Below are 135,468 nucleotides of genomic sequence, written 5' to 3'. Positions count from 1 at the left end.
TCACACCAAAACGCGTCCTGACCCCTAAAAGTGGTTTGAAAGGATCATCAGCTGTGATGGCTGAGAGGTTAAGGCGTTAGATTCGAAATCCAATGGGTGTTTCCCGCGTAGGTTCGAACCCTACTCACAGCGTCTTTAAGAGGGTACAAACTTATACTCTGACTGTTTGGTACTGTTGGCTCTTCCATTGAATCTGGATATAGTCTTACTGCTAATGGAAGGTGACCGGGTCATTCCCATGCAGATGCCATTGGACTTGAAATCTATTTTTTAAATCCTGTTGAAAATGTTCAAAGTCTACAAGTTGGTCAAATTTATTGCAATGAGCCAAGTTGTCTGTGCTTCCAACCTGACTGAATTTTCTAAGCGGCGACTTGACTTTCAGGATCAATTGCCCGATTGCACCGATCGAAACGTGCCGCTAGAAATGCGTTGCCCGCAAAAAGTGGTTTAGGTGAGTTTGGACAGCTGTGATGGCCGAGTGGTTAAGGCGTTGGGCTTGAAATCCAATGGGGTCTCCCCGCGCAGGTTCAAACCCTGCTCACAGTGTATCAGGGAAGCACTAGAATTTTCCTGTTCTTATACTTCTAACTTACTGTGTCTCAGAGGCAAATATTGAGGCCTTCTTCACATAAAGGCGTTGGACTTAATATTCACTAGGGTCTTCTCGCGCATGTTTAAATCCAGCTCATAATGTTCAAAGTCTACAAGTTGGTAAAACTGTAATGCAATGAGCCAAGTTGTCTGTGCTGCAAACCTGTCAGAATTTTGTAAGTGGTGACTTGACTTTCAGGAGAAGGGACAGATCACACCAAAACGCGTCCTGACCCCAAAAAGTGGTTTGAAAGGATCATCAGCTGTGATGGGGGAGAGGTTAAGGCGTTGGATTTGAAATCCAATGGGAGTTTCCCGCGTAGGTTCGAACCCTACTCACAGCGTCTTTAAGAGGGTACAAACTTATACTCTGACTGTTTGGTTCTGTTGGCACTTCCATTGAATCTGGATATAGTCTTACTGCTAATGTAAGGTGACCGGGTCATTCCCATGCAGATGCCATTGGACTTGAAATCTATGTTTAAATCCTGTTGAAAATGTTCAAAGTCTAAAGTTGGTCAAATTTATTGCAATGAGCCAAGTTATCTGTGCTTCCAACCTGACCGAATTTTCTAAGTGGCGACTTGACTTTCAGGATCAATTGCCCGATTGCACCGATCGAAACGTGCCGCTAGAAATGCGTTGCCTGCAAAAAGTGGTTTAGGTGAGTTTGGACAGCTGTGATGGCCGAGTGGTTAAGGCGTCGGACTTGAAATCCAATGGGGTCTCCCCGCGCAGGTTCAATCCCTGCTCACAGCGTATCAGGGAAGCTCTAGAAATTTCCTGTTCTTATACTTCTAACTTACTGTGTCTCAGAGGCAAATATTGAGGCCTTCTTCACATAAAGGCGTTGGACTTAATATTCACTAGGGTCTTCTCGCGCATGTTTAAATCCAGCTCATAATGTTCAAAGTCTACAAGTTGGTAAAACTGTAATGCAATGAGCCAAGTTGTCTGTGCTGCAAACCCGGCAGAATTTTGTAAGTGGTGACTTGACTTTCAGGAGAAGGGACAGATCACACCAAAACGCGTCCTGACCCCAAAAAGTGGTTTGAAAGGATCATCAGCTGTGATGGCCGAGAGGTTAAGGCATTGGATTCGAAATCCAATGGGAGATTCCCGCGTAGGTTCGAACCCTACTCACAGCGTCTTTAAGAGGGTACAAACTTATACTCTGACTGTTTGGTACTGTTGGCTCTTCCATTGAATCTGGATATAGTCTTACTGCTAATGTAAGGTGACCGGGTCATTCCCATGCAGATGCCATTGGACTAGAAATCTATGTTTAAATCCTGTTCAAAATGTTCAAAGTCTACAAGTTGGTCAAATTTATTGCAATGAGCCAAGTTGTCTGTGCTTCCAACCTGACTGAATTTTCTAAGTGGCGACTTGACTTTCAGGATCAATTGCCCGATTGCACCGATCGAAACGTGTCGCTAGAAATGCGTTGCCCGCAAAAAGTAGTTTATACAAGTTTGGACAGCTGTGATGGCCGAGTGGTTAAGGCGTTGGACTTGAAATCCAATGGGGTCCACCCCCGCAGGTTCAAACCCTGCTCACAGCGTATCAGAGAAGCACTAGAATTTTCCTGTTCTTATACTTCTAACTTACTGTGTCTCAGAGGCAAATATTGAGTCCTTCTTCACATAAAGGCGTTGGACTTAATATTCACTAGGGTCTTCTCGCGCATGTTTAAATCCAGCTCATAATGTTCAAAGTCTACAAGTTGGTAAAACTGTAATGCAATGAGCCAAGTTGTCTGTGCTGCAAACCTGGCAGAATTTTGTAAGTGGTGACTTGACTTTCAGGAGAAGGGACAGATCACACCAAAACACGTCCTGACCCCAAAAAGTGGTTTGAAAGGATCATCAGCTGTGATGGCCGAGAGGTTAAGGCGTTGGATTCGAAATCCAATGGGAGTTTCCCGCGTAGGTTCGAACCCTACTCACAGCGTCTTTAAGAGGGTACAAACTTATACTCTGACTGTTTGGTACTGTTGGCTCTTCCATTGAATCTGGATAAAGTCTTACTGCTAATGGAAGGTGACCGGGTCATTCCCATGCAGATGCCATTGGACTTGAAATCTATTTTTTAAATCCTGTTCAAAATGTTCAAAGTCTACAAGTTGGTCAAATTTATTGCAATGAGCCAAGTTGTCTGTGCTTCCAACCTGACTGAATTTTCTAAGCGGCGACTTGACTTTCAGGATCAATTGCCCGATTGCACCGATCGAAACGTGCCGCTAGAAATGCGTTGCCCGCAAAAAGTGGTTTAGGTGAGTTTGGACAGCTGTGTGATGGCCGAGTGGTTAAGGCGTTGGACTTGAAATCCAATGGGGTCTCCCCGCGCAGGTTCAACCCTGCTCACAGCGTATCAGGGAAGCTCTAGAAATTTCCTGTTCTTATACTTCTAACTTACTGTGTCTCAGAGGCAAATATTGAGGCCTTCTTCACATAAAGGCGTTGGACTTAATATTCACTAGGGTCTTCTCGCGCATGTTTAAATCCAGCTCATAATGTTCAAAGTCTACAAGTTGGTAAAACTGTAATGCAATGAGCCAAGTTGTCTGTGCTGCAAACCCGGCAGAATTTTGTAAGTGGTGACTTGACTTTCAGGAGAAGGGACAGATCACACCAAAACGCGTCCTGACCCCTAAAAGTGGTTTGAAAGGATCATCAGCTGTGATGGCCGAGAGGTTAAGGCATTGGATTCGAAATCCAACGGGAGATTCCCGCGTAGGTTCGAACCCTACTCACAGCGTCTTTAAGAGGGTACAAACTTATACTCTGACTGTTTGGTACTGTTGGCTCTTCCATTGAATCTGGATATAGTCTTACTGCTAATGTAAGGTGACCGGGTCATTCCCATGCAGATGCCATTGGACTAGAAATCTATGTTTAAATCCTGTTCAAAATGTTCAAAGTCTACAAGTTGGTCAAATTTATTGCAATGAGCCAAGTTGGTCTGTGCTTCCAACCTGACTGAATTTTCTAAGTGGCGACTTGACTTTCAGGATCAATTGCCCGATTGCACCGATCGAAACGTGTCGCTAGAAATGCGTTGCCCGCAAAAAGTGGTTTAGACAAGGTTGGACAGCTGTGATGGCCGAGCGGTTAAGGTGTTGGATTCGAAATCCAATGGGAGTTTCCCCGTAGGTTCGAACCCTACTCACAGCGTCTTTAAGAGGGTATCAAACTTATACTCTGACTGTTTGGTACTGTTGGCTCTTCCATTGAATCTGGATAAAGTCTTACTGCTGGTCTCCCCGCGCAGGTTCAAACCCTGCTCACAGCGTATCAGGGAAGCACTAGAATTTTCCTGTTCTTATACTTCTAACTTACTGTGTCTCAGAGGCAAATATTGAGGCTCGTCTTCACATAAAGGCGTTGGACTTAATATGCACTGGGGTCTTCCCGCGTTTAAATCCAGCTCATAATGTTCAAAGTCTACAAGTTGGTGAAACTGTAATTTAATGAGCCAAGTTGTCTGTGCTGCCAATCTGACAGAATTTTGTAAGTGGTGACTTGACTTTCAGGAGAAGGGACAGAGCACACCAAAACACGTCCTGACCCCAAAAAGTGGTTTGACAGGATCAACAGCTGTGATGGCCGAGAGGTTAAGGCGTTGGACAATTTATCGTCCATCAAGTTAGGCCTTAATGTTATTAGAAGTTGATCTCATTGAAATGCACAGCTTAATCAGCTGTTGATAAGACCTACAAAGCGTGTCAGGATTTTACTGTAAACACCATTCACTCACATGCATTTAATCCATGAGATGGTGTTTCCTAAAACCTTTCATTTTTATACATCATCATTAGTGATCAAAGTCTGAAAGTCAGTAAAAGTCCAATGCTGAGTGACAATTAGCCAAATTGTTTGTACTACATTAATGCAAATAGCCAATATGATTTCTTTATCGTATGATCATGAATTTAACTTTACTAATTTTCATCTTGAAAACAACACTTCTTTATTTGTTACTATTACATGGGAAACTATGCATGGTGGCTCCACTCATGTCTGCGATTTGAATAAAAGTGCATTTCATTTTTCTTCTGTGAAATTCTCAATGGACAGAACTGCAAGGGGGGGGGGGGGGGGGGGGTCCTCATACTAATGTTGAACCGCAACGTCCAGGATCCGATTCCAGCCTTTGGACCTGTGTTGCATGTCATACCCCTCTCTCTTTTTCTCCCCATATTTCTACACTGTCATCTGTCAAATAAAGCTGAAAATCCCCCAAAACAATCATCCATATATCATCGTCTTTCCTGCGCAGTAAGAACAGAATACAAAGCTTTTTCTTTTTATATCTAAACTCTTCATGTAGTTCAGTGCCGAAACTCAATCAAATCACACTCAAGCAGCTAAAGCTTAACGTCTGCTTTCAAATCAACAGACTGATGATCATTATTTGGAAATGAGTGATGAAATTACGCTCTGAAACATATGGCAATGTGCAATGAAATTGCAATGAGAGATAATAACAATGACAGCAATAATTTATGGCATGCTGTTGATTGCTGACGATGGCCTCATTTCAGTTTCTAACTCCCTCGCCTGCTGCTTTACTGCCACTTCATCAGTTTGAAAGATTGGGTTTCATTTGTCTCTAATTGTGATCGTATGTGTCATTGTTGTTGTTTTCTTTCTAACTTTAATCGGGCAGTCATGTACTATGTAAAATCCTCTATAAAAAATTGACATTTTATAGTTTTGTACATGGAGAACGAAATGCTGTGCAATGGTTCACCCAGACTGACAACTGACAGAGACAAAGATCCCTCTGAGCAGCAGTTGAATGAGAAAAGAAGAAATCTCCAGTCATTGGTGAAAGAAACTCATTATTTGGAGCTCAGTTGCAAAGTTGTGATTCATTAATGATCAATGATGATTTATTGAAATAAATTAGCGTTTCTGGACTAGAAAACTAAATCAGCATCCAAGTTCCAACGTGTCATCTCTTCTGTCAAGCAACCCTTTAGGGAAGTTTAACTCATTTAATTCTTCTTCTTTTGGGGCCAAAACTAATTCAAATGTAGAATACTACATTTGGTGTTTTAATTGTACAGTTTTTTCTCTGTTGGTTATTGTTTAAGGAGATAAGAAAAACATAAATATAAACCGTCGATTCCTAACTTGAGTGGTAATGTATATGTGCAGTTACATTTTACCAACAAAGTCTACATCCATATTTATTATTGTATATTTTTTCTCCATTCAAACACAGCATTGTTTTCACTCTGAAAATCATTATTTACCCTCTGAGCTGAGGACAACTTCAGTAAATGCATTCTCATTTTATTAAAGCTCGCTTGAAAATCCATCCACCGACTTTCACAACATAACATAATATCACTGTGTGTGTGTGTGTGTGTGTGTGTGTGTGTGTGTGTGTGTGTGTGTGTTATAATACTCAGATCTCTCATTGTGATTGCTCAGAATGAAACAAATGTGATGAGCGGACCATTTAATAGAATTCAGTGCAACTTACAAAAAAACATCATCCCGTGGAAATACATTATAAAAAAAAATCCAACAAATAATCATGTCCGTCTGGATGATTCTGTATTTTGGTTTTGTTTATAAAAAGTAGCTTTTTAAGCAGATTGTGGAAAATCACCGCTACTTCAAACATACATATACACTTAAGTGCTCTTGAGCAAGGCCCTTTATCCCCTACTGCTCCAGTAAAAAAAACAGTCCTGGGTTTGGTGGTGTCTCGGTAGTTGGGTAAACTGGTTTTCAACAATAATATTGAAGTTTCACATGCAAAAAAGTCCCCTTACTCTCGTATTTCCATTTCATGCCACTTTTTATTTCTACTCAACTAAAAAGAAAGTTTTTCCCCCCATGACAGCTTTAGATTTGAGTTACTTTACAGATTAAGATTTTACATACAAAACACATGATGCGTTTAGAAAGTATGACGCACTGTTATTGATTAAATTACTTAACAGTGTGTATAAAAATAGCTCCAACTACATAGGTAAAATTCTACTTTATTGCATCCTTATAAGAATTCTTGAAATCTTCTTGAAATTAAATATTGTTTTAATTCAGTATTGATCATTTTACATAAAGGATCTGAATAATCCTAATAATAATAATAATAATAATTCCCTCCTGGCTCCACCATGATGTTCCTGGACCTGCTGCTCCCCCACATCCATCCACCGGATGGCCTCAGACTTTTCCACCGGTCTCAGTCACCTGACTCTCTCTCATTCACCCGCCCACCTGTTTCCACTTTCCCCTCATCAGCCTTGTCAGTACCGGCCACCTTTACACCAGCCAGTTGCCAGAGTTTCATTGTTGCTGTACGTCCTGTACTCTGCAACCTGGAATCTTTACTTCAACTCTGCGACCTGTAATCTATCTATCAGTAAGCGCTTATAACTTTCATTTATCAATAACTCAATGAACTGTCCGCCTCGATTGTGTTTGAGCCCAAATTCTCTTTGAGCTGTATTCACTGTATCTAGCAAGCCACATATCAGCTGGTTTACTAAAGCTGTATGAGCCCAAAATGAACTATTTCGCTCTGATTTAATTGAAATAAAGGGATAAACGGGATGCCTAAATAACTACATGATGATGCCCATTTGTAAAAAGTCTGAATTCATGTTCTTTGGGTCTGTCCACAAGACGACAAGCAAACAGCTTTTAAAATGCTTGTTTTCTGACTGGAGTTCGGATTGATGTTGCTAGGCTTTGCTAACATTGTAGCAGCTCCATTAGCACTCAAAATAGATTTAGGATGTAGTGCCGTTTTTATACTTTTGGATTTTTTTTCCAGTTTAGTTCATAATGCAGATGGACAAACAATAAAGGGAAGAAAACTGAATCTAATACAGATTTCACCTCTTAATGTAACTTTTTTTTGTTGCGTATTCATCCCCAGCGGGGCTCAAAACTCCAACCCTGGCAGCAGCAGCAGCAGTTCCCTTCACACTGAGCTGCAGAGGAAATGGGACCCCTAACCCTTGCAGAGTTAGTATCGCACTTTACCCGCCGAGCATCACTGCAATTAAGTTAAATGGGCACACAAACCATATTGCTAATGTTTTCATGAAGCCAGACCCCAGAGAAGTGTGGAGATTGCAGAATCCATCAGTGAAATTGCACACTGACATGCCCCACTAAGTTTGACTGCACGATGGAGCTCACTTATCCAAAAAGCATCCAATATACAGACATGTCCAAACGCATGACGCGACATCAGACAGCCACTGACAGACAGCAGCTGTTTGTTCCATGTTGGAGAATAATAATCCGCGCTGAAAGCGGGACAATCAAATGTTTTTCTCCGACTGGATTTTACAGCCAACAAATGACAGTTTGTTAAATTTAGACTGAAAAGCCAGCAGAAGGGGATTTTACAGCCAAATGGTGATTTGTTTTTACTGAAAAGCTGGCAATAACTCCATTCTGTCATCTGTACAAAAATCCTTATTAACAGTCATTTCATTATGTGCTCAATAGATTTTGCCCAGTAATTCCTAACACGAAGAGAGAAGTTTAGTTTTCTGTAACAAAGAAGCTGAAATTATGTTGCTCACTCGTTAATCTATTAAAAGAGTGTTTTCTCTGCAAAGCATGAATGTTTTCCTCGTGAGCTGCAGCATTGCTATGACTTCATTTCAACCGTTCATATTGAAATGTTGTTAGATAATGTAAATAATTAGAAACCTCAACCAAATTTAACCCTGTTTTACTTCAGATGTTTAGCTCAGAGTCTTGCAACCCGGGTTGTTTCGTTATGTGAAGGTCAGGACGTGGTTAGCCTAGCTTAAAAAAAAAAAAGATTTTATTAGAGTCGTCATATACACATACATGAAATGTAACTTATGTATTTATGTGCTTGAACAATTAGGCTAATCACCTCCTGACTCTTTGTACTTAACAGACATGACAGTGGTATCAATTGTATCCTCTATTGTGCGTAATTTAACTCAAACCACAATCTTTTCCTGAACCTCACCAAGTAGTCTTGTTGCCTAATCAACAGTTTCTGCACCGGCAGCCCTGTCTCCTCAAAATGACGTTCCCATGCAACGAAACTCTGCTGGGAATTACTTTTGGAGGGAAACGTATTTTGTTGTGGATTACGTTTGCTTTTGACGAGTCACATATAGGTTTGAAATTAGTCTGCGGAAGTCTGCATGGGGAGAAATTTGGGGTGGTGGATGAGTAAAAAAACACAAGACTTTCACCCAGGAGGCCTCTGTTTGTGTCCTGTGTACACAACCAAGTACTTTTGTTGCATTTTTGTTTGTTTTGTTTTGTTTCATTCTCATAGTCATGTTTTTTACAAACCTAACTAAGTAGTTTTGAAGCGTTTTTTATTTTGTTTTGTTTGTTAACCACATGTTTTAAACTGTTCCACAAACACAGGACTTTCACCCAGGAGGCCTCTGTTTGTGTCCCGTGTTAAGGAAGTTTTGTTGGCTAAACATAACCATGAACTTTTTTGTATTTTTGTTTTGTTTTGTTTCAACTTTGTCAGAATTTCATTCATTTTTATAACAGAATGATAGTAAGAAAGAAACATGAAAACCTATAAAACTTGATTCAAACTACCAGTATAAACTTAAATAATATCAGATCTTATATGATAACATGTCATGCAAACATACAACATTCTTACCAAATGTAAATATTGCCTCTTACAGAAGTTTCCCCTAACACGATCTAGAAAACGTTTTCACACAAAGACGGCGTTTTAAGAACGTAGACGACTTGATGCAGAACTTGAACAAATGTTGGACGAAGACGAACTGCAACAGTCACACAAGAGACGTCTGCCGTTTGAGAAAAAGAATGCCACCTTCTGTTGGGGCAGCTGGCGTTAAAGTACAGCTCGTTGTTGGATCCGGCGGAAGCATTAGCTAAAAGCATTCTGGTCCTGAAAGAGTGGGATTTGAGTAATGATTTTTCAAAGAGGACGCAGTTTTTCGCTCCAGCGCTGATTTACTAAAAAAAGAAAAAAAAGACCAATGGGTCATTAATGAAAGTGGAATAGGCTTAGCGCACTTTGAATAACCATTGGACTTAATACAAAAGCCATCACGGAGTAATCTGCAGCATTTACTGAGGATTAGCATGTGGAGAACAATGGCAGTTTAATCCTAAAATGCTGACCTGTTGCCTAGACGACTGTAATTATGATTACCAGAGCTCATGGTGAGACGTTTCATTTATGCACACACATTAAACACATTAAACACAGAGTGAACAGAGTGTTTTCAGATTCATTAAGACTTCTTCTTCTTCCACCAGTTGAGCTTCTCATCTACTTGCGTTGGTCTTTTTGAACGCGGTGTTTGTGAATTTTGGGCAGATGAAATGAAGCGGTACAGTTCATTTCTGGGAGCAAAGGGAAGATGCGCATCAACTTTCTGCATAACTTTCTGTTAATACGCTTAAAGTTGCTTTAATGTCTTTATATGAAGTCGTCAGTTGATTATCATAACTCTGTTATTTTACAGTTCTTGGTTGTAAATTGTTCTCCTGCTTCTGTTAACGTGCTGAAGTTCCTCCCAGTTCTGGTCGTTAATGGCAATGTTGCTCCTGATCCATACTTAAATACTCAAGTACTTTACTTAAGTATGAATTCTAAATACTTGTATATTACCTGAGTATTCCCATTTAATGCTACTTTCTACTTCTATTCCATTACATCTCAGAGGTATATATTGTACTTTTTACTCCACTACTTCTCAGAGGTAAATATTGTACTTTTTACTCCACTACTTCTCAGAGGTAAATATTGTACTTTTTACTCCATTACTTCTCAGAGGTATATATTGTACTTTTTACTCCACTACTTCTCAGAGGTAAATATTGTACTTTTTACTCCATTACTTCTCAGAGGTATATATTGTACTTTTTACTCCACTACTTCTAAGAGGTAAATATTGTACTTTCCGTCTCAGCTTTGAGCTCTAATTAGCAAATGTTAGCATGCTAACATGCTAAGCTAAGATGGTAAACATGGTTAACATTATGCCTGGTAAACAACAGCATGTTAGCATTTAGCTTAAAGAATATACAGCCTCCCAGAGCTTTGCTTCTCTAAGTTTTTTATTTGTTACTTCTGGATTTTGTCTAACATCACAACTGTCATTATTTGGTTCTGATGACGGAGGTTTGACTCGATAACAATTAGGTTATTTCTGCCTCCGAAACACCATAAAGTAGAATTATGTCAAACACACTTATGTTGCTATAAATATTACTAGGAGAAGATTGAAGGGATTTTAACTTCCACCAGACTTTAGTTTGATAACATTCAACTCTTCCTGAATGCACTTATTGCAAAAAATCCAAATTCAGCAAATACCACAATAAAACTGTAACTCTACATAAGAATATTAGTAGTAGGGTTATAAAAATGCCATAAAGTCTCAAAAGAGACATGGACCATGAAGAGGGTAATTTTAAAGATGCATTAAGTCAGCATCACAGTGACAATAACATAAACTTCACCAAAACACACCTGCTGTACTAACCTTTGCCTTTACACCTCCTCCTCCTCTTCCTCTTGGACTTTCCCTTCATATCTCGCTCTGACCTCTCCATGTTTCGGCTGCACGTCCCAGCATGCACCGGTGCCATTCAGGAGATTCCTTCTTCTGTTAAATTTTTTTTCCAGTAGTTTGTCCTCTTTCTGCTTCTGCTTCTTCTTCTTCTCCCTCCTGTCTGATGCAAAACCGTTCAGGGAGAATTGAGAGTGCAGCTCTGCAGCGGGAAGCCCTCCACAGTGACTGCCCCCCCCCCCCCCCCCCCCCCACTGCTGCTGACTTTAGGAGGCAGGCGGCTGTTCAGACTGTGACATCATGAGGAGAGAGCTCTGGGATTCAGCGTCACTGGTGCAAAGTCACTCCGTTTTTAGCGGCTTGGCTCAGCGGAAGGTTTGCCGCTTTTATTGGTCCACTAGACTGAAATATCTCAACAACCATACAATGAATTATCATAAAATTCTTTACAATCACGGTCCTCAGAGGATGAAGCCCTTGACTTTTCCTGCAGCGCCACTCTGAGGTTCACATTTGTGTTTTTTTGTGAGCATGTTTTAAAAATGAATGGACGGACTGCTGGGGTTCAGTTCAGACTCATGACAGTTAAACATTTAGTGTATGAATTACATGATGATAGTCAAGTCATTTTGCTCGCTGTAAGAACGCTGTTCTTGCTTGTTTGTGAGGTGCCTTCCTGTTACCTTCTCTCTGTATATATTTGACTTAGTATACATACTTATTTTAAGTCCAACCTGGATGTTTTTCCTCAACATAACTAAGTGGGTTTGTTGCCTGCCGTTACTCTAGTTCTGTTTTACGGTAACAACGTGGCATAAAATGGAAATATTGTAATATTTACACGCCTTAGGGTGGGGAAGTTATATCTAAATATTCAGAGCGCTAATAACACACTGTGAAGAGACTCTGTTACGAGTAAAAGTCTTGCATTGAAAATGTTACTCAAGTAAAAGTATGTGAGTATCAGGAAAATGTCAGTAAAAGTACTCAATGCAAAAATATGACATCTGTGGCTATTTTGACCAACAAATGGTACAAAATAAAACATTAATTTAAATTACTGTTAGAAGCAAAACCAATTTGTGAAGCTGGAACTAATTTTCTGTCAGTCAACTGATTAATCAACCAATCGTTTGTCGGGTAGTTTATTTTATAACAAAACGTTTCTCTAATGTTATCTCTGCAAAAATCTTAATTTGTAAAGTAACTAAAGATGTCAGATAAATGTAGTGCAGTAAAAAGTACAATATTTCAGTCTGAGATGTAGTGGAGTATAGTGGCATGTAAAGAAAAGACTTGTACTTAAGTACAAGTACCTCAAATATTTGAACTTAAGCGCAATACTTTACGTAAACGTACACACATTCCACCACTGAACACAGTCCGGGTTTTTACCATCATTCATAACACTTATGATAACTCACCAAGGTAATACTGTACATTTCGTTTTTATTATGCTACTTTCACACACTTATAGACTTTTATCAAACATTAAAGCACTGAAATGTGGGTTAAATAAATATAGTTATGTATTGTGATTGTTGTATGCCTTTAAGCTGCCATGATTAAATGAAAAACTGTGCAGCTAAAGTTTGTTTAATCCAACAGACGTTTTAAAAACTGGTTGAGGTCCGAAAGTTTCCAAAAACACCAAATATGTCGAGATGAATTTTGCAGAAATGTGTATAAAATCATACAGACAGTCATATAGAATATGTAATGAAATGATAATAGAGTTTTATTGCATTCAAGAAAGAGCTGATTAATATAAGATTATTTTAACAACTTTACAGCCACAAGAAAAACAGGCAAAATCAGATTTTTATTGGTGAGAAGATCAAAACTACAAAATACATTTAAAATAAAAAACCAGACCTTCTGCTCCCATTTAAACAATCACCGTCACTAATTTGCATCACGATGCCAACTTTGCATAATCTCCCCTCACTTCACCTTTACTTCTAATTAACAGCAGCTGTTTAATCCCCGTCAGTCACCTTCCTCCTCACGTCCAAACTAAGATCCAAATCTTTCCCCTCTGTTTTGTTCATTTTATTGTTGCTATCATCACATTCCATCCCCCCCCCCCCCCCCCCCCCCCCCCCCTCTCTGGTCCTTGCTGTGTTTTGGTCCTCGTGGTTTGCAGGTTTCCGGTGACTGAGTCCCTCTCCAGAGGATTAGCGTCGATGCTGTTCCTCTTTTGTTTGCCTCCAGCTGACGGAGACGTGCCGCTGAGCCTCTGGGAGTCACATCTCTTGTACTATTTCACTTCACTGACTCCTAAAGCTCCACCGCTGCGTTCTGCGTGTTCGATGATCCACCGTTTCTTTCCACCTGCCTCGACTCGTCATGTGTCATGAGTAAACCTGAGTGCAGCGGAGCGACAGGAGGAACAAACTGAACTCCACCTCCTTGATTTGACTTTCCTGTTATTCTAATCTGTTGCTGGAGAAGTGTTCGGGGTTTGATTTCACTGTATTTGTAAAGTGACATGAATTTTTAATAAATGTAGGTGTGATGTTTTTTGGCAACATATCCTCAAACAACGGTTTGTATGATTCTCTTATGAAAGTACAGCAACACGTGTCAATATCAGCTCATTACATGAATACAGTCTTTTCAAAATAAACTATGTCTTCACAGGAAACAACTCGGTTAGGTTTATTAAAAGATTGTGAAATTATAAGTTAGGTTGAGGAAAATATTGTGGTTTCTGTTAAAATAACCAACAAATAATCAATATTGATTTATATATGGAGAGCGAGAGAGCGCGAAAGAGCGAGAGAGAGAAAGAGAGAAAGAGAGAGAGCTTCCATATACACAAAAAATAGAATAAAATAAATAGAAGGTTCATACATTTTAATACCCTTAAAGCATCCACATTTAAAAAAAAAAACCAAGATGTATGTATACATATATATATACATATATATAATTTTTATGTCTCAAATTGACTAATGTTTCTGGAGCTTCAAGGCTTCTCTGAACTTAGTGAATCAAAAACACACAACACCCTGAGAAGAGTAACATGTGCGACTCCATTAGATGGAGTGGACGAAGGTGAGCTAGAAACAATAATGTGAAAACACACATTATGAACATAAACGGGCAGCTCTTCTGACGTGTGCATCCATGTGATAGAATAACAACATCTCCTCCTGCTGTTTGCAGACATCCAATCATGGTCAGGTGAGATATGCGAGACACAACAGAGAGGCCATTACTGCGCCTGATGAAAAACAGATAGTGTACTGTATTCCCGCCTGTGGCTAAGAATCCACAGGGCAGGCAGAGGGAACCGCTCTGCAAAACAAGGAGCTCAACATCCCAGCAAATGGGACACTTGTGCTGCTCTCCTCAGGCCAAACATTATACTGTACATTAGCTCACTGTTCGGATAAATGAAGATGTATTGTTTGAGTCATCTGGACGTTTGTGTCACATTCCAGAATTAGCATATTTATGTTTTTCCGTCTGTCTCGTCAACACTTTCTTCTCCTCAGACCACACTTACTTTGCCTGGTTTTGTGTCTTCAAGTTCTAAACAAGTGTTTCTGTTAGAATTAAAATATGAATTCATGAGTTTGGCTATAGTCTGTATGTAAGAAGTGGACGTAGTCATCGTGACGTCACCCGTTGGTTTGTGGACTGATGTTATGAAGCCTCGAGTTCAGCGATTTCGTCGTCTCCATCTTGGCTTTTTTGCATGCAGTGAACAGGAAGTGACCATATCTGGACTGAGGAGGCGTGACGTAGAGACGCCGTATACGTCTCTGGTAGAGAGACCTGTCAATCAGCGTGTAGCCCCGCCCCTAAATCATCCCCTGCTTTATGGTGTGTTTGACTCTAAATGGAGCATAATGTACTAAATGAACATCATGCTGTATTGAAGAAGACTGTAAACTAGAGATTGAGACCATAAACTCATGTTTACAATGTTTACTGAGGGAATAAATCAAGAGAGAAGTAGAGTCATTTTAGACTAGACTTCTATACAACCAGAGGAGTCGCCCCCTGCTGGACACTAGAGAGAATGCAGCTTTAACACATGAAGCTTTGACTTCAAATCAGGTTATCGTTGAGTCCAGGTGGGTGTTTGTTAAAAGTCAGCTGTGCCACAATTCTTTCCAATTACGTTACAACTCTTTCACTCTTTAATTGTGGGGGTAAATAGTAATAAATGAGCAGAATTTCAATGAGACAGGGTTGTTTAAACATTATACCGGCCAAACATCAGCATGTTAGCATGTTGATGTTAGCATCTAGCTTATAGCACCGCTGTAGAGCCTCATAGAGCCACTAGCATCACTGTTTTATTTTGTTATTTTGAACAGAACTTTACAATTACACATAACAGTGCTGAACAACAACCTGTTATTATGACTATGTACAGTAGTTTTATTAGAAACAAGAGCAACAGCTTCTTTCCTATCCTCCTTCCTTCCTTTTTTCTTTCCTCTCTCCTTTTCTTATTTGTGTTCTGTGTGTTCACGTCTTTCCTGCGTTAATTCACTGGATGTTGCTTTTTGTAAAGTGTATTGAGTCACTTAATTTCTTGCTTCCCTTCCTTCTCTTCCCATTTTCCCTGTTGGCTTCCTTTCCTTCCCTCCAGTCTACTTTCACTCTCTACTTCTTACCCACCTTGTCACCCCGTGTGTGTGTGTGTGTGTGTGTGTGTGTGTGTGTGTGTGTGTGTGTGTGTGTGTGTGTGTGTGTGTGTGTGTGTGTGTGTGTGTGTGTGGATGAGGGGTGCGTTTGTTTCATTGTTTTGTTTTTTTGAGAGCGACGCCGTGAAGTCAGCCACCCCGGTCACGCTCGAGGAGTTTCATTACGCCGTGAAATAAAGATCACACCGTGATTAAGTTGATTAGATTTCATGAATATTTGAAAGGCGAAACCAAATTGCTGATTAAATATATTTACTGGTGGTTTTCCTTCACGACAGACTTGGAGATCATATCACGTCTCCCAAATGACTGACTGTACTGTCCTGAAAAGTCTCTAATATCATATAACTGGAATAATACGTTGATCAGGTTCATTAAAATACGTTCTACAGACATTTAGTTTAAGTATCTGTTTGCATGGGATTGTTGTGGTTGTATTGCGGTTTAAAACTGCAGTAATGATAATAAAAGAAATATGCCAGCGGTGGAAACACCAACAAATATTCTACTGAACTATTTTATTTATTAAGAAAAACCATATCACATGTTTTATGTAAAATCGTAAAAGTAAATACAACTGGTAAGTGTCAAACAATATTGATAAACTGAAAACTCTTTTGTCTTTCTTGGATTTGGTGAAAAATGATGCTGAAAGTTTCACAACTACGGTTCCCACAATGCATCAGGAGAAACAGGAGGAAGTATATTGTTGCCTTGGAGTTAGCTGTGGGCTGCAACTTCTTTTGCCAATATTTGTTTACATTTTGGGAAATTGGCGCCATTAAAAGTGTGACGCATCAGCTATTACAAGTTCCTCTTTATAGTGTACTCATTAATGTACAGATAAGTATCTCCAGATTGTTTGATACTGAAGAAAACTTAAAAACATGACGATTCTCAGGCAAGTTCTGCAGTTACATGGAACATCTTCTTCTTCTTTTTTTAACTTCAAGCAGATTTTCTTGATATCCGTTCATACTGATATGTGATATGTGACATATGTGTGTAAGACGTCTGTGTGTTCAGATGTGGCTCTTCAGAGTTGATGCCATTTATTTATTTTTATCTTAAAGGATGTCAAAGCTGCATTATGAGACATGGACCACTGGCGGCTCCAAGTGGCTGCAGGAGGTAAGTGTGTAAAGCTCTTTGCAGGCGTCATTGTTTTAAGTGAGTAGTCTTTTACTCAGACGTCACACACAACGCAACAAGTGAAGCCTAAATACTACCTAGTAGACAATATGACGGAGAAGGCAGAAGCACAATGCTCATATATGACTATCCTATATTAAATAGGATAAATTCATACCTTTTAATCCTTTTTTATTTTTAGCTTTTTGTACGGTAGACTCAAACTATATTGACGTGTTGAAAAAAAACAACCTTTGTACACAGTCTGGCAGTGACTTTGTTTTAGCTCTGAACATTGTGAGCATTATTTTATAATCTACCAAATCACTACATTTCATAACATGCGATTTTATTTAACAATGGATTTGTGTGATTATAGTAACCAGCGACATTCATAATTCATACAGCTTGTTTTTGTAACATTGTTTTATTTATAATTGTTTTAAAGTGTTGACCCCCCCACCCATCCACACAATGTGACATGTGAGGAAGTATAAGAGAGCAATAAATCAGATACAAGACCATCGATTTATACAGGATTGCTATCGACTTTGAAATTTCACATATAATATAATCAGTATGTTGTCTCCTTGTTAATTTACGTGCGATCACAACCTCTCAGAATTGTATCTCAACGTTTGGTTTTCTGTGTTAAGAGTCAATTTATTAACACCAAACCAAGTTTTGATGAGCTCCAGCTCCCTTTAAATAACCCAATCTCAATCTGATATTAAAGACAGATATGCATGCAAAATGGTCAAGAGAACTTTCCTGTTTTTTTATCAATACCTTCCTCTTCTTTGTAATGGGACAAAAAAGTTACGCCCCAAAACAATAATGCAGTACGGCCCAATGCAATTCTGACTTCTGTTGTTGTTGTTTTTGAGGTAGCGTTCAAATGCAAATCATGTTTTATTATTTGACTAGTTCAGATATATATACATATATATAGAAAATAACAATTTGTTTGAATGTTTTGATAGCAGCTAATCAATATCTCTCTCTCTCTCTCTCTCTCTCTCTCTCTCTCTCTCTCTCTCTCTCTCTATATATATATATATATATATATATATATATATATATGTATATATATATATATTTATATATTGTGTATAAAGTAGAAGTATAAATGGTAGAAGAAGAGGTATCACAACTTCCAAAAATGGAGGATGATTAAAGATATTTTGTGATGTAACTGCTGCAGATAATAATAGCAGCTTTGAGTTACACCCCTTATAGGAATGTTGTACGTGTGGACAAACTAATCATTATGATGTGTTTAGACACGAGCACAGCACACAAACAAATTAACAACCCAACTGGTTGTATCAGTACTTTAAATGGGAGGGATGAGACAGAAAATCTGTTGGTTTTACTGTAGGAGACAATTTGGATTTCACTGTTAAATTTGTATTTTGCTACTTTCCTGTGTTTGAGTCAGGTTTCCCTTTGAGGGTTTATAACTGTCATCTGAGGTAAACAAAGAAAATCTGCACACTCAGCAGGGAGCAGACACTGTTTTCTCTCTGAGCTCCAGTTTATGATTTATTCTCATAAAAGGTATGTGCATAGATACATTTTTAACTCTTTAAAACGAGTCAATCTGTAGAATGAGTTTAAATGCCTTTAATGTGCTCCCAACGACTATTTGGTTTGCAGCTCAACATCCCAAAACAGACACACAAAATGAATCATTTAAATACCTGACAGTGACACACACCCTGGTGATCGTCATAGAGACACAGCTGAATATCTTCAAAGAACGTTGGAAAATATGACATTTGCAAACCTATTTGTGCTACGAGTGTAACAGTATTATAGGAAAGACATACTGTATAAGTTTCTGCATGTTTTCAGACCATCAAAATTGAACCTTTTCAGTCTAAATGTCGAGATTTATCTGTGTTGAACTTCTTTTTAAATGCTCGGCACTGCAGCTGGCACTGAAATTAATTTGTTCCCTATCACCTCCTGGCAGACAGTTTGATAAGATATCTTCCAGTGAGGAGCTGGAGCGTAGAACGAAGTCGATCAAAAGGATCTTAATTACAGCAGAAAGCTGAAAGTCACTAAGCTTTCAACAAAACATTTAAAGCTAATGAGGAATATCTACGTTATTGATAAGTGAAAACTGGAGCGATCAGCTCGTCACTGAATCATAAACTGATGGTAGACGTCATGTGTAAACATGCAGGTTCTGTTTGTTCCACTTTATTCATTTCATTCTAACTTCAACCTCTAAAACTAACAAATAAAAATAAATGAATTAGCACATTAACACATATTAATCCTTATACAGTACATTAAGTATATTCAGTGGTGGAAAGTAACAAAGTGCATTTACTCAAGTACAATTATTTAATTTAGTTTTTTGATTTCATGCTACATTATACTTCTTCTCCACTGCATTCAAAGAGAAATAATATACTTTTTACTCCACTACATTTATTTGGCAGCTGTAGTTACTAGTTACTTTGCAGAATCATTTTTTTAATACTATAATCAGCATATAAAATATAAATGTATTGTTCTACAGTAAATAAAACCAACAGTATCTCTACTGCAGCCACACCAACCTACAACATCAAAATGTTAACATGTTACTGCATCAATAGTAATATTCTGGCAGCATAGTGAGTACATTTACTTTTATAAAATTTTGGATGCAGGTTTTTTACTTGTAACACAGTATTTGGCTGAAATGAAGAGAAGAGACGTAGTTCTTGGAGTAGCAACCAGCGGGAAGTGTTTTAATGAACATACAACAGATCCAAAGTATTAGTTCTTACGTTCTTACTCTTATAGTCTAAATTCAGCCCACTTATGTCTCTTTCCACCAATGAAACCAGTCGGTTGAACCACAACCAACGCACATCCTGCTTTCCAAATATGGTATGTTGTTTTTGTCCACGTCTGGGTCAAGGTAACCGAACATCTTGGCAGAACATTTTATGTACGTACGGGAAGTGTTTATCGTACTTGGCCCAAGTTTCCTGACGCCGTCATACTTATTTCTAGGAAATATCTGTTATAAAACCAACTGTGTTGTTTTCAGCATGGTTATATGATGTTTTTCCTCAACAATGCAAGATTGGGAGCATTTTGATTGCCTCTCAACGGCTCTCAACATGGCGGCGGACGGCTCAGCCGGATACACCTACGAACATTATGATCAAGCATTGGGTCCCATTATCACTCATTAAAGCATTCAAGTCTCCCATTAGAACTGTGCCGTCCCCAGATGCCACCCTCTCCAAGGCCTAATCCAGAGTATCCAAAAACACTGGATGATGTGAGCTGCTGTTCAGGCCGCAAAAACACAATCGGCAATCATGTGATGTACAGTAAGTGATGTAAGTCGCATAAAGGGGACCTTCTTGTTCTGCATAGAAAACTCCAACACTACAGTTAACAAACCTGCTGTTCATGTTTGATCGCTCCAAATAATTAGTTCAGACCCTATTCAGGAGTTTGGTTCATGAACTGGTCCTGTGCATAGAGGCGTGCACAACTATATCTAAGAAGCTAAAGTAGCAAAGGCATTAGGCACTGTCTGTAAGGGGGCCCAGACCCTAAGTTTGTTAAAAACTGAAAGACTTTATATTTACACAAACACTCAACTGTGCATTGTGAGTAGAAAGAACATTAAAAAAACACATTGTCATGCACATGTTGTGGCATCACCCGGGGCCAGGTGGTAGATGGGTGCTACTTCCCCTTTAAGGATCAGCAGCCACACCACAAGATGGCTGCCGAGGCAACAACTACAGCTCCCAGAAGGCCTCACCACTCACCTAGGTGTGGGTGTTTAAGCCACCTGATTGAGACCAGACTTAAGGGCTGCAGGAGGAGAGGAGAGGGGAAGAGAGCACACTTTTTTTTGAGGGGGGAGGCCCCCCCTGCGGTGCGGGGGCTGCAGGGGTAATCTCTACGGCTCTGCCTCTTATATCAGGTAGTGAAAGCTAATGAGACAGTCATGGAGCAACTCCTAGTTCCCCAACCTCATCGCTCCACAGTTAGTTCCCCAACCTCATCGCTCCACAGTTAGTTCTCCAACCTCATCGCTCCACAGTTCTGCAATTAGCTCACACCCACTTGCTAGGAGCTCACTTGGGGGTAGAGAAAACCAAGGAACAAGTATTACAAAGGTTCTTTTGGCCAGAAGTTCACAAGCAGGTAGAGAACTACTGCCGCAGTTTCCCAGATTGCCAGATCACAGCCCCCAAACAGCAGTACCGGAACCCCTTTATCCCTTTGCCCATCATAGAAACTCTGTTCGAAAGGGTGGGGATAGATAGAGTGGGTCCCCTACCAAAGAGTACTCGGGGACATCAGTACATCTTGGTCATAGTAGACTATGCCACCCGGAAGCTGTGCCCTTAAGAAAGGTGAATGCTAAACAAATAGCCAAAGAACTGTTCCTCTTCAGCAACCGCGTAGGGATTCCAAAAGAGATCCTTATGGACCAAGGGAGCCCCTTTATGTCCAGGGTCACCAAGGAGTTGTGTTCTCTGTTGCAAGTGAAACGGGTGAGAACCTCGGTGTACCACCCCCAGACGGATGGGTTAGTGGAGAGGTTTAATTAGACTCTCAAAGCCATGCTGAGGAAGGCCATCGACAAAGATGGAAGAAATTGGGAACAGCTTCTCCCATACCTTCTGTTTGCGGTAAGAGAAGTTCCTCAGTCTTCCACTGGTTTCTCACCCTTTGACCTCTTGTATTCCCACAAACCCCGGGGTCTTTTAGACATAGCAAACCCTGTCCCCACCGGACCATGACCGAACACGTTGGTGCCATGCGAGATAGGGTGGCAGCGGTGGTCCACATTGTGAAGGAGCACAAGGGAAAAGCCCAGAGAGATCAGAGTGCCGCTTATAACCGAGCAGCTCAACCCAGAGACTTCCAACCAGGAGACAGAGTCCTAGTTCTGATCCCCACGGTGGAATATAAGTTCTTGGCTATGTGGCATGGGCCCTATGAAGTAATTGAAAAGGTTGGGGAGGTCAATTACAAAGTACGGCAACCAGGGAGGAGGAAAGATGAGCAGATTTGCCATATTAACCTCTTAAAGAAATGGTTTGATTGAGAGACCTTGTTCACTTGCCTTCCCCCCAGAGAGTCATCAGAACCGGCCCGAGACAGTGTACAATTTGGTCCAGACCTCTCACCTCACCAACTGCAGCAAGCAAAGGAGTTGGTGGAGGGTAATCCGGGTGTCCGAATCGGGTGCCGGAGTCCCGCAAGAGATTGATTGGGGAAGAGGTAAGGAAAATGTTGGAACTAAATGTAATTGAGAGTCCAAAATGCCTGGCCAAGCCCCATCGTCCTAGCAGACAAGCCGGACAAAACCGTACGGTTCTGTAATGACTTCAGAAAAGTGAATGAAGTGTCTGAGTTTGATGCATATCCCATGCCTCGTGTCAATGAGCTTATTGAAAGCCTGGGCAATGCTCGATTCATAACCAATCTTGATCTCGCAAAGGGATATTGGCAGGTTCCCCTGTCTGCAGGGTCAAAGGAGAAGACGGCCTTTGCCACCCCTGGAGGCCTTTGGCAGTACCTAATGATGCCCTTTGGTCTGTTTGGAGCTCCCGCCACACTCCTGGCAACAACTTCAGCTCCCAGAAGGCCTCACCACTCACCCAGGTGTGGGTGTTTAAGCCACCTGATTGAGGCCGGACTTAAGGGCTGCAGGAGGAGAGGGGAAGAGAGCACACGGAGTGAAGGAGCACCGAGAACTACTCAAAGTAAAGTTCCGAACCTGAGTGAAGAGGATTTGATAGGACAATGACCCGGTTGTCGGTGAGAAGCCGAGGACACTCTAAATTTAGTTTTTTTGTCTAATACTGTTCTGCTTAACAAACCATTACCTCCGCTTGGAAGCTTTTCGTTTGTTTTTTTGGATTTTTGATAAAGAGACTTCTCTGAGTTGCCTAGTAGAATAAGAACAATCCGTGACCTTATTCTGAGAACCTTTTGATTTTTGTTAGTTCCCTTGCACCACCCCACCCTAACGGGCCCTAGTGACCTCTCATGATGTTACAATGTTAATTCACAATATAATTATACAGAGGACAATGAGGACAAAACACACCCAGTATACTGTATGTCAAACTGCTCATCTCCCTGGAATGAAGCAAAGTAACCCCTCCTTCCTTTGTGCTCAAACAACGAGCTCTAGTTTGTCCAAATATTTCTTTGTTCCCTCTCCTTCACTGAGCTGCAGTTTTTATTTGGTTGTAGCCTAATTGTGATCAAGTCGGAGAGCTGGCCGGTTACATTCGCTGCAGTTTAATGGAGCAGAATAATGTTCGGACTTGGGCACAACTTTTGATTAAGTGAAACTGACAATAGCTATAAGGGAGGTACAATGGCGCAGACAGGAGTTCAGATGGACAAGGAAACAATTTGCTGTGCCATCTGTCTGGATCTACTGAAGGATCCGGTGACTATTCCCTGTGGACACAGCTACTGCATGAACTGTATTAAAACCCACTGGGATGAAGAGGATGAGAAGGAAATCCACAGCTGTCCTCAGTGTAGACAGACCTTCAGACCGAGGCCTGTCCTGGTGAAAAACACCATGTTAGCAGATTTAGTGGAGCAACTGAAGAAGACTGAACTCCAAGCTGCTCCTGCTGATCACTGCTATGCTGGACCTGAAGATGTGTCCTGTGATGTCTGCACTGGTAGGAAACTGAAAGCCTTCAGGTCCTGTCTGGTGTGTCTGGTCTCTTACTGTGAGAAACACCTTCAGCCTCATTATGAATCTCCTGCCTTTGAAAAACACAAGCTGGTGGACCCCTCCAACAAGCTCCAGGAGAACATCTGCTCTCATCATGGTGAGGTGATGAAGATCTTCTGTCGTACTGATCAGCAGTGTATCTGTTATCTCTGCTCTGTGGAGGAACATAAAGGCCACGACACAGTCTCAGCTGAGGCAGAAAGGACTGAGAGGCAGAGAGAGCTGGAGGTGAGTCGACTAAACATCCAGCAGAGAATCCAGTACAGAGAGAAAGACGTGAAGCTGCTTCAACAGGAGGTGGAGAACATCAATGTCTCTGCTGATAAAGCAGTGGAGGACAATGAGAAGATCTTCACCGAGCTGATCCGTTTTATGGAGAAAAGAAGCTCTGATGTGAAGCAGCAGGTCAGATCCCAGCAGAGAACTGAAGTGAGTCGAGTCAAAGAGCTTCAGGAGAAGCTGGAGCAGGAGATCACTGAGCTGAAGAGGAACGACACTGAGCTGAAGAAGCTCTCACACACAGAGGATCACAACCAGTTTCTACAAAATTTCTCCTCACCTACATATCTCAGTGGACCTATATACTTTCCTCCAATCGACCCCTTTTGTCTGCGGCACTTTGATGGAGTACAAAAGGCTGTGTCAGAAGTCAGAGATAAACTACAGGATGTTCTGAGAGACAAATGGACAAACATCTCACTGATGGTGACTGAAGTGAATGTTTTACTGTCACAAGAGCCCAAGACCGAAAATGAATTCTTAGAATATTCATACAAAATCACATTGGATTCAAACACAGTAAACACTCGTCTCTCATTATCTGAAGAGAACAAAAAAGTAACATTCACTGAAGGACCGAATTATCCTGATCACCCAGACAGATTCACTAACAGCGCTCAGGTCCTGAGTAGAGAGAGTCTGACTGGACGCTTTTACTGGGAGGTGGAGAAAGGCGAGGGTGGAGTTTATGTAGCAGTAGCATACAAAGACCATAACACTGTAAATGAGAGATTTGGAGATAGTGAAAAGTCTTGGGCATTAGGTTGTTTCAAAAATCATTATGAATTTCGACACAACAATGTCACAACTCCTGTCTCAGGTCCTCAGTCAAGTGTAGGAGTGTTCCTGGATCACAGAGCAGGTATTCTGTCCTTCTACAGCGTCTCTGAAACCATGACTCTCCTCCACAGAGTCCGGACCACATTCACTCAGCCTCTCTATGCTGGACTTTGTCTTTTTGGTCCAGTTGGAAACACTGCTGAGCTGTGTTAGTTGAAGTAGGCAAAACTTTTGCCTTTGCCTTGGTGCTTGTGACTGCTAATGCTGACTACGCCGTTTTTGTTGTTGTTTTTTTTATTCTCGCAAAACAAACTAGAAATGTAAAAGAGCCCCAAAGGGGACATGATCAAACCTCACAGGTGCTCACGGGAAACCTTCTCCTGCCCACGAGGTAGTTTCTGATGCACAGATTACAGGATTTTTAGGGGCTTTGTTTAACAAACATCAAACCTTTTTTTCCCAGGAAAAAGGCTTGGAGATTGATTTAATTAACTGGAGATAGTTTTAATTTTCATAGCATTGAAGTATCAATATAATCCCTGATGAAGACTTGACTAAAAGTCCTCGTTTTAAATATTCCATTTATATATTTGCAGTGAAGATAAGAAAATGAAGTTTTGTTTTTTCAGAAAATGGCAACATTGATGCATTCATTTTCTTTTATTGTTGTAGGTCTGACATTTACTCTGTATATGTTGATGGTGAGATTAAATATTTAAGATGCAAAGTATACTCCAGTTAAATGCTCATTTGTAGTAGTCATGTAAATGTACTTTCAATATGTTTAAAGCAGGATGTTATAGGATTGAAGCAGTTGAGCTGAAGCTTAAATGACAATTTAAATGCTAATAATCATTGAGTCAACGTCTAATGTGACTTCCATTGAACTTTAATCTTCTTTCTCTGTCGGCTATTTGCAGAAGTTCTCCACTAGAGGTCGCTCTTTACACATGTATTCTACTGTATTCTACTGTATTCTACTGTCACACACTAAAGGTGTGCTACAGCCAATTATGACACACCTCAACATAATGGGATGAACTGGAACTCAAACTATGAGTCAGACCAACACTTATCATAAAGAGTAGGTTTTAATTAAGTCATCTTTTGAAGTACTGATGAATTTATTTTTGGTATTTTAAACTGTCAAGAAATACAAATGTATTTTGTAATTTGCTACTGATGATGCTGTTTATTACATGTTTTTATCTAATTCAACATCAATATTACTTCCGCTGAATGATTTGATGCATTTAATTCATACTCTTTTCATTCATACTCATAATTACTGTACATTTCTTAATTATTTTGATTTTTTAAGATGGTGTGACTGCTGTACTTTAGACTGTTTCAATGCTTCTAAAGTGTACAGTGTAAATTGTGTGGGTTTACGTAATAAAATCACAACTTGATGTGTAAGAGAAGGTAGTTTATTGTCTTTCTTTTGACCCAAAAGACTGTGTGTTATCTTTCTGCAGCCACAATATTTGCTGTCAATGAAATGAGCTAATCAACATGTTTGTTTCATACCTTTCCTTGCATAAATGTATTGCAATCCATTAGCTTTATTAAACTATCACAAACTTGTTATTTGATTTGCACTTCAATCACAATATGTAGAAGCTACCGGTAGAGGTAATTTAGGTGTGTGTTAACATTAACAATTATTATCTTTATGACACAGCTGCAAAGCCATTAAAGTCTCATTATACAGTAAAAAAGGACATAATCCAGTGTTGACTCTGGAAACATTTTACAGACATTTTGAAATCAAACCCCATGATAAATAATACCTGTAAATATCCAACATTTTGCAAACATCCAGGAAGCTTTGTTTGCTTGTTGCTCATATTATTATTCCTGTAATTTCCTCTTAATTTATGTATCACAGATGACTCATCACTGAGTAAGTGCACTGAACAAATGAATCAACAGATATGCTGAAAAAATAAATAATAATAATCAAAAAAGATAAAATCAAAGGCAAAACAAAAAGAAAACATTGAAAAGCAGTGTTTTCTGCGCCATATATTTGGTGTTTACTTCTGCCTTTGTATTATTAGATTTGGGGATATGTATTCATATGTAATATGTTCCTTACTGTTATGTCATCTATGTTGTTTGTATTATAATTTCTTTTTTTGTTTCTGTTTTTACCATGAAAGTGTCTTTGAGTACCTTTTAAAGCGCTATACAAATAAAATGTATTATTATTGTAGCCGAGGGTTTATGTTGCGCCTATACTTTAGGATAATAATAAAATAACAAACACGGGGCCCCGTAAATGAAACCAACAGTATCTCTACTGCAGCCACACCAATCTACAACATCAAAATGTTAACATGTTACTGCATCAATAGTAATATTCTGGCAGCATAGTGAGTAATTTTTCTTTTTTAAATAGCTCCGGCTGAGCCGGCGGCTCGCAGCTAACGGTGCTGTCAGCGCAAACAGTGCAAACTAAGGAAAACTAAACCACAAATGTAAAACATCATAACTGCAGAAAGAGGATTTTCCCCCCAAACAAAATCTGATTGAAAAGTTTATTTGTTCATTCCAACTGGGTAGAAAGGCAATGATAAGTGTTATTATTTCTCTTACATTCCGTCTTAACGTTGTTATTGTGAGCAAGGACTAAACATACTCTTCCTGTTAAAAACACTCATCTACCTGGAATGAAGCACAGCCAGATAACCCTCATTTTCTTGTCGCTCCAGAAGGCTACGTTCACATGAAATCAGGCATTACGACGATTAGATCAGGGTTGTGCAGCAGTGTGCGAGTGTCTCTAAGATGGCCCATTTGAGTGACACTCATTTGATTTGGATGACCCACTGTTCACAGTCTCTTCGAAAGTTAATTCCGTTTCAAATGAAGCTCTAGTGTAAATTCAGACAGGAAGACTATACTCATGTATACCTAAGCCCATAACTTATTTACCATATATCTGCCATCACTCCTCATGCATGCACACATTATTTCCTTGTTATTGTTTGGGGCTGTCAATCATGATATCAGCTGTCTAGATCAGCTGGTCACTTGCCAATAGCACAACGACACAAGGACATCATTAGCCTATCATCTTGCCGCTGTCTGTCTTTGAATATGACCGTCTCTCTACCTTCAGTAGTTCATGCTGCTGTTACGCAACCCTCCACCTCCCCATCTCCGCCCAATCTTCACAGATTCATCAGCCTCATCACCCTATCAACCTCATCAGCCACCATCACCACCAGTGTCTGGACTCCACGGGGGGATTTATATTGTTGCCGCTCAGGGCGATCACAACTCGATCACAAATCTCCTCGTCGAGTTCAAGCGCCAAAGAATTTCTGTGTAACTCATTGACGCATCATCTGTCATAATAAATGTTAACTACTAATCATTCACTTGTCTCTCCTGATTGAACTATTTTTTAAAGCATTTATGTCTCCCATTAGTCCTCAGATGCCACCCTCTCCAAGATCCAATCCAGAGTATCCAAAAACACTGGATGATGTGAGCTGCTGTTCAGGCCGCAAAAACACAAACGGCAATCATGTGATGTACAGTAAGTGATGTAAGTCGCATAAAGGGGACCTTCTTGTTCTGCATAGAAAACTCCAACACTACAGTTAACAAACCTGCTGTTCATGTTTGATCGCTCCAAATAATTAGTTCAGACCCTATTCAGGAGTTTGGTTCATGAACTGGTCCTGTGCATAGAGGCGTGCACAACTATATCTAAGAAGCTAAAGTAGCAAAGGCATTAGGCACTGTCTGTAAGGGGGCCCAGACCCTAAGTTTGTTAAAAACTGAAAGACTTTATATCTACACAAACACTCAACTGTGCATTGTGAGTAGAAAGAACATTAAAAAAACACATTGTCATGTACATGTTAATGTCACAATGGTATTATACAGAGGACAATGAGGACAAAGCACAACCAGTATATTGTATGTCAAACCGCTCCTGTCCCTGGAATGAAGCAAAGTAACCCCTCCTTCCTTTGTGCTCAAACAACGAGCTCTAGTTTGTCCAAATATTTCCTTGTTCCCTCTCCTTCACTGAGCTGCAGTTTTTATTCGGTTGTAGCCAAATTGTGATCAAGTGAGAGAGCTGGTCGGTTACATTCGCTGCAGTTTAATGGAGCAGAATAATGTTCGGACTTGGGCACAACTTTTGATTAAGTGAAACTGACAATAGCTATAAGGGAGGTACAATGGCGCAGACAGGAGTTCAGATGGACAAGGAAACAATTTGCTGTTCCGTCTGTCTGGATCTACCGAAGGATCCGGTGACTATTCCCTGTGGACACAGCTACTGCATGAACTGTATTAAAACCCACTGGGATGAAGAGGATGAGAAGGAAATCCACAGCTGTCCTCAGTGTAGACAGACCTTCAGACCGAGGCCTGTCCTGGTGAAAAACACCATGTTAGCAGATTTAGTGGAGCAACTGAAGAAGACTGGACTCCAAGCTGCTGCTGCTGATCACTGCTATGCTGGACCTGAAGATGTGTCCTGTGATGTCTGCTCTGGTAGGAAACTGAAAGCCTTCAAGTCCTGTCTGGTGTGTCTGGTCTCTTATTGTGAGAAACACCTTCAGCCTCATTATGAATCTCCTGCCTTTAAGAAACACAAGCTGGTGGACCCCTCCAACAAGCTCCAGGAGAACATCTGCTCTCGTCATGGTGAGGTAATGAAGATGTTCTGTCGTACTGATCAGCAGTGTATCTGTTATCTCTGTCCTGTGGAGGAACATAAAGGCCACAACACAGTCTCAGTTGCAGCAGAAAGGACTGAGAGGCAGAGAGAGCTGGAGGTGAGTCGACTAAACATCCAGCAGAGAATCCAGGACAGAGAGAAAGATGTGAAGCTGCTTCAACAGGAGGTGGAGAACATCAATGTCTCTGCTGATAAAGCAGTGTTGGACAATGAGAAGATCTTCACTGAGCTGATCCGTCTCATGGAGGAAAGAAGCTCTGATGTGAAGCAGCAGGTCAGATCCCAGCAGAGAACTGAAGTGAGTCGAGTCAAAGAATTTCAGGAGAAGCTGGAGCAGGAGATCACTGAGCTGAAGAGGAACGACACTGAGCTGAAGAAGCTCTCACACACAGAGGATCACAACCAGTTTCTACAAAATTTCTCCTCACCTACATATCTCAGTGGACCTATATACTTTCCTCCAATCGACCCCTTTTGTCTGCGGCACTTTGACGGAGTGCAAAAGGCTGTGTCAGAAGTCAGAGATAAACTACAGGATGTTCTGAGAGACAAATGGACAAACATCTCACTGATGGTGACTGAAGTGAATGGTTTACTGTCACAAGAACCCAAGACCGAAAATGAATTCTTAGAATATTCATACGAAATCACATTGGATTCAAACACAGTAAACACTCATCTCTCATTATCTGAAGAGAACAAAAAAGTAACATTCACTGGAGGACTGAATTATTCTAGTCACCCAGACAGATTCACTAACAGCGCTCAGGTCCTGAGTAGAGAGAGTCTGACTGGACGCTTTTACTGGGAGGTGGAGAAAGGCGAGGGTGGAGTTTATGTAGCAGTAGCATACAAAGACCATAACACTGTAAATGAGAGATTTGGAGATAGTGAAAAGTCTTGGGCATTTGGTTGTTTCAAAAATCATTATGAATTTCGACACAACAATGTCACAACTACCGTCTCAGGTCCTCGGTCCTCCAGAGTAGGAGTGTACCTGGATCACAGAGCAGGTATTCTGTCCTTCTACAGAGCCTCTGAAACCATGACTCTCCTCCACAGAGTCCAGACCACATTCACTCAGCCTCTCTATGCTGGACTTTATCTTTTTGGTCCAGTTGGAAACACTGCTGAGCTGTGTTAGTTGAAGTAGGCAAAACCTATATAATAATGTGTGAACTAGATTTAAGTGCAAGAGTGGTTTGACACTTTGGTATCATGTGTTTGCTTTGCCTTGGTGCCTGTGATTGCTAATGCTGACAGCGCCATTTTTTTTTTTTTTTATTCTCGCAAAACAAACTAGAAATGTAAAAGAGCCCCAAAGGGGACATGATCAAACCTCACAGGTGCTCACGGGAAACCTTCTCCTGCCCACGAGGTAGTTTCTGATGCACAGATTACAGGATTTTTAGGGGCTTTGTTTAACAAACATCAAACCTTTTTTTCCCAGGAAAAAGGCTTGGAGATTGATTTAATTCACTGGAGATAGTTTTAATTTTCATAGCATTGAAGTATCAATATAATCCCTGATGAAGACTTGACTAAAAGTCCTCGTTTTAAATATTCCATTTATATATTTGCAGTGAAGATAAGAAAATGAAGTTTTGTTTTTTCAGAAAATGGCAACATTAATGCATTAATTTGCTTTTATTGTTGTAGGTCTGACATTTACTCTGTATATGTTGATGGTGAGATTAAATATTTAAGATGCAAAGTATACTCCAGTTAAATGCTCATTTGTAGTAGTCATGTAAATGTACTTTCAATATGTTTAAAGCAGGATGTTATAGGATTGAGGCAGTTGAGCTGAAGCTTAAATGACAATTTAAATGCTAATAATCATTGAGTCAACGTCTAATGTGACTTCCATTGAACTTTAATCTTCTTTCTCTGTCGGCTATTTGCAGAAGTTCTCCACTAGAGGTCGCTCTTTACACATGTATTCTACTGTATTCTACTGTATTCTACTGTCACACACTAAAGGTGTGCTACAGCCAATTATGACACACCTCAACATAATGGGATGAACTGGAACTCAAACTATGAGTCAGACCAACACTTATCATAAAGAGTAGGTTTTAATTAAGTCATCTTTTGAATTAGTGATGGATTTATTTTTGGTATTTTAAACTGTCAAGAAATACAAATGTATTTTGTAATTTGCTACTGATGTAACAGATAGCACGCTGTTTATTACATGTTTTTATCTAATTCAACATCAATATTACTTTTGCTGAATGATTTGATGCATTTAATTCATACTCTTTTCATTCATACTCATAATTACTGTACATTTCTTAATTATTTTGAGTTTTTAAGATGGTGTGACTGCTGTACTTTAGACTGTTTCAATGCTTCTAAAGTGTACAGTGTAAATTGTGTGGGTTTACGTAATAAAATCACAACTTGATGTGTAAGAGAAGGTAGTTTATTGTCTTTCTTTTGACCCAAAAGACTGTGTGTTATCTTTCTGCAGCCACAATATTTGCCGTCAATGAAATGAACAAGCAAGCAAGCTAATGCATAAACGTATCGCAATCTATTAGCTTTATTAAACTATCAGAACATGATTTGATTTGCACTTCAATCACTATATGTAGAAGCTACCGGTAAAGGTAGTTTAGGTGTGTGTTGACATTAACAATTATCTTTCTGATGTTTGAGATTTATGACACAGCTGCAAAGCCATTAAAGTCTCATTATACAGGAAAAAAGGACATAATGTTGACTCTGGAAACACTTTACAGACATTTTTAAATCAAAATCTGCATTCAGTACTATACACCTGCCCCATGACAAATAATACCTGTAAATATCAAACATTTTGCAAATATCCAGGAAGCTTTGTTTGCTAGTTGTTCATATTATTATTCCAGTAATTTCCTCTTAATTTATGTATCACAGATGACTCATCACTGAGTAAGTGCACTGAACAAATGAATCATCAGATATGCTAAACATTTGGGAATAAGTATTCATAATAGTATGTTCCTTACTGTTACGTCATCTATGTTTGTATTATGTCTTTTGTTTCTGTTTTTACCATTAAAGCATCTTTGAGTACCTTTTAAAGCGCTATACAAATAAAATGTATTATTATTATACATCTCACTTTCTTCTTGTAGCTTTTCTGTTTCCGCTTATTATTTGTTTTATATCTATATATATATATATATTTTTTTTACTTTGATTTGCCATGCTGTTGAAAAGAGGTTTTACCTTCCAGCCCTTTTTCTCTGAGTTTTTTTTTTTCTCACGCTGTGCTTTTATTTCGAAGTGCTTCCGGTCTTTTCTGGCTAATTGCCTGCGCCTTGACGCAGCTCCGGGAGAAGATGTTTTGTAGGAGAGATATTTTAACATGAACGTTTTATTTTGTTGTATTTAACGCGTGTCGTCCCACAGAGCGTGTTTGGTGTAACTCGGCCATGAAGACTTAAAGGCTCGTGTCGTCGCTTCGCAGTGTTCAGGTTAGTGAAGAGCGGACATTGTTATTTTATCCGTTAACGTTAAGCACTGCGGAGGTTAGCTGCTAGCTGTGCGGCTAGCTGGGAAGTTAGCCGTATTGTTAAGAAGGACTTCCTGTTGTTCCTTTCAAAGTAAAACCTCATCAAAACAAAATATATATATATATATATCCTTCCTAATTAATTTACATAACAAATGGTATTTACATCACCACCATTTTTCTTTAGATTTGTTTTGGCACAAAAGGAAAAGATGCGAAATATATTACGGTGGTCTGATTTTTTTTTTTTTTTTTTACGTACAATTTTTGGAGTGCGCTTTTATTTTGAAGTGCGCTTTTCCGGTGTCCGCGGCGTTGACTCAGCGTTAGCTTGACGCAATTGTTTTCAAAACAGCTGAGCAGCAGCTGAGCACTGCGGTGTTTTTCTGAGCAGCGTTATTATCCGAGCAGCTCGTCACCAGACGATGCTCGGACCTTCTCTCCTTTTCACGCTCGTTGTTTTTCCTCGAAGACTCTTCTCCTATTTGCCGATTTTTTTAAATATATATATATTTTTTTCATGCACGTCTCCAGCGGATTTACACAGAAATATAATCACTCAATGACAGCTGGTGCGGTGATAACGTCGGGGCGGGGGGGTGGGTGGTGGTGGTGATGCCCTTGACTTGGGGGAGGATGAGTGAGGAGGAAAATTGGGAATGTAATGGAAAGAAGTGACATTGTGACCATTGTGTGATCTTCATTGGCAGGAGGGTGTCAGCGATGCGGCGCATGCTCTGCAAGTTCATCTCGTCCCTGCCGGCCGAGGATCATCATCATCATCAGCAGCAGCAGCAGCAGCAGCGTCCTGTCTAGCAAAGCCACCGAGTGGAGATGTTAGTGAGCGTCTGCAGGGATCCTCGGCCCTGGAGCTCTCCGGCGGGTCGAGCTGAGGAGGCCTGAGTCCGTCTCCTAACCCTCCAGGATCAGATGGTGGCGGAAGGCAAAGTGTGCATGACGAGATAAACGAGAGGCTGTCCAGCCTGCGCTGCAGATAAGCAGCAGAAGCTGTGAGTCAACTCTCCTATTGTTGACATTGTTGCCTTTTTTTTTTTTGTTGTTGTTTTTTGGGCCTCTTGGTGTGCCAGACTGTATTTGTGGCGAGTCCATGTTCCTATTAATAATAAATGTAACGGGCTGCAGCCCCTGAACTGTGAATGTAGACTTGGAACTGGGGCGGGTTTTGTTTTTGTATTTTTCTAACGTCTAAAAAGAACAGGACGGTTTGACTGGAAAACGATGGCCGACCACGAGGAAGCGGAGTTGTCCGAGTCCCTTCAGAAGGGGGACGGGTTCTCCAGCGAGCCGGAGGAACCCGGCACGGACTTCCAATGTAAAAGTCTGCCCGTTCTGACCGAAGAAACGCCTCAAGAGGAAACGTTGCTGGCCGGTTCTGCGTCCATAACCGCGGAAGAGAGCGCTGAATTCATCCAGCTCTCGGCCAAGACCGAGTCCTTCCAGCCGGAGTCCCCGACCAGAACCAACTACCAGCCCAAGCCGGGGAAGTCGGCGCTGAACAGGCCGAGCTCGTACATGGAGAACACGGAGAACCGGAGGAGTAAAAACACGGCGAGGAGGAAGCCGCCGGGGATCTTCGCCTCCAGGCTGGCTCGCCTACGACTGCCCAGTAGGAAGTACCTGAGCGTCTTCATCCAGGACTCTCGCTGCTTCCTGTTCTGCATGTGCTACCTGACGTTCATCCAGTCGCTCATGGTGTCCGGCTACCTCAGCAGCGTCATCACCACCATCGAGAAGCGGTACAGCCTGAGGAGCTCCGAGTCGGGCCTCCTCGTCAGCTGTTTCGACATCGGGAGCCTCCTGGTGGTCGTCTTCATCAGCTACTTCGGCGGGCGGGGCCAGAGGCCTCGCTGGCTGGCGGTGGGCGGCATCTTCATCGCCGTGGGCGCCGCCCTCTTCTCCTTACCTCACTTCATCTCGCCGGCCTACCAGATCCAGGAGGTCAACTCGTCCTCCGGCAACGAGGGCCTCTGCATGAACGGCAACGGCAACGCCAGCGGCAGGGACCGCGTCGACATCACTTCCTGTCCCCGAGACCAGGAGGGCAACGAGCACAACCTGTACGTGGCGCTGTTCGTCATCGCCCAGATCCTGGTGGGCATGGGGTCCACGCCCATCTACACGCTGGGACCCACCTACCTGGACGACAACGTCAAGAAGGAGAACGCCTCGCTGTACCTGGGTAAGAGTCTGTGTGACGGAGAAGGGTTGATGGGTACCAGTGTCTCTTGTTGTTGTTGTTGTTGTTGTTGTTGTTGTTCCTGATAGAAAACAGCTGTCATTCACATCCAGCATGTTGCAGCAACTGAAACTACGTTACAGTTAAGTAGAAACTAGGATCATAAAACTCACGGTTCGGATCGGTACAAAAGAAAGAGAACCTCTGTTGGTTAGCCGTTAGCGATGCTGCTAACGTTACTAGCTCTACTAGATCTCTGATAATGTCACATAGTAAACAACCAATCGGTTTAAACACCGATTGGTTGTTTACTATGTGACATTATCAGAGATCAGAGATATTTTACTGAATATTGGAGGATAACGATTGTCGGTAACACTTTATTTCACACTGTGATGGTGAACGTTAAACTGTGGAATTAGTCGGCGGTTCACCTGCGTGGTGGACTGTGTAGGTTGGTCCGTTACACCACGAGTGGAAACAAAGAGACAAATAACCCAGAACACAACGTTCATATTGGTTAAAACCAAGCGGCAACCTCCGACGTTGAGGAATGAAGCCAATGCTGCTAAACTTGGCTTTGGTTGGTTTAGTGACGTAGACATCTGAATTCACCAGAGCCGAACGTGACTAATTAATAAGCTCCGGCACACCAAACTGGTAAAACCGTTTCTTCATGGAGCCGGCTTTGCAACTTTCATGTTGAAACAGGAAAGTGTTTTCAGTCTCTGAGTGGGCTCCGGTGCTCTGCTCAAAGGCACATCAGCAGTCAGGATGTGGAAACAATAGGCAGAAAGTTCCTGTCGCGCCCGTTTCTGCCACCGCCGTGGCCCACATGTCGACGGTGGGACCTTCAAACTGCCCCCCCCCTCCACATACTTCCCCTGAAGTTCTCGCCTCAGTGGACTCAAACAAAGTAAAGCCTAATTAACCAACAAATGAGAGTTGGGTTATGAAAGAGAGGAGGCGGAGGGAATAGGGGAAGGTCTTATGTGCATTCCTGTCGCTGTTGGTGGTGGTGGTGGTGGTGGGGGGGGGGGGGGGCTTTGGCAGAACCATTGGCAAGAACAGAGGAGCTTGGATCTGTGGAGCAGCCGGTTGTTGGTACGATGTCACCTGCAAGAAGCCTGGAGAGCATGGGGTCGTCTCCAGACATAGAAATAAAAAAAATATTATAGAAAGGAAAAAGTTTCACTTTTAACTTTTTCCCTGCAGAATGCATGAGGCTGTTGGTCCGAAGGCGATATAACAATATTCTTAGTTGCTAGAAGTTTGGAAAAACGCTGCAATAGCTGAGATTTTCACTGCCTGTCAATGGTTCTCAAGGCGGTGCTAACAGTGCTAAAGGTCCCAACAGCGCTAACAGAGCTAACGGTTCTAACGGTGCTAACAGCGGCAACGGTCATAACAGCGCCAACGGTGCTAATGGTGCTAACAGCGCAAACGGTGCAGCAGCTCCTTTTAAATAATTGAGTGGACATTTTGAAAGGTTCTGGTTGTAGTGCACCAACTTGTCCCTTGCTAGGAAACTAAAAGTCACAATAACTCTGCCTTTTAATTTGACTTGCTGTTGATTGTAACCGTATCGGCTCTACCAGCCACTTTGGCAAGTCACCAAAAAGCGTTTTTGTCTGGCGACCAGTAAACTCTTGGTATTCAGTTGCTTTTGTGACGGCTGAATGAAAACATTTAACGGGCTAAAGGGTCGGCAGGTTGGAGCAGAGCAGAGCCGGGTATCCACACCAACCGGCTGCAGGAACGTGGTGGTGTGCTCGGGTGGTGTGATGGCAGCTGACAGCTTCTCTAGTCACTGGAATGAGGACGCCGTCTGTTTTAAAACCATCACAGTTCAGTCCAGTGTCCTGGAAAAACACAAGCCAGCAAAGTTCTGCCAGTTTGATACCGGTACATCTTGTGTAATAGCTTTTAATGTAATAATAATCGGCTGGAGAAAGTATGGCTGCTGTGTTAGAACCTATTTCTCCCAAATTGACGTCCATGTTTTCCTTATTGATTTACTTTGATGTTTCATATTCCACGTAAATGGACTCGTTGGACAACCAACTCAAATCTCAGATATGTAAAATCTTGCAAACCAAAATAACCTTAAATAAAGAAACAGGACTTTCACCCAGGAGACCAATGTTCGAGTCCTTAGGTGTTAAGTTAAGTCAATGTGCCGTGTTTTCCGTACTAATGTTACGTTTTATTTAGTTTACGGACTTAATTTGAGCCCAGCCACGATGTTTTTCTTTAACCTAACTAAGTGGCTTTGTTGCGTAAACCTAAACAAGTGTTTTTGTTTGAATTCACAACGTTCAGCACGTGATTACTGCGACCGGAGCGGAGCGTCGTGGTCTGAGAAAGTCTCGCTAACGGGTCCTCACCAACCGTCGGTGTGTGTAGACGTGGGAATAAAAACCCATACAACTCTTTTGCCTATTTTCTGGAAATTTGGATCACATTTGGACGAACATTAATACAGCATTTCTGTTTTAGCAGTTGACTACCCTGCTCAAGAGGAAGCATATACAATGTGCATTTAAAGGTCTTTGGTTTGCAGTTTGTTCAAAGTGGCTTTTGCCCCGGTGTGTCTGACATTGACCATGAAGTGTGCGCAACGGGACGACCGTACACAGAGAGGCCTCTTATGCTACTCGGCCTACTTAACTTATTATGTTAGTGGCAGAACATGAGACGAGCGGAGACAGATGATGTCTTGAGTAAATCTGCAGCTGTGCTGTGGATTCAGCGGGAATGCCTCGTAGTCGGACCTCTGCTGTATTCATTCAGCCCTTTGCTCTGCAGACACTTTTCAAAAACACAGATTGATCGAGCGCTCGCAAAAGCAGAGACGGGGAACTTCCTGGCAAAGGCCGAAATCAATCCGTACCATTTGTCTGGTGATCCCTTTTCAGATCAAAGGTGTCTTCTGGTTTATCTCAGCTGCTAATGGAGATGAAAGACCGACCGCCAGGGAGATTTAAACTTTGACTTTTTAGAAAATATTAAGTCAAATGGCCCTTCCCGCTGGAACCAACGCAGCAAGCCACACAATGCAACATATTCTGTTTGGGTCCCGCCTCGAAGAACAATGGACGTCACGCCGGGGACAAAGATGGGGTTTATTCCTTTGTTATTTAACGGGGGAACCCAAGTAAACACAAGCCCAAATTTACAGCAGTGAGAGAACTTGTTGTCTCTTTTTGAAGTGGTGGGAACTATTTGTGCTGCTCTTTCCACCGGATTTCAGCAACATGGCTGCAGGGATTTTGGTCCCACTCAGCTCTACGAGCATTAGCGAGGTCTGAACACTGATGTTGGGTGATCAGGTCTGCCTCACAGACCTGGTCCTACTTTATGTCATTACCACACAGTGCTGAGCCAGTATGGGTAGCGGCACACCGGCTGTCTGCTCTGGAACAAACGTCCTGGTCCTTTCTGGCCCCCGCTCTGCGGTAGCCTACATACGAGATCATGCCCCAAAGGCGTAACAGACCTCCATTAGAATAATTCAGCACAATATTGCTTTGTAACCCCAATAAGAGACGCTCTGTTTGGCTCCCATGCGAGGCACTTGAAATTTTTTGTTTGCCAGCCGTAGCTCGGAGACGCAATATGGTCCTCAACGGCGCCAGTTTGTGCTTTGGCATGCTTTGTCATGCGACTGTGTATGATTCAGATTTTTGGTGGCTGTAGTTTGGAATTAAGAGTCTATTCAAACAACCACACAAACATGGTTTGCGACCTTTTTACTGGATTTGGTTTAATGTCGTGTCTGCACCATGATTTAATGTTTTCCTCAGGAAACGATCGTGGTTTTTGACACTGTTTATCAGAGTGACTATCGGACTATCTTGCCCCTTCTTCAATCAGCCTGACGTGTTCATGTTGTTCTGTTCTCTGTTTGGGGGTGGTGGTGGTGGTGGTGGTGGCGGTGTTTAGTTTTATATGTCAACACAGAAGCCGTGGTCGTGGTTTCTAGCAGCAGTTAACTTGTCAATAATATAAATACATGTCTGTTTAAGATTAACGCTGCCAGCATTGTGTGTCGCTATATTTCAAGGATTTAGCCGTTTCTAGCTTAATGCTGCCTACAAAGCTCTGATTGGTTGTTGTTGTTGAAGGGAGACGAGCACAGCGGCAGACCTACAGCAGTTCAAATGTTAAAAGAATCAGAGGTCTGAAACTAGGCCATCATCAGAGGTCCTCAAATCTAAAGCGGCCGTGCTGTGGTTGTGCACCAGAGTGAATTATGGGAAACAATGTTAAAATAGGGGCTGCTTTTAAAGTCGGTGAACCACTTTGTGACAATCATTCCTCATCAAATCCTCACCTTTTGAATTAGGAACGTAGAACGTAGAGCACTTTATCTCCATCTAGCTTAAACCGGTAATGACTTGATGTCATTTGTTCCCGTATATTTAAGACGAGCTGCATTTTGCACCAAATATTACGCAACCTGCAAGTCCAGGACCTGATTGAGAACACTGAGACTTGTCTTGTCCTGATCTGAAGAACCTCAGAAGGTTATTTAAAAGCCTCTCATCCACTCGGACACAGCAGCTAAACATGCCATGAGGTCATCGTGTTCTCTGGTTAATCGGGGAACAGTTAGTGTTCACATGTATTGATCGAGTGGAAGCGTCTTGACACCTACTCGGTTCACTCCCGTCTGGCGTGAGAAGACGGTGAAATCACAAATGATGCTGAGCAGTGAAAGCAAGGCACCTACGCAGGCAGGGTTAGAGGTTCAAACGCCTGCTGTGGTCGCTAACGGCACAACGAATGCACTCATGGTGTTGTCGGGTACTTTGAAACAGCAAAAGAGCAACAGGTTTCCTTGGTTGTTGGTGAACTCTCAGGTTGGGGTTTGGTTTTCCCGTTGTTCGTCATTGCATTGATGCCAAGCTGCCGATTGCTCATCTCGCTACTTTACTTTCCTGCAGAGGCCGTGAGCGACTTTCCAAAACCACAAAAGCCTGTTTGAAATGTACAGAAACCAGTCTGACCTGAAACGGATGCTGTGGTCTGTGGTTGTCGGTTTGGCCTTATTCTGTCTCTCCGTCTCTCTCAGCCAAATATATTTTAGGAAGTTAACTTACCAGGTGGTTCTGAACGGTTATCGGTGTTTTCAAGGTTGTTTTTTAATGAAACCTTTGACTTGCTGGTCGTCGCTCAGGGACTACTTTTCTGTTATGGGTTGTACAAAATGAATAATTGGCTCGGTGACACTTAATGATGCATGTTTCTGTAAAAGGGGAACAGAGATACTGCCACTTCCTTCCTTTTTTAATACTTAACAATTTGAAGATTTTAATCTCACTGGCAGAGTGTGTAAATGTTGCGAACGCAGGTTGTGCAGCCGTTTGTCAAACCACACAAAACTCATGCCCTCACGTCGTCGGTGACAATGGGCCTTTTGGCGACGAAAATGAAGTCTTCTGCCAAAGTTCCTGGTGCCAAAAGAGACCCCGTTCTGTGGAAAGTACTTTCTTAATGGTTCAGGAACTGTGAGGGCGGAAGAATGAACGTTCAGCTTTAAGTTGGAGCTTTTCTTGAGTGACCGAATGAAGTGAGGGGGAAACGGTAACGGAGACGGCAAACAAATGGAAAAACGAAGCACATTTCTGGAACTACGTGGTGAAAAAGTGCTAAGTGACACTAAATAGGTCAGGAAAATGTGTATGAAAACATTTAATTTCCATTTAATAGAACTAGTGTTTATTTACATTTATTTGGGAACTCCACCTATTATACAGCTCAGTTTACTCGTTATTGTTGTCCAACGTCGTCCGTGACTCTGGAGAAGCTTTATTTTGAGAAAATAGATCCTTTGTTGAGCTTTGAGACTTAATTTCTTTAATTAGAAAGCCTGCATTTGAATCGGGGTTGTAGAGTTTGAAGTCTGTTACCGAGAGGATCGAGTGGGTCCACAGGTCCTGATGTCACGGCCTCTCTCTCTCTCTCTCTCTCTCTCTCTCTCTCTCTCTCTCTCTCTCTCTCTCTCTCTCTCTCTCTCTCTCTCTCTCTCTCTCTCTCTCTCTCTTGTCACTCTCTCACACACACACACACACACACAGCAAGTAAACCCAATCCGTCACCCGGCAAAAATCTAATGAGCCCTCGAACAAAACTTGGCAACTCCAATTCTGATTTATGCTTTTGATTTATCTTAAGTGGATTGAAAGCATACAAGCGTTTTTTTCGCTCTTGAAGCCACACACGTCATTTCAGAATTGCATATTACATTTATTATTTATTTTATTAGCTTTCCCTCTGATTTGCAGCCGCCATCAATCTCTTTTTATTTATTTTTATTTATTTTTATTTATTTTTACGGCCGTGTTGTGGTGCGTGTCGCAGGCCCGGCAGGTTCTGGACTCATGTAATCGGGTTGTAGAGGATGACACCTGAGAGGCCTCTCATTATGTGTGTGATGGTGACGCAACACCTTGGCAGCTCTAGAGGAACCCTGCAGAGGAGTATTGTGACCTATTAGAGTACTATTACAGTGTACTCAGCGGTTACAAACACATTGTTATAGAAAGTCGAGTCACAGTTATGTGTATAGGGGAGCTGTTAAAACCTGCATTCTCTCTAGTGTCCACCAGGGGGCGACTCCTCTGGTTGTATAGAAGTCTAGTCTAAAATGACTCTACTTCTCTCTTGATTTATTCCCTCAGTAAACATTGTAAACATGAGTTTATGGTCTCAATCTCTAGTTTACAGTCTTCTTCAATACAGCATGATGTTCATTTAGTACATTATGCTCCATTTAGAGTCAGACAGACCATAAAGCAGGGGATGATTTAGGGGCGGGACTACACAGTGATTGACAGGTCTACCAAAGACGTATACGACGTCTCTATGTCACTCCTCTTCAGTCCAAATATGGTCACTTCCTGTTCACTGGTTGCAAATAAAAAGCAACATGGCGATGGCCGGATTCAAGAATGGCGACAGCAAAATCACCGAATTCGAGGCTTCATGACCACAGTCCACAAACCAATAAGTGACGTTTCATCTATTTCAAAATATATTCAAAATAATTATTATAATAATATAATTATTATGGATTTATAATCAGCTATAATGGGGCGCTGGCTTTGGACCGGGGAACACTTGATTAATGAAGGTGAAACCAACACAACAGGACGGTAAACATCACGTCGCTTCAATGAAAAGCTGAAACAAGCCGAAACAGAATATTTATGATATTAATACAGAGGTTTAAGGTCTTTTATTCAACCTTTAAGCTACTGGAGTACTCTTGTGTTTGTGTAATAAATAGATGGTAAAGTAATTAATCTGTAAAGTTCTGAAGTCCCTGAGATCCACTTCAGACACAATATTGTTATAAATCATCACGCGAGTCATTTTCTCATAGACTTCTATACAACCAGAGGAGTCGCCCCCTGATGGTCACTAGAGAGAATGCAGCTTTAACACGTGAAGCTTTGACTTCACTTCTCAGAACCGGAGGTTGCCGCCTGGTTTTGCCACAGACTGAGGCGACATATTTAAATTGTTCTCTACGTAGATCGTCAGAGATGCTTTTAATGTCTTTTTTTCTGAACTGTACACCAGCTTTGAGTAAGAAGCTGCTCACACATGCTGCGTATTGTTTCTGAGATACCGTGGCTCAATTGAGTTACGTGAACTTGTCTCATTCTCTCGAATTCATCGGCATGAAGGTAGTTGATTTAAACTACCTTTCAGTTTTGTTCTTTCATTTCTGGGGTTCGTCGCCCGTCTTAACCACCAGCAGCCGAGTCGTGTTTTTTACCCGCGTGCCGATGGTCTGCATCACGTTGCCTAACTCGACCGAGGGATTTCCCCCCCCCCCCCACACACACACACACACACACACACACACACACACACACACTCTCTTCTCCCAGCTAGATACGGGATTATCCACGATGCCACGCCGGGTCCACCTAGGAAAGCCCTCAATCCCATCCCCATGCTTTATCATCCCAGGCTCGTGCTTTCCCAGTCCGATGATGTAACAGTGTAGTGGGGAGAGTGGAGGGTTTAGAAAATATCCCTGTGAGATGGCGGCGCAACGGATCACGAAGCTCTCGGTTCGGGATCAGAGTCACGGATCTGATCTGCTAAAAAAAAGGGAGCGAATATTCCTTTTAGAGATCCCTCATCACGTTATGGGACGCCCATCATTAATGATCCATATTGGCAGATTCAGATCCCTTTGTTGTTTGATTATAGCAGCTTTTTAACAAGGTTCCAGACTATTTTTATTTGTTTGGCCACAGTCCCAAAAATCATTTCAACCCCTCTGAAGTCAGTAAACCGTCAAAACTTATAAATGTTATACTTTTACTTTGTTGTAGTCATCTATTGTGCTTCTTCTTCTTCTTCTTCTTCTTCTTCTTCTGTTTGTAGCTCCATTTTAAAGTTTGTAGCTCCATTTTAAAGCTGAATCTAGTGACTTGTAGCTCGTAATTTGGCATTTTATTTTGAAAAGCGCGACATTGGTGATTAGTAATTGTGAATGAGGCGTTGTTAAACGTACTGCTGCCATGAACCCAGAGCTCCCTGTGAGTTCCCAGGACTCTGACAGTTAGATAACGCTCAGTTTGGTCCAGTGCCTGCTCCAGCTTTCAGGTTTTAAGTCACGCCACCGGGTTTCTTTTGTGTTTTTGCTTTCAACTCCAGCCAAGGACTTTAAGATGTTAATTCCCTCTAATTGGGGAAATCTTATTCTCAGCCTCAAGCATGCACCTTATTACACGGTCATATGATCCGCACACATGACCCTCACACATGGCCTTTTGTGCCCCGCTCGTAAAGCTAGATTAGTTTGGTTTTGAAGCGTCGCATTAGGGTTAAAGTTAGCCGTCGAGTTTGGGTAAATGAGCAAATTGACGCAGAAGTTGACGTGCAGTCGCTCCTCTCAGACAAATGTTGATAAAATCATGTTAATAAGATGCAAACCGTCCAGCAAAGTGATCAGGATGACACCAGACAGCGTCCTCCGGTTCTGCCGAGTGAAGTCAAAGCTTCACGTGTTAAAGCTGCATTCTCTCTAGTGTCCAGCAGGGGGCGACTCCTCTGGTTGTATAGAAGTCTAGTCTAAAATGACTCTACTTCTCTCTTGATTTATTCCCTCAGTAAACATTGTAAACATGAGTTTATGGACTCAATCTCTAGTTTACAGTCTTCTTCAATACAGCATGATGTTCATTTAGTACATTATGCTCCATTTAGAGTCAAACAGACCAGAGAGCAGGGGATGATTTAGGGGGCGGGGCTACACAGTGATTGACAGGTCTCTACCAGAGACGTATACGGCGTCTCTACGTCACTCCTCCTCAGTCCAGATATGGTCACTTCTATTTATTGGTAGCGGAAAAAAACAAAATGGCGACGTCAAAATCGCCGAACTCCAGGCTTCAAAACATCAGTGATCGTACCCACTGGTTAGTCACACTGTTTTTTTGTTTTTTTCCCGTTTCTCCTCAGCCATCATGTATGTGATGGGAGCACTGGGTCCAGCAGCTGGATACCTGCTGGGAGGAGTCCTCATCGGCTTTTATGTGGACCCCAAGACCGTCGTCAACATCGACCAAAGCGACCCTCGCTTCATCGGCAACTGGTGAGAACAGAGTGGAGAATGTTCTCTCTCTTCTTTTTTTTCCCATTTAAAGCGTAATTATTATTAATATTAATGTCGACAAAATCTACACGTCAGTGAGCCACACAGTCGCAGTGGGTGACTTGTTCCTTCATTAAACACACCGTAGTTTGTTATTCAATCCCACAATCCACCAAAATGTGGATTCATCCGCCACTGAAAATAGTCCCCCAACAAAGTGCACTCTTGTCGCAGTAGCGTTTGTTTAAAACTAAAGTGACCAGCTGTTTTAGGACATACTGAATGTTTAAAAATGGTAATAAAATGTAGACGAGAGTCTTTTTGGTCTTTTCATGGGATTTATTGTTCACTGAGTTGCCTAAATACAACAGCCTTAAGTTTGAAGAGTTCTTAGATTTTAATCAGGAAAAATATTGTTTAATCGTAGCGTAATAATTTGACATTTGATGCCATCTCTTTATATCTACTCAACACTTTTCGATGCTTGATTTAGTCAGTAGTGAAGCTGAATACCCAGTCCTCATGGAAGCTAACTTTGGATTTCATTTTTTAATTCTGCTCTGCATTGTGTCCTCAACCTGTAATATCTAAACTTCATTCTTAAAGTCCATCAGTGCAGACGATGCTTCTTTCTCTCCAGCTCACATTTCTGTGCTAGAAGTTTGATTATTGAATCATAAGTGGACCAAGAGGATAAATCCACCACATTTAAAATGATGCTGTACGCTGCACCACTTTGAAACGCATAAGACGCATGTTTGGGTCACTTCTTCTTGTGTCTTATATCTGACGTTAATGTGTAGATCTGCTGTGTGTGTGTGTGAGATGAGGTTAGTCATCTCTCAGTGATGCCGTCTTCTCACTCGCGGCATAACCAGTGACTCACCAGCTAACAGCCACGGGCTTCCTACATGAATTATAGGTGATGATGGCAGGAAAGGGGATGGATGAGTGTACCAGCGATGATTTTATTTATGTATTTCTGTGCACAATAATGAGGCACAGAGAGATACAAACGAAGAGTAAAGGGACTCTCCTGTATTGTTGTTGTTGAGTATTTCTACGTCAATCCTCTCCGTCAATAGGTGGAGCGGCTTCCTGCTGTGCGCCGTGGCCATGCTGCTGGTCATCTTCCCCATGTTCACCTTCCCCAAGAAGCTGCCGCCCCGACACAAGAAGAAGAAGAGGAGGAAAAAGATGAGCATGGACGACATGTCCAGCGACGACGACGTCCTCAAGGAGAAGAGCAGCAACGGCAAGAGCCAGGCGGTCACCTCGTCCATGGGCTTCGGGAAGGACATCAAAGGTACCGGGAACCACTGACGATGCCACTGATAGGGTCTCTCCTCTTTTCTAAAATAACAAGAGTCTCTCTTAAAGTCTATTTGATTTGTCTCATTAGACTCGTTTGGTCTTTGGTTTGATCAGAAGTTAAAACGTTGATGATTAGTTGATTTAATAATCGTCGTTATTTAGCAGCTAGTTCAGTATATTTTTAAAGGAAAGTCCTCGAGTTCCAGCTTCTACAACGAGATTATTTGCTGGTTTCCTTCGTCTTCTACACTAAATTGAAAACAGAGTATTTTTGGGTTTTGAACTACCTTTTTTTTCGACAAGATAAGACTTTTAATAACATCGTGTTTTTCACTGTTTTCTGACATTTTAAACTACTTCATTAATCCAAAAAATAATCGACAGATTAATAGATTGTTGCAAGAAGAAAGTTTGTGAGTTTTCATCCTGATGTAAGTGAATAAAATGCTTACAATGGGTTTTCTTTTTGCTCCTAAATCAAGTTTAATTTTAAATGATTTGAAGGAAAGGAAGTACAGCTCATTGTTTTTACATAAATGTCAAATTGTAACACACACACACACACACACACACACACACACACACACACACACACACACACACACACATATATACTTTTATGAGGAAGTTGGGACAGAAGCTTCAGCCGGGAACAGATTCATTAGAAAAGAAAAGAACCTTTTCTCTTCGTCTAACCTCCTTCCTCCTCCTCCTCTTCCTCTTTCAGACCTGCCCAAAGCTGCAGTGAGGATCCTCAGCAACGTGACCTTCCTGTTCGTCAGCCTCTCCTACACGGCAGAGAGCGCCATCGTCACGGCTTTCATCACCTTCATCCCCAAGTTCATCGAGTCCCAGTTTGGCATCCCGGCCTCCAGCGCCAGCATCTACACCGGTGAGCTGGATTACGCACCACAGCACAGCCAAAGACACTCTTTAAACCCTCTTTAAACCCAGATTTTGTTTTTCATATATTATGCATTTGAGCATCTTAAAGACAGACCAGAATATTCACACCGCGTCCAGGACTTTCATTTTCTGCCCGTTCAGTTTTTCTTAAATCTCCGAGCAGAGCAGGAGAGGCTGTCTGGCCCAGAGCTGCAAGCCAACCCACATTAATAATAAAGACAGTGCTGGTCTTCAGACGGAGGGGGCACCTGGGAGCTGCAGCACTGAGTGCATCACTCACACTCACAAGCACACGCACACTTAAACAGGCTAATGCGTCACATGGCCTCACACGGCATGTTATCGACGGAACATGTCTACTTTTAAAAGCTTTTACATTGTTCACTGTCAGCTTTACAACATGTCAATGCTGGCATGCTGATATACAATGTAACGTCTTTTTGCTTTTATCTTTATTTAGATTTTTAGTGGTCGTGAACGTCAGATTGTTGGTTTTCGGAAAAAGTTACGGAAATTGTAAGACACAGCCCCCCCCCAATGCGAGACTTTGGAAAGGTGTGTGTGTGGTGTGTGGTGTGTGGTGTGTGGTGTGTGTGTGTGTGGTGTGTGGGGCGCAGACTTAAGCCCGAGAAGCTGAAATGTCCAAAGGAAGTGAAACTCTTTTTGATCTGAGCGGAAAACAGAAATGACCTTTCTCCCGGCACCACGATGCACCGTGAAGTGAAAGGACGGCGTAGCATCGGGTGAAATAAATCTCTCCGTCCGTCAGGAGCGCATCTCAAAGATGAAGAGCCTCTCCTCTCTCTGCCGGTGGCTGACGAGTGGAGGAGCTGAGAGGAGACTGATGGCCTTCTTAAGTGACGATGGCTATTTTCGGTATTCTGGATCTGCCGATAAGCGGGAGTGTCTGGACGTCCGTGAGGCGCCTTCTCTCTACGTGTGATTCACATGTTTGCAGAAACCACTGAAGCTAAAAAAGAAAAATGTCCTTATCAGTTTTTAGAATTTGTACCAGAAGAAGGTTTCTTCCATTTGTAACAGTAAATAAATGACTAAAAACAGACGCTGTCATTCAGTTTATTGGATGTCTGAACTTAAAACAACAATGGTTATACCGTATTATTATTTGCTTTATGCAATTTCCAATAGTTTGATAACAAGTTATTGTAATAAATGCAAAGTGCAGCTCATCATTAGTCACACTGGTTGGCACCGTGAGTCATCTGAACTTTCCACGCTGAAGCTTTTTCCTTTTGTTTATGTTGTTTTGGAAACCTTTTTAGTCGTGCTCTCATTCGTCAGATTTCGTCCAAAATGAATTCTATCTTGGAAAGACGTTTGTTATCAGACGTGTTTGTGTTGAGCTGCAGGAGGTGGAGTGGGCTGTGAAGCCCGTGAGTCAAACTGCCACTCACACATAGGTTCATGTCGCTTCACACCAGCCTCTAGTGGGTGAATTCAAAGAGTTCTTTGGGAACCCTGCTCACAGGACCCCACTTCGGTATCCATCGCTGTTCAGTCTGGTTAGCGGTTGGAGCAAGGCACTAGCACCCACCTGCCAGGGTCCGTGGTTCTGTTCCCTGAGCAGAATAAGTATGATAAAGCGGTGGAAATGTTCAGCCTTTTGAGTCGACACCGCTTGAGTAATATTCGGTTCATTAGAGATGAGCGGTTGTCGTCTCTCTTGATTGGACGAGCGTTACCCGGTCAGACTTTTCCTGGAAAAGGCAGATTAGTCACTTTCCATTTAGCCATGGAAGAACAAAAAAATAGTCCTCTTGACATCATTTGTTTCTTACACAACCTTTTTGTTTTGCTACATTACAAAACATCCTAACGGCAAACTCAAAAAAACAAGCATGAGCATTGCACCAAGTCACGGTTTATCAGCATCTAACGTACAGTTGAACGTTTATTTAAGAAACGCCGAAAAAGGGGGGGGGCTGCTGTTGTGATCGCTGCATTTTGATGAGGATTCGTCTTTTCATTGAAGAGACAGTGAGGGCTGCAAAGACCACAGTTGTATAATTTACACCTCTGCGTCCCCAGAGTCTGAATAACGGGATGTTTTTCACTCTATGAATGCAGTAGTAGTAGTTACACCGAGATAAAACTGAATTCTAATACAACGGGGCTGCAACACAGTTTAGGTGATTTTGTTCACCTAAACTAAATTTAGTGTAAATAAACTAAATATTAGAAAGATGTCATACACATAAGTGTGTGTTACGTTGTCGTAAAGAATGGAAAGAAAGTAATTGCATCTTTAAAGTTGCATTAATCGATTTATGGCCACAAGATGGCAGAAAACAACAACTGGATGATGGAAACAAAACCAGCATCATCTAGTTAGCTATTGCTAACATGTTAGCAAGCAGTTTCCTGTATGAATAATGAAGTCGTGTTTGCTTCCCCCTGATGAAGGGTAATCAGTATTCACTTTCCTTTTAGCTCTGGTTTGGTCTCCTCCAGCTCCTCTCGTCTTTGGCTGCTGAATGCTAAACTTTCTTCAACACTTCTTGGCTTTACTTTGTCTGTCTGCTGTTTGTTGCTGAGCAGATAGTGTACAAGCTGCGAGTACATTTCCCTGTGGGCTCGTCGATGTGAATGACACCAAAGTCATTTGATATATTAGGTGCGTTTCCTTCCGTCTGTCTTTATGCACATTTTTTATTTGCGGATACAAAAACCTGAGGTTGAAAAGAATCTTGAAATATCACCCAAAAAGTTGTAAATTTTAGCTAAGGTGGAAAAGTTGGTGTGTCGAGCAAAATGTGATGGAAACATATGAAGTGAATAATAAACAATGACGTACATGAATCATGTGACATCAAAGAGACTTTAAACCTTAACGCAATGACTCAACTCTCAACAATTGCGTGACGGTAGTGGCTGGAAAACGAATCTTCATTTGCATTTTCTTTTGCCGTTTTTTCAGAAAAATTTGGATAAAATTTTCCATATTTTAATGAAAAATTTACTCCAATCAATCTAGAAAACAGTGATTTGTTTTAAGGCTAAACGAAGGACATAAAACTCTTTTTACTGCTCGGTTTCTTCCAGTTTTTGCTCACTAAACTAGCTGTACGATGCTCTGTTTGATTAAGTGAGTTCTCACATTTTCTAACATGCACCTCCCCCCCCCCCCCAGGTGTGATTATCGTGCCCAGTGCTGGCGTGGGCATCGTCCTGGGCGGCTACATCATCAAGAAGCTGAAGCTGGGAGCTCGCGAGTCGGCCAAGCTGGCCATGATCTGCAGCGGAGTCTCCCTGCTCTGCTTCTCCACGCTGTTCATCGTGGGCTGCGACAGCATCAACCTGGGAGGGATCAACATCCCCTACACCACCGGGTGAGGACCGGGGGAAACCGGGGGAGGGGGAAATCGGGGGGAAGTGGTGGGTTGTCACCGCTGACGAGGAAAAACCACGTCACTGCAGTGTCGGTTTTTGTGTCCGGTCTGAATTGAAGATTTACTGTTTGGTGTGTGCGGTTTCCACAGCGATGTTATTGTGGAGGACGTGAGCCAAAACACACTAAAACAGGAGAGAAGGAAGGTAGAGATAAAGACGGGAGAGAAGGAGCAGACAGAAGGTAGAGATAAAGACGGGAGAGAAGGAGCAGACAGAAGGTAGAGATAAAGACGGGAGAGAAGGAGCAGACAGAAGGTAGAGATGAAGACGGGAGAGAAGGAGCAGACAGAAGGTAGAGATGAAGACGGGAGAGAAGGAGCAGACAGAAGGTAGAGATAAAGACGGGAGAGAAGGAGCAGACAGAAGGTAGAGATGAAGACGGGAGAGAAGGAGCAGACAGAAGGTAGAGATAAAGATGGGAGAGAAGGAGCAGACAGAAGGTAGAGATGAAGACGGGAGAGAAGGAGCAGACAGAAGGTAGAGATAAAGACGGGAGAGAAGGAGCAGACAGAAGGTAGAGATAAAGACGGGAGAGAAGGAGCAGACAGAAGGTAGAGATAAAGACGGGAGAGAAGGAGCAGACAGAAGGTAGAGATAAAGACGGGAGAGAAGGAGCAGACAGAAGGTAGAGATGAAGACGGGAGAGAAGGAGCAGACAGAAGGTAGAGATAAAGACGGGAGAGAAGGAGCAGACAGAAGGTAGAGATAAAGACGGGAGAGAAGGAGCAGACAGAAGGTAGAGATAAAGACGGGAGAGAAGGAGCAGACAGAAGGTAGAGATAAAGACGGGAGAGAAGGAGCAGACAGAAGGTAGAGATAAGCAGACTGCGGAGGAAGAGTTTAAAAAAAGAAAATGAAACACCCACAGAGAAAGAACGCAGAATTATGAAAGAGACTGAGCAAGAGAGGCCAGGTGGAGAAAGAGAAGTGGCCTTGGTAATCTCAGCACATGAATATTCTCTTACTCTCTGTCCAAACCCGTTATGTGGATCCAGTTAAAGACACTCGTTCAAACCCACACACACACACACACACACACACACACACACACACACACACACACACGCACACACACACACACACACACACACACACACACACACACACACACAGTTAATACAGTTAAGGGCTGCGTTTCTGGGTTCTGATTAGTAATCTTAGTCTTGTTGTTCTTAGACCGGATTATTAGAAAACCTTTAGACTATATTTCATTTAAGGCAAAAGTATTGTAGAGGTATTGATGCCAAAACTCGCGTGATTTTGGGTCTGATTTAAAACAAGCGATGCCCAGAAAGGCTGACACCAACGACTACTTTGTTATTATTATTATTTAATAATCCGGTTCTCACAAGTGAAGTCAAAGCTTCACGTGTTAAAGCTGCATTCTCTCTAGTGTCCATCAGGGGGCGACTCCTCTGGTTGTATAGACGTCTATGAGAAAATGACTCTACTTCGCTGCCCTGCCCCTTCCTCTGGAACGTTATTCCTCAGGAAACGCCTCGAGGGAATTTCTTGAAATTCGGCACGAGCGTCCACCTGGACCGAAGCATGAGCTGATTGGATTTTGGTGGTGAAAGGACGCCGACAACTCACAAAACTATCATTGACTTTTGGCATAAATACGAAGGAGCAGTTTTCACCTATAGTCCACTGTCATGGTCCACTAAGGTCTTCCTCTGACCACACATTCACTGTGTTTTCATGGCTCATACAGACCTCCATCGTGGGGGTCCCTCCTCTCAGGTCTCGTTGTGATCTCAGGAGTAAACGGGATCTTTTCAAAACCTTTCACTTCTATCAGAGACAGACGTTTCGTCGACGGCTCGCGTTTGGCCTTTTCTCGTACAAACTGGTTTCCCGGTGCGACGAGAGCCGGCGGGAGGTTGTTTCTGTCACCCCATCTGTGACCGACGTCCGGGAGAGGAAGCCAGCGTTCAGATCGGCGCGGGATAACGGATAGCGAGCCAGTAAACGGAGGCGTTCTTTTTGGACGCAGCGTCCCCGAGAGCGATTACATGGCAACGATGGAAGATGTCCAAGGACAGCTTGGAAGAGACGATCTGTTGGCTGACTGCCTCTCGTGTTTCTCCCTCTGGTCCTTTTATCTTTCCTCTTTCAGTCTGTCTTTCTTTTTGTCCACCTCTCTTGATCTTTAGTTCTGAGTCTCTAATGCTTTTGTTATCTTTTTTAATTCATCTGTTCGTTCGTTCCTTTCAATATCCTCTCTCTCATTATCTTTTTCCTCTCATCTACTTCTTCCAGTCTGCCTTTCTCCATCTTGTTTCTTTCCTTTCTTTTTACCCTCTAATCTCTCATCCTCGTAGCTCTCTTCTTTCTCTTTTCTTGTCTTTCTGTCTCATTTCCACATCCCTCTCTCCTCATCATTATCTTTTCTCATTTCCTCTTTTATTGTCTTATCTTTCATTTTCCTTCCCTTTCGCTGAAGAGTGAGCACTTTCACAGTGAACTTGTTCCCTCTGTTTTGCTTGCTCTCCGGTTAAATTAACATTGTTTTTTATCCACACAGTCTCAGTTGCTTGGTTGATCTGTGTGTGCATTTGATCCATAGATTGCCATGAGACGTACTGCAGGCCTTCATGGTCTCCAGAGGATGTTTATCCAGCTCTAACAGCAGCTCAACGTTTCCACGTTCTGAATATTATTTTTTTTGCATAATATCATTTTGCGTTTTGAGCATTTTGAGGTTTTCACCATTTCAACTTTGTTTCAGTTTGTCGTGGCTCAAAATCCAACAATACCCATGAGCCTCAGCTCCGTCTAAAAAAAACAACTATTGTCCAAAACTGAGAACCCGTAATGAAGAAAGTGAACCGATGTTAAACCGCTGAATGTTTTATCAAAGTGTAATCACAGTCGGAGAAGCTGTGATCGGAGGTTTCTTGAAGAAATGCACCTTGGGAGTCGTAGTCGTCTTCTTTTTCAAGATATTCTTCCCGTCCAATCACCTAACATTGATTATGCTCAAAATAATGACTCTTTACGCTTCTAGTGATTTTAAAATGCTAAAGAGCTGCTGTGTGTGTGTGTGTGTGTGTGTGTGTGTGTGTGTGTGTGTGTGTCTGTGTCTGTGTCTGTGTCTCTGTGTGTGTGTGTGTGTGTGTGTTGTTTCCTCTCTGCAGACCGACTCTCACCATGACCCAGAGGAACCTGACCGGAGGTTGCAACGTGAACTGCGGCTGTAAAATCCACGAGTACGCTCCGGTGTGCGGCTCCGATGGCATCACGTACTTTAACCCCTGCCTGGCCGGCTGCAGCAGCGTGGGCAACGACAGCACCGGGGTGAGAGGACGAGACTGCTAAAGCTCTAGAAGAACGTCAAGCTTTTACACATCTAATGTTTCAGGAACAACAAAAAAAAAGCTAGATGTTCTTTAAGGTCTTAAACTCCGCCCACCTCCAGATCCGCAACTACTCGGACTGCGCCTGCGTCCAGAGCCGCCAGGTCATCACGCCGGCGTCGTCCGGCGGCCAGGGCGGCAACCAGCTGCAGCTCGTCATCGTCAAGACCTACCTGAACGAGAACGGCTACGCCGTGTCGGGGAAGTGCGACCGCACCTGCAGCACCCTCATCCCCTTCCTCATCTTCCTCTTCATCGTCACGCTCATCACCGCCTGCGCCCAGCCCTCCGCCATCATCGTCACGCTCAGGTAGCCGGAGGTGTTGTCTCAGATCGGTCCGTCCTCCGTTGCTCTGAGGTTCCTCAGTCCTGACCTCTTTTGTGCGTCGCAGGTCTGTAGCGGAGCAGGAGAGGCCGTTTGCTCTGGGGATGCAGTTTGTCCTCCTCAGGACTCTCGGTGAGTAGAAAAACTACTTCCTTATTTAAAACATTATCTTTTAATGTTGACATTTCACTCCTCAGTGTTTGTCTTTTGACGTGAAAACCAGTCTGAAGCAGGTTCGGAGCATCGGCAGTGTTTTCTGACGAGGCTTTTAACCTTTTCTCAGTCTTTTCAGTTGAGCGTCAGCTAAACGCACCGATTGTTAAACGCGCTGCACATCCTGGTACCGCCGACCGCCAAGCTGATGAAGCGCCAGGAAGTTTAGATGTTGTGCTGAGTTGAATGCCTCGTCGTCACCGTTCTCCTGGAAGAGGAGTGAGATGTACCAGATGTTCAGGAAGCTGCTGTCACTTTTGAATGAGTCAGAACTGGAGTGTTTTACCATTTAGATCCGTCTTAACTGAAGTGTGACGCTCAATCAGTGCAGTGAAAGAAACAGGGGTTAGATTTAGATTAGTCATCTCTGTGCTCGTGAGTTTTCTTTCCTCACCTTCTCTTTTCACCCTCTTCTTTGCGTATTCTCTTTCCTTGACTTTCCTCTTTCTTCTCTCCTCTTCCTCTTCCTCCGTCACATCGTCTCTTCTCCACTCAGCCTACATCCCGACGCCCATTTACTTCGGCGCCGTCATCGACACCACCTGCATGCTGTGGCAGCAGGACTGCGGCGTCCACGGCTCCTGCTGGGAGTACGACGTCACCTCGCTGCGCTTCGTCTACTTCGGCCTCGCCGCCAGCCTCAAGTTCTTCGGCTTCCTCTTCATCTTCCTCACCTGGTACTCCATCAAGTACAAGGAGGAGCGGGTGGAGCGCTGGCTCAAGCGCCACCTGTCGCCCGTCGACACCGTGGGCAGCCTCGTGTGCCACCCGGGCGGCCACAAGGGCCACGCCCGCACCCGCTCGTGCCCCGTCAACATCCCGCGGACCGACCCCGGCGCCCTGCTGCCCGCCAACGCGCCGCCGCGCGCCGGACCCCTCAACCGCGGCGTCAGCACCCAGAGTTGCCCCGGCAATGAGCTTAAAGCAATAACTCCTCCCCCTGCGGCCGCGGTGGCGCCGCCAGCGCCGGCCCGCTCGCTGGAACACGTTTCAGTCAGAGTCTGAGATTCAGAATGAGGGGGGGGGGGGTGATGAGGCCGGTCCCACCCACTGACATTCATTCTGAAATCATCACATGGAGGTCCTGCTCTCATCTCATCCTAAGTTTAGTCTGCACCAACTGCCTCTGTGGGTCAAACCATCACTGGTCCATTCAGAACCCTCCAGGTCCGACTCATGTAGGAGCCAACCAGCTCGGAGTTCCTCCTCCTGACGCCAAACAAACCTGCTTGGTTGGTGAAAGTGTTGAAAGCGACCGGGTTTGTTTTCTTTCTTTAGCCCCCCCCCCCCCCCCCCCCTACCGCTCCTGACCTCGGCAACATGTGCCTTCTGTCACCACGGTCCTCACATGTACAGTATACCTGCAAACACACTGGACGTCCAGACAGACTGTGCCCCCCCCCCCCCCCCCCTCCCCTCCTGTAGGAATAAGTCACCTGAACAGATACCTCAGCCCCCCCCCCCCCCCCCCCCTCCACTTTACACCTGTGTACCTTCTTTATTTGTTCTTTTCTTTACTTCACCAACATGCAAGTGATTTTTTAGTTTTTTCCGGACACTGCATATCACAGCGCTCTGACGGAACAAAACAAAAAAACTACACGAACAAGAGAACCCTTTGGAAATGTGACACACTGCAATTAAGTGTTGAGAACTGGAAACCGATGGCATGGTGCTATGTGAAATAGTCATGTTTAGTGTCCATTTATTCTTTCTTTTCGCTCATTTTCTTTATTTAGGGGTTAAAACCGGACAGCCGGTCACTGGGCTAAGCAGCTTGGCGCGCTCAGAACGCATTCCTGTCCCACTGCAAAAGGCCTTTTTGTTTGCTCCCCCGACACAATGACGCGTAGTATTACCGCTGGAAGTCGGGATTGTTTGGCTTTTGCCAGCTCCACACAAAGCATCCACACATCCGAGCTGTGGCCCTCCTGACTAAGCGCCGTGATAAGTGGTTTAACCTGAAAAGAACGGGATCGGCGTTTTTTTATTTTTCCTTTCTCCCAACCACCTGACCACATTCCCCCGGCTGGACGAGTCGCCCAGGATCCCTTCACTCGTCTGGAAGAAATGCGGTTAAGATGCTTGGAGACGTTTTTTTGGCATTCTCTGACTCGCTGCGTTTGTGACTCTTCACCGGGAGTTGAGACTCAACCATTGGTTTACCGACGCATAGAAGAAGAAGTCGACCGTCGTCTTCTATTCTTCGTCAGCTCGTCGGATGTCGGGATGGATCCTGGGTGGGAAATTTGCTAAACAATGAACCGGTAGTCCCAATGAATTATGGGTAACGACTGGATAGGATTTTTTTTGCGGTTCTCTTCGCCACATATCAGGTTCAAAGTGTGGAAAGTTCGAAGACGACAGTTTCCAGTTTAAGAAAAGTTTTAGCTTAAAGTCACTGAAGTTCAGAAGAAGCGATAATGTTCAGTGTCGAGCTGCAGCTAGTGATTGTTTCCTTTATCTATAAATCAACTGATTATTCTTTAAAATATAATATTTCTTTGATCTAAAGAGAATAAAATGGCCATCACGTTTATTCAGTTTTCAGTGATAAAAAAAGAAAAGCAGCAAAACGCTCACGTTTGAGAAGCTGCGACTTTTAAATGTTTAGTGTCTCGATCCATTATCACAAGTGTGTCGTTAAATTAAATTTCAGTGTTATTCTGTTGACTAATCGTGTTAGAGCTAGATCGGCCCCCAGCTTAGGCCCAGTGGCTGAGGTCATTTCAACAATCAATTATTACACCGTAAAGAAAACGTCATCCTACCGAGGTGTTCGTGTCGATTATCGGGCTCCAAAAACTCTCATTTCACTAGAAAACTTGTTTTAAAATACAAATGAACAATTTCACCTCCAGCTTGGTTTCGTAGCTGTTCTGGAGCTTTCGATCAGATCACATGATCTTCATCGGTAGATGGAGTTGTTCTGGATCGGTAGGATCAGCACTTTTTGGGGACTTTTCGTCCATCTTTGTTTGAAAACAGCAACTTAAAAGAACAATCCCGTAACACAAGAGACCTTTAGTAAATGTTCCGGAGGTTTCAGTCATATATCACATGATGATCTCACCACTCTGGCAGATTGAGATCTTAATGACCCAACAACAAACCACCCAACACTAAAATCATCTACTCTGAAGAAAGCAGGTGTAAATTATACTTTCAACCACATTTAAATGTTTTATTCTGAAATGAGTTAGTGGATAAAATAGTGAACATTTTGGATTTAGCAGCCTGTGGAAGCAGAGACATGCCGTCATAATTATAATTTTTTATAAGCGACTGAATACCTAACCGTGACTACTGATCACGTGAAGTTGAAATTTAAATACCACTGAATTTATAGCACTGGAATCTTTTATTTTGAAAATTTTTAAATTGATGTGGCTTCCAAATGTTCATTTATTTATTTTTATGTTGAATATCAGTCTCATAACTTCTCAATCTCTTATTGAACAAACCTGATTGTGACCTTAATTATAATCTTATTAAATTTGTCTTAGTTTTTTGTAATATAATCAGAGCTTTAATTTTGAATCCTAAAACAAAAGTTTAACATTTATGATTGAAGTTTAAAATTTAAACCACATTAATTCAGACGAATGGTTTTCAAAGTAAAATATTTCAGTGCTATTTAGATTTCAACATTAAATATTCACGAATGGATCCATTTCACAGCTGGATAACCAGTTACTTATTAAAATATAAGGATTGTTATGGTGATAATTTGCATCCAATCCAATCTTAAAGAGTTGGTCCAAGACATTTGTGAGCTGTAAGAACTTAAAGCAATATTATTTATTAACAATCCACTTATTTCCTGAAGAGTACGACAGTGTTGAATGAATATTCAGACTTTAATGGAGACAGAGTTACGTGTTGAAGACGCTCTGAGGACGCCTGCTGGGTAGATGTGGAACAAGAATTCAACCAAAATCATGTCTCAGACCAGGACGAGAGAGAGAGAGGACACGAGATTAAGAACAACCAAAACAGTGTTAGCGGGACAAAAGTGTCCCCTCGTGTCTCAGACAATCAGTGTTTTCACATTTGAGACTTTTGAATTTATGTTTACTTTAAGATTGTTTCATCATCAATGAATCTGCTGATTATTTTCTGGTTTGATCGTTAATATTTTTGTGTATAAAATGTGTGTCACAGTCTCCCAAAGCTCAAGTTGATGTCTTTTTAAAAATGTTCTTTGATTCCAAAAACCCCAAAATATTAAAATAGCAATCATAGAAAGGAGAAGCAGGTAAATGTTTGACAGTAGATAAACAGACGAATAGTTTCAGGCCTTGAACACATCAGCAGGTCGTTTGTGAAGAAGCAGAGTTATCACTTTACTGTTACACAATACAGATGTATATGAGTGACTAATACATTAACACACATGTTTTAAACCGTTCATTGAATGTTCATAGACTGCTTATTAATAACAGGTAATGTTAACGTTTGAGGGATATAAAGATGTTTTTAAAGTTAAAGTTCTCAGTGCTTAATGTCTCAACACTAAGGCTGCGACTAACAAAACCATATTTTGTTCATTGATTAATCTGACGACTAACCAGCTGATCGTTTGTTTTGTCTGACCAACAATCCAAAACTCAGATATATTCATTTTTACTCTCTGACGAGACTCTGGCATTGGTAATGTTACGATTGATTGATCATTGAAATAATCTGCAGATTAATTGAATTGATGGAACAATAATCTGTACAGGAGCTTCCCCTTCATGATGTCACTAAAATCACATTAGAATCCTGATTTCCTGATTTAGTTTAGCAGAAGATCTGATTAAAGAATAAGTCTTTAAATACTTGACACTTTCACATTTGTGTCGGGACTCTAAAAGGAATGAGGTTTGAATCTGAACACGTCCCGAATAGTCTGAAGTTAAGGTCCATTTATATCTAAACTAATATTTTATCTTCTATTATTATTATTATTTTTGTGTACAATCACGAGATACGTTTTTATTGCGTTGTTCACAATATGATTTTTTGTTTTGTTTCCACCTTTGTGATCAAAAAGTGAGAAAAAAACAGGATCAAATCTTCCTTCACTGAAGAGTCTTTTAGGATTTCGGGGGAAAAAAATGTTTCCCAGTTGTTTTTTTGGGGGGTTTTCAGACATTGAAAACAGTTCAGAAGTCTCAAATGTAAAAAAAACGATTCAAATGTGAGACAAACTGGAGCTGATGTTTTTTTGGGCGTTTCAAGGCTCCAATGAAACAAAATGTTTCCCGTGTTGAATGTTCGACAGATAAAGATTAGATCTTCTGTTTAGTTTTAGTTTTTTGTGGTATTTAGGTGAACCTCTGAAGACTGTAATAAACGTTCAGTCAGACACACTTGCCAAAAAAAACAGAAGCAGTGAAGAGGAAAACATGGCATCAACACAGTAGAGACCATAGACTAGAGTAGAAACACGCAACCCGACATTCCATCTTCACGTGAGGAAACAACACAAACGGAGCAGGACTAACTCCAGTGTGGAGTCAGTGTAGTGTTAGTGAAGCACGGAGATGCTCGTCCACCCGATGTCCTGCTTCTCTGTGCCTACGTCTCATGTTTGTTTGTTTGTTTGTTTGTGTGACGATTCCGGTTTCACAATCACAAGCGACACTCGAGGGGATGAAATGTTGAGTCCACCTTCCTGATGCCTACTCTGTAATTACTCTTTTTTATTTTTTCTTAGCTCCCCTTTCATGATCTCCCTTTTCCTTTTTGTCTGGTTTGCTGGTTTTATATGTTTCTTATTGTCTACAAATCCCATGAAAAGACCAACAAACTAACAATTTGGTTCCCAATGAAGACGTAACTCTTTAAAATCTTTACAAACTCACAAATGTATAGTTTAGTCTCAGTCATTTCCTTAAACAGCTGGCCACTTTTTTATCAAACAAACAGGAGGAAATAGTGCTTCTGTTGGGGGACTACTTTCAGCGGCGGATTAATCCCCATTTGGTGCTCTAGTTGGTCTTTGTGGCAGCAGGACGTCAGGAGTCAGAATGAACTGGTGTGTTTGTGTTCATGGTGATGAAGGAACACGTCATGATGCTCATTGATGTTTTTAATGGAGTTCCATTGCACAAGGGAAGCATATATATTAGGAGGAGATACATTAATTTATGTTTTTTGGTCTTTTAATTGGATTTGTTGACAATAAGGTAAATATAGAATATCATTTTCACCCTTAAAAGCTTGATCCACGGCCTCATTTAGTGGTGTGACAAACGGGCAAAATGTGGCCCAAACTCAGCGGGCTTTGAAAACAATATGTATTGTCAACTTTACATTTCCTGTTTGTGTATTTATACTGTAAAACAACTGAGATACAGCATGTCAATTACCAACAATAATGTTCTGATTTCACATTGGGTAGCTCAAACATATTTTTGCAAAATTAAGCTGAAAAAAAAAAAGAATTTGGACATAATTTGTGTTTTTTACAGGTTTAGAGACCTAAAGTATCCTAAATGTATGTATCACTCAGAAACAACAATCCGTCATGCAGTTGGTCTGAGTATTTCACCCTCATGTTAATGATTTTCTCTGAATCCACGGACATTTGTGGACACCGGATTGGACAGCGTCTCTAGTTTTTTCTCCTTCTCTCGAAGGAGTCGTCGTTTACCTCCCTGTGTCGTGCAGTCGTTTCATGTCGTAATGTGGCCTCATTTCCAGACCGTGACAACAGACGAATGCTCTGGATCTGTGTGAGCTCCTTCAGGCAGATGTAGGTTAGAATATTCTCAGTTTACTTCTTTTCTTTAAAAACAACAAAAAAAAAAAAAAATCAGTATTGTATTTATTTAAAAAGGAAAATGTTTTTGACCGACTGAAAAACTACACTGATGACAGGCAACATGTAGATCTGTGGACACACTGTTTACAAATGCCTTGGGAACTTGACTTCTGTCAATTAAAATGTGAAAAAATAATAAAACAGTATTACAGAAACTCGTGGTTTATGGGTTTAATTCTCCGTACAACTCTTATTATAGTATGTCATATACAGATGTTATAAAGAATGTCATAGTGGAGTATAACATACAAATATTTATTAGAAATCAAAAATGTCATAATATTGTATTTCATAAAGATGTCATAGTATGGTATGCCATAAATACTTCCAAAAAAATGTCATAGCATTTAGAATGCAATGACATTTGTCATATTATAGTATGTTGTAAAAATGTCAAAGTATCCTGAAAAAATATGGTAGTACATCATACAAAAAAAAAGTTATAGGATATCATAAAACAAATCGTAGCGTAGTATGTCGAAAAAAGTCATAGTATAGCATGTCGAAAAAAAAAGTAAAAGTATTGTATGTCGAAAAAAGTCATAGTATAGCAAGTCGAAAAAAGTCATAGTGTAGCATGTTGAAAAAAGTCATAGTATAGCATGTTGAAAAAAGTTAAAAGTTAAATTAGACAAATTGACTAGCTGGGGAGTGAACCGACAACCCTCTAGTTATTAGGCAGCCCTGCTCTCCACTTAGTCACGGTCACCACAACAAAGCATAGCATGTTGAAAAAAAACCTGATAGTATATTATGTCGAAAAAAGTCATAGTATAGCATGTCGAAAAAAGTAAAAAACAGTCATAGTAGCATGTCGAAAAAATGAAAAACAGTCATAGTATAGCATGTCGACAACGGTCATAGTATAGTATGTCGAAAAAAGTCAAAAAACAGTCATAGTATAGCAAGTCGAAAAAAGTCATCGTGTAGCATGTCAAAAACAGTCATAGTATAGCCTGTTGAAAAATGTGAAAAACAGTCATAGTATCGCATGTCGAAAAAAGTTAAATTGGACAAATTGACTAGCTGGAGCTGGGGAGTGAACTGACAACCCTCTGATTGAAAGGCAGCCCTGCTCTCCACTTACCCACGGTCACTACGCCATAGCATGCTGAAAAAAAACCTGATAGTATATTATGTCGAAAAACAGTCATAGTATAGCATGTCGAAAAAAGTGAAAAACAGTCATAGTATAGCATGTCGAAAAAAGTCATAGTATAGCATTTCGAAAAAAGTCATAGTATAGTATGTCGGAAAAAGTCATAGTATAGTATGTCGGAAAAAGTCATAGTATAGCATGTCGAAAACAGTGAAAAACAGTCATTGTATAGCATGTCGAAAAAAGTCATAGTATAGCATGTCGGAAAAAGTCATAGTATAGCATGTCAAAAGAAGTCATAGTATAGCATGTTGAAAAAAGTGAAAAACAGTCATAGTATAGCCTGTCGAAAAAAAATGAAAAACAGTCGTAGTATAGCATGTCGAAAACGGTCATAGTATAGCCTGTCGAAAAAAGTCAAAAAACAGTCATAGTATAGCAAGTCGAAAACAGTCATAGTATAGCCTGTCGAAAAAAGTGAAAAACAGTCATAGTGTCGCATGTCGAAAAAAGTTAAATTGGACAAGTTGACTAGCTGGAGCTGGGGAGTGAACCGACAACCCTCTGATTGAAAGGCAGCCCTGCTCTCCACTTACCCGCGGTCACTACGCCATAGCATGCTGAAAAAAAAACCTGATAGTATATTATGTCGAAAAACAGTCATAGTATAGCATGTCGAAAACGGTCATAGTATAGTATGTCGAAAAAAGTAAAAAAACAGTCATAGTATAGCATGTCGAAAACAGTCATAGTATAGCATGTCGAAAAAAGTGAAAAACAGTCATTGTATAGCATGTTGAAAAAAGTCATAGTATAGCATGTTGGAAAAAGTCATAGTATAGCATGTCGAAAGAAGTCATAGTATAGCATGTTGAAAAAAGTGAAAAACAGTCATAGTATAGCATGTCGAAAACGGTCATAGTATAGTATGTCGAAAAAAGTCAAAAAACAGTCATAGTATAGCAAGTCGAAAACAGTCATAGTATAGCCTGTAGGAAAAAGTCATAGTATAGCATGTCGAAAGAAGTCATAGTATAGCATGTTGAAAAAAGTGAAAAACAGTCATAGTATAGCTTGTCGAAAAAAGTGAAAAACGGTCATAGTATAGCCTGTCGAAAAAAGTGAAAAACAGTCATAGTATCGCATGTCGAAAAAAGTTAAATTGGACAAATTGAGTAGCTGGAGCTGGGGAGTGAACCGACAACCCTCTGATTGAAAGGCAGCCCTGCTTTCCACTTACCCGCGGTCACTACGCCATAGCATGTTGAAAAAAAACCTGATAGTATATTATGTCGAAAAACAGTGATAGTATAGCATGTCGAAAAAAGTGAAAAACAGTCATAGTATAGCCCGTCGAAAAAAGTGAAAAACAGTCATAGTATAGCATGTCGAAAAAAGTCATAGTATAGTATGTCGGAAAAAGTCATAGTATAGTATGTCGAAAACAGTAAAAAAACAGTCATAATATAGCATGTCGAAAAAAGTCATAGTATAGCATGTCGGAAAAAGTCATAGTATAGCATGTCGGAAAAAGTCATAGTATAGCATGTCGAAAGAAGTCATAGTATAGCATGTTGAAAAAAGTGAAAAACAGTCATAGTATAGCATGTCGAAAAAAGTGAAAAACAGTCATAGTATTGCATGTCGAAAAAAGTTAAATTTGACAAATTGACTAGCTGGAGCTGGGGAGTGAACCGACAACCCTCTGATTGAAAGGCAGCCCTGCTCTACACTTACCTGCGGTCACTACGCCATAGCATGTTGAAAAAAAACCTGATAGTATATTATGTCGAAAAACAGTCATAGTATAGCATGTCGAAAAAATTGAAAAACAGTCATAGTATAGCCCGTCGAAAAAAAGTGAAAAACAGTCATAGTATAGCATGTCGAAAAAAGTCATAGTATAGCATTTCGAAAAAAGTCATAGTATAGTATGTCGGAAAAAGTCATAGTATAGTATGTCGAAAAAAGTCATAGTATAGTATGTCGGAAAAAGTCATAGTATAGCATGTCGAAAAAAGTAAAAAAACAGTCATAATATAGCATGTCGAAAACAGTTATAGTATAGCATGTCGAAAACAGTCATAGTATAGCCTGTCGAAAAAAGTGAAAAACAGTCATTGTATAGCATGTCGAAAAAAGTGAAAAACAGTCATTGTATAGCATGTTGAAAAAAGTGAAAAACAGTCATAGTATAGCATGTCGAAAAAAGTCATAGTATAGCATTTCGAAAAAAGTCATAGTATAGTATGTCGAAAAAAGTAAAAAAACAGTCATAGTATAGCATGTCGAAAAAAGTGAAAAACAGTCATAGTATAGCATGTCGAAAAAAGTCAAAGTATAGTATGTCGGAAAAAGTCATAGTATAGTATGTCGAAAACAGTAAAAAAACAGTCATAATATAGCATGTCGAAAACAGTCATAGTATAGCATGTCGAAAACAGTCATGGTATAGCCTGTCGAAAAAAGTGAAAAACAGTCATTGTATAGCATGTCGAAAAAAGTCATAGTATAGCATGTCGGAAAAAGTCATAGTATAGCATGTCGGAAAAAGTCATAGTATAGCATGTCGAAAGAAGTCATAGTATAGCATGTTGAAAAAAGTGAAAAACAGTCATAGTATAGCATGTCGAAAAAAGTGAAAAACAGTCATAGTATTGCATGTTGAAAAAAGTTAAATTTGACAAATTGACTAGCTGGAGCTGGGGAGTGAACCGACAACCCTCTGATTGAAAGGCAGCCCTGCTCTACACTTACCCGCGGTCACTACGCCATAGCATGTTGAAAAAAAACCTGATAGTATATTATGTCGAAAAACAGTCATAGTATAGCATGTCGAAAAAATTGAAAAACAGTCATAGTATAGCCCGTCGAAAAAAAGTGAAAAACAGTCATAGTATAGCATGTCGAAAAAAGTCATAGTATAGCATTTCGAAAAAAGTCATAGTATAGTATGTCGGAAAAAGTCATAGTATAGTATGTCGAAAAAAGTCATAGTATAGTATGTCGGAAAAAGTCATAGTATAGCATGTCGAAAAAAGTAAAAAAACAGTCATAATATAGCATGTCGAAAACAGTTATAGTATAGCATGTCGAAAACAGTCATAGTATAGCCTGTCGAAAAAAGTGAAAAACAGTCATTGTATAGCATGTCGAAAAAAGTGAAAAACAGTCATTGTATAGCATGTCGAAAAAAGTGAAAAACAGTCATAGTATAGCATGTCGAAAAAAGTCATAGTATAGCATTTCGAAAAAAGTCATAGTATAGTATGTCGAAAAAAGTAAAAAAACAGTCATAGTATAGCATGTCGAAAACAGTCATAGTATAGCCTGTCGAAAAAAGTGAAAAACAGTCATTGTATAGCATGTCGAAAAAAGTTATAGTATAGCATGTCGGAAAAAGTCATAGTATAGCATGTCAAAAGAAGTCATAGTATAACATGTTGAAAAAAGTGAAAAACAGTCATAGTATAGCATGTCGAAAAAAGTGAAAAACAGTCATAGTATTGCATGTCGAAAAAAGTTAAATTTGACAAATTGACTAGCTGGAGCTGGGGAGTGAACCGACAACCCTCTGATTGAAAGGCAGCCCTGCTCTACACTTACCCACGGTCACTACGCCATAGCATGTTGAAAAAAAACCTGATAGTATATTATGTCGAAAAACAGTCATAGTATAGCATGTCGAAAAAATTGAAAAACAGTCATAGTATAGCCCGTCGAAAAAAAGTGAAAAACAGTCATAGTATAGCATGTCGAAAACAGTCATAGTATAGCATGTCGAAAAAAGTCATAGTATAGCATGTCGGAAAAAGTCATAGTATAGCATGTCGAAAGAAGTCATAGTATAGCATGTTGAAAAAAGTGAAAAACAGTCATAGTATAGCATGTCGAAAAAAGTGAAAAACAGTCATTGTATAGCATGTCGAAAAAAGTGAAAAACAGTCATAGTATAGCATGTCGAAAAAAGTGAAAAACAGTCATAGTATCGCATGTCGAAAACAGTCATAGTATAGCATGTCGAAAAAAGTCAAAAACAGTCATAGTATAGCATGTCGAAAACAGTCATAGTATAGCATGTCGAAAAAAGTGAAAAACAGTCATAGTATAGCCCGTCGAAAAAAAGTGAAAAACAGTCATAGTATAGCATGTCGAAAAAAGTCATAGTATATATGTCGGAAAAAGTCATAGTATAGTATGTCGAAAAAAGTAAAAAAACAGTCATAATATAGCATGTCGAAAACAGTCATAGTATAGCATGTCGAAAACAGTCATAGTATAGCATGTCGAAAAAAGTCATAGTATAGCATGTCGGAAAAAGTCATAGTATAGCATGTCGAAAGAAGTCATAGTATAGCATGTTGAAAAAAGTGAAAAACAGTCATAGTATAGCATGTCGAAAAAAGTGAAAAACAGTCATAGTATCGCATGTCGAAAAAAGTTAAATTGGACAAATTGACTAGCTGGAGCGTGAACCGACAACCCTCTGATTGAAAGGCAGCCCTGCTCTACACTTACCCGCGGTCACTACGCCATAGCATGTTGAAAAAAAACCTGATAGTATATTATGTCGAAAAACAGTCATAGTATAGCATGTCGAAAAAATTGAAAAACAGTCATAGTATAGCCCGTCGAAAAAAGTGAAAAACAGTCATAGTATAGCATGTTGAAAAAAGTGAAAAACAGTCATTGTATAGCATGTCGAAAAAAGTGAAAAACAGTCATAGTATAGCATGTCGAAAAAAGTCATAGTATAGCATTTCGAAAAAGTCATAGTATAGTATGTCGAAAAAAGTAAAAAAACAGTCATAGTATAGCATGTCGAAAACAGTCATAGTATAGCCTGTCGAAAAAAGTGAAAAACAGTCATTGTATAGCATGTTGAAAAAAGTCATAGTATAGCATGTCGGAAAAAGTCATAGTATAGCATGTCGAAAGAAGTCATAGTATAATATGTTGAAAAAAGTGAAAAACAGTCATAGTATAGCATGTCGAAAAAAATGAAAAACAGTCATAGTATAGCATGTCGAAAACGGTCATAGTATAGTATGTCGAAAAAAGTAAAAAAACAGTCATAGTATAGCAAGTCGAAAACAGTCATAGTATAGCCTGTCGAAAAAAGTGAAAAACAGTCATAGTACCGCATGTCGAAAAAAGTTAAATTGGACAAATTGACTAGCTGGAGCTGGGGAGTGAACCGACAACCCTCTGATTGAAAGGCAGCCCCGCTCTCCACTCACCCGCGGTCACTACGCCATAGCATGCTGAAAAAAAACCTGATAGTATATTATGTCGAAGAACAGTCATAGTATAGCATGTCGAAAAAAGTCAAAAAACAGTCATAGTATAGCCTGTCGAAAAAAGTAAAAAACAGTCATAGTATAGCATGTCGAAAACAGTCATAGTATAGCATGTCGAAAAAAGTGAAAAACAGTCATAGTATAGCCCGTCGAAAAAAAGTGAAAAACAGTCATAGTATAGCATGTCGAAAACAGTCATAGTATAGCATGTCGAAAACAGTCATAGTATAGCATGTCGAAAGAAGTCATAGTATAGCATGTTGAAAAAAGTGAAAAACAGTCATAGTATAGCATGTCGAAAAAAGTGAAAAACAGTCATAGTATCGCATGTCGAAAAAAGTTAAATTGGACAAATTGACTAGCTGGAGCGTGAACCGACAACCCTCTGATTGAAAGGCAGCCCTGCTCTACACTTACCCGCGGTCACTACGCCATAGCATGTTGAAAAAAAACCTGATAGTATATTATGTCGAAAAACAGTCATAGTATAGCATGTCGAAAAAATTGAAAAACAGTCATAGTATAGCCCGTCGAAAAAAGTGAAAAACAGTCATAGTATAGCATGTTGAAAAAAGTCATAGTATAGCATTTCGAAAAAAGTCATAGTATAGCCTGTCGAAAAAAGTCATAGTATAGTATGTCGGAAAAAGTCATAGTATAGTATGTCGAAAAAAGTCATAGTATAGTATGTCGGAAAAAGTCATAGTATAGCATGTCGAAAAAAGTCAAAAAACAGTCATAATATAGCATGTCGAAAACAGTCATAGTATAGCATGTCGAAAACAGTCATAGTATAGCCTGTCGAAAAAAGTGAAAAACAGTCATTGTATAGCATGTCGAAAAAAGTGAAAAACAGTCATAGTATAGCATGTCGAAAACAGTCATAATATAGCATGTCGAAAACAGTCATAGTATAGCATGTCGAAAACAGTCATAGTATAGCATGTCGAAAAAAGTGAAAAACACTCATAGTATAGCATGTCGAAAAAAGTCATAGTATAGCATGTCGGAAAAAGTCATAGTATAGCATGTTGAAAAAAGTGAAAAACAGTCATAGTATAGGATGTCGAAAAAAAATGAAAAACAGTCATAGTATAGCATGTTGAAAAAAGTGAAAAACAGTCAGAGTATAGCCCGTCGAAAAAAGTGAAAAACAGTCATAGTATAGCATGTCGAAAAAAGTCATAGTATAGCATTTCGAAAAAAGTCATAGTATAGTATGTCGGAAAAAGTCATAATATAGCATGTCGAAAACAGTCATAGTATAGCATGTCGAAAACAGTCATAGTATAGCCTGTCGAAAAAAGTGAAAAACAGTCATTGTATAGTATGTCGAAAAAAGTGAAAAACAGTCATTGTATAGCATGTCGAAAAAAGTGAAAAACAGTCATAGTATAGCATGTCGAAAAAAGTCATAGTATAGCATGTCGGAAAAAGTCATAGTATAGCATGTCGGAAAAAGTCATAGTATAGCATGTCGAAAGAAGTCATAGTATAGCATGTTGAAAAAAGTGAAAAACAGTCATAGTATAGCAAGTCGAAAAAAGTCATAGTGTAGCATGTCGAAAATGGTCATAGTATAGCCTGTCGAAAAAAGTGAAAAACAGTCATAGTATCGCTTGTCGAAAAAAGTTAAATTGGACAAATTGACTAGCTGGAGCTGGGGAATGAACCGACAACCCTCTGATTGAAAGGCAGCCCTTCTCTCCACTTACCCGCGGTCACTACGCCATAGCATGCTGAAAAAAAACCTGATAGTATATTATATCGAAAAACAGTCATAGTATAGCATGTCGAAAACGGTCATAGTATAGTATGTCGAAAAAAGTCAAAAAACAGTCATAGTATAGCAAGTCGAAAAAAGTCATAGTGTAGCATGTCAAAAACAGTGAAAAACAGTCATAGTATAGCCTGTCGAAAAAAGTAAAAAACAGTCATAGTATAGCATGTCGAAAACAGTCATAGTATAGCCTGTCGAAAAAAGTGAGAAACAGTCATAGTATAGCCTGTCGAAAAAGTGAAAAACAGTCATAGTATAGCCTGTCGAAAAAAGTGAGAAACAGTCATAGTATAGCCTGTCGAAAAAGTAAAAAACAGTCATAGTATAGCCTGTCGAAAAAAGTAAAAAACAGTCATAGTATAGCATGTCGAAAAAAGTCATAGTATAGCATGTCGGAAAAAGTCATAGTATAGCATGTCGAAAGAAGTCACAGTATAGCATGTTGAAAAAAGTGAAAAACAGTCATAGTATAGCATGTCGAAAACAGTCATAGTATAGCATGTCGAAAAAAGTGAAAAACAGTCATTGTATAGCATGTCGAAAACAGTCATAGTATAGCATGTCGAAAACAGTCATAGTACAGCCTGTCGAGAAAAGTGAAAAACAGTCATTGTATAGCATGTCGAAAAAAGTGAAAAACAGTCATAGTATAGCATGTCGAAAATGGTCATAGTATAGTATGTCGAAAAAAGTAAAAAAACAGTCATAGTATAGCAAGTCGAAAAAAGTCATAGTGTAGCATGTCAAAAACAGTGAAAAACAGTCATAGTATAGCCTGTTGAAAAAAGTGAAAAACAGTCATAGTATAGCATGTCGAAAACAGTGAAATTGGACAAATTGACTAGCTGGAGCTGGGGAATGAACTGACAACTCTCTGATTGAAAGGCAGCCCTGCTCTCCACTTACCCGCGGTCACTACGCCATAGCATGCTGAAATAAAACCTGATAGTATATTATGTCGAAAAACAGTCATAGTATAGCAAGTCGAAAAAAGTCGTAGTGTAGCATGTCAAAAACAGTGAAAAACAGTCATAGTATAGCCTGTCGAAAAAAGTAAAAAACAGTCATAGTATAGCATGTCGAAAACAGTCATAGTATAGCCTGTCGAAAAAAGTGAGAAACAGTCATAGTATAGCCTGTCGAAAAAGTAAAAAACAGTCATAGTATAGCATGTTGAAAAAAGTCATAGTATAGCCTGTCGAAAAAAGTGAAAAAAAGTCATAGTATAGCCTGTCGAAAAAAGTAAAAAACAGTCATAGTATAGCATGTTGAAAAAAGTGAAAAACAGTCATAGTATAGCAAGTCGAAAAATTCATAGTGTAGCATGTCGAAAACAGTCATAGTATAGCTTGTCGAAAAAAGTGAAAAACAGTCATAGTATCGCATGTCGAAAAAAGTTAAATTGGACAAATGGACTAGCTGGAGGTGGGGAGTGAACCGACAACCCTCTGATTGAAAGGCAGCCCTGCTCTCCACTTACCTGCGGTCACTACGCTGTAGCATGTTGAAAAAAAACCTGATAGTATATTATGTCGAAAAACAGTCATAGTATAGCATGTCGAAAAAAGTGAAAAACAGTAATAGTACAGCCCGTCGAAAAAAGTGAAAAACAGTCATAGTATAGCCTGTCGAAAAAAGTGAAAAACAGTCATAGTATAGCATGTCGAAAAAAGTAAAAAACAGTCATAGTATTGCATGTCGAAAAAAGTGAAAAACAGTTAAATTGGACAAATTGACTAGCTGGAGCTGGGGAGTGAACCAACAACCCTCTGAATGAAAGGCAGCCCTGCTCTCCACTTACCCACGGTCACTACGCCATAGCATGCTGAAAAAACCCCTGATAGTATATTATGTCGAAAAACAGTCATAGTATAGCATGTTGAAAAAAGTCATAGTATAGCATGTCAAAAGAAGTCATAGTATAGCATGTCAAAAGAAGTCATAGTATAGCATGTCAAAAGAAGTCATAGTATAGCATGTCAAAAGAAGTCATAGTATAGCATGTTGAAAAAAGTGAAAAACAGTCATAGTATAGCATGTCGGAAAAAGTCATAGTATAGCCCGTTGAAAAAAGTCATAGTATAGCATTTCGAAAAAGGTGAAAAACAGTCATAGTATAGCCTGTCGAAAAGTCATAAACAATCATAGTATTTGATGTAAAAAAAATCATAAAGAATCATCGTATAGTATGTCGAAATAATCATAAAAAATTATAGTATTCTTTCGAAAAAAATCATAAAAAATGTCATAGTGTAGCATGTCGAAAACAATCGTAGTATAGCATGTCGAAAAAAGTCATAAAAAGTCATAGTATAGTATTTAGAAAAGTCATTAACAATCAGTATTCTATGTCGAAAAAAACATAGTATAGTAAGTTCAAAATAAGAAAAGAAAAATATATATATAATTTTGTATGGTATGTTGCAAAACCTACTAAAATAATCATAGTATACTATGTTGAAAAAAGTCAGAAAGTAGTATGTTGAAAAAAGTAATTGTATTTTATGTTGAATAAGGTTTTTAAAGTCAGTCTAGTATGTCAGAACATTTGATAGTCATAAGGATTTAAGGATATTTAATTTTCATTATGCAAAACACGGTTAAATATCCCAATGCAGTTGTTCCCCATTTGCTATGCAAGAAAACCATTAACAAAACAAAACCAAAATAGTGCATCCCTGTAACACACTTACACACAATACATCTTTCTAATGTGCATCAGGAGGACTGTAGACTCAAAACCAATCTCTGTGCAGATAATATAGAAAAACAACATGCAAACACAGAGTGTGGCTCCTGTCCTCCTCCCAGAGTCCTGTGCTCTGTCCTCTCTGTCAGGTGCTGCTTGATCCAGGATGCCACGATGGAGCCAGGCGTCGGTGAAGAGGCGGACAAATGAAGTCACCAAGCTCCTGTTGCTGGGTTAGCCTGAAGAAAAAGGTTATTAAAACATCATCGTATAGTTATAAAATGTCATTGTATACCAATGTCTAAATATGTCATAAAAAGTCTTAGGATAGTATGTTGAACAATGCGTGAAAAGCTTGTGTAGTCCCTTTTTAAAAAAGTCATAGTATAGTAAATAACATTCAATAAATTACATTTAAATAATGTCATAGTAAATACTTTGTCATAACACTTTCAATAAAAAGTTAAATATTGTACCTTCTACTCCGCTACATTTACTGGATACCCTGAGTTACTGATTAACAATAATATTACAAAATATTATAATAATCAACTAACACCATTAGCTGCAATATCAAAGTGATGAACACATTAATGCATCAATAATTATAATCCAGTAATATAACAATATTCTGATATGCACCATTCTGTACATTTACCCAAATGAGACTTAGAATGCAGGACTTCCACTTTTACACCGTCGCTATTACTTCTCTTAATTAAGTTGAAGGATCTGAGTCATACCTTTGAGTCTCCGTAGTTCAGGAGAACAATGGCGACAAAAACACACAAAAACAACCACACAAGATTTCACATTTTAATGATTCTGTTTTAGACAAGCGTTTCATAAAAACAAAACCACTCGGCTTGCAAGGCATGCATGAAGATATGTACATGTAATCTTTTTTGAACTCTTAATGAGCTCCGACTGCGTCTGATAGCAGCTTTGTGTGAGCAGTGAGCAGTTCATACCGAGCAGCTCAAACCTTCATGTGGAAGTGCTGGACACCAGCACCAGGTCAAACAATACTTTACTCTTTTCAAAGCCGATAGTCTTCCTAAAATATTCACATTGTGTGTTTTTCGTGCAAAGCTGCTTCTCTGTTGTTGTTTTTTTTTAAATCCTAGAAGCGGTCAAATATGTTTCTCAGTTATTAAGCGCAGTAGGTTTTAGATATTACGCCTCTGCGTGGTCCATGAGCTCAATACCGGCCGAAAAAGAATCCTTCTTTTTTAATGCAGAGACTATGGAGCGAGCTTACTTTCCTTTACAGCGACTTCAAACCCAAGTGTGTGAAAACCATCGGCAAATTAAAACACAACTGTAACTACAAGACATTCATTCCTTAGGGAAAGAAATAAACAGACACAGACTGGTGTCAGAAACAGCCGTGCATTCGTGGGGATGGATATACAAAAACTTAAATAAAGACAGAAATGGCTGAATGTGTAAGGCAGAATTGTCCCTCAGTAGCACAAGAGGAGCAGGAGAAAATACTTCAGAAGTGGAGATCCTGAGGAGAACAAAAAACAAAAGAAAATGATCAAAATGCGGTTCATGATTTGGGTGAAGATATCAACTGTATCGTGAACACGACGTGTCGCTGCGTACCTGTTAGATCACCTGCTGAATGAGCCCTTTCTCTGGATCATGTTTATCATCCAGTTCCTCATCAGAGTCTGAACAAGAGACACAAACTAATCAGTGGGAAGATAAAACACGGCACACTTAGGTAGCCAGCTGTCACAATGAGTCATAGTGTGTTTAAAAAAGTAAGAAAATGTCATGTTATGTTAAAAAAAAAAAGTCATGGTATAGTATGTCGGGAAAAAGTCCCAATAAAGTCATATGATGTCCAAAAAGTACTGAAAAAGTCATAGTATAGTAAGTTGAATGAAATCATGAAAAGAGTTACAGTAATGTCTGTCAAAATGAGTCATAGTATGTCTAAAAAAAATCATGACAAGTCAAGAAACCTATGTTGTAAAAAGTCATGAAAATGTCTTAGTAGAGCATTTCTCAAAAAGTCAGTATAGTATGTTGGAAAAAGGTAAAAAATAAAAGTCAAAAAAGTACTAAAAAAATTATACAGTATGTCGAAAAAAGTGATACAATTTTATTAGTATAGTATGCTAAAAGTCATAACATTGTATTAGTATAGTATGCTAAAAGTCATAAAAAAAGTCAAAATATTTTATGTCCAAAAAAGTCATAGTATAACATTTCTAAAAAAGTTACGTTACAGTTGGTTGAAATGAGTTACATAATATCATAGACTGTCCAAAAAGTCTCAGTCCTCTGTCACCGTCTCTCTCTGCCGGTCACGTCATCATTTAGTTTTTATTCGTTGAAATAAACGTCATACATTTTTCATAGTTTTTTCGTGGATGGAATTGACGTCTCAAAATCTCAAAACCTGAACAAGTAAAATAAAAATCTCTGCATCGCACTGAGCTTGTGAATTGTTAAGAAAATGATTTTCGGTGAGTGTGAGATATTTCGGGGGCTGATGGGAGTCCACAGACCTGCCACAGACTCTGGTGGAGAGTAGAACTGTCCGTCAGATAAAGGACCCGGACACATGAGAGGAGCTCGCTCTGTGGCGTCCATGATGGACTGATATCCTGAAACACAAGAAGGAGGAGGAGGACACATGAAGGGAGCAGCAACAGCAGTGATCGACCCTTGGCTAAGCTCCGCCCCCTGCTGCTGCTGCTGCTACCGCAAGCTGTCAAGAGATAACAATGGAGCCCACACTGTCACTAACTGCACTCCCTGAAGAAATATTATCAGATTTTTGGGGAAAGAAAAGTGAAAGACAGATGAATCTACAATATGTGTTTCAATGAGGATGTTAAAGAGATTCATCGGTGAAAACAGGTTTAAAAGATAGAAGTTAAAGTGTAAAAGAAAAACCAACACTTCACCTGGTGATCGAGACAGAAGACAATGAAAGGAAGGAACTCGAGGAATAATCTTTGAGGTACTAATACTTTTCTGCTACTCCACTACATTTTAAAACAGTATTTTTAATTGCAGGACTTTTACATGTAACGAGTAGTGAAGAGTATTTAAAAAACAAACACGTATTGGTACTTTAGTTCAAGTAAAGAATACTCTAAATACTTCTTCTCCTGGATATTAGCAGTAGTAGCAGTAGTAGTAGTGAGAGGTGTGACTGTGACTCACTGTTTTCGTCCTCGGCCTCCTGAGGCAGAACCTTGAAGTCGAGCAGCCATGTTTCTATCCAGGCCAACACGAAGGAGATGATGGGCAGCAGGTACCCAAAGGCCCCCTGAGACAGCAGCTGCGCGCGCACACACACACACACACACACACACACACACACACACACACACACACACACACACACACACACACAAAAGAGTGTTTAGTACATTACTTTGTTTTTTATCTATATTACTGAGGACATTGCATCAGGAGTGTAGTTCTGACAATGAGCAGCAGGTGGAGCAGCGAGAGAGCAGCCAGACGTACGGACCTCTGATCAGAAACACGTATTGATCACAATAATGACATCATGGTCCTAAAAAGAAAACATAGAAATGAGTCTTTTTGATTAGAATGGATCATGTGACTCTTACCTTTGATAAAATGACTTTAACAATCAAGAACACGCAGCAGACTGCAGTCGAGATCTGAGAAACAGAGGAGACGTGCATCAGTGGCAGGTATAGGAACGTGAACACAACATTCAGGTAAACAACAACAACGACAACAAAACACACTCATCCTCAAACAAAAGTGACTTTGATTGAAGCTCATAGACAGAACGAGTGCTTCCTCTCAGCAGCGCCCTCTGCTGGCACAAGTACAGAACTACGGCATCACGGTCTCTAAATAAAGAAAACTCACTGCGATGGCCCACCAGTGACGAAGCTGACAGACGGCGTAGGCCAGGATGAGGATGGCAAACCGGAAAACCGCCAGGAGCTGAGGGAGGAGAGGGACGAGAGGGAGGAGAGAGGAAAGGAGGAAGTAAACATTTAGGGAATGAATGAAGAAAGAGGAACCAATAATAACACCAAAGAAATGGAGAAAGAGGACGTATAATAAAGATAAGAGAAACAATGAATCATTTAAATATGCTCTTCTGATAGAGCCCCTCAAAGCACAAAGTATGCATGATGCATATTAGAATCTAAATATAATAAATCAGGTTCTCAATCGGCTTTTATCAAAGTACGTCTAACAAGATAGACCTCCTCATGCTTCTCCCTTTGAATAAAATAACATAGCCTAATATTTTTACTCTTAGTTATGTAAATGTATTAGACATATGTGCGGATTTCATGGATTTGTTGGATTATAATCTAATCTATAAAAAACATTAAATAGTAAAAAGAAAAATGAATATTATTTGTTAAGCTATGAAGTCTTTTGTGAAATGTTAATGTCTGCATATCGTGTCCGTCTCTTTATGAGAAAATAAATAGATAAAACAATGAATAGATAAAAAAAAGGAAGAACGTACAAAGATGTCGAAGAAGGAGGCGTGGTAGTCGTAGTGCAGGACTTCTTTATCCAGCTGCTTCTGAATGCCACCGTTCACCTGTTAAAACACAAACTACTGATGAGAACACTGTGAACACACACACACACACACACACACACACACACACACACACACACACACACACACTCATAATAATACTTTAATATTAATAAACATGATTTGAATTCTGCACTAAATCTCAAGTAGATTTCACTGATGAACTGTTTAAGTAGCTCGTGTCTCTTTATGTTGTCGTATTAGTTAAGACTTATATATATATATAATTTTTTTAAATATATATATTTAAAAATATATATATGTATTTTTATATACATGTATTTTAACATATATATTTTATATTATATACAAAAAATATAAACATTATAATATATATATATATATATATATATATGTTACAATATACTAAATAATATTTAATATAATTATATATATATAAATATATATATAAAGAATATATATAAATACAAAAATACATATGTGTATTCATATTATTAGCTACAGGAGACTGTAAACTAAAGGGGAGCTTTCATAAGGGCCACTCTGTTGTTTGAGGGTCTATTTTTCTGCCACTAATCAGAGTCACAGCTTTCCAGCAGCAGGAAGAATCACGTGATCCCTGCAGGTTCACCTTTTATCTCATCAAGTGTATTAACTTTTCATTTCAGTGTAAAGTTCTCTACTTCAGGAGAGGAGGCTGCTATAAAACGCTGCCGGACACTCTGGGCGCCTAAAAAACAGATCCAAAAGGAAGTGAAAACTGTAGGACGTGTTTGACTGGATCTGGTTTGTTCAGCTGCCTCGTTGGCTCCACTGCTATCGTCGGTATGAATGCAATGAAGTGTTGGACAGGAAGGGCCACTTGTTTTTGAAACTGTCATTGTTTTGCGGTGGAATTTCCCCGCCCAGCAATGACCTATTATGTGTTTATCTTCAGTTTGATTCTCATCCAGGGACTCAATAAAACTCTGAGGCTCTAATGACAGCTCTCACTAAAATACAGAGCTGTCAACCAACAGAGAAGTACAATTATTACACTAGATAACTAAGGTTAATATCTTCTTCAATATGTTAGTGGGTCCACCACTTTAAGTCCAGACAGACACATCCAAGATAGTATTGGATGACTTGCTATAAAGGTGTGTGGGACTGCAACTAACAATCATCTTCTATATTGATTTAAGGAACTACAAGGAACATTCATTTGTGTTGATTTGGGCACAAAAAGTGGTGATGTTCCTGAGCACCAGAGTCCCTTTAGAAAACCTCTCATCTTACTGCAGCTGGGTCTGACAGTCTGCCCAGCCTTGCATATCGTATTGCTGGGCCCGCTGGAGGGAAGGGAGGGACAGAAGAACCAGAACCAGGACTGAGCGGAGCAGACCGTCAGACTGACCCTGCTGCAGAAAAAAGAGTTTTCCAAAAAAGGACTCTGGTGCTCGGACCACTTTTGAACACAAATAACTGGATTACTTGTCGTCTCACGCTGGATTGAGATTTTTGTTGCATTGTTTACAAAGCGTAACGTTACAGTTAAAAGAGAAAGTTCTGCAAACTTAGCAAAAAAAAAAAAAAGGGAGCAGGAAACCCCTTTGAGTCGAGCAGGTCAGAGAGACGACAGTTATACAGACAGTGTGAGTGTGAGTGTGAGTGTGAGTGTGAGTGTGTGTGTGTGTGTGTGTGTGTGTGTGTGTGTGTTGAAACTGGAGCGTTCTGGGAATGTGTGCCGCAGTAAAAATCACTTCCTCCTTCGGGGGCTCAGAAGTTTTATAAGTCCACGAGCTCGATTCATTTCTCCAGCAGCACCTGACCTGGTTTCTGTTTCGTCCTTGACACAATTCAAACAAAGACGTCTGACCATAAGAAGCCACGACTGTGTGTGCAGCCGAGGCTGCATCTGAGGGTTAGGATTGGATAACGTGCTAACGATGGTCAGCTGACCTGTTGTGTGAAAACGATAGCACAAAGCAAAACTGATGGCAACATAAAACAGCCCAAAAGCGATCCATGTTGCGTCCGCACTCGTGAATCAAACAAACACAACGGTCTTACGTTGAGCTCTATGATCCAGAGCAGAGTGATGAACAGGAAGTCAAAGGTGACGAAGAGGCAGAAGGTCCTCCTCACGTCCGAGATGCACTTCTTCTGCCCGGCGTCGTACGACTCCACCCTCGCGCAGATGGCCGTGCTGTTGATGGAGCCCACCCTCCTGCCGGTCAGCCGGGAATCGGCGCTGCTGCTGCATCGGCTGTCCATCTCTGGTCACGCACCAGCACCAGCACCACCACCACCACCACCGCCGCCGCCGCCCTGAGCCGGGCCAGCGCCGCCCACCGGTCAACAGAAGGCGGAGTCAGGGGGAGGCCTGGTTTTAGTGGATGTGGACTCGCTCTGTGGAGGTTAACTTCATCACTGTGTCTGCAGGGAGGAAGGATGGAGCAGGAGGTCAGACGTGAGGATTCATCCTCTGTACACTGAAGATCGTGAGACGTCCGGAGCAACGAGCGATGCTGAACAAACATCAAAGAACAAAACACGGCTCTTCTGCTTTATTCCCTCGTTCTGTTATAAAACTGATGTGTCGCATGACAATGATAACAGTGTTATCATTGTGCTCTGACCTTTGGTCATATCCCGTTATGATGTCTTTGTTTCAGGAAGTGGAACTAATTGCTTTTCTGCTCTCACTGTACGTCTCTGACACAGACGAGCTCAGAGATCAGCTCATTGTTCTCTGAGCTCGTTATAACCGGGTTGCGTCTCATGATTTCATATCTTAAAGGCTACTTAAGTGGAAAAATGACTTTTTAAAAATCACAAAATATATCCGTTTACAGCGTCTCATGATCTTAAATCCATCGCAAAAACTTGTCAAAAGCAGTAGAATCATTTTTTTTTTTTAATATTAAAATGTAATATATTATGTGAACACCGAACTGAGAGCTGCATTTAAGTGGACAGCGTCAATGTGATCTACGAAGACTGAGCAAAGTTACAGCTCACATCCAAACGGTCATCCTTGACATTTGTGTTAAAGTGTCATAATTTGCACATAAAGTTTTGAGTTATGGACGAAACGTTTTTTTTTGTGTGAGGTCACAGTGTCCGTGATCTTTGACCACCAAAATATGACGGTATTATATCGTCATATAACACAACGGAGAAAACAGGACGTCGCAGAACATGAAAGAATGTTGAAGACGGTGAAAGCTGACAGAGCCTTTAACATCCTCACACACAAGAAGACGAGAGGTTGAAAATATGCAGCACGGACGCTGCCTTCAGCCTTTTAGCAAACATACTGTAACTCAGACAAGTGAAAACAAATACTGTAATATCACGTGAAAGTACAACTCTCCTCCAGCTTCCTCTTTTCATGCCACAAGACTTATATAAACGCCACAAAACTTGATTTGACCGTTTTTTTTAGGGAAGTATTTCAAAGACAAAACAAAAGAAGAATTTAACTTAATGTTTCATTTCATTACTCAAGTACAGTTCAGCTGTATTTATAACAGACATCTCAGACAAGAGAGGATACTTATACATGTACATGTACATGTACATGTACACACACACACACACACACACACACACACACACACACACACACACACACACAAAACCAGTCCTCCCAGTTCAGAGACAGCATGAGGAACTTCTTAAAGACTAAATCAGATAATTAAACTAAACGTGAGGTCAATTAGAAACGATGTCCTCATTTACCTGTGAGTGAGTTTTAGTTTTATTAAACTGTAAAACGTGGCTCTGAGTGTGTCTCTTGGTCACAAAAACAAAATACAAATCTTAACCGTCAGTGTTGCAAATTCTGATATATTGATATCAGATATGTTTTTACGCTAATTTGATAAAAATAAGAAATATGAATTCTACATTACAACATATATTATTGTAGTAGTAGCAGTTGTGGTATTAGTAGCAGTTTTTTTTTTAATGATTCATTATATATTTTGTGGTATATTGTTGTACTGTACATTATAATATAGCATACATCCATATACATCCCACCTTATATATTATATTTATTATACATAGTGATTTGTTGGAGTTTCCTGTACTTGTATTTACAGACAGGATGTTACTAAAGGAGAAACTCCATCAGACTGAAGACTACATCCACACTACTACTACCAGATGATGAGTACATAGAAGAACACTAGAAGGTATTAGCACGAAATGGAAATACTAAAATAAAGCACAAGTACCTTAATATTTGATGTACTACTTGTGTGCATGTACTTACTACTAACGTCTTATTAAATCTGCACTGGACGCAATTTCTCTGCATCACTTTAGCAACTTGAAATTTCAGATTTTAAGAAAAAAAAACTGCAGCAGGAAACGCGAAGAGCCTGAGACAGAGAGGAGGTCAACAACAACAACAACAACAACAACAGCACCACTGTGGGTCATTAGCATATGTTTGAGCCCACTAGCCCGACGTACAAGCACAATAATGACACAACAAAAGTGAAATATGAGGACAAGAACCGACCAGCTGCACCAAGGATGACATAATGAAGAGCAGAGGTGTTTACCAGCGGCTAGTGTAACGTTAACGTAGCAACTAAGCTAGCTCGTTAGCTTCAAGTCACGTCTTCGAAACGGTTGTTTTTATAAAAGTATCCATGTCGTGTCCTTACCGGTCAAAGTCGCTCCTTTAACGGGTTTAAATTATACCGAACGAGCCGTCGAGAGGTTTCAACTTCGACGCAGCAGACGAGTCATCTGTTTCCTCTTCTGTGAGCTCCGACCGGAAGTTAGTAGCGGGAATATGATGAGGGGAAAAAAAAGAAACACACGGACGCAAAGGACTCTGGGAAGAGAAGTCTATAGATGGTCCAACGGCTTCTGGGTCCACCTGGTGGTCATGTTGGAGATCAGTAGCTTTTGACAGGATATTATTTATTTATGTATTTATTATTCATGTAATTAGTGGCCTCATGTTATGAATACAATGTTGCAACAAGCACTCTAAACACTTTTTAGTTTAAGTTTCAGGAGGAAAACTGACTCAGTTATTCTCTCATATTAGTTTCATATTCTCTCCATCAGCTTTGTGTGAAACCCTGGAACGAAGACAAGAAGAAAATACTTTGTTCATGTTTGTTTATTCATCATGTAAACATTCAGTTTGTTCACACATCCCATCAGTAAAGTCTGTTCAATGACTCTTGATCAACGATACATTTATTCACAAATGAACACAAAGAGAACTAAATATCTCTGATAAATGAAGGTCTGCTGTTTTCTCTCTTAAGATTTATGCAGTGGAAGAGAAACAACAAAATAAAAGCATCAATACAAATATTCATCAGACATTTAGAGCTCAGAGAAGTTTAAATGTTCATGCAGAGAAATGTCAGTTCAGGTAAACAAACATCATCATGAGCAGTGAGAGCCTCCATGACTGAACAGAACCAGGAAGGAGCTCCATCTAAAGAAACTCAAACATTTACAGAACAACTCATGACAAGATGTCAAAGTACCGCCCACAATGTTTGACTGACAGCTGATCTCTGTGCAGTGAAGAAACGCCACAACAATCAGCTGTCAGCAACAAACATGGAGACAAAATGAGTTGAAGAGTTCAAACACAGAGTTCAACCCTGAAAGGACTTCTGTCTATTTCAGTTTACACAACTCAGCAGAGTCTCCAAAATTAAAAGGACAAAGTCCAGCATAGAGAGGCTGAGTGAATGCGGTCTGGACTCTGTGGAGGAGAGTCATGGTTTCAGAGACGCTGTAGAAAGACAGAATACCTGCTCTGTGATCCAGGTACACTCCTACTCTGGAGGACCGGGGATCTGAGATGGGAGTATCTGTTGACTTGTACCGAAAGTTATAACTGTTTTCGTCACATGTTAATGCCCAAGATTTGTCATTCCATCCAAATTCACATCTACTGAAATCACATTTTCTGCTGATATTCTTGTAAGCGACTGCTACAAAAACTCCTCCTCTCCACTCCACCTCCCAGTAACAACGTCCAGTCAGACTCTCTCTACTCAGGACCTGCTCACATCCAGTGAATCTGTCTGGATGACTAGAATAAGACTGATGTTGACTCATTAATGTTGCTTTTCTGTTTCCATCAGATAATAACAGACGTGTGTGTGCTGTGTTTGGATCCAGTGTGATTTCACGTGAATATTTTAAGAACTCAGCTCTGGTCTTGGGCTCTGATTGTGACAGTAAAACATTCACTTCAGTCACCGTCAGTGAGATGTTTGTCCACTTGTCTCTCAGAACGTCCTGTAGTTCATCTCTGACTTCTGACACAGCCTCTGTCACGTCCTCAAAGTAGCTCAGAGGACGAATCCTGATGCTGGATGAGTCTGTAGACTCACTGAGTGGTGACAGTGAGGGGTAGTTGTGTAGAAACTGGTTGTGATCCTCTGTGTGTGAGAGCTTCTTCAGCTCAGTGTCGTTCCTCTTCAGCTCAGAGATCTCCTGCTCCAGCTTCTCCTGTAGCTCTTTGACTCGACTCACTTCAGTTCTCTGCTGGGATCTGACCTGCTGCTTCACATCAGAACTTCTTTTCTCCATGAGACGGATCAGCTCAGTGAAGATCTTCTCATTGTCCTCCACTGCTTTATCAGCAGAGACATTGATGTTCTCCACCTCCTGTTGAAGCAGCTTCACGTCTTTCTCTCTGTCCTGGATTCTCTGCTGGATGTTTAGTCGACTCACCTCCAGCTCTCTCTGCCTCTCAGTCCTTTCTGCTGCAGCTGAGACTGTGTCGTGGCCTTTATGTTCATCCATTAAGCAGAGATAACAGATACACTGCTGATCAGTACGGCAGAAGATCTTCATCACGTCATCGTGACGAGAGCAGATGTTCTCCTGGAGCTTCTTGGAGGGGTCCACCAGCTTGTGTTTCTTTAATTGAGCTACATCATAATGAGGCTGAAGGTGATTCTCACAATAAGAGACCAGACACATCAGACAGGACTTGAAGGCTTTCAGTTTCCTCCCAGTGCAGACATCACAGGCCACATCTTCAGGTCCAGCATAGCAGTGATCAGCAGGAGCAGCTTGGAGTCCAGTCTTCTTCAGTTGCTCCACTAAATCTGCTAACATGGTGTTTTTCACCAGGTCAGGTCTCGGTCTGAAGGTCTGTCTACACTGAGGACAGCTGTGGAGTTTCTTCTTCTCCTCTTCATCCCAGTGGGTTTTAATACAGTTCCTGCAGTAGCTGTGTCCACAGGGAATAGTCACCGGATCCTTCAGTAGATCCAGACAGATGGAACAAGAGAAGGTCTCCCGGTCCAGATGAACTCCTTTCTGAGCCATTTTCTTCTCCTCATGTGAGAGTTTCACTCAACAGAAACAGAAGTCTGTGCTTTGAGCAAAAGTCAAACTGTTCTTTTTGTCCCGTTAGAGCTGCTGCTTCTTCACGTGCTCCTTTTCACTGAACTCCTACACTTGCATGTCGGTGAAAAGGAGGAGGAGTGAAGCACGACGTTACACCATTGGTCGGTCGAGTTGCGGTTTGTTTACTCTCCCTGCAAAGCTCGAGCACAGAAAGCAGAATCAGAGTAGTGGAGCAATGCTTTGTTGTTATATATGTTTTAAAACGTATAATGTTGTTATATAGATTGTTGTTATTAGGGTATAGAATTAAACTCTGAAACTATGAACTATACATACTTGGTCCAGAGGGTAAACTTTTTAAAGTAGCAAGTGTTGGACTTCAGAGAAGAAATAAACTGTGAAGTTGTGTATAATGTAGGTTTCTCTTTGTCCTATAAGCCTCTTCATAACTTTATATCCACTGAAGGGCATCCTAGATGGCACTTCATCATGTTTAATAAACAATAGAGTCCAGCTAGAGTTTTGCAGTGTTGTCTAATATTGATCTTCTTGTTTGATGTGGCATTTTTTCTATTCAAAACAATCCCTTTTTGTTAATGTATCATATGTTTACATTTTGTGATAAAGTGGGCTCATCAAACCTGCAGTAGAACACATTATATATATATATATATATAATGTGTGTGTGTATATATATATATATATATATATATATATATATATAATGTGTGTGTATATATATATATATATATATATATATATATATATATAATACAAATGTGAATATGAAGCATGTAGCACAATCATGGGTCAGAACCAGAGCAGCTTACTGACTGTTGATTCCTGTCTGACTACAATGAAGGAAAAGTCAGAACAAACATTCACTAAACTGCCACTGGGAGGCGATAGAGTTCCACTGAAACTCCACCGATGTGGAGAAACGTGTGTTCACACTCCTTTTTTCTTTCTGTGTAGGCCTATTTGTGTGTCAGATGTAAACAGTGATGACTGAAGATGATTATCTGCTCTGATTTTTTTATTTTCTGTGTATCAGATTGAAATTAACAACTGTAATCCTGTTTCACATATAGATGTTTTATTGATTAATTCTGTGGCATTCATTTAAAGATTTACTTCCCACAATTCTGGGGTTTGATTTCCAGTGATGGAAAAAATATTCAGATCTTTTAATCACGTCAAAGTATCCATAATGATGAAAAACACTCAATGGCAACAAAAACCTCTGCATTCAAAGTCCTTCAAGTTAAAAGACAACATTGCGACCAATGAAAACTGATTATTGCCAAATTATTTCATACAAAAGATGAAACAGGGCTGTACAGATATCTACCACTGAGGACATTCTCTTGATATTGTGTCTGAAATTTATTGTGGAGTGTTAATTAAAGGGAGGATTTTAAAGTAAAGTGTTCAACATGTAGATTCTGATAATTTTTGATTCTATATCCTGATTGTCATATAAATTAATAAAATAAAACTGTAAAATAAAACAATAGCATCTGAAAAAGAAGAGGAAACATACACAAGCCAACAAAAGTTTTATATAAACCCCATAATGGATAAATATTATTTTTTAAATACACAAATATTTAAATACAAACCTTGGTTCACAGTTAAGTTCAGACAGCTGAGGTTGAACACAGAATAATCATTCAGGAGGACAAAGACAGGTTTAAAGAATCAAAGTACAGGTTGAGCAAGACGGTGAGAGAAACCAAACGACTGTACTCTGAGAAACTCCAACAGCAGTTCTCAGTGAACGACTCTGCTTCTGTCTGAAAAGGTCTCTGATTGATCACCAGCTGCAAACCTAAAGCTCCTCACTCCACTAATGACTTGCACATGTTGAATGACCTGAATGAATCCTGCTGTGTTTGTGAAAGACAAAGGGACAGTCCTGACAACAACGAGGACACTCTCCACCCTGGACAGGGATGTTAACAGGCTGTTCAAGAGAAGCCACTTTAGACTACCTGTTCAGCAGCAAACAGATGCTAATGCAGAAGGACAAGAATGAACCAAATCAGCTGATTCTGCAGTTTGTTGATTGCTATGAAGTGATGAATCTCTAGTATTGATATACTTTACTTTTTTTCTCATGTAAAATTTGGATCCTTTTATTGTCGATATTAAAATATCACCTTGAAATAAAATCTCTAAACGTTCTGTAGGTGGAAACATTAGAATGAGTCCAAAGACTTCTGTAAAACATTGATGATTTTATATGAAATAAAGGAGCCAAACTAAAGTAGAACCTCCAGTCAGTGAGTATCATACGTCAAACAACCACTAATAAAGGAATTAATTCAAGTTAAATTATGAAATCCTACAATGTCTGTAAAGGTAACTATGTGGTTTGTTATCGAAGCAAACTTGGCCAGGTCTCTAGAAATGCTACAAAAACTTTGTAGGAAGTATTTTATTCTTCAGCATCATATAAGTCTGAATGTCAGGAATGAACTGAAATTACATGGAATATTAAATATAACTGGTAAGATTACAGTGAAGCCCCAGATGAGACGGAGTAAGAATTATGAATTAAATATTCAAACAAAGACTCACACTTTGAGCTTTTACCCTCAGGGAGATGTTATAGACTTGTAAGAGACACCAAACATGTGTACAGCAAGTTCTTTTTCTGACTGATGTAATTAAAATGCTGAATACAAAGATGACTCAGGATTCCACAAACATTTTCTCCTGCATTTATTAACTTTGAACGTTTTTCTTTGCGTTGATACTTTGTCCCTGCTGCTTGTCTTCGTTGATTGTCCTCTAATGAACGACTTGCACATGTCCAATGACCTGAATGAATCCTGCTGTGGTTTGTGAAAGACAAAGGGACAGTCCTGACAACAACGAGGACACTCTCCATCCTGGAGAGGGACGTTAACAGGCTGTTCAAGAGAAACCACTTTAGACTACCTGTTCAGCAGCAAACAGATGCTAATGCAGAAGGACAAGAATGAACCAAATCAGCTGATTCTGCAGTTTGTTGTTGATCGATATGAAGTGATGAATCTCTAGTATTGATATACTTTACTTTTTCATATTTAATCAAGCATCTTTTAATTTCTTAACAGCTAATGAAGACATGACACTAAAACTTTATATTTAAGTATTTAAGTATTTAAGTATTTAAGTTTCACTGATGGTTGGAAAGAAAACTGTTGATATTAAAATATCATCTTGAAATAAAATCTTCAAATATTCAGTAGGTGGAAACATTTTGTTGACTAAACCTAAGCTCATGTAGGGATTTTAAGCCCAAACATCACGGTTTCTCTTAAACCTCACTAAGTGCTTTTGTTGCCTAAACCTAACATTTGTTTTGTTGCATAACGTCGTCCTGACAGACAGAAAAACATTGCGGTGGAGGCACAAAAATATATTTCAATTTAAAATACATTAGTTTGAATGTCGTGCTGAGCGACTACAAACAAAAGAAAGAGATACACAGAGATTCCATCTACTTGGGATATTTCTTGCTATTTTCGAGTTAGTAAGCAAAATGTTGAAATGGTGTTTAAGAATCTAGTGGAAAGCATTTTGTTTTTCATCATGGTCATGAGAAGAGGGAATCTGAATGTGAGGAATGAACTGAAGCCTCAGATAAGACAGAGTGAGACATAGGAATTAAATATAAGTGCAAAGATTTCCAGATTATATGTGTTCCCTCTTACTTTTATACCCACATGTTAAGTTTTATCTCTCAGGGAGGAGAATGCATGCCAACATATTTTCCCTGTGATATTTCAGTTTTACTGTTTTGTAAATCATGCCATTTGTTGATACTGTTCTTTGTAATTTGTCTTTATTAATTGTCTTGTAATGTTTTTAACAATATGTGATGAAGCTGAAGACATTTCTTTTCACAATGTAACTAACTAAGATGGAAAGAGTACTTGAATATTATGCTCAAGCAAAATAACTTGTGTAAATATGTACTTGGTAAACTTTAGTATTATTATTATAACTGTTACTGCTACATTTTTAAAAGTACATATCGTCACCTTGTTAAAATAATCGCCTACGTCATTTTTTGACAAAAATGTTTTTTTTGCTTAGATCAACTCCTTATGATAGTGCCCACCTCTGGTAAATGCGATTCTACACCTTTAGTATAATGGCCTATGTCAAGAGTGAGACTTAGGCCATTTTATTTTGCCTAAGTCAAAAGACATTGTGACTTAGGCAATTGTACGAGCTTGTCAAGATGGCGGCTGCTTCAAGGAGGAGAAAAATCTACCAAGCCACTGAAGTTATTTCCATGATTCAAAGCTTATCCCCTGTTGGAAAGTGATGAGGTTTACTATAATATAAGCTAGGCTATAAATACGGCATAGTTATTTAGTCTTTTTAGTCAGCATTTTAGTCAGCAAAATAGCTAGCTAAATGAAGCTACCTAAAGCTAGCTTAATGATGTGCATGGACTAAGCTATTTTGCTTAGATATTTTGAACCAAGAGTGGAAAGTGGAATTCCAGTTTTTGTCTCATTTTTTCCACATTACAAGATTTAATTAAGAGAGATTTGAATACTGTATTACAATCTAACAGCTTGAAATGATTTGTATAACTAATTACAAAGGATGTACTTTTTTAATGTTTTGTTTTAAATGTATTTAATCAGAATGTCACTTGAACATAATATTAGTAATCATATCACCATTTGACTGGTAATATAGTATGCCTGTTGTGCAGTGTCTGCACACAATGCAATGAATGTTTTGCAGAATGATCACCCATTTGTGACTGTATACCTCAAAGAGTTAAAATGTTTTTCCTTTATGGTAGGAGATGCGCTAAACAATTCAGACACCGATCAGGCCTCATCCGATGAAAATTACATTGAGAGCGTTGTTGAAGAAATGAAGCAGCATGTACCAGGCCAAGACTGTGTTTCTTCAGTTTAGCAGTGAAGGCAAGGTTAATTTCAAGCTGTCCTTCTCAGAGGACTCTGTGTGGGAGGCACTGCCACAGAGGGTACAGGTGCCAAATGAGCCAATAGCATGGATAAGAATGTTCCCATGTGCTCTGCCAATCAAGGAGAGAAAGTTCCAGGACCTCCAGTCAATGAAACACGTCATGCCTGTTGAGTGTCATCACTTCTTTGACAATTTGCCACATTAATAGGCATCAGTCAAGAACCCAGCAAAGTAGAGCTGGAAGGAGAAGTGAGGAAATGCACATGCCTCCTCAGCATTATGTTAAGTTAGTGAGTTTGTTATGCTTTATTGTTGAGAGAATTAAAGGTGTTAAATTGCTTAAGTCACAGGCATGTTCAAAAATTTGCCTAAGTCATTTTTTTTCTCATGTTACAAAAATTACATACATTGTTATTAGTATGTTAATAGTGATATGTTGTCATAACCTTGTTGAGTAAAATAATTAAAAAATATCATATATTGAACATATGGCTCAGTTTTTTGTGTTTCCTGAAAAGAAAATGACGTAGGCGATTATTTTAACAAGGTGACGATATTAAAACACATGTTAAATAACATAAATCAAATAAACTGAACTTTCTTTTAGAATCTGAAAAAGTCAAAACTCCAGCAACACTTATAGTTTATAAAACAGCTTTCCTGTCAGACCAATGTGTTTCGGCTTTTGGCCTTCATCAGGGCCATCACGAAATACATTAAAAACTACATTTTAATGGTGTAGGCATGAAGGAGAAGAAAATCCAAATAGGTAAAAATATATGAGACAACCAATCATTTACATCCACACACATATCAGCCAACAACTCATGACAAGATGTCAAAGTACCGCCCACAATGTTTGAGTGACAGCTGATCTCTGTGCAGTGAAGAAACGCCACAACAATCAGCTGTCAGCAACAAACATGGAGACAAAATGAGTTGAAGAGTTCAAACACAGAGTTTAACCCTGAAAGGACTTCTGTCTATTTCAGTTTACACAACTCAGCAGAGGATCCACTATCAAAACAAAGTCCAGCATAGAGAGGCTGAGTGAATGCGGTCTGGACTCTGTGGAGGAGAGTCATGGTTTCAGAGACGCTGTAGAAGGACAGAATACCTGCTCTGTGATCCAGGTACACTCCTACTCTGGAGGACTGAGGACCAGAGACGGGAGTTTGGACATTGTTGTACTCAAAGTTATAACCGTTTTTGTCACATCTTAATGCCCAAGATTTGTCATTCCATCCAAATACACATTCACTCTTTCCCCCTTTTCTGCTGATAATCTTGTAAGCGACTGCTACATCAACTCCTCCTCCTCTCCACTCCACCTCCCAGTAACAACGTCCAGTCAGACTCTCTCTACTCAGGACCTGCAAACATTCAGTGAATCTGTCTGGGTGACGAGAATAAGACTGATGTTTTCTTATTAATGTTGCTTTTCTCTGTCCATCAGATAATAACAGACGTTTGTTTGCTGTGTTTGAATTTAGTGTGATTTCACGTGAATATTTTAAAAATCCAGCTCTGATCTTGGGCTCTGATTCTGACGGGAAAACATTCACTTCAGTCACCGTCAGTGAGATGTTTATCCATTTGTCTTTCAGAACTTCCTGTAGTTTATCTCTGACTTCTGACACAGCCGCTGTCACGTCCTTAAAGTAGCTCAGAGGACGGATCCTGATGCTGGATGAGTAGGTAGACTCACTGAGTGGTGACAGTGAGGGGTAGTTGTGTAGAAACTGGTTGTGATCCTCTGTGTGTGAGAGCTTCTTCAGCTCAGCGTTGTTCCTCTTCAGCTCAGAGATCTCCTGCTCCAGCTTCTCCTGAAGCTCTTTGACTTGACTCACTTCAGTTCTCTGCTGGGATCTGACCTTCTGCTTCACATCAGACCTTTTTTCCTCCATGAGACGGATCAGCTCAGTGAAGACCTTTTCATTGTCCTCCACTGCTTTATCAGCAGAGAGATTGATGTTCTCCACCTCCTGTTGAAGCAGCTTCACATCTTTCTCTCTGTCCTGGATTCTTTTCTGGATGTTTAGTTGACTCACCTCCAGCTCTCTCTGCCTCTCAGTCCTTTCTGCTGCAGCTGAGACTGTGTCGTGGCCTTTATGTTCCTCCATTAAGCAGAGATAACAGATACACTGCTGATCAGTACGACAGAAGATCTCCATCACCTCATTGTGACGAGAGCAGATGTTCTCCTGGAGCTTGTTGGAGGGGTCTACCAGCTTGTGTTTCTTTAATTGAGCTACATCATAATGAGGCTGAAGGTGTTTCTCACAGTAAGAGACCAGACAGACCAGACAGGACTTGAAGGCTTTCAGTTTCCTACCAGTGCAGACATCACAGGACACATCTTCAGGTCCAGCATAGCAGTGATCAGCAGGAGCAGCTTGGAGTCCAGTCTTCTTCAGTTGCTCCACTAAATCTGCTAACATGGTGTTTTTCAGCAGGACAGGCGTCCGTCTGAAGGTCTGTCTACAATGAGGACAGCTGTGGGGTTTCTTCTTCTCCTTTTCATCCCAGTGGGTTTTAATACAGTTCATGCAGTAGCTGTGTCCACAGGGAATAGTCACCGGATCCTTCAGTAGATCCAGACAGATGGAACAAGAGATGGTCTCCTGGTCCAGATGAACTCCTTTCTGAGCCATTTTCTCCTCTCAGTGACAAGATCGTCTGAGTTTCACTTCCTCAGAATCGACTCTACTTTGAGCTCTGATCTGAACAACATGTGTCTCTGCAGTGAATGGAGTCTGTCAGCTGCTGCACTTCACCACCATGTTGGTTACACCCGTCTTCAGAGTGTAGATCTGAAGGGGAGGGAACAAGGAAACACGTGAACAGAGTGGAGCTGGCTGTGTGAGAGCAGCAGGAGGAGGGAGGGGTGATCAAGCGTTGCTTCATTCCAGGAAGAGGAGCAGCTCTTTGTTTCCTCTTTAAAATGGAGCCTCAGTTAAAAGCTGCTCCCCGTCTGAAAACACTGACGTTTCTACTTCTTCAATACTTCTTGGCTCCTCAGCTCATTGTCTCACATATTTAATGATCTACTCTGAAGCATTCATGAGGAAACATTGAAACAGAACACCACTCTGAACCTGAGCTGCATTTCAAGCTGCAGATGGATTTAAACTAGAATCATCAAACAAGTTATTTACTAGTAGAAATACTACAGAGTTATACTGCCTTATGTCTCTATTTTTACAAACCAATCAATCGATTAATGGAGAAAATAATCAGCAGATTAATCCATAACGACAATAATCATTAGTTAATAGTTCAACCTGAGCTCCAGCTCAACCGACTACAACAGTAAAATCCTGCTTTTACATGAATGCATGAATAACACTACTCTAATGATAGAATATATAATAGTACAGTCACAGTCTGAATACTTTAACTACAGTTTACTGATTATTACTGACACACTTTTACAGAGTATTTCTACCGTAGAGTATTAGTACTCTTACTGTAACAGAGTATTTCTACTGTAGAGTATTAGTACTTTTACTGTTAAAACAAACTCACATTACAGTTTAGTGATGCAGCGTTTCAGTGGATTGTAAGACAAGAAGTCCAATGTCCAGTCGAGATTTGTGCTTCAGGTTGATTTTACTGGAGATCAAAGAGAACAACGTTCCTCGTTCAGTCTCTCTCGTGTTCTGATATGAAAACATGTCTGCTCCTGTTGCATCATGGGACACTGACACACCTTCTACCTTTATCCCTCCACATGAAGAAGAGCCTGCTGCTCAGTGCCCCTAGTGTCAACAACAAGAACTACACAAATAACAAATAATCAAACTGATCAAATATCTACAACATTACTTTTAATGTAACAGAGTATTTTCACAGTGTGGCATTAGTATTTTTTACTGTAAAGAAGTATTTTCTACTTTTAATGTAATGGAGTAATTTAAGATTGTGGCATTAGTACTTTTACTGTAACAGAGTAATACACTGTGTGGTACTAGTACACTTACTGTAACATAGTAATTTATAATTGTGGTATTAGTACTTTTAAGAGGCGGTAACCCTCAAACACCGTGGTGGACAACGGTGGTCAGGGAAGCCGTCCGACTGAAGAAAGAGGCCTTCCGGAATATGTTATCCCGGAGGACTCCTGAGGCAGTTGCAAGGTACCGACAGACCCGAAGGGCTACAGCCGCTGCCGTGAAGGAGGCAAAGCAGCGGATGTGGGAGGAGTTCGGAGTAGCCATGGAGAAGGACTTTCGGTTGGCACCAAGGTGTTTCTGGAAAACCATCCGGAACCTCAGGAGGGGGAAACATCCAAGCTGTATACAGTAAGGATGGGACTCTGTTGACTTCAACTGAGGGGGTAATCGGGCGGTGGAAGGAGCACTTTGAGGAACTCCTGAATCCAACTAATACGCCCTCTACTGTAGAGGCAGAGCTGGAGGCTGATGGGGGAGCATCACCAATTGCCCCAGGGATTGATGAGATCCTTCCAGAAATGCTGAAGGCACTGGGTGTGGAGGGGCTGTCTTGGATGACACGTCTCTTCAACATTGTGTGGAGGTCTGGGACGGTGCCTAGGGAGTGGCAGACCGGGGTGGTGGTTCCCCTGTTCAAAAAGGGGGACCAGAGGGTGTGTGCCAATTATCGCGCATGGTGTGGTCCAAACCATAGACTGTATGTAAGAAGTGGACGTAGTCATCATTACATCACCCATTGGTTTGTGGACTGATGTTTTGAAGACTTGAGTTTGGCGTTTTGTCCGTCGCCATCTTGGCGTATTTGACTCAGGAATCAGGCAGCAAAAGCAAAAGAGCAACAAACAGACGTTGAGTCATTGGAACAAGAACAAGACAGGAACATGTTCACAAGGCTGCACTGAGAGACGGAGACAATGTGACACAATGAGAGTCAACAGTCCACTATCTCTACTGAGTAACAGGGAGCAGCTGAGCTGACAGGTAACTAGGTCACATGTAGAGGTGGAAAGAAACAATGAGCTCGTTTGAGACGAACCGGTCCTGATCAGAATCCATCACTGCACAATGCATGCCTGCACTTCAACACATGCTGGTTACACCCATCTTCAGAATGTAGATCTAAATAAGGAACAAGGAAATAAGGACAGACTGGAGCTTGCTGGCTCAGTCCCAGTGTCCCCCCTAAGGCCTCAAACCCTGAACCCTCAAGGACTCACTGAGGTCACCTGTTAAATGGTGGAGTGTGAGAGACTGTGAGGCCTTGAAATGGTGGAAATAAAGATGGAACAGCACTTTGCTGCAAAATATTGCGTTACCATGACAATGTCAAAAAATATGTTGAATTGTGGGTATTTATTTAATATTTTTTACTCCCTGATTTGAACGTCTTCCAGGCTCTTTCCTCACAAGATGAGGTCATTTCAAATAATATATTTACGTGTTTCTTTTAAAACAGCTTCAGTAACAGAATGAAATGTTTGAGGAATAAACCTGTGTAATATAACTTCTGATTTCATGTGTTTTCATGTTCCATCTTCAACCCTTAATGTGTCTGAGTAAATGTCATTTACCAGGCTGAACACATGTTTATCTTCCACTGGTAACCCCGTGTTCAACGTCACATTGATATGAACTGTGTGTGTGTGTGGGGGGGGCGTCCTCAAAACAAGACACAAAAAACCAACAGCAGCACAATCTGTGAAACAAAAGGATGCACTTCCACATCTAGTGACTCTACTTCTGTTCATATTAAAGAAACAGTAAACGCTCCAGAGAATTCACTTTTTGTCTCACAGGAGTTTGACAGAATTACATTTCTAGTTTTAATTCATAATCTGCTTAAAAACATGGTATAAAAATATGCAGACAGACTGCTTGAACCTCCACTACATCCCTGGTTACCAGGATGAAGGCGCCCTCTTGTGTTGAGTGACGTTCACTGCAGGAAGACAAACTTCAAACAACATTGAGGTTGTGGGTTAAAGTTTCTCTGACTTCTTGAATTATGATTAAACAAACATGGATTCATTTCATTTTTCATAAGTTTTTTTATTGGAGAAAGGACAGTATTTTCATGTAAGATTCACTTCATCCATACAATCAGTCAGATTGATCAGAATCTCATGGATGTAAAACAGATGAATGAGTTAGCTCCTTATTGATTATGATGTATAACAGCTCACAGGTCCACCAAACAAATCAATATAAATGCAGTTATAGATTTATTTACAAATGTACAAAGAGGTGAGAACAAAACAGCAAACGCATCAATTCAAAGATCGATCAAACTTTTAAAAAAAGTTTAGGTTTTAACCCAAAGAAACGTCAAAACAGTTACAGAACAATTAAACGTGATGTTTGATCGACAGCTGATTTAAATGACTCCTGTCTTTGAGTTTAGACTTTGACTGAACAGAACCAGGAAGGAGCTCCACCTAAAGAAACTCAAACATTTATAGAACAACTCATGACAAGATGTCAAAGTACCGCCCACAATGTTTGACTGACAGCTGATCTCTGAGCAGTGAAGAAACGCCACAACAATCAGCTGTCAGCAACAAACATGGAGACAAAATGAGTTCAAGAGTTCAAACACGGAGTTCAACCCTGAAAGGACTTCTGTCTATTTCACTTTACACAACTCAGCAGTGGTTCCACTATAAAAACGAAGTCCAGCATAGAGAGGCTGAGTGAATGCGGTCTGGACTCTGTGGAGGAGAGTCATGGTTTCAGAGACGCTGTAGAAGGACAGAATACCTGCACTGTGATCCAGGTACACTCCTACTCTGGAGGTCTGAGCACCTGAGACGGGAGTTTGGACTCTGTTGTACCGAAAGTTATAACTGATTTTGTTACATCTTAATGCCCAAGATTTGTCATTCCAACCAAATCTATTTTCACCCCAGTTTTCTTTTCTGCTGATATCCTTGTATGCAACTGCTACATAAACTCCTCCTCCTCTCCACTCCACCTCCCAGTAACAACGTCCAGTCAGACTCTCTCTACTCAGGACCTGAAATTTTCCAGTGAATCTGTCTGGGTGACGAGAATAAAACTGTTGTTCTCTCATTAATGTAGCTTTCTTGTTTCCATCAGATAATAACAGACTTGTGTTTGCTGTGTTTGGATCCAGTGTGATTTCATGTGAATATTTTAAGAACTCAGCTCTGGTCTTGGGCTCTGGTTGTGACAGTAAAACATCCACTTCAGTCACCATCAGTGAGATGTTTGTCCATTTGTCTCTCAGAACGTCCTGTAGTTCATCTCTGACTTCTGACACAGCCTCTGTCACGTCCTCAAAGTAGCTCAGAGGACGGATCCTAATGCTGGATGAGTCTGTAGACTCACTGAGTGGTGACAGTGAGGGGTAGTTGTGTAGAAACTGGTTGTGATCCTCTGTGTGTGAGAGCTTCTTCAGCTCAGCGTCGTTCCTCTTCAGCTCAGTGATCTCCTGCTCCAGCTTCTCCTGAAGCTCTTTGACTCGACTCACTTCAGTTCTCTGCTGGGATCTGACTTTCTGCTTCACATCAGAGCTTCTTTTCTCCATGAGACGGATCAGCTCAGTGAAGATCTTCTCATTGTCCTCCACTGCTTTATCAGCAGAGAGATTGATGTTCTCCACCTCCTGTTGAAGCAGCTTCACATCTTTCTCTCTGTCCTGGATTCTCTGCTGGATGTTTAGTCGACTCACCTCCAGCTCTCTCTGCCTCTCAGTCCTTTCTGCTGCAGCTGAGACTATGTCGTGGCCTTTGTGTTCCTCCACAGAGCAGAGATAACAGATACACTGCTGATCAGTACGACAGAAAATCTTCATCACCTCATCATGACGAGAGCAGATGTTCTCCTGGAGCTTGTTGGAGGGGCCCACCAGCTTGTGTTTCTCATAGGCAGGGGATTCAAAATGAGGCTGGAGGTGGTTCTCACAAAAAGAGATCACACATTGCAGACAGGACTTGAAGGCTTTCAGTTTCCTACCAGTGCAGAAATCACAGGACACATCTTCAGGTCCAGCATAGCAGTGATCAGCAGGAGCAGCTTGGAGTCCAGTCTTCTTCAGTTGCTCCACTAAATCTGCTAACATGGTGTTTTTCACCAGGACAGGCCTCGGTGTGAAGGTCTGTCTACACTGAGGACAGCTGTGGAGTTTCTTCTCCTCCTCTTCATCCCAGTGGGTTTTAATACAGTTCATGCAGTAGCTGTGTCCACAGGGAATAGTCACCGGATCCTTCAGTAGATCCAGACAGATGGAACAAGAGAAGGTCTCCTGGTCCAGCTGAACTCCTTTCTGAGCCATTTTCTCCTCTCAGTGACAACGACTGTCTGAGTTTCACTTCCTCAGAATCGACTCTACTTTGATCTCTGATCTGAACAGCATGTGTCTCTGCAGTGAATGGAGTCTGTCAGCTGCTGCACTTCACCACCATGTTGGTTTCAGTTGTCTTAAAACTGTAGATCTGAAGGGGAGGGAACAAGGAAACACAGACAGAGTGGAGCTCTCTTTGTTTGAGAGCAGGAAGAAGAGGGAGGGGTTATCAAGCGTTGCTTCATTCCAGGAAGAGGAGCAGTTTGAGAGAGAGACTGTGTTTAACATTTGTTTACAATAGAGTTATTTTCTCTGTTTTAGAAGGTAATCTTAAACACTCAAGCCTAAAAGGCTGCAACAGGTGAAGTATTTCACTCAGGAATTAGGCAGCAAAAGCAAAGGAGCAACAAAGAGACGTTGAGTCATTGGAACAAGAACAAGACAGGAACATGTTCACAAGGCTGCACTGAGAGACAGAGTCAATGTGACACAATGAGAGTCAACAGTCCATTATCTCTCCTGAGGCTAATGAGTAACAGGGAGCAGCTGAGCTGACAGGTAACTAGGTCACATGTAGAGGTGGAAAGAAACAATGAGCTCGTTTGAGACGAACCGGTCCTGATCAGAATCCATCGCTGCACAATGCATGCTGGTTATATTTGTGCCCGACTTGATCCCGACTTGCTCTGACGTCACAAAACACGTGGTCGACGATGCCATCATGAAATCGAGGCAGCCACCATCTGTAGGACCCTATGCATGATGGGAAACGCCTGGCTGTCTCCAGATCTAAGAGCTGATTGGCTCTTAGTTTTGACAACAAACACCACGTTGTGTAGAAAATCCTATTTTTTTGTGTAATTGTAATATTTAAAGATAGATTGAAGGATATTTGTCTCATGTTGTGCAATGAAGGTTTAATCTAAAATCATATCTTATGTAGTTGATGATAATGTAAGTTATTTATATAAAACCGAGCAGACGTAAAAAGAACTACGGATAGATTACAATGCTACCATCCTTTTTGCTCAAAGTACAAAACTTAAGTAGAGTTTAAAGATACTTGTACTAAACCTTTCGTTTTCTGCTACTTGTACTCCATTATTTTAGAGATAATGTTCTACTTTGTATTCCACTGTAGTTACTTTTGAGATCAAGATTTTACACGACAAACACAAACACACTGCTGAGGATTAAAGCGCTGGTTTCAAACCTTTTCGTCTCTTAAAAGAACTCAGTTGGGGCTCGTCTTCATGTTCCAGATGTCCATGAGTCGCTAGCAGCTCCATCAAAGAGACATGAACCCTCTAAACTTCTCAGACGGTCTCATTTGAACAACTGATTGAGGCTCAAACCATCCAATGTTTCATTAAAAACAACAAAGATTAAGTTAAAATATGAAGCAGAACGTTTCTCTGATCATAACATGAACACTCAGATTTATCTTGAGACCTTTGGAGGACTACAAACATGTTTTAAACTAAAACTGGAGACAAAGTGAGTAGAGGTGCTTGAACCTCCACTACATCCCTGGTTACCAGGATGAAGGCGCCCTCTTGTGTTGAGTGACGTTCACTGCAGGAAGACGTGTACAAACTTCAACCAACATCAATAAAGAGACGTTTAAATGTGACGTCACACTGCGTCAGTTTGTTCACAGGAGTCACATCCTGGAACACTGATGCTGCATTCAGGGCACATGGGAAAGATGGTAGAGAAGAGCTTCACCTTTACAAACAGTGTTCACATCAGCTCTCAGGTTGTAAACAGTATTCATGAATGTGAACTCTGTACTTTGTGGTGTTTCAGGAGGACAACTGACTCAGTTATTCTCTCATATTAGTTTCATATTCTCTCCATCAGCGTTGTATGAAACCCTGGAATGAAGACAAGAAGAAAATACTTTGTTCATGTTTGTTTATTCATCATGTAAACATTCAGTTTGTTCACACATCCCATCAGTAAAGTCTGTTCAATGACTCTTGATCAATTATACATTTATTCACAAATGAATACAAAGAGAACTAAATATCTCTGATAAATGAAGGTCTGCTGTTTTCTCTCTTAAGATTCATGCAGTGGAAGAGAAACAACAAAATAAAAGCATCAATACAAATATTCATCAGACATTTAGAGCTCAGAGAAGTTTAAATGTTCATGCAGAGAAATGTCAGTTCAGGTAAACAAACATCATCATGAGCAGTGAGAGCCTCCATGACTGAACAGAACCAGGAAGGAGCTCCATCTAAAGAAACTCAAACATTTACAGAACAACTCATGACAAGATGTCAAAGTACCGCCCACAATGTTTGACTGACAGCTGATCTCTGTGCAGTGAAGAAACGCCACAACAATCAGCTGTCAGCAACAAACATGGAGACAAAATGAGTTGAAGAGTTCAAACACAGAGTTCAACCCTGAAAGGACTTCTGTCTATTTCAGTTTACACAACTCAGCTTTAAAAGAGTAATGGAAGCTAACGATAAGTCCAGCATAGAGAGGCTGAGTGAATGTGGTCTGGACTCTGTGGAGGAGAGTCATGGTTTCAGAGACGCTGTAGAAGGACAGAATACCTGCACCGTGATCCAGGTACACTCCTACTCTGTAGGACCCAGAACGGGAAGAGATGGGAGTTTGGACTTTGTTGTACTGAAAATGATAACTTTGATTTCGGTAACAAAACAATGCCCAAGATTTGTCATTCATTCCAAATTTACATTCATCCGAGCTGCCTGATCTGCCGATATCCTTGTATGCAACGGCTATATGAAAGTCTTCTCCTCTCCACTCCACCTCCCAGTAACAACGTCCAGTCAGACTCTCTCTACTCAGGACCTGCCAACATTCAGTGAATCTGTCTGGGTGACTAGGATAAGACTGTTCTGCGAATGTTACTTTTCTATTTCCATCAGATAATAACAGCAGTGTGTGTGCTGTGTTTGGATCCAGTGTGATTTCACGTGAATATTTTAAGAACTCAGCTCTGGTCTTGGGCTCTGGTTCTGGCAGTAAAACATCCACTTCAGTCACCATCAGTGAGATGTTTGTCCATTTGTCTCTCAGAACTTCCTGTAGTTTATCTCTGACTTCTGACACAGCCTCTGTCACGTCCTCAAAGTAGCTCAGAGGACGGATCCTGATGCTGGATGAGTCTGTAGACTCACTGAGTGGTGACAGTGAGGGGTAGTTGTGTAGAAACTGGTTGTGATCCTCTGTGTGTGAGAGCTTCTTCAGCTCAGCGTCGTTCCTCTTCAGCTCAGTGATCTCCTGCTCCAGCTTCTCCTGAAGCTCTTTGACTCGACTCACTTCAGTTCTCTGCTGGGATCTGACTTTCTGCTTCACATCAGAGCTCCTTTCCTCCATGAGACGGATCAGCTCAGTGAAGCTCTTCTCATTGTCCTCCACTGCTTTATCAGCAGAGAGATTGATGTTCTCCACCTCCTGTTGAAGCAGCTTCACATTTTTCTCTCTTTCCTGGATTCTCTGCTGGATGTTTAGTCGACTCACCTGACTCAGTTATTCTCTCATATTAGTTTCATATTTTCTCCATCAGCTTTGTTTGAAACCCTGGAATGAAGACAAAAAGAAAACACTTTGTTCATGTTTGTTTATTCATCATGTAAACATTCAGTTTGTTCACACATCCCATCAGTAAAGTCTGTTCAATGACTCTTGATCAATGATACATTTATTCACAAATTCACACAAAGAGAACTAAATATCTCTGATAAATGAAGGTCTGCTGTTCTCTCTCTTAAGATTCATGCAGCGGAAGAGAAACAACAAAATAAAAGCATCAATACAAATATTCATCAGACATTTAGAGCTCAGAGAAGTTTAAATGTTCATGCAGAGCAGTGAGAGCCTCCATGACTGAACAGAACCAGGAAGGAGCTCCATCTAAAGAAACTCAAACATTTACAGAACAACTCATGACAAGATGTCAAAGTACCGCCCACAATGTTTGACTGACAGCTGATCTCTGTGCAGTGAAGAAACGCCACAACAATCAGCTGTCAGCAACAAACATGGAGACAAAATGAGTTGAAGAGTTCAAACACAGAGTTCAACCCTGAAAGGACTTCTGTCTATTTCAGTTTACACAACTCAGCAGAGTCTCCTAAGGAAGTAAAAAGCCAAAGTCCAGCATAGAGAGGCTGAGTGAATGCGGTCTGGACTCTGTGGAGGAGAGTCATGGTTTCAGAGACGCTGTAGAAGGACAGAATACCTGCACTGTGATCCAGGTACACTCCTACTCTGGAGGTCTGAGGACCAGAGACGGGAGTTTGGACTTTGTTGTAAGAAAATGTAAAATTGTTTTTGTAACATCTTAATGACCAAGATTTGTCATTGCATCCAAATCCACATTCACTCCAGTTCTCTTTTCTGCTGACATTCTTGTATGCAACTGCTACATCAACTCCTTTTCCTCTCCACTCCACCTCCCAGTAACAACGTCCAGTCAGACTCTCTCTACTCAGAACCTGCTCACATACAGTGAATCTGTCTGGATGACTAGAATAAGACTGATGTTGACTCATTAATGTTGCTTTTCTGTTTCCATCAGATAATAACAGCAGTCTGTATGCCGTGTTTGGATCCAGTGTGATTTCATGTGAATATTTTAAGAACTCAGCTCTGGTCTTGGGCCCTGGTTGTGACAGTAAAACATCCACTTCAGTCACCATCAGTGAGATGTTTGTCCATTTGTCTCTCAGAACGTCCTGTAGTTCATCTCTGACTTCTGACACAGCCTCTGTCACGTCCTCAAAGTATCTCAGAGGACTGATCCTGATGCTGGATGAGTCTGTAGACTCACTGAGTGGTGACAGTGAGGGGTAGTTGTGTAGAAACTGGTTGTGATCCTCTGTGTGTGAGAGCTTCTTCAGCTCAGTGTCGTTCCTCTTCAGCGCAGTGATCTCCTGCTCCAGCTTCTCCTGAAGCTCTTTGACTCGACTCACTTCAGTTCTCTGCTGGGATCTGACTTTCTGCTTCACATCAGAGCTTCTTTTCTCCATGAGACGGATCAGCTCAGTGATCTTCTCATTGTCCTCCACTGCTTTATCCGCAGAGACATTGATGTTCTCCACCTCCTGTTGAAGCAGATTCACGTCTTTCTCTCTGTCCTGGATTCTCTGCTGGATGTTTAGTCGACTCACCTCCAGCTCTCTCTGCCTCTCAGTGATTTCTGCTGCAGCTGAGACTGTTTCGTGGCCTTTATGTTCATCCATTAAGCAGAGATGACAGATACACTGCTGATCAGTACGGCAGAAGATCTTCATCACCTCATTATGACGAGAGCAGATGTTCTCCTTGAGCTTGTTGGAGGGGTCCACCAGCTTGTGTTTCTTTAATTGAGCTACATCGTAATGAGGCTGAAGGTGTTTCTCACAATAAGAGACCAGACACACCAGACAGGACTTGAAGGCTTTCAGTTTCCTACCAGTGCAGACATCACAGGACACATCTTCAGGTCCAGCATAGCAGTGATCAGCAGGAGCAGCTTGGAGTCCAGTCTTCTTCAGTTCCTCCACTAAATCTGCTAACATGGTGCTTTTCACCAGGTCAGGTCTCGGTCTGAAGGTCTGTCCGCACTGAGGACAGCTGTGGAGTTTCTTCTCCTCCTCTTCATCCCAGTGGGTTTTAATACAGTTCATGCAGTAGCTGTGTCCACAGGGAATAGTCACCGGATCCTTCAGTAGATCCAGACAGATGGAACAAGTGCAGACTTCCTTGTCCAGTTTAATTATTTTCGGATCCATATCAACTGGTCACAGTGACTTGACAGAATTTCTCTACACTGGCTGAACTCAAACTCTCTGCCCTTTGTTTCTGTTCATTTACTGTTCTTCACTGAATGTGGCTTGTCCTGTCCTATCAGATGTTGGTTACACCCATATTCACTCTTGCATATCAATAAGGGGGAGGGAACAAGACGACAAGCTCCTGCATTCCAGGAGGAGGAGTTTTCTCTCAAAGGGACAGTACATGTTTCTGTCTTTTTTAACATGCAGTGAAGATTAAAACAACAATGAAATCATGTATCTACTCTTGGAGTTCTTTCATAAGGATCTGTGTCCACAGGAAATAGTCACCGGATCCTTCAGTAGATCAGATGCAACAAGAGAAGGTCTCCTGGTCCACATTAACTCCTTTCTGAGCCGTTTTCTCCTCGTGACAGAGACTGTGTGAGCTGGCTGTGTTTCACTGCAGGAAGAAGAGGGAGGAGTTATCAAGCTTCCATGTGATTGGACAGCAGCAAAGCAGAGGAGGGGGTTGTTTGTTCCTCTCTCTGCACAGCTCAAACCAGAAAGCCTCATTTGAGATAAAAGAAATAAACACTTTGGTTGTCAGTATAAGTTTCAGCTTTTTCTTTAATTAATGCTGCAGCTCCTCAAATTAGCTTTATGAAGTTTATAACATGTTTACAGTTCATAAATGTGACCGTGGCTAAGTGGCGAGCAGGGCCGCCTTTCAATCAGAGGGTTGGTGGTTTGATCCCCGGCTCCTGCTCTACTAGTCTTGAGTCAATGTGTCCTTGAGCAAGACACATAACCCCAGAATGTCTCCCGTAGCTGCGTCTACGGTGTGTAAATAGATACTGAATTGTAAGTCGCTTTGGATAAAACCGTAATTTAATAAATACATAGTGAAATTATAAATATACATGCATAACAGCACTTTTTTCGTATCTGTCTTGTGGATCAAAAGCTCAGTTTGTGGATCTGGTCTTTATCGAGAGTTCTCCTCCTTCTGAGGTCAGTGAAGATGTCTTTCATTACCATGTTGCTGTCTATAACAGTCTGTTCTATTAAAATGACAAAGTCCTCCACAGTTTGAAACATGTAATGCTGACAATGAGTTGAAAGAAATCTTGTTGTTTAACAGATACTGTATCTTCTCATTGAACAGAGTGACATGACAGAATTATAATGAACATGGAAAATTAGGCCAAGGCCTTGAATCATGGACCAGACCTCTTGAGCTCTGCAACAGTCCACGAGTAGATGTTGTTGTGTTTCGTCCTCATTACAATGAATCATGGGACATTTGCTCTCTGAGAGGTTTTTAAGAAAATATATTTGAATTGCTTCCTTTCCTTGAATATCAGTTACATTGTTGTAGTAATCCACCATATTTGAAATTTTTCTTTTTTAACATATTTTTACGCGATAGATCATTCCAGTCCATCCATAGGTGTTGATTTTGAGCGATGAAATCTCCATATATTAATTTATATTCAGGACCTTGTCTAAGTCTCCCTTTCCTCTTTCTCCACATGGAGTGATCTCCTACCCAGAGATCATTTCTGGGGATGGAGGCAGAATTATATATAATCTACCACCCAGCTCTACAGCCCCTAACCCACCATATTCTTTACTTTTAAACAAAATATCTCTTTAGTCACTTCCCTGGTTGATCCCCAGATTAAGTTTTCACACTGTTTGTTCAACTGGATTATCATTTTGTTGGATGGAGGAAAAATAGTAGTAGTAGTTTGGATAAGATGAAAGTCTTGACTACATTAACTCTTGTTTTATAACAAGTACTTTAGTTTCCCCATCTTTTCACCTCTTCTTTAATTCAACAACTTATTCTCCCAGTTTTTTTTCAATACTATCTCTGTTACAAAAAGTTAAACTCAGTATTTTAATTTCTGGGTTAATATTACATTTGTCACACTCATCTCCGATCCAAACTCCCTCTGTTTTCTTATGATTTAATTTAGCTCCAGTTGCTAGTTCTTACTACAATTACTCGTTAAAGCATCTCCAAATAATTTTTGATGATAACAGTGATGTCATCAGCGTAAGCAATGGTTGTAACTTTGGGCATATGCCCTACACATGTACCTGATGTTTTTAATTAAAAGACATGGTGCATAGTTACAAAATCAGGTTAATAGCAGACTACCTCAAGGTGTCACTCAGACAGAACCAGGACATTCTGATGTAGCATTTCAAAATTAAAGCCCTTCAAAATCTCATTCACGAGCCAACTTCAAATCAAATTCATGAGACAATTTGTTTAATTTCAGATTAGATTTTAGAGGAAACTGTGCATAGTTACAAAATAATTTCACTTCAGGTTAATAGCAGACTATCTCAAGGTGTCACTCAGAGAGAACCAGGACATTCATATATCAACGTCTCCTTTTAACAGTGTAGCAGTAATGTTTTCTCTCAGTTTTACAAACATTTTTACACAAGTACTTTTACCTGAGTATATTATTCTAGTACTCTTTCAGCCCCTGTTAGTTATTTCCTTAGTTAGGTAGTCATTCGGACTTACATGATGCTGAAGAATAAAATACTTCCTACAAAGTTTTTGTAGCATTTCTAGAGATCTGGGGCCTGTTGTTCGAAACCTAGATAAGGGATTAAGCCGGGATATGTTGGTTATCCTGGCTAAATTTAGCCTGCAGTAGGTTGTTCGAAAGCTGGATAACTTTATCCTGGTCAAGTTACCATGGTGATTTATTCTCTGCAGCTAGCCTGTTCCAGACCAGGCTAAATGCCAAGCTTAGTTGATTCTGTTGTCTTATCTTTGGAGTCAGAAATGAATGTGTTTTATACAGTCATTCCATGTTCTGATGAAGGCTACGCATTGGCCTCGTTTTTAACCAAACAACACGTAGGCTAAATTATTATTTAAAAAAAATAAATAAAACAAAACATGATCAAATTAAATAAATAAATAAAGTTAGCCTATTACGATAGTTCTTTTTCATAATTGGGGCCTATTTGTGTGTTCGTCATTGTAAATAAACACCCTTCATATTGTTTGCCAGCTCAAATCTGATTTTATTGCAGTCATTACAGTCATTAGAAATGGCTGCACTTGCAAAGGTGCTTGCAATTAATTACACGACTCATTTAATCAGTCCGTCTCCAAACTTCAAGACAGCAGCGGTGCTTCATTTTATGAGAGGTGTGTCACCTTACGTCAGCATTCAGATCTGCTGTTCATTGGAGGAAAGTGTCCACACCTGTCGTCTCATCAGTGAATCTGTGATCCATCTCTGTGGTCTACTGAAGGAAGCCGTGGCCGCGCACTTACTCAAATTAGTTAGACCTGGCTTGACAAAGCCGCCCCTCTTCAGCCTGGCTCGGCGTTCGAACAACCAACTAAGCCAGGATGAACTTATGAGACTTTGTCCAACCTGGCTTTCCCACTTATCCTGGATGTCTTTATTCTACTTTCGAACAACAGGCCCCGGGCCAAGTTTGCTTCGACAACAAACCACAGCAGGATTCATTCAGGTCATTGGACATGTGAAAGTCGTTAGTGGAGTGAGGAGCTTTAAGTTTGCAGTTGATGATCAATCAGAGACCTTTTCAGACAGAAGCAGAGTCGTTCACTGAGAACTGTTGTTGGAGTTTCTCAGAGTACAGTCGTTTGGTTTCTCTCACCGTCTTGCTCAACCTGTACTTTGATTCTTTAAACCTGTCTTTGTCCTCCTGAATGATTCTTCTGTGTTCAACCTCAACTGTCTAGTTTAACTGTGAACCAAGGTTTGTATTTAAATATTTGGATATTTAAAATCAAATATTTATATATTATGGGGTTTATATAACACTTTTGTTGGCTTTTGTATGTCTCCTCTTGTATTTCAGATGCTATTGTTTCATTTTACGGTTTTATTTTATTAATTTATATGACAATCGGGAAATGGAATCAAAAATGATCAGAATCTACATGTTGCATTTTAAAATCATTTTACTTTAAATTTTCCCTTTTTAATTAACACTTCCCAAAATGTCAGACACAATATCAAAAGAATGTCCTCAGTGATAGATATCTGTACAGCCCTGTTTCATCTTTTGTATGAAATAATTTGGCAATAATCAGTTTCCATTGGTCGCAATGTTGTCTGTGATGTGGAAGAGCTTCTAACATTTAGTATTAACTTCTGTAAAAATTACATTGTCTCTGAGCACCAGACTCCCTTTAGAAAACCTCTAATTTTACTGCAGCAGGGTCTCACAGTCTGCCCCCTCTCAGTCCTGGTTCTGGATCTCCCGTGCCTCACTTCCCTCCAGCGGGTCCAGCAACACGTCCTGGGTCTCCAGCAGCGTGGTGTCGGTGTTGGCTCCCAGAGAGGAGAAGCTCTGCTCCTGGAGGAGGAGAAGGAGGAGGAAGAGACCCTGCTGCTGCTGCTGCCAGGAGCTGAGCTCTCCTCCCTCCGGAGCTCCGACTGCAGGTCCAAGGCTGCAGGTGAAGCCGGATCTGGGTTTGTCCACGGTGGACCGGTCTCTGCTTAAGGCCCCGCTGGAGTCTGAGCTGAAGAAGTTTCTGGTGAACCTGCATGATTTCATCTGATTTTGCTAATTTGTGTTTCATAACCAGTTAAAAGTTCTTCACAGTAACTTTAACTTTTAACTTGAAGGACTTTGAATGCAGAGGTTTTTGTTGCCATTGAGTGTTTTTCATCATTATGGATACTTTGACGTGATTAAAAGATCTGAATATTTCTTCCATCACTGGAAATCAAACCCCAGTATTATGGGAAGTAAATCTTTAAATGAATGCCACAGAATTAATCAATAAAACATCTATATGTGAAACAGGATTACAGTTGTTAATTTCAATCTAACACACAGAAAATAAAAAATCAGAGCAGATAATCATCTTCAGTCATCACTGTTTACATCTGACACACAAATAGGCCTACACAGAAAGAAAAAAGGAGTGTGAACACACATTTCTCCACATCGGTGGAGTTTCAGTGGAACTCTATCGCCTCCCAGTGGCAGTTTAGTGAATGTTTGTTCTGACTTTTCCTTCATTGTAGTCAGACAGGAATCAACAGTCAGTAAGCTGCTCTGGTTCTGACCCATGATTGTGCTACATGCTTCATATTCACATTTGTAATATATATATATATATATATATATATATATATATATATATATATATATATATATATATATATATATATATATATATATATATATATATATATATATATATATATATATATGCTGCTGTAATCCTGCATATGTTTACATTTTGTGATAAAGTGGGCTCATCAAACCTGCAGTAGATCACATTATAATTAATTTTATATATATATATATATATATATATATATATGTCTGTGATGTGGAAGAGCTTCTAACATTTAGTATTAATTAGTATTAGTAGTATTAATTAATTATAATGTGATCTACTGCAGGTTTGATGAGCCCACTTTATCACAAAATGTAAACATATGCAGGATTACAGCAGCAAGGTGGACAGTTCAAGAGACACAAGTATAATAAATAAGTAATCTCAAATAAGGTATAATTAATAACATTATGTTTTAAAACATATAACAACAAAGCATTGCTCCACTACTCTGATTCTGCTTTCTGTGCTCGAGCTTTGCAGGGAGAGTAAACAAACCGCGCACGCATTAAGGAAGTGGATCAGCTGACTTGATCGCGGAAAAGAAAAGACGTCACGCAGCTGAAACACGGCCTATTCGTTTTGAAATAGCAACAGCCAATGAGGAGAGGGGGAGCTGCAACTCGACCGACCAATGGTGTAACTGCAGTGTTACACATGCGCGCTTGGTGGTTTGTTCCCTCCTCCTTTTCAGCGACATGCAAGTGTGGGAGATCACCGTAAAGGAGCACGTCAAGGAGCAGCAGCTCTAACGGGACAAAAAGAACAGTTTGACTTTTGGTCGAAGCACAGACTTCTGTTTCTGTTGAGTGAAACTCTCACATGAGGAGAAGAAAATGGCTCAGAAAGGAGTTCATCTGGACCAGGAGACCTTCTCTTGTTGCATCTGTCTGGATCTACTGAAGGATCCGGTGGCTATTCCCTGTGGACACAGCTACTGCATGAACTGTATTAAAACCCACTGGGATGAAGAGGAGAAGAAGAAACCCCACAGCTGTCCTCAGTGTAGACAGACCTTCAGACGGAGGCCTGTCCTGGTGAAAAACACCATGTTAGCAGATTTAGTGGAGGAACTGAAGAAGACTGGACTCCAAGCTGCTCCTGCTGATCACTGCTATGCTGGACCTGAAGATGTGTCCTGTGATGTCTGCACTGGTAGGAAACTGAAAGCCTTCAAGTCCTGTCTGGTGTGTCTGGTCTCTTACTGTGAGAATCACCTTCAGCCTCATTATGATGTAGCTCAATTAAAGAAACACAAGCTGGTGGACCCCTCCAACAAGCTCCAGGAGAACATCTGCTCTCATCATAATGAGGTAATGAAGATCTTCTGTCGTACTGATCAGCAGTGTATCTGTTATCTCTGCTTAATGGATGAACATAAAGGCCACGACACAGTCTCAGCTGCAGCAGAAATCACTGAGAGGCAGAGAGAGCTGGAGGTGAGTCAACTAAACATCCAGCAGAGAATCCAGGACAGAGAGAAAGACGTGAAGCTGCTTCAACAGGAGGTGGAGAACATCAATCTCTCTGCTGATAAAGCAGTGGAGGACAATGAGAAGATCTTCACTGAGCTCATCCGTCTCATGGAGAAAAGAAGCTCTGATGTGAAGCAGCAGGTCAGATCCCAGCAGAGAACTGAAGTGAGTCGAGTCAAAGAGCTTCAGGAGAAGCTGGAGCAGGAGATCACTGAGCTGAAGAGGAACGACGCTGAGCTGAAGAAGCTCTCACACACAGAGGATCACAACCAGTTTCTACACAACTACCCCTCACTGTCACCACTGAGTGAGTCTACAGACTCATCCAGCATCAGGATCAGTCCTCTGAGCTACTTTGAGGACGTGACAGAGGCTGTGTCAGAAGTCAGAGATGAACTACAGGACGTTCTGAGAGACAAGTGGACAAACGTCTCACTGATGGTGACTGAAGTGGATGTTTTACTGCCAGAACCAGAGCCCAAGACCAGAGCTGAGTTCTTAAAATATTCACGTGAAATGACACTGGATCCAAACACAGCACACACACTGCTGTTATTATCTGATGAGAACAGAAAAGTAACATTTATGAGAAAACATCAGTCTTATTCTAGTCATCCAGACAGATTCACTGGATGTTGTCAGGTCCTGAGTAGAGAGAATCTTACTGGACGTTGTTACTGGGAGGTGGAGTGGAGAGGAGAAGGAGTTTTTGTAGCAGTTGCACACAAGAATATCAGCAGGAAATGGGACGGGGGTAAATGTAGATTTGGATGGAATGACAAATCTTGGGCATTAACATGTGACAATAACAGTTATAATTTGTGGTACAACAAAGTAGAAACTCCCATCTCAGGTCCTCAGTCCTCCAGAGTAGGAGTGTACCTGGATCACAGTGCAGGTATTCTGTCCTTCTACAGCGTCTCTGAAACCATGACTCTCCTCCACAGAGTCCAGACTACATTCACTCAGCCTCTCTATGCTGGACTTTATCTTCTATCTATCTATCTCAGCAGTGGCTCCTCTGGAACCACTGCTGAGTTCTGTAAACTAAAATAGACAGAAGTCCTTTCAGGGTTAAACTTTGTGTTTGAACTCTTCAACTCATTTAGTCTCCATGTTTGTTGCTGACAGCTGATTGTTGTGGCGTTTCTTCACTGCACAGAGATCAGCTGTCAGTCAAACATTGTGGGCGGTACTTTGACATCTTGTCATGAGTTGTTCTGTAAATGTTTGAGTTTCTTTAGGTGGAGCTCCTTCCTGGTTCTGTTCAGTCAAAGTCTAAACTCAAAGACAGGAGTCATTTAAATCAGCTGTCGATCAAACATCACGTTTAATTGTTCTGTAACTGTTTTGACGTTTCTTTGGGTTAAAACCTAAACTTTTTTTAAAAGTTTGATCGATCTTTGAATTGATGCATTTGCTGTTTTGTTCTCACCTCTTTGTACATTTGTAAATAAATCTATAACTGCATTTATATTGATTTGTTTGGTGGACCTGTGAGCTGTTATACATCATAATCAATAAGGAGCTAACTCATTCATCTGTTTTACATCCATGAGATTCTGATCAATCTGACTGATTGTATGGATGAAGTGAATCTTACATGAAAATACTGTCCTTTCTCCAATAAAAAACTTATGAAAAATGAAATGAATCCATGTTTGTTTAATCAGAATTCAAGAAGTCAGAGAAACTTTAACCCACAGCCTCAAACCTCACATTCATGAATACTGTTTACAACCTGAGAGCTGATGTGAACACTGTTTGTAAAGGTGAAGCTCTTCTCTACCATCTTTCCCATGTGCCCTGAATGCAGCATCAGTGTTCCAGGATGTGACTCCTGTGAACAAACGGACACAGTGTGGCGTCACATTTAAACGTCTCTTTACTGATGTTTGAAGTTTGTACACGTCTTCCTGCAGTGAACATCACACAACACAAGAGGGCGCCTTCATCCTGATAACCAGGGATGTAGTGGAGGTTCAAGCAGTCTGTCTGCATATTTTTATACCATGTTTTTAAGCAGATTATAAATTAAAACTAGAAAATTTCGCAAGAAATGTTGACATTGTGGCTTCTAGTGCCCGAAGACGTCGCAATGTGTTTACATATATATATATATATGTAACCGGTAGTATCGTTAAGGTTTGATTGAGATATCGCTTCTCTCTTTTCTGCATTTTAGACTCATACTCTTGAAAAAGTGAAACCAATGACAGACAGACAGAGAGAGAGAGAGAGAGAGAGACTTGTATAAAGTCTGGATAACACACAAGTGCGTTGGCACAGAATAATTTGCATAAGGTCTTTTCTGCATTTTAGATTCATACTCTTGGATTGAATCTTGTGTTCATCATGGACAGTATACAAATGGCTCCCGTCAATTCTGTATTGGAGATATACATCTTTGTTTGAGGAGCCTTTTGAAATGATGGGAGCTAACGCTCCCATCATTTCTGTATGAACCTCATTCTGAGCTTCATGTTAAGATAGTTACTCTATAGGGCTTTTATTTTGAAAGGGTGGGGCTGGGTGGGTTAGAGAGGGGGAGAGGAGACATAATCATAATGTTTGACACACATAAACAGAGGTTATTAAATGACAGGCTTCATCACAAACATTTCAGTTAGAATTCCCTCTTTGGGGCCTTTATTTTGAAATGGGTGTCGGGGGAGGGGGGGGGTGACAGAATCATAATGTTAGATAAACACAAACAGGTTATTAAATGACAGGCTTCATCAAAAGCATTTCAGTTGGAATTCATTCGATGGGGCTTGTATTTTAAAATGGCGTGTGTGTGTGTGTGTGTGTGTGTGTGGGGGGGGGGGTCCTCTAAAAAATCTCCAAGACCTGAATGACTGTATGAGAGAGAGACACACAGAGAGAGAGACACACAGAGAGAGAGACACACAGAGAGATGGAGTGAGAGGAATGTATGTGCATGTGTCTGTGAGTCTGTGTTTATCGACATCACTAATACACCTGTGTCCTTGCAGCCATTTCAAGGAGAAAAAACTGGGAAGCACCTGTCAAACAAAACCTAAAAACCCCATAACCGTAGTTCCTATTGCCCCGATAATAATACTGGAGAGGAAGGATGACTTGAAGAACAGATCCTGTGAAAATTGTGTCTGTAGTGTTAAAAATGTGAGCTCCAGCGCAAGTTACAAAACTGGTACCGTCTGCTTTCTTTGAGAAATTAGTGGTCTGATTTAACATGGAGTCTAATGGAACAGTTGGTCAGAGTTCATGTCGCTCTGCGGCTCTTTGAGCCAAATGTGTAAGTCTGTTGGATTCCATAGACACTTGGCTGCGACCAGCACATTTCCAAGCTGTTTGGCCAAAAATGGTGTATAAAGAGTAAAAATTGTAGGAATGGGAGCAATTTGTTTGGAAAAATCACAGAATATTTTCCTGCTCTGCTCCACTCTGACAGTTATGCCCTCACTCTAGCACTTAACGAGCTGCACAATACACACCCATTATAAAATTTGAAACGGACCAAAAATCTTCCTGAAACTTAATCTGTGACTTCATGAAAACTGTGCTAGCTATCAAAATGTCCATTTGGCTCAATAACGTCCATCGTTTTGTCTACGTTTTAAACTTTTAATAATTTTTCCACGTTAAAATATGACTGGTCAATATGGGTCCAAAGTTAAGTGGTTTTTTTTAGCTCTCTTCATGACGAAACCCCATTCAAGTCAATGGGTAAATTTTGCTCTGTTTTTTGGGATTTTCGGGAAAACGGCTGGGCAAATCTCTGAGATAAGTCATTGCACACCATTCCCGATCAGGCCACACGTTTTGGTGTATTTTTTGCACAGGTGTTGGCAACGCTGTGTGAGGAGAAGCGCGCCAAACTTTCGGGATATGATTATTATTATTATTAAGCCCTATGGATTATATACAGTGTGCTTTGGCACAGGCAGTTTTACTGCCTTTGTGCTACAAAGCCACACTGAACTAGAAATGTAATTCTGTCAAACTCCTGTGAGACAAAAAGTGAATTCTCTGGAGCGTTTACTGTTTCTTTAATATGAACAGAAGTAGAGTCACTAGATGTGGAAGTGCATCCTTTTGTTTCACAGATTGTGCTGCTGTTGGTTTTTTGTGTCTTGTTTTGAGGATGCCCCCACCCCCACACACACACACACACAGTTCATATCAATGTGACGTTGAACACGGGGTTACCAGTGGAAGATAAACATGTGTTCAGCCTGGTAAATGACATTTACTCAGACACATTAAGGGTTGAAGATGGAACATGAAAACACATGAAATCAGAAGTTATATTACACAGATTTATTCCGCAAACATTTCATTCTGTTACTGAAGCTGTTTTAAAAGAAACACGTAAATATATTATTTGAAATTACCTCATCTTGTGAGGAAAGAGCCTGGAAGACGTTCAAATCAGGGAGTAAAAAATATTAAATAAATACCCACAATTGTACATGTTTTCTTACATTGTCATGGTAACGTGATATGTTCAGCAAAGTGCTGTCCCAATCGTATTTACACCATTTCAAGGCCTCACAGTCTCTCACACTCAACCATTTAACAGGTGACGTCAGTGAGTCCTTGAGGGTTCAGGGTTTGAGGCCTTAGGGGGGACTCTGGGATTGATTTTTTGCTGCCTGATTCCTGAGTGAAATTCTTCACCTGTTGCAGCCTTTTAGGTTTGAGTGTTTAAGATTACCTTCTAAAACAGAGAAAATAACTCTATTGTAAAAAAATGTTAAACACAGTCTCTCTCTCAAACTGCTCCTCTTCCTGGAATGAACCAACGCTTGATAACCCCTCCCTCTTCTTCCTGCTCTCAAACACAGCTGGCTCCACTCTGTCTGTGTTTCCTTGTTCCCTCCCCTTCAGATCTACAGTTTGAAGAAGGCTGTAACCAACATAGTGGTGAAGTGCAGCAGCTGACAGACTCCATTCACTGCAGAGACACATGTTGTTCAGATCAGAGCTCAAAGTAGAGTTGATTCTGAGGAAGTGAAACTCAGACGATCTTGTCACGGAGAGGAGAAAATGGCGCAGAAAGGAATTCATCTGGACGAGGAAAGTTTCTCTTGTTCCATCTGTCTGGATCTACTGAAAGATCCGGTGACCATTCCCTGTGGACACAGCTACTGCATGAACTGTATTAAAACCCACTGGGATGAAGAGGAGGAGAAGAAACTCCACAGCTGTCCTCAGTGTAGGCAGACCTTCACACCGAGGCCTGTCTTGCTGAAAAACACCATGTTAGCAGATTTAGTGGAGCAACTGAAGAAGACTGGACTCCAAGCTGCTGCTGCTGATCACTGCTATGCTGGACCTGAAGATGTGTCCTGTGATGTCTGCACTGGTAGGAAACTGAAAGCCTTCAAGTCCTGTCTGGTCTGTCTGGTCTCTTATTGTGAGAATCACCTTCAGCCTCATTATGAATCTCCTGCCTTTGAAAAACACAAGCTGGTGGACCCCTCCAACAAGCTCCAGGAGAACATCTGCTCTCGTCACGATGAGGTGATGAAGATGTTCTGTCGTACTGATCAGCAGTGTATCTGTTATCTCTGCTTAATGGATGAACATAAAGGCCACGATACAGTCTCAGCTGCAGCAGAAAGGACTGAGAGACAGAGAGAGCTGGAGGTGAGTCGACTAAACATCCAGAAAAGAATCCAGGACAGAGAGAAAGATGTGAAGCTGCTTCAACAGGAGGTGGAGAACATCAATCTCTCTGCTGATAAAGCAGTGGAGGACAATGAGAAGATCTTCATTGAGCTGATCCATCTCATGGAGGAAAGAAGCTCTGATGTGAAGCAGCAGGTCAGATCCCAGCAGAGAACTGAAGTGAGTCGAGTCAAAGAGCTTCAGGAGAAGCTGGAGCAGGAGATCACTGAGCTGAAGAGGAACGACACTGAGCTGAAGAAGATTTCACACACAGAGGATCACAACCAGTTTCTACACAACTACCCCTCACTGTCACCACTCAGTGAGTCTACAGACTCATCCAGCATCAGGATCCGTCCTCTGAGCTACTTTGAGGATGTGACAGAGGCTGTGTCAGAAGTCAGAGATAAACTACAGGACGTTCTGAGAGACAAATGGACAAACGTCTCACTTATGGTGACTGAAGTGGATGTTTTACTGTCACAATCAGAGCCCAAGACCAGAGCTGAGTTCTTAAAATATTCACGTGAAATCACACTGGATCCAAACACAGTAAACAGACTGCTGTTATTATCTGATGAGAACAGAAAAGTAACATTTATGAAAAAACATCAGTCTTATTCTCGTCACAGAGACAGATTCACTGAATGTTATCAGGTCCTGAGTAGAGAGAGTCTGACTGGACGTTGTTACTGGGAGGTGGAGTGGAGAGGAGAAGGAGTTTTTGCAGCAGTTGCATACAAAGATATCAGCAGAAAAGGGGACTGGGATGAATGTGGATTTGGATGGAATGACAAATCTTGGGCATTACGATGTGACAAAAACAGTGATTTATTTTTGTACAACAAAGTCCAAACTCTCGTCTCAGGTCCTCAGTCCTCCAGAGTAGGAGTGTACCTGGATCACAGTGCAGGTATTCTGTCCTTCTACAGCGTCTCTGAAACCATGAGTCTCCTCCACAGAGTCCAGACCACATTCACTCAGCCTCTCTATGCTGGACTATTGCCTTTTAGTTCTGGAACCACTGCTGAGTTCTGTAAACTAAAATAGACAGAAGTCCTTTCAGGGTTGAACTCTGTGTTTGAACTCTTGAACTCATTTTGTCTCCATGTTTGTTGCTGACAGCTGATTGTTGTGGCGTTTCTTCACTGCACAGAGATCAGCTGTCAGTCAAACATTGTGGGCGGTACTTTGACATCTTGTCATGAGTTGTTCTGTAAATGTTTGAGTTTCTTTAGATGGAGCTCCTTCCTGGTTCTGTTCAGTCAAAGTCTAAACTCAAAGACAGGAGTCATTTAAATCAGCTGTCGATCAAACATCACGTTTAATTGTTCTGTAACTGTTTTGACATTTCTTTGGGTTAAAACCTAAACTTTTTTTAAAAGTTTGATCGATCTTTGAATTGATGCGTTTGCTGTTTTGTTCTCACCTCTTTGTACATTTGTAAATAAATCTATAACTGCATTTATATTGATTTGTTTGGTGGACCTGTGAGCTGTTATACATCATAATCAATAAGGAGCTAACTCATTCATCTGTTTTACATCCATGAGATTCTGATCAATCTGACTGATTGTGTGGATGAAGTGAATCTTACATGAAAATACTGTCCTTTCTCCAATAAAAAACTTATGAAAAATTAAATGAATCCATGTTTGTTTAATCAGAATTCAAGAAGTCAGAAAAACTTTAACCCACAGCCTCAATGTTGTTTGAAGTGAATCTTACATGAAAATACTTACCTTTCTCAAATAACAGGATGTGACTCCTGTGAACAAATTGACACAGTGTGACGTCACATTTAAATGTCTCTTTACTGATATTGTTTGAAGTTTGTACATGTCTTCCTGCAATGAACATCACAGCAGGTTAACAGGTGAAATGTGAAAACTGAAGCTCAACACAAGAGGGCGCCTTCATCCTGGTAACCAGGGATGTAGTGGAGGTTCAAGCACCTCTACTCACTTTGTCTCCAGAGTTTACAAACAACATATTTTTATTCTGATAAAAACTTGTCTGGTATAAATTTATTGTGTGATATATGATGGTAAACGGTGTCAAACCCACATCAAATCTTTAGGTAGCTAATATGATGTTGAGACAAGTGAGTACAGCAAAATGTAGGGTTGTATGTGTGCTACATATGTGTAAAAACTGTGCAGCTCTTTTTGTATTAATTTGTCTGTTTGTAGCTGCAGCTGTTGTGGATTTTATATTGTTTATACTGCTCAATCTTGTCTGCTTTGGTTCATTCAACTATTCATTAAATCAGAATAGATCTGAGGTTTCTGGCACAACTCCACTTACTTCCAAAGTGCATGAAGAAGAGAAAAGATCTGAAGAGGCCGAAGCTCCAGCAACACTCGTAGTATATAGAACAACTTTATTGTCAGACCAACGTGTTTCGGCTCATGGTTTTCATCAGGGTCTCTTTTTTTCCTCAGACAATTTAAATTACGAAGTCTTTGGCTGGACTCGATCACCTCTATGCCTAAAAAGAAATAAAGATGAAATGTGGTGCTGCATTTCTACAGTTCATGGACCAAAATGGTGGCACCCGTGTCTCTCAGTGGACACTCCCTGCCAGTCTGGAAACCATTAGCCTGAAGTCACATGACCATATACCCAGAACCACCTTTATACGTGTGCCATTGGCTGATATGTGTGTGGATGTAAATGATTGGTTGTCTCATATATTTTTACCTATTTGGATTTTCTTCTCCTTCATGCCTACACCATTAAAATGTAGTTTTTAATGTATTTCGTGATGGCCCTGATGAAGGCCAAAAGCCGAAACACATTGGTCTGACAGGAAAGCTGTTTTATAAACTATAAGTGTTGCTGGAGTTTTGACTTTTTCAGATTCTAAAAGAAAGTTCAGTTTATTTGATTTATGTTATTTAACATGTGTTTTAATATATACTTTTAAAAATGTAGCAGTAACAGTTATAATAATAATACTAAAGTTTACCAAGTACATATTTACACAAGTTATTTTGCTTGAGCATAATATTCAAGTACTCTTTCCATCTTAGTTAGTTACATTGTGAAAAGAAATGTCTTCAGCTTCATCACATATTGTTAAAAACATTACAAGACAATTAATAAAGACAAATTACAAAGAACAGTATCAACAAATGGCATGATTTACAAAACAGTAAAACTGAAATATCACAGGGAAAATATGTTGGCTTGCATTCTCCTCCCTGAGAGATAAAACTCAACATGTGGGTATAAAAGTAAGAGGGAACACATATAATCTGGAAATCTTTGCACTTATTTTTAATTCCTATGTCTCACTCTGTCTTATCTGAGGCTTCAGTTCATTCCTCACATTCAGATTCCCTCTTCTCATGACCATGATGAAAAACAAAATGCTTTCCACTAGATTCTTAAACACAATTTCAACAGTAACAAAAGTTAGGTTTAGGCAACAAAAGCATTTAGTGAGGTTTAAGAGAAACCAAGATAGTTTAAAATCAGTACATGAGCTTAGGTTTAGTCAACAAGATGAACTTTAAGTTTAGTCAACATAAATACTCTACTAACTTTACAAACATTGTAATGTTTTATATTTGTATGTGACTTATTTCTTTTCTTAATAGTTGTTTGGCTTATGATACTCACTGACTGGAGGATATATTTAAGTTTGTTCTTCTTCAACTTTAAATCAGCCATGTCATTCTAATGCTTCCACCTACTGAACATTTAAAAATGTTGTTTCAAGATGATATTTTAATATCGACAGTATTCTTTCCAACAATCAGTGAAACTTGGATCCTTTTAGAGGTTTGATGAAAATTAAATGTTTCAGTGTGATGTCTGTTGATTAGCTGTGAAAAGATAAAATTATGCTTTAAATTAAATGAGATAAAAGTAAAGTATATCAATACTAGAGATTCATCACTTCATATCAATCAAAACAAACTGCAGAATCAGCTGATCTGGTTCATTCTTGTCCTTCATTAGCATCTGTTTGCTGCTGAGCAGGTAGTCTAAAGTGGTTTCTCTTGAACAGCCTGTTAACGTCCCTCTCCAGGGTGTTGTCAGGACTGTCCCTTTGTCTTTCACAAACACAGTAAGTTTCATTCAGTCATTGGACATGTGAAAGTCGTTAGTGGAGTGAGGAGCTTTAGGTTAGCAGCTGGTGATCAATCAGAGACCTTTTCAGACAGAAGCAGAGTCGTTCACTGAGAACTGCTGTTGGAGTTTCTCAGAGTACAGTCGTTTGGTTTCTCTCACCGTCTTGCTAAACCTGTACTTTGATTCTTTAAACCTGTCTTTGTCCTCCTGAATGATTATTCTGTGATAAACCTCAGCTGTCTGAGCTTAGCTGTGAATCAAGGTTTGTATTTAAATATTGGTATATTTAAAAACAAATATTTATACATTATTGGGTTTTTATACAACTTTTGTTGGACTGTGTATGTCTCCATTTTCAGATTCTCTGTCAAAAACAAATCGACTTCATACAGATAAAAAAGTATCAAAATCAATCTTAAAAAACTCAAAGAGTTGAATTTATATAAAAGGTATTTTAAACTCCTACTCATGTTTTATTTAATCTTCCACAACAATACAGAGGGAATGTCCTCAGTTTCCTCAGTGGTAGCTACCTATATAGCCCTGATTTATCCTTTTTATAAAATATATTTATTTTTTGCATTTTGATTTCCACAAAATATTAAGAATCACTTTTCATCAGTGACAATTCTGTTTGTGAGATAAAAGCACTTCTTACATTTTGTATTATCTTCTGTAAAATTTAGATTGTAATTGCAATGATCTTATCTTTTTTATTCACATTTGAAAATATTTCCCTGTTTTTTGAATAAACTTTAAATGTGAGCCTTGAAGGACATATTTTGTATATTCTACCTAATATTGATTTAGTATCTTTACTGGGTTGAAACCTAGTGTGTTTGGTCAATGTGTTTAAAATGTTAAAGGGACAGTCAGCGGTGGCATTACTCATCTAAAGTGTTATTGTGTACTTAATGATACTTTGTTAAGCAGACCAGACCATAATGATCATGAGCATGCTGCCAACAGCCTCGAGTTGGTTTTGAGGAGCTGCAGCATTAGTTAAAGGAAAAGCTGAAATCTGTCCTCAAAACAAACAACCGTGTTTGGTCAGCTGACTGATCGCAGAGACAAAAAGCAATACCAGCTATAACAACGGCCAATGGGGGAGCTCCAACTCTACCGACCAATGGTGTAACTTCATTACTCTCAAAGGGCTGTGTGCCCCCCCCCCCCCCCCCCCGTCCAATCAAATGAAAGCTTGATAACTCCTCCCTCTTTTTCTGTCTGTAAAACACAGCCAGCTCAACTCTGTTCACATGTCGCCTTGTTTGGAGCAGGAACCTCATTCAGTGAAGATCAGCTGGTGAACAGGAACAAAAAAGAGATTTCTGATTTTAACCCAGACCATTGTTTCATAATCAGAGAAACTCACAAAGTATCTGCCACGAGGACATGATGGCTCAGCAAGGAGTTCAGCTGGACCAGGAGACCATCTCTTGTTCCATCTGTATGGATCTACTGAAGGATCCGGTGACTATTCCCTGTGGACACAGCTACTGCATGAACTGTATTAAAACCCACTGGGATGAAGAGAAGAAGAAGAAACCCCACAGCTGTCCTCAGTGTAGACAGACCTTCACACCGAGGCCTGTCCTGGTGAAAAGCACCATGTTAGCAGATTTAGTGGAGCAACTGAAGAAGACTGGACTCCAAGCTGCTGCTGCTGATCACTGCTATGCTGGACCTGAAGATGTGTCCTGTGATGTCTGCACTGGTAGGAAACTGAAAGCCTCCAGGTCCTGTCTGGTGTGTCTGGTCTCTTACTGTGAGAAACACCTTCAGCCTCATTATGATGTAGCTCAATTAAAGAAACACAAGCTGGTGGACCCCTCCAACAAGCTCCAGGAGAACATCTGCTCTTGTCACGATGAGGTGATGAAGATCTTCTGCCGTACTGATCAGCAGTGTATCTGTTATCTCTGCTTAATGGAGGAACATAAAGGCCACAACACAGTCTCAGTTGCAGCAGAAAGGACTGAGAGGCAGAGAGAGCTGGAGGTGAGTCAACTAAACATCCAGAAAAGAATCCAGGACAGAGAGAAAGATGTGAAGCTGCTTCAACAGGAGGTGGAGAACATCAATCTCTCTGCTGATAAAGCAGTGGAGGACAATGAGAAGATCACTGAGCTGATCCGTCTCATGGAGAAAAGAAGCTCTGATGTGAAGCAGCAGGTCAGATCCAAGCAGAGAACTGAAGTGAGTCGAGTCAAAGAGCTTCAGGAGAAGCTGGAGCAGGAGATCACTGAGCTGAAGAGGAACGACGCTGAGCTGAAGAAGCTCTCACACACAGAGGATCACAACCAGTTTCTACACAACTACCCCTCACTGTCACCACTCAGTGAGTCTACAGACTCATCCAGCATCAGGATCAGTCCTCTGAGCTACTTTGAGGACGTGACAGAGGCTGTGTCAGAAGTCAGAGATAAACTACAGGAAGTTCTGACAGAGAAATGGACAAACGTCTCACTGATGGTGACTGAAGTGGATGTTTTACTGCCAGAACCAGAGCCCAAAACCAGAGCTGAGTTCTTAAAATATTCACGTGAAATCACACTGGATCCAAACACACGTCAGGGGAACAGAAAAGCAACACCAATGAGAAAAAAACCCTCTTATTCTCATCACGCAGACGGATACACTGAAGAGAGTGTCATGGAAAGTCTGACTGGACAGAGCAGATGGTCTGAATGGGATGTTGTATTTGGACCTAATCAGTTTGCGGCTTGGTATCTTTATCGTTAAGATGGGACTATGCCTGGTATTATGTTGAGTACAACAAAGTGAAAACTCCCATTTCAGGTCCCCGGTCCTCCAGAGTAGGAGTGTACCTGGATCACAGAGCAGGTATTCTGTCCTTCTACAGCGTCTCTGAAACCATGACTCTCCTCCACAGAGTCCAGACCACATTCACTCAGCCTCTCTATGCTGGACTTTTTCTTTGGTATTCCTTTGGAGACTCTAACATAGACAGAAGTCCTTTCAGGGTTGAACTCTGTGTTTGAACTCTTCAACTCATTTTGTCTCCATGTTTGTTGCTGACAGCTGATTGTTGTGGCGTTTCTTCACTGCAGAGAGATCAGCTGTCAGTCAAACATTATGGGAGGTACTTTGACATCTTGTCATGAGTTGGTCTGTAAATGTTTGATGAATGTATGTATTGATGCTTTTATTTTGTTGTTTCTCTTCCACTGCTCATGAATCTTAAGAGAGAAAACAGCAGACCTTCATTTCTCAGAGATATTTAGTTATTTGTATTCATTTGTGAATAAATGTATCATTGATCAAGAGTCATTGAACAGACTTTACTGATGGGATGTGTGAACAAACTGAATGTTTACATGATGAATAAACAAACATGAACAAAGTATTTTCTTCTTGTCTTCATTCCAGGGTTTCATACAAAGCTGATGAAGAGAATATGAAACTTAAATTAAAAAGTGTTTAGAGTGCTTGTTGCAACATTGTAGTCATAACATGAGGTCACTAATGTGTATCTACCTGTTTAGGGACTACATTTGAGAATTAGCTCAGTAGCTAACTAACTTACATGAAGGTGGTGACTGAACCGTTGATTAATGAGCACTGTTCCTGGAAAATTAAAGAAATCAAACAATTAAAAGGACAAACATGAACTGTTGGCAAATGTTTGGAAGCATACTGTGATAGAGAGTTTCCCTTGTTCCAGTACATTTCTACTGTGATTTAGTTTATGTACCTTACTCACTAAGGCTACATCCATACTACTCTGTTTTCGTTTGGAAACAGAGTTTTCAAACGAAAACGATCTCCGTCCACACAGCGTTTCAGCCATCGTTTCCGAAATGATCTCCGTCCACACCACACGCCTGGAAACTAATATCACGTGACTCTTCACGTACACTGGGCATGCGCCGATGTAAACAGGAAGTAGATTGACGTATTTTGTAACTAAGCAACCAGAGTAATAAAGTAGTCTTTAATGATCGTAAGTACTGTTTGATACTTAAGATCTTCTCTAAAGTCTTCCTCTATAAACTCAAACAGATACAGTTCGTGGAAAGTTTAATAAGTTTTATTTTTCAGACTTAACGTTAGTTACAGCGCTGCGGGTCTCTCTCTCTCTCTCTCTCTCTCTCTCTCTCTCTCTCTCTCTCTCTCTCTTTCTCTCTCTCTCTCTCTCTCTCTCTCTCTCTCTCTCTCTCTCTCTCTCTCTCTCTCACGCCGCTCACTGATCTCTCTCTCTCGCTCACTGATCGCTACAATAACAGCTGTTTCCTCCGCAGACATGCAGACTTTAACTGGACAACAGCTGCTAGTAACAACAACAAGGTCAGCAATGCCTGTAATCAGTTGTCCGCGTTAAATTAACCTGGTAGTCGATCGCGGGCGTTACGTCATCGTTTCCAAACGTATGCGTTTCCGTCCGTCCACACGAATACGCTACCCGGAGTTTTCAAAGTTATCCGGCTTCGGATCGTTTCTAAACTCCTCCGTTTACGGTGCTCCAAAACGCCGGCGTAGTGTGGACGCTCAGTGTGACCGGAGCAAAACATATGTGTTTCCAAACGAAAACGGAGTAATGTGGCTGTACTCTGAGTCTTGCAGTAAACCAGGTTTTAGTCGGCACACATGTGTCCTCACAAAAAAAACTGATGTACGATGTCACAGTATCAGAAAGCTCATCCAGCTCCAACTTTACCTCGTTGGTCTTTCTCCTCACAGTCTTGACCACGGGCGTTGCAGATTTTAGTTTCTGCCTGCAGGTCGGGAGAAGATGAACCCGGCAGAATTTTTGAATATATATATGAAGCACATTGCACACTCATGGGTCAGAACCAGAACTGTTGATTCCTGTCTGACTACAATGAAGGAAAAGTCAGAACAAACATTCACTGAACTGCCACTGGGAGGCGATAGAGTTCCACTGAAACTCCACCGATGTGGAGAAACGTGTGTTTGTCACTCATTCCTTTGTGTGTCAGATTGAAATTAACAACTGTAATCCTGTTTCACATATAGATGTTGTATTGATTCATTCTGTGGCATTCATGTAAAGATTTACTCCCCACAATACTGGGGTTTGATTTCCAGTGATGGAAGAAATATTCATTTGTAAAGAATTTGATAAATCACAACTTTTGTGTTATTAAAATATATACAGACGTTAAATACTTTGAGACCCAATGAATACATTTAGGCTATCTCATTCTTTTTATTTTCTCTCATCAGTAAAACAAAACTTTATGAATGAACTTTAGCCTTTCATGTCAGAGTCAACGTTTTGAGTAGACGACATTCATCAGAACAATAGCTCCCTCACGTGGCTAGAAGGTGAACTGCAGATATAAATGTGAAATAAAAGACGACTGAAGACATCCTCCCTGATGAAGGTCCCGACCCAGTGGCCTCGCTGGTACTCACAATCTGAAGAGACAAATGGAATGCTTTATTGTGTGTCTGTTGATGGCCATGCGTTGACGTGAGTTGTCATTTATTTTGGCATCAGATGCATTTTTTTTGCGTAGAATTGTGTTTCCTTTTGTTTGTTCGTTTTCATACTACTGTTATAATATTAATGTTAATAAATCATGAGGTAGAATTTAGAATGTAATATTAAAGTGTGTCATTCAAGGCATAATTTAAAGATAAAATAATTATCTTGATTTTAAAGACGACGCAAAAGTGATTATACCTCCTGAACAGCATGCCTAGTGTAATATTGATATTAATGATATAATCCGGGCTGTAGAGGTAGCTGAGGAAAACCTCGATTATGTTGCAGAAATGTTTCAAACAGCGTGAGGAGGAGTTTGAATTAAATTACAAATTCGACGTGGTGATTTTTCAGAGACAGATTCTGGCACAACGACAAAAAGGCCGTTTCCTCTGTCAGTAAAGTGGAAGAGAAAGTCACAGCTACGCTCTCGTAACTTCTACTTATTCTTGCTTGACACTGTGTGCATCCAGATGTTGATGCTGTCCGTACACCTCTGGAGTCCTCTGCCTGAACCTGAAAGCTTGCAGACTTTGTTTCATTTGAACCAAGCATGGCTCCTCTGACTCTCCTCCACTTACTGCTCATCTCTCATCCACTCTGAGCTGCTCTCCAAAATCCCCACTGATGGATCGGATTTCCTTTTTAGTCGTCGCTGCCGGCGCTGACTCTTTGTTGTGTCAGACAGGCCGAACCCAAGAGTGCCGGTGTCCAATAAATCCATCAGACACGTCGCTGTTAGTGAAGTAGCCGGTGGAATGTTGAAGCCAGATCTGATCAAATGTTTCCGTCATTATTTAGCAAAGCACAAACGTTTTTCCACAGCCTCACACCTACTTTAAAAGTCCAACAGAAACATTTCAAACTCTTTTCTTTTCTGTTCACTTTGACTTTTTTTCCCCTGATGATCAATATGTAATGTTTTAATTGCAGTTAATCCGGTTAGTCCGGTGTTTCCAGACCTTGGGGTCAGGTCACAAGATAAATCTGAGAGCTCAGCTCCCGGCAGCAGCAGCAGCAGCAGCAGCAGCAGCAGCAGCAGCGTCTCCTCCTCCTCCTCCTCCTCCTCCTCCTCCTCCAGGAGCAGAGCATCTCCTCTCTGCTGGAGACCCAGGACGTATTGCTGGACCCGCAGGAGGGAAGAGAGTCAAGGGAAACCCAGAACCAGGACTGAAAGGGGCAGACTGTCAGACCCTGCTGCAGTAGAATGACAGGTTTTCTAAAGGGACTCTGGTGAAACACTACTCCATGTAGAGAATTAAAAAAGAACAATATTTCCTTCTGAATTGAAGTTAAGTAGAAGTATAAAGAAGCTGAGAATATTCAAGTTGTAAAAATGATACTCCAACATACACTCCCCCCCACACACTTTCTTTTACTTTAATACAATACATGTTTTATCTAGATTTACTGACAAGCAGTTATCAACTAATTTTGCCACTTTCATCTCCTTCAGACTTTATCAGACAAACCAGAGGGGGAAAAAAAGACGTATGGGAAATTGGAGGAGCGTGGACGCCTTTTTATCTCATGGCACCATTAGAGAAAAGGTGCCTTATCTCCATTACATTAAATACAGCTTTAAATTGTACATGCAGAACCTTTAATCAATCCGTAAAGGCCATCCGTGTCTGTTATTCTACAGACACGAAGGAAAGAACAGTGTTAAGAGCTGTCGCTTGGATTGCCAAAGCTAAAAGTCCAGTCAGTTTAATTATAGAGTGCATATAAATTATTATCATTATTATTTTACACGTGAGACAGGGATGAGAGTTACAGTAGTAGCCGTTACAGAAAGAGGTAAAACATGAAAACAAGCGTCTACATGAAGTTAGAGTTTTCCACTAAATTTGATTTAAAATTCAAGCATTCGTCTTCAGGTTTGTTTATTCATATTTACAGCAGCATGCGTGCAATTTGTTAGCGCACATCTGCCTCTCACTCATGCTGTCGCACACGTTCACTGTTCACACTGAAGAGCTGAACAATTAAAGCGATTAAAGGAATCAAATGAACTCGTGCCAGGTTTGATTAAAGTCGGGTTAAAACTTGCTGCAGAGGGTGACTATCATTCTGTCGGCCAAACTTTACACCTTAGGGGTTCATCCTCTGCCTGCCACTAGCATTTATTCGGCCAATAACAACCTCTAGAAGGTGGCAGTGGATTGTTATCTACAAGAAATAGAATCTGGACATTAGAAACTTCTTAAAAATGTAAATTCCCTGGAGTCTTTGTGCTTTCCCGCCGCACAGGTTCCGTGGATCGTGCTGACTCCCACTGCTAATATCACTTTGATTATTACTCACGTTACTATTTTATATTACCGATACCATTAATGCACATTACTGACTTTGCTTCTTCACTGGAGTCTCTGTGCTTTCTCGCCTCGCAGGTTCCCGGGGATCCTGGTTATACCTGGACCCTGGTCTTGCCTCCTGCCGTGGTTCTGTCATATACATTGGATGTGTTGTAACTCTGTTATGTTGTTCATTCTGTACACGTGACATCTATCGCACTTCTGTCCATCCTGGGAGAGGGATCCCTCCTCTGTTGCTCCCCCACAGGTCTCTCCCTCTTTTCTCCCCGTTAAAGGTTTTTTTTGGGGAGTTCTTCCTGTTCTGATGTGAGGGTTCTGGGACAAGAGGATGTCGCATGTGTACAGATTGTAAAGCTCTCTGAGGCACATTTGTAATTTGTGATTTTGGGCTATTCCGAATAAATTGAATTGAATTAAATGTGTACAAAAAGAATATCATGCAATTAAAAATGAGGACCATCAAAGACATAAAGTAGTGCAGTAGTTAAAATATTGGGTTAGAAACAGAAGGAAAACATGTGACTTCTGTTCAAATGAAGTGGTGATTAGTTTCGACGTTTGCCTCGCTGTCACACTCAGTAATCGAGAGAGAAACAGTAGAGTACACAAATGTGACACAGGCCTGTCAACCAAATATTCCCACATGAAGGTCCAGCTTTTGGCTTCATGGCACCCCAGCATGGCCCTTTAATCAGCTCATCAACAGAGCACACAAAGCAACGAGCTACTGTACAGGACCTACACTGTGCCCGTTAATTGCAGAATTAGTGTCTAGTTCTCAGAGTATGCGGGTTAAGGTCAGTGACCTGTAAACGTTATACATGCCACCGACATGCTCTCTTTATATCCTTTTGAGACAGTTTGCTTGGTGTGGAAACAATAACCGTCACGACAGATAATCATGGTTGAGTTGGGTTTTAGACGCCGGGTACAAACAACATACAATCTCTTGTGAAGCGTTACCCATTGGTGGATGATATCCTCTGTTTAGACCCCTATAGCAAGTGGAACGTCTTCATTATTCATGACAGGATGCAGGATATCAAGAATTCCTCACGGGCACCAAACTGCAACGTGACCTGACTTGCCAGAGGAGCCTGAAATGCATCGACGTACCATTTCTATGCAGACGACATGCTCTTATCTCCATCCATACTTCCACGCCTGAAAACAAAGGACTGATAACGCCACTAGACACAGGATTTGTCGCAGCACATGAAGCAGTAGTAGCATTATAAAATGTATAAAGAATAAGGTTATAAAATGCCTGTAATCCATGTTGAACTAACCACTGGTAATCCCTCAGGGATCAACACTGATGTTGATCACTGATGTTGTTGCTTGTCTTCCTGAAAAGGGTCACATGACGGGCGTGAAAAGTCAGGGAAGGACATGTCGTGACCCAATCAAATAGCATACATGGATGTCTGCGTCATCGTCTCTGGTTTCATCCTTCCAGACCAAAATGCAAACCCAGAGTCTTCAAACTAAAACAACGTCAGCAACGGTTTTCAGATGATTCCGTTTTCGGGGTTCTAAAACGCCAGAGTAGTGTGGACGGTAAGAGTAACTATTTTTTATCTTCCTTTCCTTCCTTTCTTTTATTTAATTAATGAGCAGCAAGATACATGTGCTTTCATGGATATACTCAATAGAGATGTTTTTTTTCTTTGGGTTCTCCCAATTTTAGATATTTGGACAGATTGAACACTCAAAGCCAAGAAAATAAATATACAAACAAAATGTGGAAAAGCATCATCCAGTTTGCTATGTTATTCTACCCAGGAAGCATTTAATCTAAATATAGATTGGATTTGCACAGTGTACTGCGTGTACACTAGTATCCGGGATTGTTCCTTTTTTTAAAAATTAAACTTCACTGATCCTGGATAAAACAACTGAATACCTGGAAGTGTCCCAGTAAACCCAGACCATAATCAGGAAACTTTAATTATGGAAGATTTCTTCAATCCCACAGAGCTAAAAAGGATTTCAACATAAGAACAGGAGGTCAAACACCATCCAGCTGCAACCATCAGACACTATGAATAATACAATCTGATTCATTTCATATAAAGCCCTATCTGAGAGCAAAGAAAAGTCAAATAAACCCAAATTTATAGTGTGATCTGATCAGGAAACAAGCCTCAGAATAATTCCCAAGTCTAGCAAAGCAGATAATCTTTGTTTCAAAACTGAAGCTCTCTGCCTGAAATTCTGTAAGCAGTGGCGTCCGCCAGCAACAGGAGCTTTCAGGTGAGCGTTGTATCATGTCAAAAACCAACACGGTTGGTTCAGTGGCCCGGGGGAGGAAACAGAAGAGGCCTTTGCGTTTTGAAGCCTCGAGTTTGGCATTTTGGCCGTCACCATCTTGTGTCTTTTGCAACCAGTTGACGGAAGTGACCATATTTGGGCGTCACCGTATACAGCACTGGTAGCAACCTGTCAATCACAAGGTAGCCCCGCCCTAAAGCATACTTCACCTGTTATAGCGAAATGGCCTGTTTGACCCTAACCGACGTCCAAGACATTAGAATCCCCTGGAAGCCCACCGCCAACATTTCTCCGAGATCGTAATATGGTGTGCTGCCTTATATACCGCGGGGTCCGCGCGTATTTGTGTAGGCACGTCCTGATTGGTCGGCTGCTCTTATGCAAGTTGTCAGCGGGTGAATGCATGCTCATAATTAAAGGAGAGTAATACCCATAGGGTCCAGTCAGGGCTCAGCCTGTGCTTATAGAACGAGGGCTATAACATCGTAATCTTCTTCCTGTTACCTACGAATAGTATTCACTGTAATGCGTATAAAACCCACGCAACCCTCTAAAATTACCGCCTGGAATAAACTCATCTTCAGTCATTTGTTTTATCACTGATTGTGTTTATCTGCTGACATCAAGCTGAGCGCATTAATGTCATCGCTGCTTTCTCACAGCGTGTTTCTGCTGAATTTCACTTGAACATTTCAATGTGCGAATGGGTGACAAAGAACATTTAATGACTAATTTATCCTTCATGGTGTGTTTTCGTTAGACCCTGTTTTTATGTGCATTCATGTCATCTGCTGCTCTGGAATACACTTTACTATGATCCTTTTTTAAAATTATTATTAGCGATCATTAAACACAAAAAGGTTATGTTCACATCTGTAAATTAGATCTAAAAATGGACCCATTTCTACGATGATGGAGCCACCCAACGCAGAGTAACGGCAAGATTAAATTGCGGAACAGAAAACACGAAGGCGCGTTCATAGACTTTAAAGGGCACTTCTTACCGCTGAATTTCTCGAGAGCTTTCTGTCCATAGATTCTAATTTGCTGTCAGGCAGCTCCCAGGGAGCGTCCATAATCAAAGAAAAAAACAACATTATCTCATGTGTGACAGCGACAGTGAGTGGTGATGGTATCCTGAGGACGTCAGCCAGGCCTGTGTGTCATCTGAAGACATCTTGACTCTAACACAGACTGACACAAGAATCTAGCTGACCTCAGTGCTGTTACAACGTGGACTTTACAAATCCAGATAGTAGATTTGTTGTTGAGTGCTATACAGTTACACACACAACCCCCGCAGAGTTAATATAGTCCCGTAACAGATCACTACACCAATGGTTAAAGGAATGTTTTGAAACGCAGAGCTTTAAGGTGGTTCGCTTAGATTAACATAAAGACCGGAAGCAGGGGGAAGAAGCTAGCCTGCAGCCGTGTCCGAAGTCACAGCTCGACCACAATGCAAGCCCATCCACGTCATTATTACTCAGAAAAACACATAGTGGGGGAGGATGAAGAGCTAAATAAACACAGAACTTTCAACCAGGAGGTGTTTGTGTCCCAACGTGATGTTGAGTTATTTCAAAGTTACGTTAGTGATGTTTGTGACGTGCGAAGTCCAATAGATTTCTCTCTTTTAGCTCTGTTTTTGGTCTCCACCAACTCCTGGGGGAAATATGTGTCTATCTTTAGCTGCTAAAAACTCCACTATATTCACCAGCTAGTATCTTACTGTGTCTGCTGAGCAAGTATAGTTTTTACAGCCTTTTCACTGAAAACAGCTTCCTGCTGCTGCTGGAAACACAGTTGATTAGATTTGAGTTTGCGGACCAAAAGCTCAAAAAGCGCAGTAAATAAAATTTGACTCTCATTTGAATCGATTGGTTTGAATTCCCTCCAAGCTGGCGAGGTCGAGTGTTGGCTCTGGATGATTGACGTCGGCTTGATCGTCGCAGGTTTGGCCGCGATCTCGGACGCACGTCTCGGCTTTTGTCGGCTGAGGCGGAGTGATAGCCCTCGACCTCCGGCCGACACGGTAACGACGCACTCCGCCTGCGACCCCTGAACTCCGGCGACGTCAAGCCTCCAATCGACCACCACTTTCTCCAAACCCGGCTGTCAGTCTCATCAACCTCTTCCCTCAGTTATACACACACACACACACACACACACACACACACACACACACACACCTCAGAGCTCCCTCAAACACAACCTCACCACATTCGAGTGACAGGTAGAAGACACATCGGCAAGAATGAATAAAGAAAAAATACTCAGAGTTTCATGGCAGTAATAAAAAAGATGACTTCTGCTGGAGTGAATTGGAACGGCATCTAAAAACTTCAGCTAGGATGTGAAAAAAAGTTAGAAATATGACAATTAAATACACAAAATTGGTTTAGTTTGGACAGATAATAATATTAGATGCAATTCAAGCAATACAAATCTAGATTTTCTTTCTAAAAACAAAACCAAAAAGCCCAGGAACACGGATGAAGGAAAGGCGGAGTCTAAAAAGCATTCAGTGTAGACAGAAGTCGATGTACCATAGCCGTGAATGTATTATGTCATTAAATTTGAGTTTTTGTTGAGAGGATTCAAGGAGAAGGACAGCGGTGAATCCACAAACATGTCAGGAAACGCTCAACATGCATTACATCATTTACATATTACTGAATCCACTACTACATGTCTCATTTAAAATCTCGCCCCAAATAAACCGCTTGATTCCACCAGATCCTGTAAAAAACATTAAATTCTGCACTTCTCAGCGCAACTAGAACGCCATGATTGACTCGACTGAGACCAACAGTCACGTGACAACAACTCTGTGAAACTTCAACTGCACTGTAAATATCAAATCAAATCAATACAGTATATAGCATGTTGAGCCTTCATTCCCCCCCCCCCCCCCCCCCCCAACATTGGTAACACTTGTGGACACTTGGAAAAATGTTGGATATAGTCCAGTGTTTTCCAATTTTTGTAAAATAAATCATCAAAGAAATTCAGCTCCTCCGATACTCCCGAAGCTCAGAGACTTTTCATTCAAACATCAGTTTCCTGAGATGCATTTAGATAAAGTAAGTCAGGAATACTTGAAGCATAAGAAACCCGATTACGCCACACGAAGGAGCCAAAATCCAGCAGAGGTTGGTCATCGGGTAGCCAGAAATAAATGAGGTAACGCCATCTGTAGAGGAGCGACAGAGACTGGAAGGCTGTCGAGGAAATGATGCATCATGGCAGACGATCACGTCCTGTCAGTTCACATTGAGGTTTGCCGACACAGAGATGGAGCTGTGCAGTGTTAAACGTAGGAAAAACTATTACACCTCAGCAGGAAATAAGAAAGATTTGGCCTAATTTCACTGGACTACAAATGCATCATCCTGTGTTATGAGAGGTGTTATAACTTCAGGAATGACACTGAAAGATGTATGTTACTATAATGCTCTATAACGCTATAGTTAGGTCTTAGTTTTCAATATGAGCTTTCATTATTTCTGATAATCATGAATAAAATACACCTTTTTTTTCATCTGCAGTGAATATTCTTCAGAATTCTCTGATACAAAAGAGCCGTCATCTATTTAACTAAATTAATAACAATATCGCCGCCCAGTAAGATGTATATATGCACATTTTTTTTGCATAAAAAAAACTCCAAAACAATACATGTATCTTTTGCATTTGCATGTGTTTTATTTTCACTTTCATGTAAACAGGGAAACTTGTGGCATGTGGTAACTTCATTTTATGCCTCAACAAAGAAAAAAAATAAATGTTGAGTAGCACACTATACTTTTTTTTGTCCCAATAAAGCTTTGCGTTAGTGCAGATAAATATCTCTTAAATCTTAATTTTGTACAAGGACAAACTCTAAAGATTCAGCCTCCTGACTTCTTCTCCACCAAGAAGACAGAAAAGACTCAGAATGCTGTTTTATAAAACCATATGTCTCTTTCTTTAATGCATACTGGGATAAACAAACAGAAATCCCAGTAAATCATATCTACATCAGATAACTGAACACATGTGTCCACAGTAACTAACAGAACTGCTCCACTGCAGCATTAAAATAGCTAAACAGCCTCATGGGTGGGTGTCATTTCCCCTGAGTAGCAGACAGCGCTGAAGTGTTGATCTCAGCTTGCTGTCGTCTGCTCATGGACTGAACTCATGAACATGTAGACACGTGAAATGTCACAGCGGTGACCTGAAAGCGTCACTACAGCTGCACAAAAAAGACAAGGCAGCGACCCTCGCCCACTAGGGACGAAGGATTTCTCCGCCTCTGTATTCTGTAAATAAATATCCTGTCTGGAGCCCGATCCTCCTGAGAGCAGGAGAGGAGACATTCACAACGATGCAGCCACTTTGTCAGGTCAGGACAGATTTGTGAAAGGACTACAGCCGGGCTCAGACGACAGACTGCAGAGTTTTAAAGTCCTAAACAATTTTGAAATCGGGTCGCATCTCACACATAAAGATAATCTTCACAGATTTTATTTTAACTAATCTCAAACATGCACTGAAATAAGACGGTTATTTAGATTATCTCGGAGGCACGGCTGCACGTGGTTCCTCACAGAAACGGGGTTCGATTCCCGGACAGTGTGGATGCTGTATGTTCACGCCGCATCTCCGGCTTCCTCGCGTGAGCATGACTGGTTGATATCTGTCAGTGATAGTCCCTGAGAATGATAAGCAATTACAGATAAGGGATAGATAAATCTTGGATCCACCGTCAGCTGCTCCGGCTTGTCTCTCTCATTGGCTATTATGGTGCCGCTCCGACAGTACCTGTGTTATCGTCCAGCTTTTAACTTGTTAGAATGTCAAACACGTTTGAAATCATCGGGGCGGCCCAGATGAGGCTGTGAATACTTTATGAGGTCCTGTAAACCTTTCGCAAAAATGAAGAAGAGATGTGAAAGTGGACTTCAAACACTGCGGAAAGAAAGAAATGACTGAAATGAGGTTGATGATTTCAACGTGTCCTCATTCAACGGTTCGTATGATATCCTACAAAAAAGTTACTCCTCCTTTCTCGTGAGTTTTCCTACAAAAGTCAAGCAACATGTGTCACTTCCTGCTTGTTACATTCATACAATCTTTTAAAAATAAACTTTCGCACTCTTTATATCAAGTATATTAACAGCCTGTATTAATCCTAGTGGTCCTCTTTAGTAGCCACGAGCTATTTACTTAAGCTCTGGTGGGCTGATTCATCAAATGTTAGCTTGTTAGCCTGATTATGCCATCAGATCTACTGAAAAGAGCTGTAGGAACTTTGATACCACGGACCAAAATCTCATTCACAAGTCAACTTCAAATCAAATTCATGAGACAATTTGTCTAGTTTCAGATTTGATTTTAGAGGAAACGGTGCATAGTTACACAATAATTTCACTTCAGGTTAATAGCTGAAATTAGACAAATTGTCTCATGAATGTGATTTGAAGTTGGCTCGTGAATGAGATTTTGAAGGGCTTTTATTTTGAAATGCTACATCAGAATCTCCTGTTTTTCTCTGAGTGACACCTTGAGGTGGTGTTCTATTAACATGAAGTGAAATTAAACAAAATATGAAGTGCACTTACGTGAGCTAGTGCCAACCTAATTTCAACCAATAATATCTTAATATCGATCCGTCAATCATTCCTTTAGCGTGAACATTCTAAAGCCCGCCCACGTTTTAGCGCTCCAATCAAATGCAAGGGGCAAGAAGATAAAGATGCACCAACTTCCGTTTCACTCAGACTTTGATGTGAAATATGCATTTTAATTAAAAAATTAAAAAAAATCTTTTTACTTGGAATTTTTTTTCTGTGTCTGGATTGTGAGTCACTGCAGAATTGTAATTCTTCAAGGGTCAAAGGTTTTCTGGATTTTATCATCTTCTCTTATGTTTTTTACTTTTGGCTGTTAAAGACATGAAGCCATGTGCTCAGTCGTCGCCCAGCTGTCCCTCCCCCTCCCAATTAGTGGCGTCACCGCCTCAAGTCGCTCTGTCAGCTCCGATAAATAGCAGCTCGTCCTCGCAGAGATGATTGATCATCCAGCTCGCCACCTCAAAGGCTGGGCGGTCCCGAGGACGGAGTTAGGAAGGAGGAAGGAAAAGTGAACAGTCTCAATTTCATTTTGTAAAAAATATATAGAATCTTAAGTAAAAAGGTAAAAATGGAACACCAAAGTATGGTTTACATTTTGTACTTCCTTGTCA

The 135,468-nt window shown here is 40.7% G+C and overlaps 13 protein-coding genes and 10 non-coding genes across 25 annotated transcripts in view; 16 read left to right on the top strand and 7 right to left on the bottom strand.

Annotated features, from left to right (window-relative positions):
• The window catches only part of LOC137884342 (double-stranded RNA-specific editase B2-like), a 29,476-nt gene extending 18,296 nt beyond the window's left edge, over positions 1-11,180 (bottom strand). Inside the window, exon 1 of the mRNA XM_068726121.1 lies at positions 11,111-11,180. Within this exon, the coding sequence (XP_068582222.1) occupies positions 11,111-11,180 (70 nt within the window). The remainder of the gene's footprint in view (positions 1-11,110) is intronic.
• On the top strand, positions 51-132 carry trnas-cga (transfer RNA serine (anticodon CGA)). Its single transcript has one exon. It is a non-coding gene; the product is annotated as a tRNA-Ser (tRNA).
• On the top strand, positions 468-549 carry trnas-uga (transfer RNA serine (anticodon UGA)). Its single transcript has one exon. It is a non-coding gene; the product is annotated as a tRNA-Ser (tRNA).
• trnas-uga (transfer RNA serine (anticodon UGA)) lies at positions 857-938 on the top strand. Its single transcript has one exon. It is a non-coding gene; the product is annotated as a tRNA-Ser (tRNA).
• Positions 1,272-1,353, top strand: trnas-uga (transfer RNA serine (anticodon UGA)). The gene has a single exon. It is a non-coding gene; the product is annotated as a tRNA-Ser (tRNA).
• trnas-cga (transfer RNA serine (anticodon CGA)) lies at positions 1,661-1,742 on the top strand. The gene has a single exon. It is a non-coding gene; the product is annotated as a tRNA-Ser (tRNA).
• trnas-uga (transfer RNA serine (anticodon UGA)) lies at positions 2,077-2,158 on the top strand. Its single transcript has one exon. It is a non-coding gene; the product is annotated as a tRNA-Ser (tRNA).
• On the top strand, positions 2,466-2,547 carry trnas-cga (transfer RNA serine (anticodon CGA)). Its single transcript has one exon. It is a non-coding gene; the product is annotated as a tRNA-Ser (tRNA).
• On the top strand, positions 2,883-2,965 carry trnas-uga (transfer RNA serine (anticodon UGA)). Its single transcript has one exon. It is a non-coding gene; the product is annotated as a tRNA-Ser (tRNA).
• trnas-cga (transfer RNA serine (anticodon CGA)) lies at positions 3,273-3,354 on the top strand. Its single transcript has one exon. It is a non-coding gene; the product is annotated as a tRNA-Ser (tRNA).
• trnas-cga (transfer RNA serine (anticodon CGA)) lies at positions 3,690-3,770 on the top strand. Its single transcript has one exon. It is a non-coding gene; the product is annotated as a tRNA-Ser (tRNA).
• A 12,125-nt stretch (positions 11,181-23,305) lies between the features above and the next one.
• On the top strand, positions 23,306-24,952 carry LOC137884413 (tripartite motif-containing protein 16-like). Its single transcript, XM_068726205.1, has one exon. The coding sequence runs from the start codon at positions 23,306-23,308 to the stop codon at positions 24,950-24,952; it is 1,647 nt and encodes a 548-aa protein (XP_068582306.1).
• A 3,867-nt stretch (positions 24,953-28,819) lies between these two features.
• LOC137884412 (tripartite motif-containing protein 16-like) lies at positions 28,820-31,873 on the top strand. Its single transcript, XM_068726204.1, has one exon. The coding sequence runs from the start codon at positions 28,942-28,944 to the stop codon at positions 30,589-30,591; it is 1,650 nt and encodes a 549-aa protein (XP_068582305.1). The 5' UTR covers positions 28,820-28,941; the 3' UTR covers positions 30,592-31,873.
• Positions 31,874-32,787: 914 nt separating this feature from the next.
• LOC137884440 (solute carrier organic anion transporter family member 5A1-like) lies at positions 32,788-55,572 on the top strand. 2 transcript variants are annotated; one of them, XM_068726242.1, is made up of 10 exons: positions 32,788-32,914; positions 33,663-35,152; positions 44,639-44,771; positions 45,857-46,077; positions 46,813-46,977; positions 50,143-50,341; positions 53,543-53,702; positions 53,824-54,071; positions 54,154-54,218; positions 54,796-55,572. In XM_068726242.1, exons 2-10 carry the CDS (start codon positions 34,192-34,194, stop codon positions 55,302-55,304), a joined length of 2,661 nt encoding a protein of 886 aa, XP_068582343.1. In that variant the 5' UTR covers positions 32,788-32,914; positions 33,663-34,191; the 3' UTR covers positions 55,305-55,572. The 2 variants fall into 2 exon arrangements, with proteins under 2 accessions (XP_068582343.1, XP_068582344.1); XM_068726243.1 differs by lacking the exon at positions 32,788-32,914 and adding an exon at positions 33,224-33,524.
• Positions 55,573-72,783: 17,211 nt separating this feature from the next.
• Positions 72,784-81,311, bottom strand: stard3nl (STARD3 N-terminal like). The gene is made up of 9 exons (XM_068726236.1): positions 81,180-81,311; positions 78,568-78,933; positions 76,477-76,554; positions 75,858-75,935; positions 75,587-75,640; positions 75,171-75,288; positions 74,507-74,605; positions 73,593-73,660; positions 72,784-73,494 (listed from the first exon to the last, which is right to left on the bottom strand). Exons 2-8 carry the CDS (start codon positions 78,769-78,771, stop codon positions 73,596-73,598), a joined length of 696 nt encoding a protein of 231 aa, XP_068582337.1. The 5' UTR covers positions 78,772-78,933; positions 81,180-81,311; the 3' UTR covers positions 72,784-73,494; positions 73,593-73,595.
• Positions 81,312-81,640: 329 nt separating this feature from the next.
• Positions 81,641-83,832, bottom strand: LOC137884401 (tripartite motif-containing protein 16-like). The gene has a single exon (XM_068726191.1). It carries the CDS (start codon positions 83,830-83,832, stop codon positions 82,162-82,164), a length of 1,671 nt encoding a protein of 556 aa, XP_068582292.1. The 3' UTR covers positions 81,641-82,161.
• Positions 83,833-86,563: 2,731 nt separating this feature from the next.
• LOC137884409 (tripartite motif-containing protein 16-like) lies at positions 86,564-92,447 on the bottom strand. Of its 2 annotated transcripts, none has more exons than XM_068726200.1 (2): positions 92,329-92,447; positions 86,564-91,613 (listed from the first exon to the last, which is right to left on the bottom strand). In XM_068726200.1, exon 2 carries the CDS (start codon positions 91,452-91,454, stop codon positions 89,784-89,786), a length of 1,671 nt encoding a protein of 556 aa, XP_068582301.1. In that variant the 5' UTR covers positions 91,455-91,613; positions 92,329-92,447; the 3' UTR covers positions 86,564-89,783. The 2 variants fall into 2 exon arrangements, with proteins under 2 accessions (XP_068582301.1, XP_068582302.1); XM_068726201.1 differs by having other exon boundaries at positions 92,334-92,447.
• Positions 92,448-94,796: 2,349 nt separating this feature from the next.
• LOC137884382 (tripartite motif-containing protein 16-like) lies at positions 94,797-97,159 on the bottom strand. The gene has a single exon (XM_068726167.1). The coding sequence runs from the start codon at positions 97,048-97,050 to the stop codon at positions 95,380-95,382; it is 1,671 nt and encodes a 556-aa protein (XP_068582268.1). The 5' UTR covers positions 97,051-97,159; the 3' UTR covers positions 94,797-95,379.
• Positions 97,160-98,971: 1,812 nt separating this feature from the next.
• On the bottom strand, positions 98,972-100,520 carry LOC137884431 (tripartite motif-containing protein 16). Its single transcript, XM_068726234.1, has one exon. It carries the CDS (start codon positions 100,420-100,422, stop codon positions 99,493-99,495), a length of 930 nt encoding a protein of 309 aa, XP_068582335.1. The 5' UTR covers positions 100,423-100,520; the 3' UTR covers positions 98,972-99,492.
• Positions 100,521-100,566: 46 nt separating this feature from the next.
• LOC137884430 (tripartite motif-containing protein 16-like) lies at positions 100,567-103,241 on the bottom strand. The gene is made up of 2 exons (XM_068726233.1): positions 101,288-103,241; positions 100,567-100,626 (listed from the first exon to the last, which is right to left on the bottom strand). Exons 1-2 carry the CDS (start codon positions 102,819-102,821, stop codon positions 100,595-100,597), a joined length of 1,566 nt encoding a protein of 521 aa, XP_068582334.1. The 5' UTR covers positions 102,822-103,241; the 3' UTR covers positions 100,567-100,594.
• Positions 103,242-108,664: 5,423 nt separating this feature from the next.
• On the top strand, positions 108,665-111,053 carry LOC137884378 (tripartite motif-containing protein 16-like). Its single transcript, XM_068726163.1, has one exon. It carries the CDS (start codon positions 108,789-108,791, stop codon positions 110,481-110,483), a length of 1,695 nt encoding a protein of 564 aa, XP_068582264.1. The 5' UTR covers positions 108,665-108,788; the 3' UTR covers positions 110,484-111,053.
• Positions 111,054-114,378: 3,325 nt separating this feature from the next.
• Positions 114,379-116,729, top strand: LOC137884377 (tripartite motif-containing protein 16-like). Its single transcript, XM_068726162.1, has one exon. It carries the CDS (start codon positions 114,462-114,464, stop codon positions 116,133-116,135), a length of 1,674 nt encoding a protein of 557 aa, XP_068582263.1. The 5' UTR covers positions 114,379-114,461; the 3' UTR covers positions 116,136-116,729.
• A 3,837-nt stretch (positions 116,730-120,566) lies between these two features.
• On the top strand, positions 120,567-122,217 carry LOC137884340 (tripartite motif-containing protein 16-like). The gene is made up of 3 exons (XM_068726120.1): positions 120,567-121,740; positions 121,971-122,112; positions 122,214-122,217. The coding sequence occupies exons 1-3, from the start codon at positions 120,567-120,569 to the stop codon at positions 122,215-122,217; spliced, it is 1,320 nt and encodes a 439-aa protein (XP_068582221.1).
• The last annotated feature ends 13,251 nt before the right edge of the window (positions 122,218-135,468 follow it).

This window comes from Cebidichthys violaceus, unplaced genomic scaffold (assembly GCF_023349555.1).
Source record: "Cebidichthys violaceus isolate CVI_PGR_0920_01 unplaced genomic scaffold, fCebVio1.0.p SCAF_38, whole genome shotgun sequence".
NCBI lineage: Eukaryota > Metazoa > Chordata > Actinopteri > Perciformes > Stichaeidae > Cebidichthys > Cebidichthys violaceus.
Note: the sequence above shows the minus strand (reverse complement) of the source record. Positions and strands in the feature narration are given on the sequence as shown.

Bases quoted from the DNA above. Each gene is read 5' to 3' on its own strand.
- LOC137884413 (XM_068726205.1), top strand. From the start codon at position 23,306: ATGGCGCAGACAGGAGTTCAGATGGACAAGGAAACAATTTGCTGTGCC.
- LOC137884412 (XM_068726204.1), top strand. From the start codon at position 28,942: ATGGCGCAGACAGGAGTTCAGATGGACAAGGAAACAATTTGCTGTTCC.
- LOC137884440 (XM_068726242.1), top strand. From the start codon at position 34,192: ATGGCCGACCACGAGGAAGCGGAGTTGTCCGAGTCCCTTCAGAAGGGG. The intron at 44,772-45,856 runs GTGAGAACAGAG...CTCCGTCAATAG, and splicing joins CCTCGCTTCATCGGCAACTG to GTGGAGCGGCTTCCTGCTGT. The intron at 50,342-53,542 runs GTGAGGACCGGG...TCCTCTCTGCAG, and splicing joins AACATCCCCTACACCACCGG to ACCGACTCTCACCATGACCC.
- stard3nl (XM_068726236.1), bottom strand. From the start codon at position 78,771: ATGGACAGCCGATGCAGCAGCAGCGCCGATTCCCGGCTGACCGGCAGG. The intron at 76,555-78,567 runs GTAAGACCGTTG...GTGTTTTAACAG, and splicing joins TCTGGATCATAGAGCTCAAC to GTGAACGGTGGCATTCAGAA. The intron at 75,936-76,476 runs GTACGTTCTTCC...CTCCTCCCTCAG, and splicing joins CCTCCTTCTTCGACATCTTT to CTCCTGGCGGTTTTCCGGTT.
- LOC137884401 (XM_068726191.1), bottom strand. From the start codon at position 83,832: ATGGCTCAGAAAGGAGTTCATCTGGACCGGGAGACCTTCTCTTGTTCC.
- LOC137884409 (XM_068726200.1), bottom strand. From the start codon at position 91,454: ATGGCTCAGAAAGGAGTTCATCTGGACCAGGAGACCATCTCTTGTTCC.
- LOC137884382 (XM_068726167.1), bottom strand. From the start codon at position 97,050: ATGGCTCAGAAAGGAGTTCAGCTGGACCAGGAGACCTTCTCTTGTTCC.
- LOC137884431 (XM_068726234.1), bottom strand. From the start codon at position 100,422: ATGGAGGAAAGGAGCTCTGATGTGAAGCAGAAAGTCAGATCCCAGCAG.
- LOC137884430 (XM_068726233.1), bottom strand. From the start codon at position 102,821: ATGGATCCGAAAATAATTAAACTGGACAAGGAAGTCTGCACTTGTTCC. The intron at 100,627-101,287 runs GTATTCTGTCCT...TCTTCATTCCAG, and splicing joins GTACCTGGATCACAGTGCAG to GGTTTCAAACAAAGCTGATG.
- LOC137884378 (XM_068726163.1), top strand. From the start codon at position 108,789: ATGGCTCAGAAAGGAGTTCATCTGGACCAGGAGACCTTCTCTTGTTGC.
- LOC137884377 (XM_068726162.1), top strand. From the start codon at position 114,462: ATGGCGCAGAAAGGAATTCATCTGGACGAGGAAAGTTTCTCTTGTTCC.
- LOC137884340 (XM_068726120.1), top strand. From the start codon at position 120,567: ATGGCTCAGCAAGGAGTTCAGCTGGACCAGGAGACCATCTCTTGTTCC. The intron at 121,741-121,970 runs GTCAGGGGAACA...CTCCCATTTCAG, and splicing joins CACACTGGATCCAAACACAC to GTCCCCGGTCCTCCAGAGTA.